A 144,179-nucleotide genomic window follows, 5' to 3' on the forward strand; every position below is an offset into this window, starting at 1 on the left:
CTATAATGACAATGCAAAAACAAGTTTAGACATTTTTGCTAATTTATTAAAAATAAAAAACAGAAATATCACATTTCCATAAGTATTCAGACACTTTACTTAGTACTTTGTTGAAGCACCTTTGGCAGCAATTACAGCCTCGAGTCTTCTTGGGTATGACACTACAAGCGTATCATACTAATTTCAGGGTCACAGATTTACATTTACTATGTTACGTGTACCCCTGAGTCCAGGTTTCCATTTGGTGTAAAGTACTTAAGTACAAATACTAAAGTACTACATAAGTAGGTTTTTGGGGTATCTGTACTTTACTTTGTATATTTTTGACTACTTTTACTTCACTACATTCCTTAATTAAGAGAATATTGTAGTTTTTACCCCATACATTTTTCTTGACACCCAAAAGTACTCGTTACATTTTGAGTGCTCAGCAGGACAGGAAAATGGTCCAATTCACACACTTATCAACAGAACATCCCTGGTCATCCCTACTGCCCCTGATATGGAGGACTCACTAAACACACAGGCTTCATTTGTGTTTGAGCGTGCCCCTGGCTATCTGTAAATTAAAAACAACAAAAGAAAATGGTGCTGTCTGGTTTGATTAACATATGAAATTTGAAATTATTTATACTTTGACTTTTACTTTTGATACTTAAGTATATTTTAGCAATTACTTATACTTTTGATACTTAAGTATATTTTAAACCAAATACTTTTATAAATTTACTGGGTGACTTTTACTTGAGTCAGTTTCTATTAAGGTATCTTTACTTTTACTCAAGTGTAACAATTGGGTACTTTTTCCACTGCTGTCCATATCACAGTCTGGTTTACTATACGTTTTTATAAACTCAGCAAAAAAATAAACGTCCTCTCACTGTCAACTGCGTTTATTTTCAGCAAACTTAACATGTGTAAATATTTGTATGAACATAACAAGATTCAACAACTGAGACGTAAACTGAACAAGTTCCACAGACATGTGACTAACAGAAATGGAATAATGTGTCCCTGAAGAAAAGGGGGGGGGTCAAAATCCAAAGTAAGAGTCAGTATCTGATGTGACCACCAGCTGCATTAAGTACTGCAGTGCATCTCCTCCTCATGGACTGCACCAGATTTGCCAGTTCTTGCTGTGAGATGTTACCCCACTCTTCCACCAAGGCACCTGCAAGTTCCCAGACCTTCTGGGGGGGAATGGCCCTAGCCCTCACCCTCTGATCCAACAGGTCCCAGACATGCTCAATGGGATTGAGATACGGGCACTTCACTGGCCATGGCAGAAGACTGACATTCTTGTGTGAAGGTGTGAAGGCACTGGAGCAACGAACCCCCTTGCTGTCTCTGCCTAGCCGGTTCCCCTCTCTCCACTGGGATTATCTGCCGCCTAACCCTATTACAGGGGCCGAGTCACTGGCTTACTGGTGCTCTTCCATGCCGTCCCTAGGAGGGGTGCGTCACTTGAGTGGGTTGAGTCACTGACGTAGTCTTCCTGTCTGGGTTGACGCCCCCCCTTGGGTTGTGCCGTGGCGGAGATCTTTGTGGGCTATACTCGGCCTTGTCTCAGGATGGTAAGTTGGTGGTTGAAGATATCCCTCTAGTGGTGTGGGGGCTGTGCTTTGGCAAAGTGGGTGGGGTTATATCCTGCCTGTTTGGCCCAGTCCGGGGGTATCATCGGATGGGGCCACAGTGTCTCCTGACCCCTCCTGTCTTAGCCTCCAGTATTTATGCTGCAGTAGTTTATATGTCGGGGGGCTAGGGTCAGTCTGTTATATCTGGAGTATTCCTCCAGTGTCCTGTGTGAATTTAAGTATGCTCTCTCTAATTCTCTCCTTCTCTCTCTCGGGGGACCTGAGCCCTAGGACCATGCCTCAGGACTACCTGGCATGATGACTCCTTGCTGTCCCCAGTCCACCTGGCCGTGCTGCTGCTCCAGTTTCAACTGTTCTGCCTGCGGCTATGGAACCCTGACCTGTTCACTGGACGTGCTACCTGTCCCAGACCTGCTGTTTTCAACTCTCTATAGACAGCAGGAGCGGTAGAGATACTCTCAATGATCGGCTATGAAAAGCCAACTGACATTTACTCCTGAGGTGCTGATCTGTTGCACCCTCGACAACTACTGTGATTATTATTATTTGACCATGCTGGTCATTTATGAACCTTTGAACATCTTGGCCATGTTCTGTTATAATCTCCACCCAGCACAGCCAGAAGAGGACTGGCCACCCCTCATAGCCTGGTTCCTCTCTAGGTTTCTTCCTAGGTTTTGGCCTTTCTAGGGAGTTTTTCCTAGCCACCGTGCTTCTACACCTGCATTGCTTGCTGTTTGGAGTTTTAGGCTGGGTTTCTGTACAGCACTTTGATATATCAGCTGATGTAAGAAGGGCTTTATAAATACATTTGATTTGATTTGTCTTGCAGGAAATCACGCACAGAACAAGCAGTATGGCTGGTGGCATTGTCATGCTGGAGGGTCATGTCAGGATGAGTCTGCAGGAAGGGTACCACACGAGGGAGGAGGATGTCTTCCCTGTAACGTACAGCATTGAGATTGCCTGCAATGACAACAAGCTCAGTCCGATGATGCTGTGACACACCGCCCAAGACTATGACAGACCCTCCACCTCCAAATCGATCCCGCTCCAGAGTACAGGCCTCGGTGTAACGCTCATTCCTTCGACGATAAGGGCTAATCCGACCATCACCCCTGGTGAGACAAAACCGCGACTCGTCAGTGAAGAGCACTTTTTGCCAGTCCTGTCTGGTCCAGCGATGGTGGGTTTGTGTCCATAGGCGACGTTGTTGCCGGTGATGTCTGGTGAGGATCTGCCCTACAGCAGGCCTACAAGCTCTCAGTCCAGCCTCTCTCAGCCTATTGCGGACAGTCTGAGCACTGATGGAGGGATTGTGCGTTCCTGGTGTAACTCGGGCAGTTGTTGTTGCCATCCTGTACCTGTCCCGCAGGTGTGATGTTCGGATGTACCGATCCTGTGCAGGTGTTTTTACACATGGTCTGCCACCGCGAGGACGATCAGCTGTCCGTCCTGTCTCCCTGTAGCGCTGTTTTAGGCGTCTCACAGTACGGACATCGCAATTTATTGCCCTGGCCACATCTGCAGTCCTCATGCCTCCTTGTAGCATGCCTAAGGCACGTTCAAGCAGATGAGCAGGAACCCTTGGCATCTTTCTCTTGGGGTTTTTCAGAGTCAGCAGAAAGGCCTCTTTAGTGTCCTAAGTTTTCATAACTGTGACCTTAATTGTGTCTTAATGACCGTTCCACAGATGCATGTTCATACATTTTTTATGGTTCATTGAACAAGCATGGGAAACAGTGTTTAAACCCATTACAATGAAGACCTATGATGTTATTTGGATTTTTTACGAATTATCTTTGAAAGACAGGGTCCTGAAAAAGAGACGTTTCCTTTTTGCTGAGTTTATAAAGCAGTTGCAGTATAACTGTGCCAATACAGGAACATTAGAACACTACAGTGCCTTCAGAAAGTATTCATACCCCTTGACTTATTCCACATTTTGATGTGTTACAGCCTGAATTCAAAATGGATTAAATATATGTTTTTTCTCACCCGTCTACACACAATACCACATAATGACAAAGTGAAAACACATTTTTAGAAATGCAAATTTCTTGAAAAAGAAATACAGAAATATCTAATTTACATAAGTATTCAAACTTCTGAGTAAATACATGTTAGAATCACCTTTGGCAGTGATTACACCTGTGAGTATTACTGGGTAAGTCTCTAAGATCTTTGCACACCTGGATTGTACAATATTTTCCCATAATTATTTTCAAAATTATTCAAGCTCTGTCTAATTGTTTTGCCATAGATTTTCAAGGAGATTTAAGTCAAAACTGTAAGTTGGCCACTCAGGAACATTCACTGTCTTCTTGGTAAGTGTAGATTTGGCCTTTTTTTGTTCTGCTGAAAGGTGAAATAATCTCCCAGTGTCTGGTGGAAAGCAGACTGAACCAGATTTTCCTCTTGGATTTTGTCTGTGCTTAGCTCCATTCCATTTGTTTTATCTTGAAAATCTCCCCAGTCCTTAATAATGATTACAAGCATACCCATAACATGATGCAGCCACCACTATGCTTGAAAATGGTACTCATTAATGTGTTGTATTGGATTTGCCCATACAATAACACTTTGTATTCAGGACAAAAGTGAATTGCTTTGCCACGTGTTTTGCAGTATTACTTCAGTGCCTTATTGCAAACAGGATGCATGTTTTGGAATATTTGTATTCTATACATGCTTTCTTCTTTTCACTCTGTCATTTAGGTTAGTATTGTGGAGTAACTACAATGTTGTTGGTCCATGCTCAGTTTTCTCCTATTAAAGCCATTAAACTCTGTAACTGTTTTAAAGTCACCATTGGCCTCATGGTGAAATCCCTGAGCGGTTTCCTTCCTCTCCGGCAACTGAGTTAGGAAGGACGCCTGTATTTTTTTAATGACTGTAGATTCACATACAGTCTGACTTAAAAATGTCAGTAGACTTTACACATAAATCTCACTTGAAAGGGTGATTTACTTTAAATAAATGCAAAACATGTCTAAAATATCCTTGTTGTTGACATGGAGCCTTGCATTTTATCTTCTCTATCCATACTCATGTCATCAGCAACATTTACATTAGTCGGTGCTGGCTGCAAAGCCAAACTGTATGGAGCTTGAGTGTGCTTTTCATTTCTGATAGCTCTTTACTATGTCCCTGGAAAAAGGGAGAATTCTAATCTATGTGCTTTCATGGATTACATATTTGTCGAATCCTCGACAGTATCAAGCAATGTGGAAAGAATGCATATGGTGAGGAGCAGAGGAGGCAATACTTGACCACTGACTGAGGGGTATGTTCTCCACATACATATATGTACATAAATGTAATATTAGCTTGTCTCTCTCGCTCACATTTTTATTATATTTTTCCATCTTTAAAGTTGAGGATATGCCAAACCGTTTGAGCCAGAAACTGGGACAATTTATAGCAGTGTGATTGATACCACATTGTGGTAGAAAGCCCCATATTCATTAGGATTTGGAGCCGTAGATCCCTTCAGAACTGTTCGTCAAGCTTACATTGTTCAAATGCGACTATTCTAGATTTGAGGGTAAAGACACGGTGACTAAACCATTAAATTACTGTCATTAGATGATACAGAGCTCTGACTTAAAGCAGTTTCCAATTACAATTATAAACAACATGGACTTACCTATAGTCCTGTCTCCTTTGACCTAAACATGAACATAAGCACTTATCAATTTAATAACAGTTTAATAACAGTTCATCATCCTATTGACCTTATAAAGCTACCCTAGCAGCTTTCTTAATGAAAATATCTGCATCAAAGAGGAAGAGGATTTGTACATTCCCACGAAAAACATTTCTCCCTATAGCGCGGCACATCTGCCTATTCGTCGGGTTAACTTTCTTTATGGCTTACAATGTGAAACTGTAGGCAGTCCACATGTCTTCTGGGCCAGAGAATGGTGTTGTCCCAAATAGCACCCTATTCCCTATGTGGTGCACTACTTTTGACCAGGGCCCGTGAGGGTCTGGGCAAAAGTAGTGCACTATGTAGGGGACAGGGTGCCATTTGGGACAGAGCCTATATGATACTACCCACACTGCAGGAATGGGGCATCCGGAAAAATCTCCTCACTGGGGTCCTGCTCTCCACCCTAAGCCCTAGCTCACCACTGATGCTTCCAGCCAGCACTGCAGCAGTGGAAAATGTTGCTTCTGGAAGTCTACATAATCTGGCATCATACCACTGAGGCGTTAAAGAAGTGATTCTATCCAGCTCTGCAGCTTTAAAGTGAGAGCCCTCCACAAGGACAAATGTGTTGCCATTACTGTTTTAGGCAATTGTTAAGAGTAATGTCTTTATTAGAATGTTGGATGAAGATTTGATGTTATGATGCATTCACCCAGAAAGACTGAAGACTGATACTTTTGAGAATGGCTATTGTTGTTGTCACGCACAAGGTGAAAGAAGCAATGCCGTGTGAATCAGGCATGGCCACAACCGTCATGTTTTCCATACATTAGTCCATTCACATGTGCAGTGGCGACACGTGCCACAGAAGATTAATGCAGTGGCCTGTTTCTCATTATACTAAATTGGTGATTGTGTTAAGGAAAATGTAGAGCAGCTGTCTAAATTTGTACTAGTAAGCTCATGTTGGGCTTGGGCAAAATAAATGAAAGCTCTTCTGCTAATAAGAGAGCCGTTCTGAAGCGGCAACTTCCCAGCAGCTTCCCTTACCTGGCAGCATCTAAGAACTTAACAGTTAGCTAAGGCTTTTGAAAGCTCTTAAGCCGTTTTCAATGACTTTAAGCTGGTGCCTCTCGTTTTACCTTTGGTCATATTTGGCAAACCCATGAAGAATTGCCCCCCACCACCACCACTACTACTACCACGATGCCCCTAGCAGCATAGCTAAGCTCCTTTCCCAAATCTCTCCTTTGAACTCAGTTTTCCCCAAATGAGAAACACTCACACTCCAAGGGACCATAAACAGGCCTCTCCTCCTAGCATGTTGGAGAATGATTTACAACAGACGGCCTGCGGACACTGCCAATCATCCATTCCTTTGGCGTGTATGCGGAGAGAGGGCCACAGGCACCCCGGGGCCAGCCCTTTTGCCCTTTCGGTGGAGACAGGCAGGTTTTTTCCACAAGATGTGGGTTTTTGACCCTGTTAAAGGTTTTCCATTCATAAATCATGGCTCCAATCCATACTTACATCACTGACAGCCATAGTAGTTATCAATGAACTGTATTATTTCATGGGCATCCAAGGAATGGAATGGATATCTAGTTGTAGTACACAACAGTTACTGAGTTATATACTATATGCTATAAATTATGTAGGCAGTAAGTTGCGGCGGTAAAAAGTGATTGTGTTGTGCTGCGTTTTACCAACAGTGCTCATTATCTTCAGAATGACCATTATCCCATATTTTCAAAGAGCAAAGCTTCCATGGTAATCACAGTGAATAAGGGTAACTGCCTACTAATGGTACTAAATTAACCCAATTTACTTAAATTGACTAAACTGCGGATTAGATTGATGAGATAAAGAGAACCATCAGATCTGGTCTGGGATTCCCAAGTGGATCGCTGCCTTGACAGGTACTGTAATCCCCGTTGTAATCCCGGCTGTTTCAAGCCTAGCGGCAGAAAAAAAATAGACATTAGTTCCATCAACGCTTTAAGTAAAATGTGTTGTACAACTCCCACGACGTCGTCTCGCACCACAACGTTCTCTTTGATCTCTCAGTGGTGCTCCCAGTAGTGTGGCTAGCCTAGTTGACTTGGTGTGCTTGGCCTGCAAAACCCTAGACTGAATTATGAGTTCGCTGGTGGGAAGAGGACCAGAGGACTTTCCATGACTCCCCGGGATGAGATGAGCGAGTCCTGCCAGATGCATGCATCATCATCACCACGGCTGACGAGCCACACTAAGGTCATGTTTGGTTCTTTGTCAGAAACAAATGAGAGCTCCCCCATGGGCTATTACAAGGGATGGGATGACATCATGACTTGGCTCTGGGCCAAATCAGGGTTATGCCGGTAGGGCATGTTTGCTTTTGATTCTTATGTAGACAGCAGTGGGACTTTGTGTTCGGGGGGGGGGGGGGCCTATCAGCCCTAATCTAAAGATAATCATTACACAGCTGCAATTTTAGGCTCACAAGATGAAAGGAGGTATTTGAAGGGGATGAGTAGGCTTTTATAGTTTAAGGGAGTTTTCGAGAAATGTAATCAAAGTTCCATCACTTGTCCTGGGAAGCAATTATGGAATATTAAGATAATGAGACTCGGGTTATTACAGTAAAACATGTATGGCATTGATACTGTAAGGGTTACAGTGCGCTGAAGACAATTTAGTGATACCTTTTATAAATATCTATGAAAGCTAGCGCTCAACCTTTGCATTTATTTCCATGGCAACGGTTATGTTGTGGTGTTGCCTTTTATGATTAAGGGCAGGCAAAATAACTGAAAATATTGGTGACTCTTAGGTTGACTTGGTTGCAATACATTCACCGTTTTAAGTAGCCTACCCACAATTGATCATGCATTAAAAGCTCCCTCCAATTCAAATCTGTCTGACCATTTCTGTATTAAGTGATTCTTGGTAGGTGTTGAATTTTTATTTGTTTATGTCATCTGCATCCTCATGGTAACCCTTTTATAGGTGTTCTTTCAGGTCTTTCTTCGTTCCTGGATATCATTAATTGGTTGAGACTCTAGTGAAGTTATTTGATTGTGATACATGCTCTTACCTAGACCTCCTATTGTATTCTGTTGAACTGCGGTGTGTTGCATATCGAGCCAAATACAACTAGCCAATTACAAACTGAATCCAAATACCTTGGGCAGTGAGCTGTTAGCATACCCCCCAAAATCTGTTAGCTAATAGCATATTCAAAGTTTAGTGTTCTCTTCGTTTTTGAAAATGTCCTTGGAACCACATCCCATAAGCAATGTTTAGACTGGAACATTTTTGGAATGATTCCCTTCCCTGATTTCATCAATGTAAACAGCACAAACACATGTCGACATGTGATTGAGTAAATAGCTGCATCCACGACCACGCATGCTTGTTTCCATAAATGGCAACCTCAGCTTGATGCAGTAAGTGTCACTAGGGTAATGGTAATGTGTTATTGGGAGACGCAACACAATTATGAAGAGCATGGCCATGGAAACCAATAATTGGAGGCTGGGGTCTCCCATAGTGACTGTAAGTTGTGTGTGGGATAATCAGGGGCCCCAGTGTTGGAACATTTCATCACAACAACAGTAGCTCAAACCTCTGGACAACCAAACCCACCTGGACATACCAGACAGTTTAATAATGATCCTCTAAGGATCAATTTGGATTTTCCTTTCCCTGACCTGCCTCTGCGGATGACCTGAAAGAGGCAGCTTGGGGTGTGCCGAGGGGCCACAGTGGCTTAGTGCTGTAACACGATCCTGAGAGTCAATAGTCCTTGGAAGCCCCTGGGGTTATGGATTGACTTCTATGACCTGGGCCCCTGAGTAGAGCTGAGCTCAATACTAATGAATGTTGTACATCACCTCCGGCCAGGACTGCTCTGCTCTCTCCAATGGTGGGATGGACTTGTGTTGTAACGATGCGTTCACTCCGCATCCCAAATGGTACCCTATCCCTTACATAGTGCACTACTTTTGACCAGAGCCCTGGTTCAAAGCAGTGCCCTATATTAGGAATAGGTTGCCATTTGGGACGCATCCTGTGTGTTACGTTACCAAACTGCCTCACTCCCATCCCCGGGGAAACCGTAATGATACATTTTTCATTTTATGACTTCCATTATCCTAGTCAGCAAAATGAACGCTACATTCATACATTCACACTTGAGTCGTGAGTCATGTACGTATACGTCCATGCCTGGATCTGATCTGCTATGCTCTGGGGTTTATGGAAAGCTGCGCTGCGCTGCGTAGCTGCCTGGTTCAGGTCACTCCAGATTCCTGTAAACTGGGGCATGAAGAAGAAGCATCCCTTGTTCTGAGGAGCGCCTAGCTGACCAAGATTCACATGACAGTTTACTGTGAATAAAAGAATGGAACGAATTGAACGATAACACTTGCTGTTGCTAGGCAGTCGTTAAGTAGAACGAGAAAATAACTTCCTCGGTGCATTAACGAGCCTACCACATTTTTTTTTTATTGGCTCTCCCTGACCTTTAGTGAATCTAATTACTAGTATGTTTTAGTGGTGAGAATGCTTTCAAATAGAGCAAAAACAGTGTTTAATTGTCATGGTACCCTTAGCATGGTCCCAGATCTGTTTGTGCTGTTATGGCTGCTTTTCCAAAGGCAGCCCAATTCTGATATTTTTTTTTCCATTCATTGGTCTTTTGACCAATCACATCAGATATTTTCACAGCAGATCTTTTTCAGAGCTGATCTGATTGGTCAAATGACCAATTACTGAAATAAAAGATGTTGTGTAAATGCATCCATGTCAATGTCGTCTCGTCATGGCATGCCAAGGAGTGGCAAGGAGTAGCATGATGGCACAAACAGACTGATACCCAGGCTAAGTTACTCTCACCCAAGGTCAGTCGTGTCACTTTTCACTGTAGATAGACATGATATGAATACACTTGTAATGCAAAATGGTGTGAGGATATCCACCCTAAGAGAACCTTAGCACACTGTAGATTTGATGCTAGACATCATAGGTGTTTCTGTGTTATGTGCTGCACTTCCACTGATTACATATTTTCTTAATTATTTTGTTCCATGTGGTCTATGAGTCTCTGGCAGTGATCTCGGCCCATCTGCCTTCGATGAACAGTGACAGTCAAAAAGGCTCTCTTCTCACACAGTTTGACTTACACAGGCGATGTGAAAGCATCTATAAAAAGGTTCCTGTTGTTACCTTTTTTGTCATGGAAAGTAATTTACTTTTTTTTGCTCTCAAAACTTTGTCTTGAGCAAGTTTGCCACCTAGTGGTGAAATGGATGACCGTGATGGTCAGCACAGAGTGACGAACATCCAGGATCCACGATGTGTGAATTAAATCTGAGGGAGGGTTATTAGAACTCATTTTCTCGTTGCCCCAGAAGAAGAGGTGTTGTGAATCTTGTCCCCATCATCCATCACTAGTAAGACCAATCTTTAGTCCCAGAGAAGCCCAATTGACACTGGTTTTGATTCCAACAACTGCTCTGACGATCAGTTATGTCTGATTGCCTACGAGATAAACTCAAATGGGATGGGTGTCCTTGGTAAATGAATTAGTGTGGCTTGAGCGAAAATGATGGATGTCTTGTTGGATCTGATGATCCAACCTTGTCCTTTACAAACAAATTAGCATAAGTGGATTTTGTTGGAAAATTGGAGCCAGGTGGTTGTTGACAGTATCATATTATTATCTTCTCTGAAGTCACACTGAAGCACAGAGTCATTTTGACATTCCTGCCTGTGTGTGTTGTTTGATGACCAAGGGAATGACCAATGTGGTCTGTGCTACATGTGTCGGGTGGGGGTGGATAGATGTAGGCTATGCAAGAGGGTCTGGCCTATTTAGAATGACTAATGATGAACCAGAGCTCTGTGTTTGTGTAGAGTAAGATTCTCCCCTGAGGAAATATTCAGCCTTTATCGTGTTTATATTCCCACAAGGTCTAGACACACGATTTTCTGGCTGGGCGTGCGGTGAGCAAACGTGTTTGTTTACAGGGACGTATCTTCCCTTTTTTTGGACCTGGTTGGAATCAGAGGTCAGTCTCTCGTGACCAGATACACTAACAAGTAAACAACCTTTCCTCTTGTATCCTTGTTGCAGACATAAACCTCACTGTGTTATTCCATACTGAACAGCACTGCAATGTGTGCATGATAAAGCTGGAAAAAAACAGGAAAGTTGCTATCAAAACCAATGTAATTACTATGGTTACATCCCAAATGATACCCTATTCACCATATAGTGCACTACTTTGCCCTGGTCAAAAGTAATGCACTAAATAGGTAATAGGGTGCCATTTGGAACAGAGCCTATGAAATAAAGTGCTGCATGCTCCAGTCAGTAACATATGGCCCAAAGTCCACAACACACCTCTGTAATTCACAGCTGCGTTGAATATCCCTCTAACTGCCCTGCTTCCTGGTTTGGCTGCTCAGGACTCCCTGGTTGCCTTGGTCATTTCTGAAGGCATATCCCCTGAGCATGACATCCATCTCCGGTATCTCCGACTGAGTCCAATGTTGTTCTGTTACCAGTGGGAGATGACATTCAGACCCATTTCTACTGTTGATATAATGGATTAAATAAACAAGTTGATTAATTTTTGAATAAGGCTGCAACCTAACAAAATGTGGAAAAAATGAAGGGGGCGGAATACTTTCCGAAGGCACGGAATATAGGAAATAGGGTGCTATTTGGGACGCACACCTGAGATCAGAGGCAGGCTGAGGGGCAGGAAGTGCTTTTTGGACGGACCTAATTGAGAGACACACCCTATGTAAAGCCCTGTCTGTGCCATTTGGTGCTGATCAGGGCCCAGGATATGTCCAGTTCAGACCCAGGCCTGCAAGGCGTCAGGTACCGGTAAGCAAAGACAGGGTTCCCCTCCTCTGGAAGAAGCAACACTTCAGCTCATTGACATTTACACACATACAGAACCTTGTGGCTGAGGGATTTGATTGTATAGTAGTTTGAAGGTTCTTTAGATGCTGGATGGATTACTCTCTATAGACAAACACTGGATGGACATCGATTACTCTTTTGAGCTGACCATATTCACACCCATGCATCAACTCAACTACTTCTTGTTCTGTCCCAACGATTAACCAACATCTGACCAATCAGAATAGAGCAAGGTAGAGCTAAGTAGTAACTAGGTAGATAATCCACAGAGCTAAAAAGTAGCTAGACAGATATTCAATTACCATTACTATTCCAAACAACTGATTCACCATATTTGAGAACTACAAAACAGTGACATAAAATAATCCTACATGATCAACAGGGTAGAAGTATGTCAACTCTGCAGAACTATAAGAATTAACAACATTCATCACACTTTGTGAGTAATCAGCGTTACAATGCTTGTAGTGAATACAATGTTGAAGAATCGTAACAAAATGATTCTACCAATATCTGCCATGTAAGTACACTACCAGCAAAGGAGTAGTATGTAGTGATAGAAGCGTTTTCCCTCCCCTGCTGTTAGAAGGAATGCCAATAAATAAAAAACAGCAGTGTGAAACAGCATGCCAAGGACCAGAGGGCATCCATCGACCCAGAAAAACCTCAAAGGAACTACAAATATTACAAAGGATCCAGAATATGAAGTCAAAATGACCTAACAGACTAACGTCATACACTACACAGTCTGTCTGTGAGGGCATGATTCCAACTGGGTACGGACGCCAATTCAACATCTATTCCACGTTAATTCCGCATAATTTCCTAAAAATGAAGTGGAAACAACGTTGATTCAACCAGTGTGTGACTTTGTTAGGTCAGGGCCAGATCTCCAACCCCACTCATATTTTTTGTGCCGATGGAGGGGAAAAAATCTGTTATCGCCTTACTCACGTAACTCTCTCTTCTCCTCATTCTGTGTCCAGTAAGGGCAGTGTGATTGTTGTAATTCATCGTCATGGAGACAGCTTGGTTGTGTTCAAGAAAAGATTTACCCGTTTTGAATGTTATATTGTTTTCGTGCATCTGTGAGCGATGTTCTATCGATTTCCATTGTCATGTTTATCTGAGCTATTCAAGCAGGCAGAAATACAGTGAGCAAAACTTGTCATACCAGCTGTATTTCTGCCTGCTTAAACGGCTAGCTCAGACACACATGAAAACATTTAATGACGCCAGGAATTGATAGAACATCGCTCAGAGATGCACAAAACAACATAAAATGTTTTCTTTAAAAGGGTCAAAAACGTGATTTCCTGTGTTTCATGTATATTTCCATACTATGAGATTGGAATAATACTGTGAAATTACGATAATGCCCTTTTTATTGTAAGAGCTGTTTGAAAAGACTGCCTGAAATGTCAGCTTGTTTTGCATGGGTCGGGTTTTGGACCGCCTGGCGACATCAACAGGTGGTATAAGTTAATAGGCCAATAACAAAGAGAGTTTACCCTCCTCTGCCAATAACAGCTAGTTTTCAGGTTACATATCCCTCCAATTAGGCTCCTCAAATTAGGTCCCTCAGACCATTCCCAGACAGTCCTAGCAATATTCTTGCTTGATAAATAGCTTTTTGCTAAGAAGCAATTTTGTTGATTTTTTTTAACCATTTAATTGAAAACAATCACAGTAAGGTACTTAAGTGTTACCAAGAAATTATTTGATATTGAGATCAAAACAGCTGCATTGGATCTTTAAAATCCCACTCTTTCTGTAATGGGTAATTCCCGGAGAGTATTCCCGTAAAGGATTTCCCAGAGAGTATTCCCCGGAGAGTATGCGCCAATGCATACTGTGTCATTTACTTCAAAAAGGTCAGCATTAGAGGCTGGAGGTGCTATTTGTTGTCTGATTTGTTCTGCCGTTTCCAGTTGCCAGCCACTTGAGTATATACAGGTGTAGAATCTTAAATTGACCAGTTTGTCACAGCAGGAAAATAATCCTGCAGCAACAGGAAATGTGAATTATTGTGTGGATTATAATGAATGGATATTTTTGTAGGGGTTGATACATTTTTAGTTAGGGCAAATCAAGTCTGACATGTTTAAGTGGAAATTACAAACTTTAGAAGCCTTTTTAAACCTTGAACATACTACACGTTTTCATTTCCTACTGTGCAGGACATTTCCTGCAACAACAGGGTGATCAAATTAAGATCCTACACCTGTATTACTATAGCGCTCTCAACTCCTCTCAGGTCAGTCGGTCTGCTCTCAGAGTGACTTTCTCTTTATTCAACAGACTTTATATTACATTGTACACGATCATACCCAACCTATGAAGACATATCAGATTGTGACAGTCAGTCATTATATTAATTGTGAAATGCTATATTGTACTTTTCATGAATGCCTTAAAAGTGATGACAGGAAGAATTCAAATAAATGCATAATATGCCTGTAATGTTTGCGCTCTGGTACCTCTATTTATATTTCACTTAAAAGTCCAATAAAAAATTCTAAACAGTATTTACAAACATTCCAGTGCATGACTTTGAGATGCCTAAGACAAAATACACTGCAGAGCAAGATTTAATAAAACCTCGATTGAGAAAAATTACCTCACACTTCCCCAACCTATTCAGTTAAATCAGTTTCCACTTACTTATTATTAAACAACCAAATAGTATAACAAGTCTATACGGATGTCTTTTACAAGCTACAGACCAGGAGGACAAGGAGAGAATAGGCGAGAGTGGCCACATGGTGGCAATGGTGGGAGACAGACACACTGTTAGACACATAGGCCATCTGTCCTTTACACTGGCTGCAGTCTTCCCCACAGAATGAGCAGGCGCCCATGTCATACCTCCAATAGGACTGGTATGTCCTCACCGTCTTCCTCCCTTGGTATGAGACAAGAAAGGAAACAATTAGTTTACAGGCACAAGTCCACCAAGTAATCTCATGCCCTCATTTCGAATGCGTGTTGAAACTTAAGTGTTTGTTTACGGGGCTCGTAGTAATCATAGATGAGAACCGTTGCATCCTGGACGTTGGCAACCTTGAAGTCCATGACTAGAGGGATTTTCACACACATCTCCTCTGTTGTCACCTGAGGAGGGAGTCAACATGAGAATAAAAACGAGAGGTGGTTTCCCTGCTGAACAGTGAACTTGGAGGTCATGTAACACAAGTTTTGAATTCTGACCGCTGTTTCCAAGGCCTCCATATCTATAATGAGTACCTATAACAATAATTGTGTAAATCAAGAGTTTGAAGATCTATCTCAATATGGGATATGTTTCCTCCTCGCCATTGTCTGAACGAGAGATGCCACGGGGTATATTGTATTGATTGCCTTGTTACATGAACCGGCAGACACACCACACAGTACAGTAGTAGAAGATACACCTCACACCACACAGTACAGTAGTAGAAGATACACCTCACACCACACAGTACAGTAGGAGAAGATACACCTCACACCACACAGTAGAAGATACACCTCACACCACACAGTACAGTAGTAGAAGATACACCTCACACCACACAGTACAGTAGTAGAAGATACACCACACAGTACAGTAGTAGAAGATACACCTCACACCACACAGTACAGTAGGAGAAGATACACCTCACACCACACAGTACAGTAGAAGATACACCTCACACCACACAGTACAGTAGAAGATACACCTCACAGTACAGTAGAAGATACACCTCACACCACACAGTACAGTAGTAGAAGATACACCTCACACCACACAGTACAGTAGGAGAAGATACACCTCACACCACACAGTAGGAGAAGATACACCACACAGAGACAAACACTACCACACGGAGGGGAAGAGGTGAGGATATATACAGGGCATTTGGAAAGTATTCAGACCACTTCCCTTTTTCCACATTTTGTTACGTTACAGATTTATTCTAAAATATATATTTTTTGTATTCCCCTCATCAATCTACACACACCTCATAATGACAAAGCAAAAACAGGTTTTTAGAAATTCTTCCAAATGCATTAAAAAATAAAAAACAGTAATGCCTTATTTACGCATGTATTTAAGTATTCAGATCCTTTGCTATGAGACACTAAATTGAGCTCAGGTGCATCCTGTTTCCATTGATCATCCTTGAGGTGTTTCTACAACTTGATTGGAGTCCACCTGTGGTAAATTTAATTGATTGGACATGATTTGGAAAGGCACACACCTGTCTATATAACGTCCCACAGTTGACAATGCATGTCAGAGCAAAAACCAAGCCATTAGGTCGAAGAGCTCCGAGACAGGAGCTGTAGAGCTCCGAGACAGGATTGTAGAGCTCCGAGACAGGATTGTGTCAAGGCACAGATCTTGGGAAGGGTACCAAAAATTGTCTGCAACATTGAAGGTCCCCAAGTTTAGAGTGGCCTCCATCATTATTAAATGGAAGAAGTTTGGAACCACCAAGATTCTTCCTAGAGCTAGTGGCCCGGCCAAACTGAGCAATTGGGGAGGTGACCAAGAGCTCCAGAGTTCCTCTGTGGAGATGGGAGAACCTTCCAGAAGGACAACCATCTCTGCAGCACTCCACCAATCAGGCCTTTATGTGGACAGACGGAAGCCACTACTCAGTTAAAGGCACATGACAGCCCAATTGGAGTTTGCCAAAAGGCACTTAAAGGACTCTCAGACCATGAGAAACAAGAGTCTCTGGTCTGACGAAACCAAGATTGAACTCTTTAGCCTGAATGCCAAGCATCACATCTGGAGGAAACCTGGCACCATCCCTACGGTGAAGAATGGTGGTGGCAGCATCATGCTGTGGGGATGTTTTTCAGCGGCAGGGACTGGGAGACTAGTTAGGATCGAGGGAAATATGAACGGAGCAAAGTACACAGAGATCCTTGATGAAAACCTGCTCCAGAGCACTCAGGACCTCAGACTGGGGCTAAGGTTCACATTCCAACAGGACAACGACCCTAAGCACACAGCCAAGGCAACGCAAGAGGGGCTTTGGGACAAGTCTCTGAAAGTCCTTGAGTAGCCCAGCCAGAGCCCGGACTTGAACCCGATCGAACATCTCTGGAGAGACCTGAAAATAGCTGTGCAGCGACACTCCCCATCCAACCTGACAGAGCTTGAGAGGATCTGCAGAGAAGAATGGGAGAAACTCCCCAAATACAGGTGTGCCAAGCTTGTAGCATCATACCAAAGAAGACTCAAGGCTGTAATCGCTGCCAAAGGTGCTTGAACAAAGTACTGAGTAAGGGTCAGAATACTTATGTAAACGTGATGTTTCAGTTATTTATTTATTTTGCAAAAATGTCTAAGAAAAACAGCTTTTACTTTGTCATTATGGGTTATTGGGTGTAGGTTGATGAGGGGGGAAAAAACGAATTAATACATTTTAGAATAAGGCGGTAGGTAACATAACAAAATGTGGAAAAAGTAAAGGGGTCTGAATACTTTCCGAATGAACTGTGTGTGTGTGTATATATATATATATTAGTAACACTTACAGAGTCCAGATAGAGGATGACTTTCCCCGAAGGCGTTTCTACTCTCCGTACCACATTGTTGGTCTCGATGCCATCCTGAGCCAAGATGAAGCCACTGAGAAGGCCCACGTCTAGAATGGCCATGCCAGTCTGATTAATGCCTTGGCCCTCCAACAGACTGGAAGAGAAAAATACATAAATAGCTGTCTCAAACGTGGTAGGTATTAAACTTTTAGTAGCATACTGGCACGCCAGACCATATGGTCCTTTCCAATATCTGTCTTACTTAACAGCAGGCGATCGAAAAACAGAGTTTTCTTTCTTGTTTTTCATTTTTAAGTTGTAAATGTGTGTTACCAAGCCAGACCCTAACCCTTACCTTGTGCAAATGTAAAGGTGGATGTAGTACATGTTAGTGTCAAACAACTCTATGTGCAAATCAAAAGCCTCCTGTGCAGTGTCTCTCCATTTCCGTGACAACCCTCTGCTCTCTAAATTGTAAAACACATTAATCTAGAGAGAGAGAGAAAGAGAGAAACAAATCATTTGAGAGATATAAATACAGGACAGGAAAATGAAAACAATTTACAGGCAAGTTTCATTTCCATTGTTTAACTGACAGACAGAATGTTTTCTTCAAAATGACTAGGGGCTGATTTGTTGCAGCCCATTCACAGGGATGAAAACAGGTCAAAAAGACTGAGACTACAGGCCACTTTCCAGCGGGAGGCTCCACCATAAACTCCCTGGGACACAATCGGACAGTGGCAGCATGTTGTACTCAATAACACTGCAAAGTGGACATTTTTACTATATATTTTGGTTATTTCTTATCCTTTTGATATGAGTTTAGTCATTGGTATGATGCAGGAGGCTGGGTAATCATTCGCAGCAGTTGAACATTTTGTTTTCATGTGTTGTACCTTGATAATTACAATGTTCTAGGCACTGGCAACCTCTATGTCATGGTGTTCATGTGAATACTACAATAGCCCAGCAACCAGGGTGGCTTAGCTTTTGTCTGTAATGTCATGTAATCTCTTACTGACGCAACATCGCTCGGTGGGGTTACTATTATGATCGTAAAACCAGGGTGACAGGTTTTCATTATTGAGATTATTGATGCTGGCAGACATGATATCAAGTACATTTAAGATTATCGGTACCTGAAACAGAGCGAATCCTTGGCCCTTGGCAGAAACCGTTAAGCGTACCTCTCTTCCTGTCTCGATCTGAAACGTAAAATCACAGCGATCGGTTGCAACATCATCGCTAAGGTGGGGCACCAACCTGGAGAATCATGCGCTGCTTTGTTCTTTATCGGTAGATAGATTTAGATATTTATTTGAACGGGGATATTTTTATTTTACCTCTCGGCTTTGGTATAGCAAATAGTTGGTGTAGTTGATGTGGAAGCTGGCCACTGTGGTTGAGGGTGCTGTGTTGACTGTAATGTGGAGATTGATGAATTGAGACCCACTGTAGGCTGCATACTCAGACAAGGCCTGCAGGGCAATCACTGTATCCTGAGGAGAGAAAGGGACAATAAAGCAGCTAGACTCCGGTTGAGTCCCAAATGGTACACTATTCCCTATATAGTGCCCTACTTTTGACCAGGGCCCTAGGGCTCTGGTCAAAAGTAGTGCATTATGAAGGGGAATAGGGTACCATTTGGGACAGCCCTAGACTTAATTTCCACATGTGGAGGCAAGAAGAGGCCATTTTCGAAAAACCCTTTCAATAAATGAATGCCAATTCCCACAGAATGAAACCAATATCTGGTTTTGCTTTGGATGTTGTTTGAGTGTCTGAGCACGGACTGGGCTGCTTACAATAACTTTTCTTTTAGCCCAGCCAGCCAAAGACAGTCTCCCTAACGATTTGACACAGACAGAGCAGCTATTCCCTCTTCCCCGTTGGTTGTTGTTATCCTCTCTCCAGCTCTACGGGTAGCTGCATGCCAGCTCAATACAGCCTGTTGAACCTTACTGCTATCTTCACTGTGTATCTCTTGTAAGCCCTTGGGTCCCTAATATTTTGTTATACCCTAACTCTGTCCGTGGTGGGATTTTGGGTAAAGTGGTACATTTTATCACAACGTGCCTCAAAGTACTTGAGGGACTTCATTTCAATCCCTGTGACTGACACAGAACAGGCTCCATAGACACTAAACTAGAGGATTGTTCTTTTGGGTTTTGTGAATGTTCCTTTTGGTTATATTCAGTGAAACTGGAATGCAGTATGCTCTGAGTCAACCTAACTGATCTGGACTCAGAGATTGACCCTTTAAATGCTTCTATTCTGACCCAGTCTAACTGATCTGGGTTTCGTCACTGACCCACAGTGACCCTTGAAATGCATATGTTCTGAACCAGCCTTGCTGATATGGGATCAGAGACTGACCCTTCCTTCCTTACCTGTGTGGAGCTGTATCCTCCTAAGTAGTTCCTCTGCTGGCTGAGCCACTTCATGAGGCTGAAGCCCTCCTCCAGCCTGGATAGCTTGTGGAGGGAGAGCAGCAGGTAGGCAGCCATTTCGATGTCTGCGGAGCGCGGCTGCCACGACTCAGAAAGCCCTACGCCTGATGAACTCCAGGATGGAACACTGTCTGCAAACACAGGAAGTAATGGTGGGAAACACTAATTAACCTCATCAACAACGACAACATCTAGAAGACAAGGCTTGCGCTGTACAGATGAAGTCGGAAGTTTACATACACTTAGGTTGGAGTCATTAAAACTCGTTTTTCAACCACTCCACAAATTTCTTGTTAACAAACTATAGTTTTGGCAAGTCGGTTAGGACATCTACTTTGTGCATGACACAAGTCATTTTTCCAACAATTGTTTACAGACAGATTATTTCACTTATAATTTACTGTATCACAATTCTAGTGGGTCAGAAGATTACATACATAAAGTTGACTGTGCCTTTAAACAGCTTGGAAAATTCCAGAAAATGATGTCATGGCTTTAGAAGCTTCTGGATAGGCTAATTGACATCATTTGAGTCAATTGGAGGCGTACCTGTGGATGTATTTCAAGGCCTACCTTCAAACTAAGTGCCTCTTTGCTTGACATCATGGGAAAATCAAAAGAAATCAGCCAAGACCTCAAAAAAATTTTTAGACCTCCACAAGTCTGGTTCATCCTTGGGACCAATTTCCAAATGCCTGAAGGTACCATGTTCATCTGTACAAACAATAGTATGCAAGTATAAACACAATGGGACCACACAGCTGTCACACCGCTCAGGAAGGAGACACGTTCTGTCTCCTAGAGATGAACGTACTTTGGTGCGAAAAGTGCAAATCAATCCCAGAACAACAGCAAAGGACCATGTGAAGATGCTGGAGGAAACAGGTACAAAAGTATCTATATCCACAGTAAAACAAGTCCTATAGCGGCATAACCTGAAAGGCCGCTCAGCAAGGAAGAAGCCACTGCTCCAAAACCGCCATAAAAAAAGCCAGACTACAGTTTGCAACTGCACATGGGGATAAAGATCGTACTTTTAGAAGAAATGTCCTCTGGTCTGATGAAACAAAAATAGAACTGTCTGGCCATAATGACCATCGTTATGTTTGGAGGAAAAAGGGGGAGGCTTGCAAGCTGAAGAATACCATCCCAACCCTGAAGCACGGGGTGGCAGCATCATGTTGTGGGGGTGCTTTGCTGCAGGAGTGACTGGTGCACTTCACAAAATAGATGGCATCATGAGGGAGGAAAATGATGTGGATATATTGATGCAACATCTCAAGATCAGTCAGGAAGTTAAAGCTTGGTCGCATATGGATCTTCCAAATGGACAATGACCCCAAGCATACTTCTAAAGTTGTGGCAAAATGGCTTAAGGACAACAAAGTCAAGGTATTGGAGTGTCCATCACAAAGCCCTGACATCAATTCTATACAAAATTTGTGGGCAGAACTGAAAAAGCGTGTGCGAGCAAGGAGGCCTACAAACCTGACTCAGTTACCCCAGCTCTGTCAGGGCCAAAGTTCACCCAACTTATTGTTGGAAGCTTGTGGGAGGCTATCTGAAATGTTTGACCCAAGTTTAACAATTTAAAGGCAATGCTACCAAATACTAATTGAGTGCATGTAAACTTCCGACCCACTGGGAATGGAAATAAAAGCTCAAGTAAATCATTCTCTCTACTATTTTTCTGACATTTCACATTCTTAAAATAAAGTGGTGATCCTAACTGACCTAAGACAGGGAATTTTTACTCTGATTAAATGTCAGGAATTGTCAAAAACTGAGTTTAAATGTATTTGGCTAAGGTGTATGTAAACTTCCGACTTCAACTGTATATAGAATAACAAACTATTAAACATGCAGAAATCAAGAAAGTTTAATCAAGAAATAACAATTGTGTGTTTTCTAAATTCCTCTTGAAATGTTTTTAGATATAACCAGAACCTTAGTAAAGAGGTGTCTCATCCATCCCCATCCAACTCCCCAAGTGTTTACCCTTCATCTCTGCTCGTCCCATCAGCTGTGCCAGCGCTCGTTCTGCACTCTCACTGTTGGCCAGGGTCAGAGCGTAGGTGGCCAGACACAGGCTGTAGTTACTGGAGATGCCTAGAGCAAGCCTGGTCTCCAAAAACATCAGGGCCCCGGAAACCTGGCTCGCATACATGTTCTGAATAATAGAAACAGAGAAAACGTCAACCACAGAGATTTAACAAACCAAATACTGTAGCACAGAATCTAACGGTAGCATGACTCCCACCTTGTAGATGTCATCCTCCAGTAGAGCCATGAGAACGTAGGCTGTGAGAGATACAGGGCCATCCAGGCCTCCCTGGAGCTCAGTGTGAATGACCCGGCCGGGCTCCAAGAAGGCCCCATCAATCCCCTGCTGGGCCCCCAACCAGGCGGCGGTTCTGACCAGCACTCTGCCATCAATGGAGATGAAGGGCCTTGCCTGCAGGAAGCACTTCAGTACGAACGCAGAGAGCCTTCGGAGAGAAAACATTGGTACAGGGTTACAGACAGACAGACACACACAACCACAAGCCAAGTTTTCTCACCATGTGCTTCCAGAGTAGTCACTATCCCCAAAAGCACTGAAGGAACCGTCATCTCTCTGGTAGGACAGTTCACGTTCATAACCTACATTGATGAGAGACAAAAAGGTTAACTATTCATCTTCATCATACACATTTCAGCTCAGTGGCATGAGTTGGTAATATTAGCACCTTTCATCATGTAAGACGTGGCTTTAATCAAGGTATCGTGGTCAGCTTGTCCAGACGCGGTCAGATACTGGATGACATATATGTTGGGAGCAAAGTGGATCATGTTCTGCTCCCCGCAACCAGAAGGCATCTGGATGAGGGACTCCAGGCCCGTGATGGACGGTCCAAGGATGTCACCTTTTCCACCAAGAAAGAAAATGAAGAAAAGACGACAGAAACCAGAGAGAAACCATGAGAAATGACGTCTTGGTCTAACTCTCACAATGCATCCCCAGACTGAGACAGCTCATCCCATAGAATTAGGAATTAGAACACTAACAATTGATTAAGATATCTATGGCCTGTCAACATCCAAAGGAGCCCACGTGGTGACAGCTTAACAAGTAAAAAAAAAAATTTTTTAAAAAAGGGCTTTCTTTTAATATGGTGACAGACAATTAGCCTAACAAGTAACAACCAGACTTGCTCTTCCCTGACATATTTAAAAGAGCTGCCACTTAAACAGCAAGCATGTTTACCGGACAACAAACACAAGCATCCAAAGTAGCCTGCTAGATTGACAGGTTGACTAGAGTGACAGATGCAGCACTCATTAGGATTCCATTCTCCGAAGGGTAAGGAAACAATCACACAGCTGCTGACCATAAAAAGAGAAAGAAACGTTGCCAAACATGTCAGTATTTTCCACGGAAATGTATGATTCAACGTGTTTAAGGCTTTGTCTTTGCTTGACATTCTTTCTCCGTGTTTTCAAAGAGTGCTCACTTCGGACATTTTATAGGGGTAAAGTGGTGATAAAAATATCTAATATATTGTGACTATGCTCGTTATAAGACCATCGAAAATGAGTTTTGGGGTCACTAGCTTGTGACTGGAGTAGAAGAGGCCAAGCTGGATGTGTTTACATACCGACTGCAGTCACTTGTGCTCGCTGACTGCCCTCCACAACATCTGCAGGGAAGGTAAACGCCACTTCCCTGGAAAGGCTTTTCACTGACCCCACCAGCTCCAGAAACATGGTCTTCGAAAAAGACTGCTCAAGTCCTTCAGGCTACCAAAACAACACGGATGAAAAAATTATTACGCACAAAGAAACAATAATATGCAATACAAACTGGGTGAGACTGAAAAGTCCTTTGAAGAAGTTTAACAAGAACGAGATGTGTGTGTTTGAGCTGAAATAACTAACAAATTCATTTGATACTCCAATAAGGAGAAAAAATGAATTGCTTTCGCTGACTTGTACGTTTTATCAAAGTAAAGTGAAACTTGTGACCTGTACCTTGACCAGAACCATCCGGCGGACGGCGTCAGAGGCCACAGACGATTTGGCTTCCACCGAGATCGGGATCTCCCCCAGGACCAGTAGCCTGATGGGAAATAGGACAGAGGTTCCGTTCTGACTCCCCACAGACACAGTACGTGTACTGGCCATAGAGAGCCCCTCATTGTCCGGGAAGACAAACTCAAACGAGTCACTCTGGGAAACAATCACCATCACCTGGAAGTGGAGAATAAGAGCGAACAAAGAGAGAAAGGGAAGAAAGGGAAGTCGCCCAGATCACATTACACGCTTCTCAAAAGACATGGAATGTATTTAGAGGTAAAACAAACTGTTCTTTACCCCCAAATGTTTGTCCCGTAACAATATTACAGATTAGAACTATGATAAATGGATTGTCTTGGGTCCTGCTCCACATAGAGGGGAGTGATATTTCTGGGATAGGTCCCTGTTGGATTAATAGGTACAATGATTTGTTACCTCTAGCATGTAAACATCTAAACTGGTTCATTCTTGTTCTGGCTGCAACTCCATTACAGGATTCTATTTGTAATTGTAAACTGGGTGGTTCGAGCCCTGAATGTTGATTGGCTGAAAGCCGTGGTACAGCAGACCGTATAAAACGGGTATGATAAAACGTTTATTTTTACTGCTCTAATTACATTGGTAATCAGTTTTAACAGCAATATGGCACCTTGGGTGTTTGTGGTATATTTCCAATAAACCACGGCTAAGGGCTGTATCCAGGCACTCCGTGTTGTGTCGTGTTTAAGAACAGCCCTTAGCCGTGGCATATTGGCCATATAACCACACCCCCTCGGGCCTTACTGCTTAAATATGTTACGGTGAATGTGTCAAAAAAGGAAATAATACTGTTAGATGTACTGTAGTCAGTGGTGGAAAAAGTACCCAATTTTCATACTTGAGTAAAAGTATAGATACCTTAAAAGAAAATGACTGAAGTAAAAGTGAAAGTCACCCAGTAAAATACTACTTGAGTAAAAGTCTGAAAGTATTTGCTTTGAAATGTACTTAAGTATCAAAAGTAAAAGTCTAAATCATTAAATATTTCTTATATTAAGCAAACCAGACAACTTGATTTTCTTTTTTATTTACTTATAGCCAGGGGCACAGTTCAACACTCAGACATCATTTACAAACAGAGCATTTGTGTTTAGTGAGTCTGCTAGATCAGAGGCAGTAGGGATGACCAGGGATGTTCTCTTGATACGTGCGTGAATTAGACACATTTCCTGTCCTGCTAAGCATTCAAAACGTTACGAGTACTTTTGGGTGTCAGGGAAAATGTAAGGAGTAAAAAGTACATTATTTTCTTTAGTGGAGTAAAAGTAAAAGTTGTCAAAAATATAAAGTTGTCAAAAATATAAAGTTGTCAAAAATATAAATAATAAAGTAAAGCACAGATACCCAAAAACACAGCTTAAGTAGTACTTTGAAGTATTTGTACTTAAGTACTTTACACCACTGACTGTAGTGAGAGATTCTCAACACAGTAAATAATATCAAAGTGGCTATGCCAGAGACATCTGAGAGGCACATTGATGCCAGACAGTGCAGCTCACCTCGAGATCCTGTTCGAGGTAATTGAAAAGAGTGACCTCCACGACCAGCAGCTCTCCTCGGATGATGAAAGCAGGTAGATTCAAGGACAGAAAGAAGTCCTGGAACACTGTGAGCTGAAAACACAAGAGGGAGAGGAGAGGAGAGCAAAGGAGAGGAGAGGATGGTAGAGTCAAGCAGAGAAAAGTAGAGTAGAGTAAAGTAGAGTATCGTAGATGAAAGTAGAGTAGAGAAGGATAGAGTAGAGTACAGTACAGTATCGTATATGAAAGTAGAGTAGAGAAGGGTAGAGTAGAGTAGGGTAGAGTAGAGTAGATGAAAGTAGAGTAAAGTAGAGTAGAGTATTGCAGATGAAAGTAGAGTAGAGAAGGGTAGAGTAGAGTATTGTAGATTTAAGTAGAGTAGAGAAGGGTACAGTAGAGTATCGTAGATGAAAGTAGAGTAGAAAAGGTTAGGGTAGAGTAGAGTAAAGTAGAGTAGAGTATTGTAGATGAAAGTAGAGAGGGGTAGAGTAGAGTATTGTAGATTTAGTAGAGTAGAGAAGGGTACAGTAGAGTATCGTAGATGAAAGTTGAGTAGAGAAGATGACAGGGTAGAGTAGATGAAAGTAGAGTAAAGTAGTGTAGAGTAGAGTACTGGAGATGAAAGTAGAGTAGGGTAGAGTAGAGTATTGTAGATTTAAGTAGAGAAGGGTATAGTAGAGTATCGTAGATGAACGTAGAATAGAGAAGAGTAGAGTACAGTAGAGTATCGTAGATGAAAGTAGAGTAGAAAAGGATAGGGTAGAGTAAAGTAGATGAAAGTAGAGTAGAGGATGGTAGAGTAGAGTAAAGTAGAGTAGAGAGGGGTAGAGTAGAGCATTGTAGATTTAGTAGAGTAGAGAAGGGTATAGAAGAGTAGAGTAGATGAAAGTAGAGTAGAGTATCGTAGATGAAAGTTGAGTAGAGAAGATGAAAGTTGAGTAGAGAAGATGAAAGGGTAGAGTAGATGAAAGTAGAGTAAAGTAGAGTAGAGTACCGGAGATGAAAGTAGAGTAGTGTAGAGTAGAGTATCGTATAAGAAAGTAGAGTAGAGTATCGTACATGAAAGTAGAGTAGAGTATCATAGAGTAAAGTAGAGTAAGTCTATCTGGGAATGAACAATGACTCGTACGGCGCCAACAATGCAGATCAGGGCGTGTGTGAGGATATAGTACAGGAAAAGTTGGTAAATAAAATACTGCATCGGAGCTATTAGAGTGTGCAGCTTTTCCTTTTCTTCTAAAGGGTATAGTACAGTACCTTTGCAGGGGTCTCAATGATGCCTATGCCCAGATCAGCAGACATGACAAAGGCAGTGGCTACCCAGGTAGTAATGCTGTCCGGTAAAGTCAGAGGGAACTCAGCTGTGGTAGAATCCCTGTGACCAAGACAATGAAATGCCTGTTGTCAGTAAGAGTAGGATTAATGCACATTTAATTCAAGTGTGTGTGTGTGTGTGTGTGTGTGTGTGTGTGTGTGTGTGTGTGTGTATGTATGTATGTATGTATGTATGTATGTATGTATGTATGTATGTATTATGGACCATGGTTCCTGTCCATCACCCTGTGTTGGTGTCCAGCCACAGCCAGGTCTCAGGGAAGTCCCTGCGTTCCCGAGGCTCCTGCTCCTCCTGTTCCATATCCTCCCCCTCATCTCCAAGCAACTGGATTCCCTCCCCTGCTGTAGGGAACACAGGGGTTAATACAGCCAAGACAAATACTGCACATAGGTGTACTGGAATCACAATGTGCTTTGTGGGTATTTATATCTGAGCTTACGGAATTGAGGTCTCAATTGCTCCCCCATCTTCTCCAACTTGGCATCTGTCAAAACCATGATGCCAGATGTCTGGGGATGTAGGAAACAATCACAAAGAACATGTGAAAAATGCACATTTTCCAAGGAATGTGATATACAGTATGTGTGATGGTGTTATGGCATCTGATATGCCTGTCAAGGTCACAGCTAGCCACCGTAAAGATGGAGTAGGGATCTCCCATTCTCATGTCGCCTGTCGTCTTTCTGCCGTACTTTGCCATCTCCTCCAGCACCTGAGAAAAAACACCAGCATTCACTAAAGCCTCCTACTGTTACAACCTACACAGCACAACAAAACAGCTAGAGACAAAAATACAATGCATTGTTAAAACCTGTTTGGTCAGGTTCAAAACACAGTTCATAGTGACTTCGTTTACACCTGACCGATACTTGGGTGGGGGCAATAGAAAGTGTTTCATAGGTGTACCTGCACGGGATATTATATCATGTAAAATGGCCTACCTGGTTTAAATAAAGATGAAATAAATATGTGAGGTGCACATTAAAGTCAGACAATGAAAAGCTGTAGGGAACCACAAAACAACGAAAAGCTTCCCTTTTGTAGGCCCGCGGCTCAATTTCCAAATATGTATTTTTGTTGTTGTTACCAGATCCATGAACTGTTGAAAGGGGGATGAGGAAGGACAGGAAAGGAGGAGAGGATAGAAGAGGGTTGAAACAACAATAATAAAAAAACAATTTGGGTCTCAACTTACTGTTGAGTTAGAATAGTAGAATACACAAGGTGCAATTTAGAAATTTGGTTATGCATCAGTAGTTTCTCTTATGTTATGTCAGTTACTGACAGTCACTCAATGAACCATGTCAGCTAACAATTTTTGGATTGGTGTGTTAGTCTATCCAGCTATCTAAACTTGTATTAAAGTTGGCCGAATACCAACCGTGCATGTTCCCTGGGAACCTGACCTCCAGAGGGCCCCCATTGATTTTTAGTCCTTCTCACTCAGATGTAATATTAACATGGCATAAGTCATGGAAAAGTGTGTAGAATTGCAAGACATTAGCTTAAAAACTGCAAAAATGTCTCTACCCCATGGCAAAATGAGTAGAATTGCATGACATGTGTTATACAGTTGCAAAATGTTCTCTCTGCCTCACGGCAAAATGTGTAGAATTGCAGTAAACTTACTTTAAAATTGCAACATTTTCTCTCTGCCCCGTGGCAAAATGTGTAGAATTGCAGGAAATTTGCATGAAAAATGTATCTCCACCTTCAAGACGGCAGGTAGCCTAGTGGTTAGAGCGTTTGGCCAGTAACTGAAAGGTTGCTAGATCGAATCCCCGAGCTGACAAGGTAAAAATCTGTCGTTCTGCCCCTGAACAAGGCAGTTAACCCACTGTTCCTAGGACGTCATTGTAAATAATAATTTGTTCTTAACTGATTTGCCGAGTTGAAAAAAGGTTAAATGTTTTGCCTGCGAGATGGGGGACCCGCCCCCCCACAAAAAGCTTGGGCCGGCCTTGGCTACTGGTATAATGCATTTATTTAAGAGAGTTAAGTAGTTTAACTGCACAGTTGGATTGATTGCACAAATCAGTTGACTGCATGTGTGGGTATGGATGTGGGTAAATTCATATGTTTTGTGGCCCCCACCCCCCAACAAAGTTGCCCATCCCTGTGTCATCACTGGTACTATCTAGCCCAAGGTTACAGAATGGATCGCACTCTTTTGTGAAACAAACGATGTCTTTCAAAACAAGAAGTACATACAGTATCTGCTTACATACATTTTCCTTATATTACTGAATTCTGTGGCAGTCAAGTTCACGCATGTTTTTAGGCTGTTTTTTTCCCCCTTTTACAACATTGGTCTTCCTCACCATGTCCTTGGTGATGTCATTGTGTGAGCGCGGCCAGCGTGTTGCCTTATCCACCACCAGAATCCCCACCAGTGAACCGGGCTCAGCAACAGACACCTTGAGAGACACCTCATCAGCAGGCCTGGCCCTGTCCTCACTCCAGCTCAGAGACACCTGCCAGAGAGAGGTCACACCACAATATACTGGGGCAAAATATCACAGTCAAGATCATGAATGACTATACTGCTAGGTTAACTGTTACTTATTCCAACGATTCAGTTTAGAGATATGATGAAGGGCAGCGGGGGTCTCAATCTGCACCTTGAGCTGGCGCAGCAAATGTTCAAAGTAAAACAACGGATGGCAACTACCTTGTTCTTTAGATCTTGGGCGATGGGAACATGCAGTGCATCATTGAAGATCTCTCCATCGGAATGTACACAGTATACGACAATGCAGGCCAAGGGAGCCCAGGACTCCTGTGGGGTCAGGGTGAGGGAAGAAGAGCTGCCTCTTCCAGAAGACAGCACCTGTCCCCTGGACATCACCTGAAAACAGGGGAGACAAGAGAAGAATGCTGGGCCTTTGGATACTAACTGATGAGATTAACTTGAAGATTAATCTTTTAAGGTATCATTATATGACAGGTAAACTGGTTGAGGTACTTACCAGGTAGTGAAACTCTTTCAATGGGAAATTGCTCTGAAGTGTCAACTGGAGCGGGACATCAACCTTCAGAAAATCAAAGTTTGGTTCATCACTTAGAGTAAATATACTGCTCAAAAAAATAAAGGGAACACTTAAACAACACATCCTAGATCTGAATGAAAGAAATAATCTTATTAAATACTTTTTTCTTTACATAGTTGAATGTGCTGACAACAAAATCACACAAAAATAATCAATGGAAATCTAATTTATCAACCCATGGAGGTCTGGATTTGGAGTCACACTCAAAATTAAAGTGGGAAACCACACTACAGGCTGATCCAACTTTGATGTAATGTCCTTAAAACAAGTCAAAATGAGGCTCAGTAGTGTGTGTGGCCTCCATGTGCCTGTATGACCTCCCTACAACGCCTGGGCATGCTCCTGATGAGGTGGCAGATGGTCTCCTGAGGGATCTCCTCCCAGACCTGGACTAAAGCATCCGCCAACTCCTGGACAGTCTGTGGTGCAACGTGGCGTTGGTGGATGGAGCGAGACATGATGTCCTAGATGTGCACAATTGGATTCAGGTCTGGGGAATGGGCGGGCCAGTCCATAGCATCAATGCCTTCCTCTTGCAGGAACTGCTGACACACTCCAGCCACATGAGGTCTAGCATTGTCTTGCATTAGGAGGAACCCAGGGCCAACCGCACCAGCATATGGTCTCACAAGGGGTCTGAGGATCTCATCTCGGTACCAAATGGCAGTCAGGCTACCTCTGGCGAGCACATTGAGGGCTGTGCGGCCCCCCAAAGAAATGCCACCCCACACCATGACTGACCCACCGCCAAACCGGTCATGCTGGAGGATGTTGCAGGCAGCAGAACGTTCTCCACGGCGTCTCCAGACTCTGTCACGTCTGTCACGTGCTCAGTGTGAACCTGCTTTCATCTGTGAAGAGCACAGGGCGCCAGTGGCGAATTTGCCAATCTTGGTGTTCTCTGGGAAATCCCAAACGTCTTGCACGGTGTTGGGCTGTAAGCACAACCCCCACCTGTGGACGCCGGGCCCTCATATCACCCTCATGGAGTCTGTTTCTGACCGTTTGAGCAGACACATGCACATTTGTGGCCTGCCGGAGGTCATTTTGCAGGGCTCTGGCAATGCTCCTCCTGCTCCTCCTTGCACAAAGGCGGAGGTAGCGGTCCTGCTGCTGGGTTGTTGCCCTCCTACGGCCTCCTCCACGTCTCCTGATGTACTGGCCTGTCTCCTGGTAGCGCCTCCATGCTCTGGACACTACGCTGACAGACACAGCAAACCTTCTTGCCACAGCTCGCATTGATGTGCCATCCTGGATGAGCTGCACTACCTGAGCCACTTGTGTGGGTTGTAGACTCCGTCTCATGCTACCACTAGAGTGAAAGCACCGCCAGCATTCAAAAGTGACCAAAACATCAGCCAGGAAGCATAGGAACTGAGAAGTGGTCTATGGTTCCCACCTGCAGAACCACTCCTTTATTGGGGGTGTCTTGCTAATTGCCTATAATTTCCACCTGTTGTCTATTCCATTTGCACAACAGCATGTGAAATCTATTGTCAATCAGTGTTGCTTCCTAAGTGGACATTTTGATTTCACAGAAGTGTGATTGACTTGGAGTTACATTGTGTTGTTTAAGTGTTCCCTTTATTTTTTTGAGCAGTGTATATCACGAGGATCTCGCCATGTTGCTAGCGTTTATGAAACGGTCCATTTTTAGCGCAAGGTGCTCAAGCCTAAAGCATCTCACACATCTATGACATCTACGGCCTCAGTCTCAGCATGACTTCCTTCAATCTCCTAGGAGGAACAAAGTCGTTTGGTAACATGCATTTAATCACTGGATGTCTTAACCATCCCTGTGAGATTTACCTGTGGAGATAAACTGGACTTCTGGATCTGCAGGTACGATTTACTGGGGGACTTGTAGCTGCTATAGACCTGTAGCATCTTATAGCCGTCCTTGAATGAAGCCTAAAAAATATGAAATATCATCACAAATGATGATATCTTCATTTTGACCACGTACTGCGGTACCTAACCCAGGTACAGTTAAATACAAAGAGAGATACTGTACATTGTTGGAATTTGGCAGTGATTTTGAAACAGTCATTTGAAAGGCCACTTACATCTACAGTGAGTGTTGCCACCTTATCTGAGAGCTGTATGTGAATGGGGATGACCCCGTCTGCAGGCACAGGTAAAACCATTGTCTGGACCGATATCTCATCTGGCATTGGAGGGAGGCCAGGACCAGTAGAGTTCAGCAACACACGAGGCAGCATTAGCCCCAAGTCGTCCAACTTCCAGTTCCACGAACTGTGCCTTTGCTGTGTTATGGAGATTGTAACAGTCTTCCCCTGATCCTCTCGAGTCAGGGGCCACTTGTTGTACGTGGATATTTTCAGCTGCAAGAACAAGGGGTTTGTAACTAAACGTGTTTCAGGACATGACATCCATACTCTAAAGATCATAATGACTTCTATTGTTTTCTGTGATGAGAATTGGAGTAGTAGGGAACAGCATTCTGCAGGTCCTGGGTATGGCACAAACACATATAGTAGTACGTTTATTTCCATGGCATTGATATGAGGTAGTCTGAAACAATGCCCTACTCATATATCACTGATTACGCTGCATGAAAACAGGCGTAATAATACAAAACGTGAAAAAGCTACTTAATCTACTTTTGCCAGAGCTGCGCCGATATGTTTTGTCATGGAAAGATTACCATTTATTTCCACACCCACGCAACTGAACAATACTCTATAGACTTGTACTTTCGCTTACCTCAGCGGTGAAGTTCAAAGAGGGCTTTATATAGCTGGGGTATCCACGGAAGGCAAGGTTATATCTACATTTAACCACACCCACCTCCATAGTGCTGTGATAGGTCAGTCCTTAAAAATCAACAAACAGCAGATTCTATAGATCAGTAACAGTCGACTCTGAATGAGAGCGTTATACTTCCTTCTCAATAAGAAATGAGTGTACAGAATCTAACTTATATGGTTTGAAATAACGATATGATCACCTGTCAGGGACTCTGTGACATAAACTATGATGGTAAGAAACTCATCGTTCTCATAATCCTCATACATGTTGTCTGCAGATCGTTTATACATGACCTGGTAGTCAGGCACATCGAAAGAGAACTCCGTCGAGCCGTGAATCTGTATAAAAATGACAAACACCGAATCATCAGAGATCTCCACTTCAGGTTTCATGAATGTCATTCAAATGCCAACAGGATCCCTTATGTGATTCATAAGACTAAAACTACAAATTACATGTTGGGGGGGGGGCAAACTTACCTCTTTATGATCATCAGAACTCACACTGATGCCATGAAAATGATGCAAGTAGGTTATGTTCATGTGACCTCGCACAGGCTTCCCATACATGTATCTGTGAGATAGAGAGGGAGTAGATTACAATCCCTCTTGCTGCAGTGGGACCTTCAAATGATCTGAACCAAATAGTTTTGATTGAATTTTCAGTGTTATACACCATTTCGCACCCAGCCCATATGGGCTTATAAAACACTATTTCTTCAAGTATGTGTGCACAAAACACATAGCCTTGTTGAAACCATAAGGTAAAACATTATCAAACTGATTTACTTAGCAGTGACCATGCCCCAGAGAGTATCATCATGATGAAGGACACTGGGAGCCTCTATCCACACCTCAAACCTGGGCAGCACTGAAACAAACACAAAGAACATTCATTGAAATCGATTACAATCACACACAAACCTCAGCAAATACTTTTCAAATGTCTATTTTTATTCAAGATACACTACATGACCAAAAGTATGTGGAAACCTGCTCGTCGAAAATCTCATTCCAAAATCATGGGCATTTGTCCCCCCTTTGCTGCTATAATAGCCTCCACTCTTCTGGGAAGGCTTTCCACTAGATGTTGGAACATTGCTGGGGGGACTTGCTTCCATTCAGCCATAAGAGCATTAGTGAGGTCGGGCACTGATGTTGGGCAATTAGGCCTGGCTCGCAGTCGGCATTCCGAATCATCCCAAAGATGTTTGATTGGGTTAAGGTCAGGGCTCTGTGCAGGCCAGTCAAGTTCTTCCACACCAATTTTGACAAACCATTTTCGTATGGACCTCGCTTTGTGCATTGGGCATTTTCATGCTGAAACAGGAAAGGGCCTTCCCCAAACTCTTGCCACAAAGTTAGAAGTACAGAATCGTAGAGTGTCATTGTATGCTGTAGCATTAAGATTTCCCTTCACTGGAACTAGGGGGGCCTAGCCCGAACCATGAAAAACAGCCCCAGACCATTACTCCTCCTCCACCAAACTTTACAGTTGGCACTATGCATTTGGGCAGGTAGCGTTCTCCTGGCATCCGCCAAACCCAGAATCATCTGTCGGAATGCCAGATGGTGAAGCGTGATTCATCACTCCCGAGAACGCATTTCCACTGCTCCAGAGTCCAATGGTGCTGAGCTTTAGTCCACTCCAGCCAACGCTTGGCATTACGCATGGTGATCTTAGGCTTGTGTGCGGCTGCTTGGCCATGGAAACCCCTTTCATGAAGCTCCCGATGAATAGTTATTTTGCTGATGTTGCTTCCAGAGGCAGTTTGGAACTCGGTAGTGAGTGTTGCAACTGAGGACATGCGATTTTTACACGTTACGCGCTTCAGTACTCGGTGGTCCCGTTCTGTTAGCTTGTGTGGCCTGCCACTTCGCGGATGAGCCATTGTTGTTCCTAAACATTTCCACTTCACAATAACAGCATTTACAGTTGACCGGGGCAGCTCTAGCAGGGCAGAAACTTGCTGAACTGACTTGTTGGAAAGGTGGCATCGTATGACAGTGCCAGGTTGAAAGTCACTGAGCTCTTCAGTAAGGCCATTCTAATGCCAATGCTTGTCTATGGAGATGGCATGGCTGTGTGCTCGAATCAGCAACAGGTGTGGCTGAATTAGCCGAATCCACTAATTTGAAGGGGTGACCACATACTTTTGCATACGTAGTGTATATTGAAGTACAAAACAAGTAAATGCTATGCAGTTCAATCGCAGCCTATTTAGTTACAACCTAAATGTACCATATTGAATGTGTTTCGTTTATGTAAATGGTAAATGTATAGCTTATTAGCTTAAGTTTAATGTCTGAGTAAATAGTTCAGCTTTAGTCATGTTCAAAATGAGAGAGTCAGTGAGTATCACCTGGTTGGTCATCTACCTTTGTTCTGAACAATGTAGGGAGGAACCAGAACTTATGGAAAAGGTACAGGAGCCCTAAGCTTAACAATGACGTAACGTTGATGAAAGCGATCTTACCATAATGTTCCACGTTGAATTGGTTTTCACTCACAACTTCCTGCGAGACAAAGAGAAAATGTGAGAAGTGACCACATTTCAGCACAATGAACTATGTACTGCTTGTTTCTAGCCCTCCTACAGGAAGACTTTTAAAACGTCTGGACAGTTTTGTTGTAGTTATCTACTCTCCCTTGATTAAAACAACATGAGGGGGGGGCTGTCTTTGTGTAATAGTTCGCAGAAGACACGTTTCAGTGAAGACACATTTTTTAAATAACACTCATTTATTACGAGTATTTAGTGTCAATTATTCCTGAAGATGAAAACATTTGCAGACAAAAAACACATTCAAGCCCCAAGGCCATCTGTTAACAAGATGAAATATCGCCAACAAGAAATATATAGCCTGCATCACCCTGAAAAGCCTTAATAAAGCTATAATAACCCCTCAATGTTTTGAGCAGCAAAACGTTAGCATAGTCCTTCACATTTTAAGAGGACTTACATTGACAGAAGTCACAATGGTCCACTTGCCAAGGGATGGATTCTTAGACAGCTGAAACTCTTTGGACAGAACACCCAGAACACTGTCCAATGACAACCACTGCCGGATCATGTTTGCCTTAGGATCCTGGCTCACAGCGTTCATAAAAGGAAATGAGAATGATCAACTGGCCATCATAGTTTCATATCTCAAGTTTCCATTCCATCCACCTGCTATCACTTCCACACTGAATGTTCATACAATACCCACTTGACATGGTAACAGTAACACACACCTTAATGATAATATCTATCTTGCCCTTATATGGCTTTCCGTCTGGGTAAATGGACACTGCCCGGATCTTCACAACCTGCCCAGGCCCGTAGTTGGCCTTGTCTGTCTGAATAAACGTGGATGAGCTTTTGGGGTTAAAACGCAGGACCGTAGAGTTGGTGAACACCATATTGCCCATCCCGTCATAGCCCTTGACCACTAGCGTGTAGGGGTGCCTATAGTTCAGTTCACTGTCAGGGATCTGTAGAGGGGGGAATGGCAGAATAGGTCAAAGGTCAAAGAGGGTCAGGAAGAAGACGTATTCTGGCAGACACGTTTCAAGGCTAAGGAGTACTGTTATCTCAGACACAATGGTGGACGGTGATATTTCGAACGTGACTTACTTTGTCATGTTTGTGGTGGTTTATAATAACCCATTTTTTTTATGCTATACCTGACCCAAAAGATACACCTGATCCAAGCCTCTCTCTATAGAAATGATGGTGTGGGACCTCAGAGTTGAATACCAAAACTGAAGAGGAGTTTTCTATGTGCCTGTGACCAGCAATACTGTGATCAACAGCACATACTATAAAAAAAATACTCTCTTCTTTGAATGGGGGAATACAACTCAAGTAACCAAAATGGTAACAACATCACTGCCACTATAAAATGTAAATGTGTATCTTCATTCATACCATGTATAGATGATAGCTTTGACATCTAATTGCTACTTTTATTTAATGAATTGTTTTTATATTGTATAAGCGTACACATTATGCATTTCAGAAAAATGAATACTTACCGGTGACAGAACCAGCAGCTCAGTAGAAACTGTATGAAGAAAATGGAATAAAGAAAAAAGGGATGTTTATCATCAACTGAGTCATAATCAATTGAGTTAAAGCACTGATAAATACAACATCATTATAGCGAAATGTCAAGGTTGCTGCCTGGCGTGTGAAACAAAATTCAAGCAAATATTTACCGTATAAACAGTTATAGAAATATTAAATGTTGAGTTGAAAATAATATCTTACCTCCTTGAATTAGGGTTGTTTCTGTGACAACAGTATTATTACCATTAATAATCTCAGTAACGACTTGGACTTCCACCGCCTTGGTGAGGATAGTGACTGATAGTGTGATGGGGACACCAGGCCGTAGCACCCTCGGAACAGAGATCAGGTATGAAGGGCTGGGGGCCATGCTGGGCCTGAAAGAAAAAGGATAGAGAACTTTGAAAATAGGGGAGGCAATTTAAAAAAAAATCCTCTATAACGTCAAATAAGTATAGCATCTTCAATAATGGAAAAAGTATAGGATTGCAAATGCATTTGTCTAGAATACTTTTGAAGTACCATTTTTTCCCCCATACCTTGGTGTGTTCTGGGCTCCACTGAAAACGACAAATAATCCAAGAAACCCCAACACTTGAAACCACTCCATTTGCATTAACAACACACCAAAGTGCTTCACTAATCAATGGAACCAAGTCCTTTCAGTGACTGTCTTCAGACATGTTCTAAAGTAACTCCACCTACTCTGTCCCCAGAGAATACATATTATACTCTCCACCAACCATATCAAAGGGAAAAAAAACACCTCACTTAAAACCTTTCTTTCCTAAAACATGTTCTTGTTCAATCAATATTTTTACGTTTGGAAATTTGTAGTTCAGTTACTGCAATTAGATGCATGTACTTTTTTTCTCATGGGCTACTTACCCAGGTATTTGTTTTTCATGGAGGAACAACTAGCTAACGGTTTTTAAATTGCCACCGAATTAATGGATTTAAAATTGGACACTACTACAGTATCAAGCATAAGTCAGCTATACATGTGTTTGTGAATTCACTATTGCAAAGTAATGGATTAATATCTCAGCTTCCCATACAAAATTGATGAGATAGGTCATACACATCGAAATATCTTTCCAAACTTTGCTCATCGTGTTTCTGCTCGTGTATTCTAGCCTGCTACTCCTCAGTCAAACAGAAGATGGCGGTAAATCAACAGCCAATGACACCTCCCTAACGATAGAGGGCATCGACGTTTTGGTTCATGCTAAAGTTGGTCAGCGAAAATGACAACATTACGAGCTTTCACGTGCGATGATTTGTTCAAGTTCAACAACATGTGAGTTCATTTAGATTTGTTTGTAATCATGTTGAATAGGCTAACCTTCTAGCTACACAATACTTATGTTTTGGTGGACAATATCAATGGCATTTTGCTCGTTGGCTAGTTGCAGGTATAGCTAGCCGGAAGCTAATTATTTGGCCATACAGTGAGATGCATAGACGCCATCTTAAACGAGTCAACTCTGTTGCTATAAGATACAGTATTTGGTATGTATGGACAATAGCTCACTAGCTAGCTATCTCTTTCAAAGATAGCTAGCTGGGCATAAAGACAAACTGAAGTCTGCTGCCCCTCATCGTCAGGGGCATTGCATTGAATGCATGAAACATGTCAAACGTTGTTTCTACCTTCACAGCAACCTGGATCCATTAACAGAGACTGTATCCTTTCACACGTACAAATTGAACCCCTGCATTGTAATATACCACCTGTCTATCTATGCATAGAAACCCCAGATAATGTAGCCTTTGTCTTGTTATATTAGAAGACAAGCAGTCCTTAACTTTCTTTTACAGTATGGAATCCCATTTTACCTACAGTACCTGGCCCACTGGCCTGAGTACTTCATTGTAGCAGAAGCCCCTGGTGGAGAATTGATGGGTTACAGTAAGTACATGTCACATGTACCATTCTATATGATGATTGCTTTCGAGAAAATGCAATAGCATACGCTCTGGCTGGCCTCCATCAAAATTACACTTCTGACTTTGTCCTTGCAGTCATGGGAAAGGCGGAGGGATCAGTGGCGCGAGAAGAGTGGCATGGGCACGTCACTGCTCTCTCAGTGGCCCCAGAGTTCAGACGACTGGGACTGGCAGCCAAGCTTATGGAGATGCTGGAGGAGATCTCAGAAAGGTGGGTATGACTTTTACTAAGATCAGGGTCATTTGGTACCAATGTATATCTTTTTTGTACTGAAACAGGGAGGGAATACAAATTATAAACCGTTATTTTTGTTTTGTTTGAAACATTTTGCTATAGTGCACCCAACATACTTCTTGGCTTATTCTAATCTATGTCATGTCTCACTGTTGTTTAGGAAGGGCGGGTTCTTTGTTGACCTGTTTGTACGAGTCTCCAATCAAGTGGCGGTGAACATGTACAAACAGCTAGGCTACAGTGTTTACAGAACCGTGATAGAGTACTATTCTGCTAGCAACGGAGAACCGGATGAAGACGCCTATGGTAAGATGAACCCCTTCAAATCAATTTAAACATTACTGTAACGCAATCATTTTGTTGACACGTGCTCACTCTTTGTAGATATGAGGAAAGCCTTGTCGAGTGACACAGAGAAGAAGTCCATCGTTCCTATACCACATCCTGTCAGACCAGAAGATATAGAATAGACGGTGGAACACGGACACTTTTGAAAACAAATACGTTTATATTTCTCTCGTCTGCATTGGTGAAGTGTGATCAGGACTAGTTTTGAGGGTGTGATGTATGAAAGCTGACAGAATGTCATTGTACATAATTTTGAACTATCCAATAACTGGTCCTTTGTGAAACTAAGATTTTTTTGCTAATGAGTCAGTCACTGTTTGGTGTGAAATTTGAAAGTATGAAATGCTATATGGAATTGAAAGGACTAATTCAAATTCAATAAATGATCTATTTACTTGACTCACCCAGGGACCTGCTGCTTTGTTACAACAATCAGTTATGGTTCATTTTCAAATAAATAGAATGGATATCAGTGTTATTTATTTACAATGTCATTGCACTACAGTAACTAAAACAAAGACATGGAATAAGAATTCACATTAACAAAAGACATGTTTGTAAAAAAAAATGCACTAGAAATTACCTGATGAGGTACCCAACTTGACCCTACTTGTCATGAGTGAAACATTTTCCAGACAAGCTAATCATTCACTGAATCCTTTTTGCTCTTCCTGGGCTGTTTCTCACTGCCATCTTTGTCACTATCACTACCGCTGCTGCCACTACTGCTGCTGCTGCTGCTGCTTTCATCAGAATCATCGCTGTCATCATATGTGCTCTCTTTGGAGTCTTTTTCAGGCACAGGCTCACTGACCATAGGATTTTCTGATGATGGTGATGCAGAGTCTTCTGACATTTCTTTGTCTCTACCCCTCTCCCTTCTTCCATTTTCTTCTCCATCCATTTTTTCATCTCCATCTCTCTCCACTCTTCTGTGATCTTCCTCCATTTCTTTGCCACTACCTCTATCCACTCCTCTATTGTTTTCTTCTTCCTCATCTTCTTCCTCATCTTCTTCCTCCTCCTCTTCGTCATCTTCTTGTTGCTGCCTCTTCCACATCTTGGCCATGGCGAGTAGCTTGAGGTTGGGCTGATTGGCTGCATCCTCAGGGAAGATATAGTCATAGTACTCCTCCCACCCTGCATCCGACTGTTGAATCAAAATGAAAAGTAAATTATTGATCAACCGAACCACACCATGACAAACTTGCTGAGTACCTCAACTCCAACTAAACGCAGACTCGATATGCGTCGATAATTCAAAAATGTAAATCCTTAAACCCTCACTGTGTACCCATGTTTGCCCTCTGTTTTAGCGTGCCTTTGTTTGCTGAAATCCATACTTTTTAATAAAATTAAGATTTTAAAACTTAACCACACTGCTAACCGTATGCCTAACCCTAACTTAAGACCAAAAGGCTAATATTTGGAGCCCATTTTGTGGCTGTGGAATCTGACTGTGGCTATTGAAGCTAGTGGAAACCAGTGCGAATGCGCATGTGCCAATTGTATCTCAACAAGGAAACAGTCTGTTTGTATTTCATTAATGTTTAATTAAAAAGTATTGATTTCAGCAAACAAAGAAAAGCACGCAACAGAGAACAAAACATAGGTACACGGTAAGGGTATAAGAATGTACATTTTTTAAGTGTCGGCGCATTGCGAGTCAGAGATTCATTTGAAAAACTATAGTCTGCTCTCAACTCCGTGGAGGTACTCGGTAAGACAAACGAGGGTAATGAATTAATGTTGGATTGGTATGACCAAAGGAAACAACACTTACCCCGTCCTCTGCTGTGAGCTTTCTCCTCTTCTTCACCTTCTCCGGCAGCAGTTTCTTCACCCTCTCCCTGGTCGTGTCTGAACCAAACTCCTGCTCAAACTCCTTCCAGGACTCCAACAACATCAGACGCTCCTCCTTCTCCTCACAGCTTCTCAGACCCTTGTTGGCCTCCTCAAATATCCCCCTACACCTCTGCAGCCGGTCCGAGGTATCGATGGACAGCTCATACTGGGCATAGCTAATCCAGACCTGCAGGTAACATTTATCTAAATTACACAATGAACGAGTAAATGTTTGAGGAGTTGCTGCGCCACAGTGAGTTTTTGGCAGGTGAGTTGTAGCATGGGACTGGTAGCAAGACGGTCACTTCAAGGTTAAAGGGACATCTCTCACCTTAACATGCTGTGTGCGCTGCAAAAGTCTCTGGTAGAGGCCCCTGGTGTTGTCATACTCTTCCTGCTCAATTTCAAAGTCGATGTAGGACTTCCACAACACCTAAGATTAAAAAGAAAATGGAATATATTAAAGTAAAATACTGTTCAGAGGTACCTTCATTAGTTTTCACTACAACACTTCTCACTTGAGGGGCGTCTTCAGACATGCTAAACGACAGAAAGTGGAAAGTCAATACAGTGAGTAAATGTCCTGGGTGAGCGTTTGAACCTGACCTCTGGCATGTCCAGTCGTGGCTGTCCGATGGCCAGCTCGAAGATGGCCCGGGCCCTCTCTGTGTCTCCTAGAATGGTCTCCAGCTCAGAGAACTTGATCCAGGTGGTGCAGTTCTCTGGGGCAAACTCCAGGTACTTCTCGTAGAGCTTCCTGCATCGGTCAAACTCTCGGAGCTGCAGCTCCAGCTCAATGTAGCCCTTGAACAGCTTGTTTTTTGGACATTTACCAATGGCTGTGCCCTGGGGGAGAGGAAGAAGCCCAAATTAGAGAGAAGTTTGATACAATGAAAAACATACATCTTCAGCAATCAGTAGGGACCTTACCAAGCCTCGTCTGGCAGCTTGAAGGTTCTTCTGGCGGATTTCAAACTGGCCGTAGAGTAGCCAAATCTTGGCAAATGTGAACTATGAGGAAGAATGCAAAGTAATAAATATGATCATTTGTTGATCAATGTTTTTGTTCAATATCAAAATGTTGATTATGTCCCATTTCAGAAAGGATGTGCCACTGATTGTAAACATTGCAAACTGCCAATACCTTTTTGTGAGGGATGAGATCCAGACATGCCTGGTACACCTGTCTTGTTCTCTCCGGGTCCTGCCAATTCAACAAAATAAGCACCGAAATCCACAGCTATATGCACAATGTCACACATAGCAATGTGAGGATTATAGCCATTCTATAAAACACACAGAGGAAGTAGGCTTACCTTGACCTCCAGTTCTTCATATAAAGCATAGTTTATCCACAGGTAAATGTATCTTCTCCAGTGCCTCTTCTCCTGTATAGGAGGGATGTTGGCGATGGCTCTCTCATACACCTCTCTGGCAGTGTCAGGATCCGCATCGCTCTCCACCAGGCGTAGGTAATCAAACCAAGCGTCGTAATTGTGTGGGCTTGCCTACACAGGAAACAAAACACAATCCAATAGAAAGCTATTAGGGGGATGAAATATTGAACCATGAGTGTTTTAATGGTTTATTTGGAGTGAAATCTTTGCACATTTTTAAAGGTTGAATTGAACGTACCTTGACTTCCTCCTCATACTGAAATCTCCGCTTGCTGACGATGACGTCCTCAATTCCCCTCCGGTCTCCAAATTTCTTCTCAAATACTGTGTAGAACTTGAAGAGCTCCTGAGCCTGATGCTTGGGGATTCTGTCCAAGGCGTACTTGTAGATGACTCGAACACGCTCAAACTAAGAGACAAAGGGAGAGAAATGTTGTGTTGTTCTGTTGACCACAGTATAAATATGTGGGAATAAAACTGACATGGTTCAAAGTGTCAGATTTAGATACCTCTTTCTGTTTCTCTTCAAATCTGGCGAAGGCCACAAAGAGGTTTTCATTGACATGCTCCTCGCCAAAGAACTCCACTGATCTCTCAAACACCTTCCTCCCGTGGGCGATGTAGCCATGCTTCTCTTCAAAACGGGCATACTTGATCCAATTCTTCACGTCAGGGTGGACAATCACAAGTGCACTGTAGTTAAGGAGCTTTAAAAGAGATGCACTCTACAGGCATGATGACAATGTGAAGGTAATACCATTACAGTAGGTTGCTATGAATCATTATAAATGTAATCAACTGCTAAACTGCTACAAGTCTCTGCTTGGTAAAGCCCCGCCTTATCTCAGCACACTGGTCACCATAGCAGCACGCACTCATAGCACGCACTCCAGCAGGTATATCTCACTGGTCACCCCAAAGCCAATTCCGCCTTTGGTCGCCTGTCCTTCCAGTTCTCTGCTGCCAATGACCAAAACGAACTGCAAAAAATCACTGAAGCTGGAGACTCATATCTCCCTCACTTTAAGCACCAGCTGTCAGAGCAGCTCACAGATCACTGCACCTGTACATAGCTCATCTGTAAACTGTAAACAGCCCATCTATCTACCTCATCACCATACTGTATTTATTTATCTTGCTCCTTTGCACCCCAGTATCTCTACTTGCACATTCATCTCCTGCATCTACCATTCCAGTGTTTAATTGTTATATTGTAATTACTTCACCACCATGGCCTATTTACTGCCTTAACTCCCTTATCTTACCTCATTTGCACTCACTGTATATAGACTTTTTGTTTTCTTTTTTCTACTGTATTATTGACTATGTTTTGTTTATTCTATGTGTAACTCTGTGTTGTTGTATGTGTCGAATTGCTATGCTTTATCTTGGCAGGGTCGCAGTTGCAAATGAGAACTTGTTCTCAACTAGCCTACCTGGTTAAATAAAGGTGAAATAACATTTTAAAAATCAAATCAAACACCTGTCAATTAATGACGCACTCTACAGCAACCACAACTCATTTGCCAATACATTGTAGTAAGTAAATGCTTCAAGCACTTCCCATCAAAAGGATATATCTCTCATAGATGGAGCGGGCCTTGTCGACCTCTTTGTAGCGCAGCTCGAAGTTGATGTAGGAGTGCCAGGCTTGTTCCTCTGGTTCCCACTCTGTCCAGCGCTCAAACACCTGTCTGCAGCCAGCAATGTTGCCCAGCATCTCCTCCATGTAACTGTACTTGTACCTGAAACGGGGGGGAAACAGAAAAAGAACAGATGAGCCGCAACAAGATTTAACCACCAATGTGCATGCTTTAGTCATTATTCTGCAAAAGTCTGATTCATTGAGGATCAAAACACTAATATGTGACCACATCAATCAGATAAAAAAAAATGTTTTTAAACAGATAAATGGTTTAGGAGGTGAAGTTGTTCAGTACCAGAACTGGTTGACACGAGGCAAGATGGTGATGGCTCTGTCCCAAATGTTGCGGGCGTGGTTCACTTGCCGGTTCTTCATCTCCATCTCGGCATACTTCAGCCATAGAGCAATGTTCCGGTGGTCTACATCCAGAGCACGCTCGTAAATAGAGCGAGCCCTGGGGGGGGGGGGGGGGGGTGTTAGACAACAAGTATCCCAGTCAAAATCCATCTGTAACATTCACATCAGATTTCAAATAGGTATGGTTCACAATCATCACCTTCACAAAGTGAAATTGACAAGCATTAGCTTACCTCTGGACTTCTTTCAGGCTCTCCTCCCATTGTGCGTATTTTATCCAGTTGCTGATAACAGTACGATTCTTTCTGATGTTGTCTTCAAATCCCTATGAGAAGGAGAGTCCAATATGCATCTAATTAGATCAATGTATTTACTGTATTCTTCACAGGATTCGCAGACAATCGGAAATGATGAAACTGGCAGGTTGGCACACCAACAGAATATCAACAGTAAAAGTGAAGTGTAACCTATGTGTCCACTGTTACGTGGGGTCTTACCTTCCGCTTCTTCAACTTGTAATCGTTCAACTCTTCTTCATCAGTGATTTTCTGTTTGGGCGGCGGTGGCAAAAGCTCGAGCTCCCTCTCCTTTGCCTCCCTGAGCAACTGCTCAGCTGTGATTTGTACCTCTGCTGGAGCTTTGTTTTTCACCTACACAAAACAAATGAAGACGTTAATTTAAGAATGGGTGAAATTAGTTGGAGATAATACTAGCTAGCTACATAGTACATGTTCCAAAAGGAAACAGTTCGAACTCGCCAGCTAATTACCTAACTAGCGAACTTCATCACATACTCTAACCCAAGTCAGTGTATCTAGCTAGTTACGTTAGCTTGCTAAATACAATTATTTGCAGTGCTTAGCTACCCTTTCGTTCGTCTAAAGTACCTGAAAGTAATTGAACTACATTCGTACCAAAACAAAGGACAAGTCTTGTTGTGGTTAGCTAGCTTGATACCTGGCTAGGCCCATATAGACATGGCTAGTCAATAACTTACAAGTTCGCTAACGTTAGATAGCTAACTGTTTTTAAATGTTCTGTTACCTTAGCCACTTTAGGTATCCTCTGTTTCCCTGCTGCAGTGGATGCCATTTTGCTCGGTACTATAGCAGAGTCAATGAGAAACAACTATTACTATTGAATCTATAAAACACAACGAACAGATAATAGTTTAGAATATTTTCACAGCGCCAGTGGGCTCCGCCATGACACCTTCAAAAACGTGCGTCAAACGTAACCTATGAACTGTAACCTTTCACCCCAAGACGTCACTGACGGTTCTGTTTCTATGGTTACACACCACAACCCCATCAGCACAGTGCCTTTACTTTCTTCCTTAGTTTATTACAGGAGGACAAATATGTATTGACACTTTATGTTTCAATAATTAGCTAACCGTTAAAGAAGAGCCACCCTGATTTGCATCCTTGATGTAAATTCAGAAGAATACATAGAGCTTGAAAAAGTTTACATGTTGCTAATTTTACAAGAATGCTGGAGTGGTCTTCAAACGTAAACACTTGTTGATATTATTCCCCATAGCTATTGAATTGTTAGCTATTACAGAAATGGTGTTTTGTTACATTTCCCAACGTGTACACCCTGTATCCTGTGCACGTGACCAATACACGTTGATTTGATGATAATTTAGTTGGTTTGCTTCTCATTTGCTTTTCTCTCCCAAAATCAGAAAAAGATGAGGACCATAACTTCCCCAGGTGGCAAAGTTAAGACTGTGACTGTGAGGAGAACAGTGTCATTGGATGCACATGAGATCAATAGCCTGATCACTTCTGCCACAGTACCAGTATTTGGAAGAGTAAAGGTCATTTATCTACTGTGAGTATGCTTAACCTTACTCATGGCAAATGCATGCAACAGATATTGACACTCAAGGTGGGACAGATTTTTCGATACATCATTCGTTTACTTTTATCATATCAGAATGCATGAACTTGCACGCGTCAATCCATTACATTAGCCACAATAATTTATCCTGGCCTCAATGTCTGTATGTTGGTATCCTCAGAGAGAAGGCTAATCTGGCAGTGACCCTGAACAATGCAAAGAATGAGGTGCTGGCCCATACTGACTTCTCTGTTCACCCCATTGAAGACATTGTGGATCAAGCTTTTTGGGAACCATTCGACAGCCTCTGAACACACTCTTCCTGCACCTCTTTTACAGCCCAGCTGATCTTCTCCATCGGGAGTGCCAAAGAGATTGTAATGTATTGGAGATGATGAATGTTTTCAATGTATGGTATGAAATCAGCAAAAAACTGAGTGGCAGAGTGAGCAGCACTAATAAGTGTTGGCATGGCATTTCTCATAATCATGTAACAAGCTCTTTCATAACATAGGCTCAAAAATATAACATGATAAAATGTTATATTTAATTATAAGACTGTTTGAATCCTGTTTGTGATACAGCAGTCTGACATTCCTATACCAAAAATGCTTTTCCAATGTGATTACACAGCCATTCCATCAAATTTCAGCGTCATAAATTAGATTCTCATTATGTGATACTGCATGCATTTCAGGTTCTTGACAGGGTGATGGATTGTGCAAAAAGGAAAGTAAACATCTTCTTCTTACAGAACTGTGTTTAATGATATCATTGAGCTGCAATACATCTGCTTGGTCACCCCAACCAGTGGATGTCTAGGTAAGAAGTGGAGGGTGGAGGAGAGTCCTTTTATTATAGAATATTGATTACAAAATGTGTAATCGTATCGGTGAACCATCATCATGTATTCAAAAATATATGATTCTGAAGGATTCACAGTATGCCCACTCCCACTGTGTTTTCAGAGCCTGTCCTGGTGGAGATCTTTGAGCCTATGAAGAGTCCAAAGCAATGGTCACCAACCAGTCGATCGCAATGAATCAAGTGCACCAAGTGTATGTCCAAGGCATTCGATCACCAAACATTTCTGTAAAAAAAACAAAATGATAAAGCCTTAAATTCCAATTTTTTTAATTTGTTTCGTGCTGTTGGCGGTAGGTGCACTTGATTCAGCAGCCCTAGAGCCGGAAAGGCAAAGTGTTCCCATTTTTAACCATTTCATGTGTGTGAGTAGAACTCCGCCTACCCGGCAGGCCCAGAGAGCAAATCAAGTGCACCTATAGGTCTACCGCTGGCCAATCAGATAGGTCAGATCCCCATGTCTGCAGTTTCCTTGAGCCGTAGACTGTAAAAATAAGCTAGAACGCACAGCAAAGTTGATACTGTGAGATTTCAAAACTTTTAAAATCCATGAATAGAGAGAAACTCAACGAATACAGCAAAGAGCTGCTGTTTTTGAATGAAAGTGTTCTGAAAGTGTTATTATCAGCGGCTTGTGTCTTTAATATCGAGGAATATTTCACTTTCTCTGGTCATAGGAGTAACAACATCAATTGGTGCATGAGGCGGAAATAATGCAGTGCGACTTGAGTTTTGCCATCAGCTGGAAGACTGTGTCCCCTTTTCTCAGCGGAGGGAGGGAGGGCGGAGGGACGGTGAGTCATGTGAGAGGCTGCCTCACCACTGCTCCCTCCCTCCCCTCAGACTAACCATTAGATACAGGCCATTAGTCCAATTAAAAACAGAAGCAAATTATTATGCTTACTTAGCTGTGCTTCACAAGTAATACAACAAATGATCTATTACCAGTGTACTGTACCTACATTTTTTTCAATATAATTTCAAAATGGTCTGAGAAGAACAACATTGGCAGGACAATTCAAGCATAGCCAATATGCAGGGATAATGTATTGGACCTATAGCCTACCGCACAAACCTCAAATGCTACAGAACTTTTTAATTGGTTAATGTTGCATAGGCTTACGTTTTTTTAAGTGTTGTTAAAAAAAAAAATCAGAGCGGTAGATCTCATCTTGAATTTTAATTCAGAAAGTGGTCTTGACTCAGAAAAGGTTTGCGACAATTGATCTAAACAATCCAGGGTCCCAGTGTTCACCATTTGTATGCCACAGACACAACTATAATCCAAAGCTGCATGTTGAGAACTTGTTTAGCCTACCTGGTTAAATAAAGGTGAAATAAAAAATTTAAAAATTAAAATGTCCACCGAGTCAGGTCCTCAAAGTAATTTTAACACACCTATGTTCTGTACCCTTTTGCTTTATATGAAGGAGTACTTTAGCAATAGATTTACTCTCAAATTTGATTTTGCAGTTCTCGGGTATGATAAATTACTTTTTGGAATTGAGGAATTTATTGTTTATTTCAACATGTTCACACGTTTTTCTATTCTAATTTTGGTGAGTGATGAACGATCCTTGGGTTGCTCGTGGCGTTCAGGAAGTTATTGAGGCTTCTGTTACAGGGTGGGGGATCATGACAACCTCGGACACATCTTTACGGAGCGGATAAAGGTCCTCACAGGATCCTATGGACCCTTACTTCCTGGCTGAGCTCATCGAGGCTCAGGATGAGGAGAATCATTCAGCTGTTTGTAAGGTTAGCTATGTTTAAAGTTGTATTTCTTTGTTGTCATGAGAATGCCTTTGTTTCTCCTTAATACAACTTCAGCCAAAACCACAGGCGAGAAAAAAAGAAATGTCAGCCCTTATGATTATTAAGCTCTAGATCAAGTCAGCCATGTCTCTGGTTTTTTTTTTATCACTGGCATCAGTAATCTCTGATCCACTGTCAGAGCGGCAAGGCCATTTTAAATGTAATAGCGGCGGTGCAGATGCTATTGCCTGGTTCACAGAAATCCTGCTGGGGTGCATTCCCCCAGGACTTAGAAGATGGCAGATCTTTCCTCCCCTCCCTTCAACTCAAGCTGACATGTGTTCATGGCAGCATATGGCAGATGAGAGTTGACACTCTGCCAAGACATGCTCTCACTAAACATATTGTGTTCAGACATCTAGCTTTTTTTTTTCAGGATGTGTCTTCCGTTCAGAGAACGAACAGCACAACATTACCCAAGAGGGTTGTACTATTCAGCCCTCTCTTCCTCTTAGGAACATCGTACATTATGTACTTTAATTTGCACGCCCCGTGGTACCATCAGTTTATAAAGGTCTAGTTTGGAAACCAATCATATTTAATGTGCCACAGCTCAAATGAAAGTTGTAGCCTAGAACAAAATATTTGGTCAACTTTGATAGTATGCACATATGTATTACTAGTGTTCAAACTCACTGAGGAAATATACTATCTATTTCATTACAAATGGCATTACAGTATAATGACCGTGTCTGTCTGTGCACTGTCTTCACAGAATGAGGGAACTGCAGTGAGCTTCATCAGTGTGAGTGGTGACATCAACTTGAAGCTGCACAAGGAGTGCTTTGAGCTTGGGCCCTTCAACGGTCTGTATAAGCCCAGCCCAGAGGACCCGATTGAGACGGCCCCTGAGCCAGAGGAAAAGGGGCCTCCAGGGAACACCAACACCACCAGCCCACAGGGATGAGGATCCAGGAGGATCCATGTGTCCAAACTACTGTAAGGCTATAACACAATACTGCAATCCTGTAAGGCTATAAATGGATATGCCATTGTCAGGCACAATGTAACATATTGGTTTGATTACGTGAATTGCAAGGTGTAATCACATGATGTAAACCAGAGAATGTGAAGTGAAGTTACAGCCATACCCAGTGAAGTATCAGAGGTAAATCAATTATGAAGTCCTCATGGTATACCTTCATGTCCACCTAGCTATGTGCTCTCCTTCATCTCCTATTGATATATTAACATCGTGATGCTCTCATTGCAGCCGGTGGACACCCAGGCTTGTGCTGCAGAGCTTCGGGATTCAGAAGTGACTCTGCAACCAAGAGTCTCAGAAACACCCAATGTTTTCTTTGTTCAGTTAGTTGTCATCAATAAGAAGTTTGAAATGAGGTAAGTTCATGGGAAGATCACAAGCATAATTTGATTACTAAATAATTCATTGATGAATTAATTACCTAGTCGTTAACAAAAGGGTTACTATTTCGAAGAATAAAGATGAAATACATTCCCATTTTAATCAAAGGTGATCAAATGTAATTTGTCTTTCTCCATTTTATGAATATGTGGAAATCTTTCACTTATCATGGCAGCCCTCCAGTGTGTATCAGTCTTGTGCTGTGTGAAGGAGAGCGAGGGATTGTTAGTTGGCTCCCGCTGGGTCCCTCTCTCTGTCGCCTTACTGCCCAGCTGTTCTGGAATATGGAAGCCAGTCACTCCCCACCGAGAATGAGCATGTAATTAATGAGTATGGCGCTTAAAGTGACAGTAACTTGAAGGAGAGAAGTTGAGCCGAGACCAACGGGCATTGTACTGAGACGGGCAGCTTGCTTGGCCAGTTGTTCCACCGCTATGATCTCCATATTGGCTCTGATTAGAGCTTCGGCAGAAACACAGTTTCACTTAACTTTCCTCATTCAACTACAGATCGGTGGACTTCCTGCCCAATATATTAAAACCTTTCCCTGTAAGTACCCTCTATAAGTCTTATTACTAAACCCATTTATGACTGACATCCTATACTCAGTGATTTCCTTATTGTGGAGGGTCTTTGAACCTGAGGTTATGTGATAAGCATGAAGCCAATCTCCTTGTCTCATCCAGGACCGGCATCATCTCTGTGCCCAAGCTGCTCCCTGAGTTCCCCCTCCTCCAGAGCTTCCTCAAGGTGGTACCACACCAGCAGCCCGCCCCAGGAGCTCTACATCTTCCATTGCTCTGTTCTGCTTAAGTGGGTGTAATATAAAAATGTGATTGGGTACAAAGTGCATTGTCTTAGCATGCATCTACTTGTTAATCTTAGGATCAAACCGAGATGGATGTTAATGGGGAATTGAAGAGAGACATCCCCTAGATCAGTGGTCACCAAGCCTTTTCTGAGCCCAGATCACTTTCTGAGTCAAAATGCAAGACGAGATCTACCACTCAGATAAATAAAAAAAAACATGACTTATAAAACGTAAGCACATGCAACATTAACCAATTAAAAACAGTTCTGTAGCAATGAGGTTTGTGCAGTAGGCTACAGGCCCAATACATTATCACTACATTTGGCCATGATTGAATTGCCCTGCCAATTTTGTTCTTCTAAGACCATTTTTATACTATATTGAAAAAAATGTAGGTACATGATCACACTGGTAATAGAACTTGTTGTATTACTTGTGAGGCACAGCTGAGTGAGCATGATAATGTGCTTTTTTTTCTTTACTGAACTGATGGCCAGTAAAAAGAGGAGGGACCAGCGGTGAGGCTGCCTCACTCGACTCACCATTCCTCCACTCTCCCTCCCTCCGCTGACAAAAAGGGGACACAGTCTTCCAGCTGATGCCGAAACTCAAGTCGCACTGCATTATTTCTGCCTCGTGTACTAATTCATGTTGTTACTCCTATGACCGGAGAAAGTGAAATATTCCTCTGTATTAAAAAAGACACAAGCCACTAATAATAACAACGCAAGCTTATCGGAACACTTTGCTATGCTCATTCTCAGTGCTGGTTGTAGCATGAGTGGAAGTAGGGAGAACGCACATTTTATGGATTATAAAAGTGCTGAATAACAACTTAAGCATGAACTTACTCATCAAAACAGCAACTCTGCTGTATTCATTGAGTCTCTCTAGTCTTGGTTTTAAAAGTTTTGAAATCTCACAGTATCAACAAGGTTTCTTTTTACAGTCTATGGCTCGAGGAAACTGTGCAGACATGGTGATCTGAGCTATCTGATTGGCCAGCGGTAGACCTATAGCTGCACTTGGTTTGCTCTCTGGGCCTGCTGGGTAGGTGGAGTTCTACCTTCGGACACATGAAATGGTTTAAAATGGGAACACTTTGCCTTTCCGGCTCTAGGGCTGCTGAATCAAGTGCACCTACCGCCAACAGCACAAAAAAGAAATTAAAATAGGATATTTTTTTTTACAGAAATGTTTGTTGATCGACTAGAAATGTCTTGGAGATCGACCAGTCGATCGCAATCGACCGGTTGTTGACCACTGCCCCAGATGTACTGTATATTGCTTGTGTAATGTCAATCCTGGTCTTGTTGTCTTCTCAAGACATTTGACATGAGGCTGGCAGTCTGCAGATAGGCCTGCTGTCTGTGACACGGTGAAGAGACTCGGTCTGCATGTGAGCCCTGCTGGAGGACCTGGACATGTTCTTCAAGGCCAACAGAGACATGGTCAGTCACAGACACACAGGGCATACTACTGCAAATAGGACAAAGGATAGTACAATAACCACTAGTTCCATTTACCTTAGCTAGTCTCCGTTTATCAATCAATCACACAAAACTGTTCCAGTGATTACAATTATTATGTTGGAAGACTTGGAGTATCACTGATTGATTGATGGTTTTTGCAAGGAACCAACTAATTACCATGTAAACCACATTACCACATTACACCCCAGATGTCAAACATGACTATGGCAGAGCTCCAACACAGATAATTACTTTGGAAATGAAAATGGAACCACATTTATGTGTAATATCTCATCTCCCATCCTCTCTTTCTCTTGGTCTGTCTTCCAGGTTGGAACACCCTTGCAGGTGTTTGTGGCCCAAGTTCCGAACCAACTAGTTGGGATTTTAATTATTGGAAATTAGGAAGCAATTTTCTTTTTTATCTTCACTAGACAGACTTCAATGGTATTTTGCTTTCGTATATTTAGTACTACTTAAACTCTCTCTCGATATAGATTACATCCGAGCCAACTATAACATCAAAAACGTAATCTACTTCACCACCGCTATGAGGAGTACGGCAAACGGTGTCACTTTGCCCTCAACCCCATCTTCCAGTACTACGCCAAACACTTCCCGAAGCGGGCGCTGCAGCTCGCCCACAAATCCTGCCTCTACTACCCGATCTACCCCTCCTACCACAGCCAGGGGGTGAGAGAAACAGCCTAAAGACCGTAAAGCTTACATTGAGTGACTCCTCAACGTGCTCATTCCAGAGTGTGTGCGTACGTTCAGTACCAGATAGCGCCTGCCCAGCCACCAGCTCTCTCCGGGGTTAAGGCAGCAGGTGCTGATATAAGACTGCCAGCTCCAGCTCTCTGGACTGTGAGAAGACATTTCCTCAGTGTGTAGAGGCCTCCTCCTCCTGCTAATTACCTTCTACAAACATGCACCAGATTGGGAGATGATGAGGTGTAAATAGAATTATGGAATTATGGAAATCATCATTTGGAAGGAATCATCATTTGGGCAGTGGATGGTGGAGCATTGGGTTGGCCAGCCATGAAGGGGTTTATTTCTATTCAAGAGCACGTTGAAGGACATGTAAATCGTGTAAACCAACTTGTTAATCTGAACTAATTATGTCTGCTTCCCAAATGGCACCGTATCCCTTTACAGACCTTTTATGGGTCCTGGTGAAAGGTAGTGCACTATATAGGGAAAAGGGTGGCATTTGGGATGCACCCTATATCACCTTAGACTTGGCACCTGTTAGTCACCACCCGCCCTTGCCTCCATCAATAGTATAGCTCATATGTATTACCTCACCTGACCTTTGCCTCTTTTCTTCTCCCCTCAGAACTCCTGTGCCCGTTACCTGACCTCTGTCCTGAACTGCATGGTCCCGGTGCTCCCACGACGCCAGATTGTTTACCCCCTGGACGAGCTGGGCATCAACACACCATCCAAGCAGATCACCAAGGACCAGGTGGGCACAGCAGCAGCTGGTGAACATGTTTTAACATGCCAGGGAATGCAAATGGGAAATACCCACTGTCTCCAGGTTAACAGAATGAGCGGGAGAGAGATGATATGAGCACTAGCGGTTCGGGGGTTGGGGGAACAGTGCCCCTGTGACAACAATTTTGGACCCCCTTGTGGCCCCCCTAAATGTGGAGTATGAAATCATTTTTACATAACAAATTTTTGCTATCATTCTTTTTTTTTACATCCGTTATTAGACAGTGGCAACGCGGAACACTAATGATTATGAACATGGTTTTTGCCTACTAATGCCTGCAATGCAGTGAAGAAAACAATATGACAACAATAACGTTTAATGTAACTGGCCCCTCTAACAGTACAACTGGCCCCAGCTTGGGCCCCTCCAGTTGAAATGGTCGCCACTGGATATGAGACAGAGCTAGAGTAGGGAGAAAGACAGGAAGTATCTTTAGTGTGAGTAATTTACATGCCCACAAGAGGGCGCTGCTTTAAAATTGATGGATTCCCCACTTAGCATGGAGTGTTTATAACTGATATTTGTGTCAAACAGTAAAATATTGTGATGGATAAAATGATTTTATGTGACTGATAATTATTCAATCAAGTGTAAGGCGTGCCATGTACAAACAGCATTGCAGTTTTGAACATTGCATATAATGAGTTGTAGAGCTTCTTCAGTGGTATTGTATATGCACAGGTTTTCTTTGATAGTCTTTCCAACCCAACCTTCGCAGGTTATTTTTAAAGGGCTTATATTTATATAGATGAGGGCAGCAGATGGTTGCTCTGACAGACGGTTGGGGATGTTTGCCTCTGCTGTTTAACAAGGTAAAGCAGCATAGTCCACTTATCACACTCATAAACCAGTGTCTGCCGCACCTGGGCTATATCTCAATAGTTGTAACTAGCTTCCTCTCCTTGTGTCCTTTTTCCTCCATATTCACTGATCTGGCTGGACAGAACAGGTGGAAGCAAAATAGTCTAAAGTAAACCTAACCAGTCTGTTCACCTATAAAAGGTAGGTCATGGAAAAAAGGAGACAAGGAAAGGAAGCCATTTCAGACTAACAAAACATAGCCCTGGACCTGTCCTTATCCGCTTAATGAAACACTTGTGTTGGATATGCTGCAAATGTAATGTTATTCAAAATCAGAACTTTATAAAGGTAACACTTTCACCATTTGACTTTTGCTAATCACGGCACATTCTTCTTTTACATCAGTCGATATTCTCAACATTGTCAAATATAATAATATCAATGGAGTTTTAGTCCACAGCATGTTCTGAACCATAAGACGGAAGCAGCACAGTTATGCAACATGTTGCTGTGCTTTTTAACCTTAGATCATAGATTTAAATCGGAGACTAATTGTTCCTATATGTGTCACGTCTATCCCGCATCAATCCCCTCTCCCTCAGTGCATTTGCAGATACACCTGCATTCGCCCATTCCAGCCCATCCAATTTAAAAGCTCTATTTAGTAACACGCCAACCATCATATCCAGGCTGCCGTGTAGATAAGAGGAGAGCAGAGCGCTGCCTCGCAGCTTTGTCTGTCAGGTTGCGTCGCAAATGGCACCCGATTCCCTCTACTTTTGACCAGAGCTCTGTGGGGCCCTGGTCAAAAGTAGTGCACCATGGGAATAGGGTGCCATTTAGGACGCAGGCGCCGCTTTGTGATGTAAGCCCGGTGTCTAGCACAGATGTATTAATCAGATTTAAAGCACCTGTTCCCTCTCTATCAATACGGGATCATATTACACAGTGCCATGGTCACAGCGCCCGGCCATTATGTTAGAGAAAAGGTTAGGCAGCATCTCCACAGGGACAGGAAACAGGGACAGCTGTACCTGCCCCACGCTATACCTACCTGCCCATGACAAATCACAAATCAGACCTGCCCTGTGTTGTTTGGCTGTCTGGAGTATTTCAGGTGATTCTTTTTTGAGGGTGTTCTTTACAAAGCTAAATAAAGACGTCAATAGCTGAACTGACAGTGTTCCTCGCACTTTAATTACATAGGTTTGATAACATTTGCTCATTTTCACATGAAGAGTTTGCATTTACGTTTTGTTGACGTGTGTTCTTTTAAAGAACAGAGCAGGCACGGCCGGAAGCAACATAAATATTACTCAAAGGTTAATTCCACCCCTGTTTGCCCTTCCTTTCTGGTGTGCTGCCATTTTCCATCCAACAAGGTGTGCAGGGAAACCAATCTAGCTAATTCTGAATGCTCAAGGACCAGTTAGCGCTCTAAGATCACTGTGTGGTTATTAGTGATCCATTGCAGCATTTGGAGAAATGGACAATTCTGTGGATAACACAATGTTCTCTGCAACCATTCTCACTCTGTACCTTGTGTTGAATGACATTTGGACATTTATTTTCAATAGAGCCAGTACCCATAATACATTTGTTAGTATTTAAGTAGGAGCGCTGGCACTTAAGTTTCACTCAGTGCTTCCAGTGGCACCATCTAATACTAAGAAATGTCCATATTGTTTGGTATGAACACTGCTAAAATAATAATAGAATGTTTGGGCTGAAAGCTGGTACTCTCTTTTAGGTAGTTTAGTGCTCAGGGAAATCGCTGCAGAATGCTGTGGTAGCCATGCAGTGTCACCAGCAAAGCACCCCCACACCTCCTCCTCCATGCTTCACGGTGGGAACCACACATGCACAAATCATCCGTTCACCTTATCTGCATTCACCTTATCATCCGTTCACCTTATTTGGTTCCAAGACAAATCTCAAATTTAGACTAATCAGATCAAGGGACAGATTTCCACCGGTCTAATGTCCATTGCTCGTGTTTCTTGGTCCAAGCAAGTCTCGTCTTCTTATTAGTGTCCTTTAGTAGTGGTTTCTTTGCAGCAATTTGACCATGAAGGCCTGATTTACGCAGTCTCCTCTGAACAGTTGATGTTGAGATGTGTCTTACTTGAACTTTGTGAAGCATTTGTTTGGGCTGCAATCTGAGGTGCAGTTAACTCTAATGAACTTATCCTCTGCGGCAGTGGTAACTGGGTCTTCCTTTCCTGTGGTGGTCCTCATGAGAGCCAGTTTCATCATAGCGCTTGATGGTTTTTGCGACTAAACTTGAAGAAACTTTCAAAGTTCTTGACATTTTTCAGATTGACTGACCTTCATGTCTTAAAGTAATGATGGACTGTTGTTTCACTTTGCTTATTTGAGTTGTTCTTGCTATAATATGGACTTGGTGTTTTACCAAATAGGGCTATCTTCTGTATTCTGTATCTTCTGTATTCTAGAAAATAGTAAAAATATAGAAAAACCCTTGAATGAGTAGGTGTGTCCCAACTTTTGACTGGTACTGTATATTGTTTAAAAATACTAGAGTGACTGAAATATTAATTTAGGAGAGACATTTTTTAAGGTAATCAAACAAATGAATATCTTACTTTTACGGACACTCTCTGCCACTTCGCCTCAGGCACCATATGCACTCAACCACATCAACCAAAAACTAACCATGGAACCAAAAGTCACCATCATTGTGGTAGTGGGGTCAGCAGACACTGGCTTCACTTTTTTTGAAGTATTGAGAAATTGTATACAAGCATTCATGTGTGTTTTGGTCCAGTCAAGAGGTGCTTAGATCTTAACCCATTTCTGAAGGGCACAATCGCCAGATTATATGATTTAATACAGAACATTAATCTGCCTTCCTGGGCAAATACAAAATCTACATGGGAGCAAGACATGGGTGCCGAGCTACCCGATGACATATGGCAACATAGTATTGGGCGTATTCACACCTCATCATTTTGCACAAGGCACGGGCTCATTCAGTTCTTTTGGTCGTGCCAGTCTTTGAGTGGCTTCTGGGACCCCATTTTTTTTTAGCCATTCTCACACGTGTAACAAAACTATTAGCCCCAACCAATTCACTGCTATTTTTTGAGTACTTCCCCTAGATCAGAATGGCATGCGACAGCTTTTGCCTCGCTGCTAGCTCGCCGCCTTGCCCTCTTTCACTGGAAGTCTGCATAGCCGCCTTCCTTGATGCAGTGGGTTAAGGAGGTGATGTCATCCCTGCCTCTGGAAAAGGTTAGGTACACTGTGCCTGGGTCCCCATTCATACAATATGTGGAAAGCCTGTCTTTAACATTGTGTAACTTGTATATTTTAGTAAGCAGTCATGTCTGATCTAGTGGCCATATACTGTGCTGATAGGTTTCAACTATAATTACAATACCGATTTTTGTATTTTATATATTTTTTTCCATTGGTTTAGTTTAGTTTTTGTTTCTATCGTTGTCTATTTTTTTTGTTGTCTTATTACATTTTCTGTGATATATTTGTATGACGCCTTGGTGGAGGGATGGGTGGAGGAATGGGTGGGTGGTTGGGGAATAAGGGGTTGTACGGTTATTGTACGGTTCTTCTTTCTTTTCTCATGTCTGAAAATGGATAAATAAAGTACATAAAAAAAGAAATGTGTGTTTTAGAGGAAGCCCAATGACATCCAGATGATTGTAATTAGTGGGAGTGACTGGTCGGTATTAGAGCAGCAGCTTGTGCTGCTTTAACAGCAGTGATTAGTAGAAATATGAGTAGAGAGGCTAATAGGTATACCCACCCAGAGCAACATGTGTGAACACACTACCATCCCCTTTCCCACCAAGGCAATTTATACAACCAGCGTACTATTAGTATTACTCTGAATTCATGGTTTCCTTCAAACAAACACCAATACAACTCCTTTTGTTATTACAGTCTTTTTTGCATAGTCATAAATAAGCTTTTTTTTTTTAACTCTTCTTAATCTATCTGCGCATGCAGTGTGTACAGATTCTTGCTTCTCAAAGTCTTGATGTTTAGTTGATTGGGTAAATGAGGCTTTGTAATTTTAGGCTTGGATGAAAGCCTGAACACACACGACAACCCTCCATGACCACGAGTAAAAACACTTGTCTAAAGTGTATGTCAACAGCATTCACTTGCAGAAAGAGTTCTCCAGCATTTGTCTTTTATTCCAGGAATCCAATCTCTGGAAATGTCACCAGACCTTTGATTGGTTAGAAAGTGGAGGCGCTGCTATGTTTGCATTCATCCCATCTTTGAGATTAACTGTTCCTCCAAACAATTTGGCGTTTAGGCCTGCTCATTCACCATGAGCCGATAACTGCCAGGCAACCGGGTCATTGTGTGCGGATGTGAAAGCAGCGCGGAGGGAGGGAGTGTGCATAACGCAGGGAGGGGGTTGGCAGGCAGGAGCGGCGGGGCGATGGGCACACAGCTGCCTGGGGCTGGCATTCAGGAGGGCCGAGCGCTGGCCCTTTAATTAGCCACTCCACTGTTCTCCTGTCAGGGATCTTCTGCAGCGATCTGTGTTTGCTGTCACTAATGACTTGACTAATGAGGCAGTTAGTGTCCACTAAAATAATGGCGAGGCTCTGCTAGCAGTGGGCCTGGTTGAGTGATGGATCAGCTTGGGCCCTGCTGGGCCCCCTTATCAGGCCAACCCAAACGGCTGGCCTCCAGCTTTCCATCCTCCTCCATCCAGCCCACCCCCCTCCTCCATTACTCAGTGCGACAGGGTCAGAGTTGGGGGGGGGAACAGGGCAGTCAGATAAAGAGGTGGTGGGGCTGCTCTGCCTCTCTGCCTGGTGGTCAGCGGTGTGGGGGGAGTGGAGCGCCGGGGTCACAGCGGCCGTCTGTCAGCGTCTGATAACAGACAGACAGAAAGCCAAGGAGCTGGTGATTTGGTTGTGTCCAGAGCCCAATCACAGGCCTTAATGCCTCAGTGCTGGGAGTTAAACCCACCTTCTGGCTCAGATTAAACACGGAAAGTTGGATTGAAATGAGCTCCGATTATTCTCTGTTCACCAGAAAAAGTAACGTTATGACTATAACTACTGTTCCCTGAAGAAAGGAAACAATGTACAACATACTATGGGGGAGTCGCACTCTCGCAACTTCGGTTGAAGGATCTACAATCACGCCTGTCAAGGCCAATGAAAAATGCACCTCGCTGGAAGCCCCGCCTTCCACAGGTAATAAGTGTGAGGCTCGGATTCATTCCTTCAATTAATAACGCTCTTCACCGAGCCCAGGAACGGGCAGCGCTGGGCCAGAGAGGTGTTGTACCTTGTTTCCCTCCTTCAGGAAACAGTAGTTATAGTCATAACGTTACGTTCCCTTTCAGTCAGTCAACTTCGGTAAAACATACTATGGGGAAATATAATCACGCCACAACCCGACCCAAATGGATACTAAATTAAATGGCCGATGGCAGACCCCCCAGACTTGCCCCCATCAGATGCGCCAGTCTGGGTATTGAGCACACGGAATGTAGGGCTACACAGGGAGCAGTGACATCCAATGTATGCGGATGATAGCAATGATAGGAGAGATCATATCCTCACATGGTCTCTCCTATCATTGCTCCGCAGACGACACACAATTAATCTTCTCCTTTCCCCCTTCTGATAACCAGGTGGCGAATCGCATCTCTGCATGTCTGGCAGACATATCAGTGTGGATGACGGATCACCACCTCAAGCTGAACCTCGGCAAGACGGAGCTGCTCTTCCTCCCAGGGAAGGACTGCCCGTTCCATGATCTCGCCATCACGGTTGACAACTCCATTGTGTCCTCCTCCCAGAGTGCTAAGAGTCTTGGCGTGACCCTGGACAACACCCTGTCGTTCTCCGCTAACATCAAGGTGGTGACCCGATCCTGTAGGTTCATGCTCTACAACATTCGCAGAGTACGACCCTGCCTTACACAGGAAGCGGCGCAGGTCCTAATCCAGGCACTTGTCATCTCCCGTCTGGATTACTGCAACTCGCTGTTGGCTGGGCTCCCTGTCTGTGCCATTAAACCCCTACAACTCATCCAGAATGCCGCAGCCCGTCTGGTGTTCAACCTTCCCAAGTTCTCTCACGTCACCCCGCTCCTCCGCACACTCCACTGGCTTCCAGTTGAAGCTCGCATCTGCTACAAGACCATGGTGCTTGCCTACGGAGCTGTGAGGGGAACAGAAGAAAGCGTGGGGGAGACACAATAAATTGTAGCCTGTACCCTGGCATCACTGTTCACATGATCAACGGTGACACTACACATGCGCGCCACTGGACGGAGGAGACAGCGAGCCTCCCGTGAAGTGCCATCTGAATGGACAAGACACCACTTTGTGGCCTGGGAGAGATTGGTTGTTCTTCCATTTCCACCACTCTTGACAACCATCAAACTCACATGTGGGAGACAACACCTTTGACACCAGTGAACACTGTGGAACTTCGAGGTTGTTAAAATTGTGCCAAGGTTAGCCTAAAGCCCGGCCCACTCTGGGCACAAGGGCTCCGGTGATCAGGGATGTCCCCGATTGGCAGTACTGTTGTCACAATGAGCCTCACTCGTTTTAGGCGGTAAGATTCATTCCGGTAACCGGCTGGCTCCCAGCACTGGACCATTTCGAGGTTCATATGAATCCCAGAGACTGTGTGTTGGATAATAGCATTGTCGTGTTCAACACTGCTTGTTCCCTCGACTGCGCTACCAACCACCAATCGCATACAGGGCCCATAACCTGTATCACTAGACACCTCATAGGGAATAGTGAGCTACAGGCAGGAATCAGCAATGAATCCCAGTAATGAGCCACCTATGAGGAGGGGTGCCCCCTTATGGACAAAGAGTGAATCTCCCAACTTATTACTCCCACGATGGGGAGATTGATTTACACCTTGAACCCCGTGAACACCATGGGACGCGGGGTATGAGAGCGGCATTAAAAATAGACAAGCTTCCAACAGACGTGTTTCCGTGAGTGTCACTCCCTGACCTTAGAGATCCTTTTAATTCTCTATTTTGTTAGGTCAGGGTGTGACTAGGGCGGGCAATCTATGTTTTCTATTTCTTTGTTGGCCGGGTATGGTTCCCAATCAGAGGCAGCTGTCTATCGTTGTCTCTGATTGGGGATCATACTTAGGCAGCTTTTTCCCACCTGTAGTTTGTGGGATCTTGTTTTGGTACTGTGCTGTTTAGCCGTACTAAACGTTACATTTGTATTTGTTGTTCATTTAATAAAGTAAGATGTACGCCTACCACGCTGCACCTTGGTCCAATCCTTCCAACAACGATCGTAACAGTGAGATTGTATAGCCTGCATGAACCCCGGCCCCCTTGTGGGCACAGAGGACTCTGGCAATGGCTGATGTAGCACCCAGTTTGACATAACAAAATGTGGGGGCACTGTCATCACAGCAATGTTTTTTGTGGCGCAGTGCAGATTCCTCATCGGAGGAACATGCAAGCCCTGCTCTCTCTACTTTCTCAAACTCCAGGAATTGAAAATAGGAATGGGGTTGCCATATTCCCAGGGGAACGCTAGTAAGTTTCTTTCAGTGGGAGTTATGCATGCTAGCAGATGTTATTTATTATTTATTTTAATTTTATTTTATTTCACCTTTATTTAACCAGGTAGGCCAGTTGAGAACAAGTTCTCATTTACCACTGGGACCTGGCCAAGATAAAGCAAAGCAGTGGGACAAAAACAACATCACAGAGTTACACATAAACAAACGAACCGTCAATAACACAATAAAAAAATCTATGTACAGTGTGTGCAAATGTAGTAAGATTAGGGAGGTAAGGCAATAAACAGGCCATAGAGGCGAAATAATTACAATTTAGCATTAACACTGGAGTGATAGATGTGCAGATGATGATGTGCAAGTAGAGATAGTGGGGTGCAAAAGAGCAAGAGGGTAAGTATTGATATGGGGATGAGGTAGTTGGGTGTGCTATTTACAGATTGGATGTGTACAGGTACAATAATCGGTAAGCTGCTCTGACAGCTGATGCTTGACGTTAGAGAGGGAGATAAGACTCCAGCTTCAGTGATTTTTGCAATTCGTTACAGTCATTAGCAGCAGAGAACTGGAAGGAAAGGAGGCCAAAGGAAGTGTTGGCTTTGGGGATGACCAGTGAAATATACCTGCTGGAGCGCGTGCTACGGGTGGGGGTTGCTATGGTGACCAGTGAGCTGAGATAAGGCGGGGCTTTACCTAGTAAAGACTTATAGATGACCTGGAGCCAGTGGGTTTGGCGTTGAATATGTAGTGAGGGCCAGCCAACGAGACCATACAGGTCGCAGTGGTGGGTAGTATATGGGGCTTTGGTGACAAAATAGAGGAGGCTCTTTAGTCTAAGCTAGGCTAGCCAGCCTCTTTGACCGCATCACGGTCCGTTTAGAATAACCAAGCGACTTAACACTATGTTAGCTAAACAAGAGAGCTACCCAAGCAACTCTACCGTGGGGAGGTACAAATAGCTAGTTGTAGCTAGCTTGCCTCAGTGATGCAGCACTTGTTAGCTAGCCTAGTCTCGAAAGTGTAGGTAGGATCAGTGACAGAGCGCACAGAAACCAGGAGACAATCGACTTGAGCAACGACCCAAACCATCTCTGCGTCCCGCAACTCAGACGAGGTACGTGCATGCGGGAGAGGAAGTCACTACCGGAAACACAAAGCCCCCTAAAGAATGTTACACTATTGCGAAGAGAACCTGTGCCACGGATTAGTAGGGGAACATTGCCAGCCGTCCCCTAGTCTTGCACACAAACTGATTTGAGCGAGGGCAGCCTGAGCATGCACCGAGCCATACAAGACAATCAACGTGAGTGTCTTTGAATTCATTGGGACATGGTTGTTAATCCTCTCCAGTTTACAATTGGCTCATTCATCCCCTCCTCCTCTCCCCTGTAACTATTCCCCAGGTCGTTTCTGTAAATGAGATTTTGTTCTCAGTCAATTTACCTTGTAAAATAAAGGTTAAATACAAATAAAAAACGAACCCAGCTTGTTACCTTTCGTCTTCAGGTACGTTAGCCATCTTACTTATTGCTATAGCCAGGCCAATCATTTACAAGAATAACTAATTGTTCATTATTAGGAAACTTTTAAGAATCATACAAACTTCAGCACACAACTTCCAGTGGCTGAGCACGCCAACTAAGGGACATTTTAGTTGGCGCAACGTAAAACAGTCTCGTGTTCCAATTGTTTGTTTTAGTAGTGTGCACACTGAGGTGTAATTGAAGTAATGAATCCGAGCCTCGCTGTTATCACCTGTGGAAGGCGGGGCTCACAGCGAGGCGCGGAATTCATTGACCTTTGGCAGGCGTGACTGTAGATCCTTCAACCGAAGCCGCGAGAGTGCGAACATAGTATGTGGTACCCCATAGTATGTGGTACCGAAGTTGACTGACTGAAAGGGAACACACTGGATTAGGCTGCCATTGTGAACAAAGACTATGGTTGAGTTATTTATTCTATACATCAAACCGAGTGTTAAAATCTATTGACATTAAAGGGTTGTAATAAGTATTGTGCTGACACATCTGTTTGTGTTGCATGAAAAGGTATTTTTTTCCACTTCATTCACAAATGTGCAACTTAGACAAGATCAATCACTTTCCCTCCAAGAGAGAGGCAGCAGACTTGCAGGCGGTCTAAAGCTTGCCATGACATGGCTCAGCCCAGTGTACATCTCCTTTTCACTCAGCACCATTGAGGCTTTCTCTGTTGCATCACCAATGGGAATAATGTCCATTTGGCACGGAACAAAGGAGGACATTTACATCACAAGAGACCTTTTACACTCCTGATAGTAAACGCGTAAGAGGAACACTACAGGCTGGGGACAAAACCAGACAAAACAAAGGAAGGGCTTTTACTATGAGGCTTAGAAAATAAAGGATTTTTAATGTATACCGATGTAGATTAAATGCAATAAGGGTATTAGATGGAGGCATTCAGATGCATCTGCGCCCTGTCACTCAGCTCTCAGAGAATAACAACACACTGCAGATAGAGCCTTAGCTCATATCTCTGTGATTCCCTCTGTTCTTCCTGAACCAATGTACAGCATGTCGAGTATTAGATTTTTCCGCTACTGCAAAAGGGAACAGGAACTCTGAGATAACTGTTGCCGAAATACACCCATTTGATCATCAGGGCAAGACCATTTGGGTTTAGGTACGATGAGGTCATCATTTCTCAGAAAATATATGTTCTCGTATTCTGCACTGGACATTGTTAATCTATCTATGCATTATTCCTAGGCTGGCTGAAGGCCACTGAGTTGTCAGAAGCAAAGTCATCTTCCCAGAAATCGTTATGTTTCTTTCCTGCTCCAGCCCACACCTGCAGGTTCAATAACATGACTCTGATCTCCACGCAAGGCTTTCCGGGCTACTACACCAATGAAAAGATGAGATTCCTGTCCACAAGATGAGATACCTGCAGCTGACCTTACTATCGTTCAAGGTCTACAAGGAAGACTGTCGTCATCAATGTCAATGGAAATCAGAGCTTGGGAATCATCTTGATCTCATGGACACAGAAATGGCCTGTACTACAAATGTATAATACCCAGACACAGAATATATACTGTATCTGCCTATCAAACACACCTTTCAGAAGGCTCTATAAAAGCTTTAACATACTACATAATGAACATCTGTTGTAGACTGTGCCAAGCTGACTAACTCCACTCTCCTTGTCCACTACCCACAGCCATGGCTACTGTGACAGTGACCATACCCAGCTGTCTCTCCGCTCCTGGATCAACGTGGTGACGGGCAAGAGGGTGGGCATCGACAGGGCAGTCAAGCACGTGCTGGTGTCTGGGGGCAGGAAGGTGCCCTATGATCACCTCATCTTCTATACAGGCCAGCAGTACCAGGTTAGAGGGAAATATAACACACTGGTCTACTACAGGGGTGACAAATGAATTTTGCCTCGGGAGCCGCATTCAGTCTTCAGTGAGATCCGCAATGATCATTTCCTCGCCGACAAAATTTGAGAAAAAAAATGTGTCCTCTTAATATCCATATTTTTTATTTATTTTCTATGCTCCCTGACTGTCTAGATTTCATTTAGTCGATTATTAGCGAGCTGAACAATGTCAAGAAACTGTTCTGATTTGGTTTTAGTTATTTTAAAGTATATTAAGTTTGAATTGGACCCCCTCGCGGGCCGGATGTTTGCCACTTCTGGTCTACTATGTAATAGTGTCAGGTGAAAAGCACGCTCAGTGCTCTATTTTAAAAAGTGCAATGGTAAATCTTACCAGTAATTATGGGTGCAATAGCTGGCGGTGGCGCTAAAGGACTAGATTGTGACGAATAAGCAAGTTGTGGGTGTGTCGAGGCTTGGCCCCTGACTGGCCAATCAGAACGTGCTCCATGGCTAAATATGTGGTTGCTTCAAGTTGTGTATTTACCTTTTTTGAATGTGTTCCATTGTCATCAATTCCAATTCAAATGTTAGTCCATTATAGCCTAGTTCATTAAATAGCCTTCCCCATATTTGCTAATGTTGAACATGTTTGAAGTCCACATTGTTCTAATTGCAATGCTTCAATATGGAAATACATTGTTAAACATAGGCTATAGCATTCACACTGATATAGGGGCTTGGCCTACTGTAAATTGCCATCTGGACATGGACATGGCAAAAGTAGTCCATCATCAAGATTAAATGAACTAAGCTATTGACGAAACAAGAACTTGCTTTAAATAGGCTATGTCTAAACACAGTTACAGGCACCATAATTGCTCATAATTGGACGTATTGCCCATAATTGGGCGTATAATACAGACAAGGCAACTAAGACTATGGAGGGTTTTACGCACATCTCAACTTTTCATAGGAGCTGGATAAAGATCCATTCTAAAGACAAATGGGGAATGTCCACTCTCCATTATACTGCTTGCAAATGTAATGTTTTATAAACCTCGTGGAACCATCTTACAGATCGTATTTGCACTTCTCCAGAAATAGCAGACAAAATTGCATTGCATTCGAGCAATGTATGTTCTCACCATAGACGGGTTGGCTGACAACACGAACATGATGAGTGCGCATCCACGAGGCAGAAGGCCATGCGGTGTTACGATTCTGAACGGTCAGAGAGCTAGCAACAACGACAAGAAGCTGCCATGTGGGGAATCGTAGGTAGCTCGTTTCTGCGCGTTGTATCATGTTATTGATACCATGTCTTGTTTTGAGGTGCTTTTTGACTCATGTCAATGCTAATATGGCAAAAATGAGCTATCTAGATAACCAACAACTTTAACGATGTATTGGAGAGACAACAAGTGGTCATGGTGCAAATGTATTTATGTTTTCAATTAACATTTGGAGACAAAATAGTTTACATGACGGTCAACAGTCTAAGCCTACCCCGCCCGATAGCTGAGCATGCCTCGGTTTTGTTACTAAACAACCAATCCGTCTATAAACTCATGGGCAGTGAATCCTTATAATAAGTGTGTTTTTTTTTAATCAAATTAAATGAAAAACAAATCTGTTTTTCAAACAAACAACAATATTTCTAAATAGGATTGGGTCAGAAGCACGATATCATATACCGCTTCTCTCGTGGCACTGTAGGCCTACATTTCTTTATGTATAACATTCACATGTCTACACAAAATACTAGCTCCTGTCAATTGTATCATTGCCTATGTGCGAGGCAGATTCTCAAAAAAGTCTGCCGTTGATATAGCATTATAGGTTGAATAGTTTGTAGGAGCTTGTCTTTGGTAATCAGACGAGGTGCGTTCTTTGAAAATGGGGATGGATAGCCTACTTCAACAAGCGAAATGCAGTTATGTGAATTGTGAATAATAAAAAAAGGGAAAAAACATTCGAAATACTTCAAAGCACTCTCAGTAATAACCCTTTATTCATAGGCTACTTAGCTAATGGACAAGATAAAAAGACAAACCAATGCTGCTAAACCAGGCTTAAATGAGGGGAGGCTATGCTTCATTATCTTTTTTTATTTTTATTAAACGAAATGGGGGGGAAACAAATACTTATTTTATGTTTCTAAATATGAGATTCACCGGCACAAAAGGCACATCATTCCTTCAATGGGTACTGAGTGTCAAGGCTGGATAGGCTTCGCTTCCGCTCTCAAAATCCATGATACCCTTATCAACTGCTTTACCGTTAAGACCTGCTTTTTGTGGGTCTTAAAACTCCCCATTAGCACTGCATGAAATTGTCACATTTGCGCTTGTTAAGGACAAACCTCAAATATTGCCACCCCTCCCACCTCAGCTCAAGTGAGCTGATGATACACAGGTACATTTCCAAACCTGGTGTTTGGATGGAAAATGTCAAAAGCGGCCGCTTTTACACGACTAAAAGACGAACGTGCATTTGACGCTGACGCTTCCTTAGCGCCAGACGAAAATAGAACCCTCTGTTTCTATAGAGCAAATTATTTCGACATAATCGTCATAATTTCTCAACGCCCTGATGCTGTACTGATGACATACCATACTTTTTTCTTTTTACGTCCACAATGTTGAATGATTGCTGTGAGGATTTCTAGATTCATCCCTGCTAGGTTCCCTGTCCCGCTGGTGTGGACATAAGCCAGCTTCCTCCCAACAGCCAGCTCCTAGCCCCGCCGTAGATACACCCTGGGCCCGTCCCATCCAACCTCTTCACCCTCAACAACCACCGCAACTGTGTGACAGTCTACCAGTGACTGCTGATGAACTTTGTAGAGCTGGAGGGTATGAATGTAGCCTGTGTACCAGTCTGTTTGTGCCATCGTTCCAGTCCTTGCCACTCCTTGTCATGCCAAGCAAATGTTGAGGAGTGGCACAAACAGACAAGTAACCAGGCTAGCTCCTGAAAGAATTCAGACCCCTTGACCTTTTCCACATTTTGTTACGTTACGGTCTTATACTAAAATGGATTAAATAAAAAATGGTCCTCATCAATCTACACACTGTACCCCATAATGAAAAAATGTGTAATTTTTTTTTTTTAAATACCTTATTTACATAAGTATTCAGACCCTTTGGTATGAGACTCGAAATTGAGCTCAGGTGCATCCTGTTTCCATTGATCATCCTTGAGATATTTCTACAAGTTGATTGGAGGCCACCTGTGGTAAATTCAATTGATTGGACATGATTTGGGAAGGCACGCACCTGTCTATGTAATGTCCCACAGCGGACAGTGCATGTCAGAGCAAAAACCAAGCCATGAGGTCGAAGAAATTGTCCGTAGAGCTCCCGAGACAGGATTGTGTCAAGGCACAGATCTGGGGAAGGGTACCAAAACATTTCTGCAACATTGAAGGTCCCCCAAGAACACAGTGGCCTTCATCATTCTGAAATGGAAGATGTTTGGATCCACCAAGACTCTTCCTAGAGCTGGCCACCCGGCCAAACTGAGCAATCGGGGGAGAAGGGCCTTGGTCAGGGAGGTGAACAAGATGATGGTCACTAATGGTCACTCTGACAAAGCTCTAGAGTTCCTCTGTGTAGATAGGAGAACTTTCCAGAAGGACAACCATCTCTGCAGCACTCCACCAATCAGGCCTTTCTGGTGGAGTGGCCAGACGGAAGCCACTCCTCAGTAAAAGGCACATGACAGCCCGATTGGAGTTTGCCAAAAGACACCTAAAGGACTCTCAGACCATGAGAAACAAGATTCTCTGGTCTGATGAAACCAAAATTGTACTCTTTGGCCTGAATGCCAAGCGTCACGTCTGGAGGAAACCTGGCACCATCCCTACGGTGAAGCATAGTGTTGGCAGCATCATGCTGTGGGGTTGTTTTTCAGCGGCAGGGACTGGGAGACTAGTCAGGATCGAGGCAAAGATGAACGGAGCAAAGTACAGAGAGACCCTTGATGAAAACCTGCTCCAGAGCGCTCAGAACCTCAGACTGGGGCGAAGGTTCACCTTCCAACAGGACAACGACCCTAAGCGCACAACCAAGACAATGCAAGAGTGACTTGGGACAAGTCTCTGAATGTCCTTGAGTGGCCCAGCCAGAGCTCGGACTTGAACCCGATCGAACATCTCTGGAGAGACCTGAAAATAGCTGTGCATCGATGCCCCCCATCCAACCTGACAGAGATTGAGAGGATCTGCAGAGAAGAATGGGACAAACTCCCCATATGAAGGTGTGCCAAGCTTGTCGCGTCATACCCAAGAAGACTCGAGGCTGTAATCGCTGCTATAGGTGCTTCAACAAAGTACTGAGTAAAGGGTCTATGTAACGATCGTCTGACAGAGGGGACCAAGGCGCAGCGTGGGTTGGGTTCATCATATTTTAATTAACGTGAACCAGCAAAACAATAAACAAAACACAACGAACGAACAGTATTGCAGGCTACTCACAGCTATGCAAAATCAACTTCCCACAAAAGACAGGTGGAAAAAGGGCTACCTAAGTATGGCTCCCAATCAGCGACAACGATGTCCAGCTGTCCCTGATTGAGAGCCATACCAGGCCAACACAAAGAAATACACAACATAGAATGGAACATAGAAATAGAAAATATAGAACATACAACAAAACCCCGAAACACACAAAACAAACACACCCCTGCCACGTCCTGACCAAACTACAATACCAAAATGACCCCTTTACTGGTCAGGACGTGACAGTCCTTATGTAAATGTTATATTTCAGTATTTTTACTTTTAATACATTTGCTAAAACCTGTTTTTGCTTTGTCATTATGGGGTATTGTGTGTAGATTGATGAGGAAAAAAACGATGTAATCCATTTTAGAGTAAGGCTGTAACGTAACAAAATGTGGAAAAAGTCAAGGCGTCTGAATACTTTCCGAATGCACTGTATGTACTGTGTGTAGGAAGTGCTAAAGGCATGATAACCCCTTTACATTAATTTCCACTGATGTGCCATTATTCAATAGGATATGAATAATAACGGTAATTAGTGAGAAGGGGGAAATCTTTCATCTCTCTCAACCAGGTCTGCCTCCTCCATCTCCCTCCATTTACAGGGTGATATTAATTTCTGAGGGTTGTGTCCCAAATGGTAATCTATTCCCTATATAGCGCACTACTTTTGACCAGAGCCTATGGGCCCTGGTCAAAAGTAGTGCAATATAAAGGGAATAGGGTGCCATTTGGAACGTAGGCAGAGAAAAGGTTTTCTGTTTTCTGCTGATGAAAAGACTGATGTCATTAAGTGGAATTAATCTTTTTCCTCTGAAGGAATATGAGATGTGCAGTGATCCAGATTAAGCCTATTATATTCACTAATTAGGGGATCTGTTCATTATGGAGGATATCATTACAAAATGCAAATTACTGTTACTACGAGTTGAATGTTGTAGACAGAATGAAAATGTGTTGAAAATGGCTGTATTTTATTTGTTCCTTATTCCCCCTCAAAAAATTTGAAAGGAATGGAAGAATAAGAAGAGGAAGGAGGAATAATACGAATATAAAGGATAGAAATATAGCATGCGTTTAAAGTGTACTGGCAGTATTGTACTATGCAGTGGCTTTGCTGTGGCTATCCACTTCAGCACCATGGACAGGGGCACAGAAAAGAACTGGAAAACAGTGAGGGGCTTCAATAAACTGCTTTCTGTTTCTACAAAAGTGATTTGAAATAAATTACTTTATTCAGGCACAAGCTCTAATCAACTGGGACGCAACCATTGTTGTTCCTCCCATTTAAGATAATACGCCCAAGGGTAGGAATGCCTACCTCGAGCAGAAAGCTGTCACTTCCGAAGCCTGTGCATCAAAGGACCCATTCACTAAGGCTAAACTCATTTAGATCCTCTTTTTGCTGTCATTATTAGCATAATTGTGTTTTCATCACCAAGGCATGTCGTACATACAGAGGCTGAGCTGTAAGAATTCAGAGGTCACTGGGATAGATGCTCTCATCTCGTCGTCGTCCCCCCCCCCCAACAGCTCTTCACTGACAAGGAGAAGATTAGGCAGTCTTTGTTTGGTTGCCTTGCCCCCTTGTTGCCAAGTGACCTGATCTTCCCCATCCACATAGCGTCTGAGTAATTTGGTTGGCTGTAATAGATTTCAACCAATCCTCTTTTTGTGATTGTAAATTGCATCAAGCTCACCGTTCATTCAATCACTGTTCTTTGTTTGAATGTCTAGATTTTATGTTGGCACGACAGGTAATACCATCATCACAGCAACACCATCGATGTGTCCACCTGTGTGGGGATTCTGTTGAGCCTGGGTGTTGAAGGCTTTCGTATCCACCTGCCCACTGATGAAGGCTCTAGCTGCAGCCCCAGCTCATGCTTCAGTAACCACACGGTGGAGAAGGCCTTGGAGAACAGTGGGGTCCATGTTCACCACAACTGCTTTCTGGCCCAGATGAATGACGGGCAGAACCCTGAGTCAATCACCTTCGTGTCCTTCACCAGTGACACTCAACCTCTCAGGCTGGAGTGCTCTTTAAGTCCAACTCAACAGCTCTGAGAGAAAAGAGGGGCTCTTACTAGGGTGCAGTAACCTCATACTTGATTCAGTGAATTGTGTAAGAGAGCTCTAAAATGGATTGTACAAAAGTGCTTTGTGGTCTTTTTTCTCCAAAGTGCTTCAATCATTGTTGTTTTCTTATTGTCCATTTTTATTGTCGATTTCATCCTCTTATGAGCAGTGTAAAATGGTAGAAAAGGATTTTGATACAAATTTAGTAAAACTGTTCACATCCTTGATTTCTTGTGGGTTTTCATGAACCTCTCCTCCAAAGGGGTGAACTACGATGCCTTTCAGTCCAACAACAATGCCTGTCTGGTGTACGATGGTCGACTGGTCATAGACACCACCTTCCATACCAGCGACTCCACCATCCGTGCCGGTGGGCCTCTGACCAAGTTTCCCCGGCACTACCACTCAGACCAGTGGTCCCACTCCAGATTCAACTCCAGGGAGGTGGTCCAGGAGCTGGCTGCTATTCTGCTGCCCTTCTTCGACCTAACCCTGGAACCGGCCATCAACCCTCCAGCCGACCTGGACGGCCTCATCACCAACTACACACAGGCCAAGATTTAAGGCCTGCTGCCGTCCAACAAGTGCCTTAAGATGCTTATCCAAAAATAATGCATTAAATCACAGATTGGGCACATGTTGGATAGTACAGCAGATTGGACAGAACAGCAGCCTCTGGTAAGACACGGGGCAGGGGGACTATGCATTTATGTAAACAATAGCTGGTGCACGATATCTAAGGAAGTCTCAAGGTTTGGCTCGCGTAAGGTAGAGTATCTCATGATAAGCTGTAGACCACACTATCTACCTAGAGAGTTTTCATCCGTATTTTTTGTAGCTGTCTACATACCACCACAGACCGATGCTGGCACTAAAACCGTACTCAATGAGCTGTATACCGCCATGAGCAAACAGGAAAACACTCATCCAGAAGCGGCGCTCCTAGTGGCCGGGGATTCTAATGCAGGAAAACTTAAATCAGTTTTACCTAATTTCTATCAGCATGTTAAATGTGCAACCAGAGGGAAAATAATTCTAGACCACCTTTACTCCACACAAAGAGACGCGTACAAAGCTCTCCCTCACCCTCCATTTGGCAAATCTGATCATAATTCTATCCCCCTGATTCCTGCTTACAAGCTAAAATGTAAGCAGGAAGCACCAGTGACTCGGTCTATAAAAAAGTGGTCAGATGAAGCAGATGCTAAACTACAGGACTGTTTTGCTAGCACAGACTGGAATATGTTCTGGGATTCTTCCGATGGCACTGAGAAGTACATCACGTCAGTCGCTGGCTTTATCAATAAGTGCATCGAGGATGTCATCCCCACAGTGACTGTACGTACATACCCCAACCAGAAGCCATGGATTACAGGCAACATTCACACTGAGCTAATGGGTAGAGCTGCCACTTTCAAGGAGCGGGACTCTAACCCGGAAGCTTATAAAGAAATCCCTCTATGCCCTCCGAAAGAACCATCGAATAGGCAAAGCGTCATTACAGGACTAAGATTGAATCATACTATACTGGCTCCGACGCTCGTCGGATGTGGCAGGGCCTGCAAACTATTACAGACTATAAAGGGAAGCACAGCCGAGAGCTGCCCAGTGACACGAGCCTACCAGATGAGCTAAATTACTTCTATACTCGCTTTGAGGCTAGTAACACTGAAGCATGCATGAGAGCATTAGCTGTTCTGGATGACTGTGTGATCATGCTCTCCGCAGCCGACGTGAGTAAGACTTTTAAACAGCTCAACATTCACAAGACCGCAGGGCCAGACGGATTACCAGGACGTGTACTCCGAGCATGCGCTGACCAACTGGCAAGTGTCTTCACTGCCATTTTCAACCACTCCCTGTCTGAGTCTGTAATACCAACATGTTTCAAGCAGACCACCATAGTCCCTGTGTCCAAGAACATTAAGGTAACCTGCCTGTATGACTACCGACCCGTAGCACTCATGTCTGCAGCCATGAAATGCTTTGAAAGGCTGGTCACGGCTCACATCAACACCATTCTCCCAGAAACCCTAGACCCACTCCAATTTGCATACCGCACCAACAGATCCACAGATGATGCAATCTCTATTGCACTCCACACTGCCCTTTCACACCTGGACAAAAGGAACACCTATGTGAGAATGCTATTCATTGACTACAGCTCAGCATTCAACACCATAATGCCCTCAAATCACTAAGCTAAGGACCCTGGGACTAAACACCTCCCTCTGCAACTGGAACCTGGACTTCCTGACGGGCCAACCCCACATGGTAAGGGTAGGTAACAACACATCCGCCACGCTGATCCTCAACATGGGGCCCCTCAGAGGTGCGTGCTCAGTCCCCTCCTGTACTCCCTGTTCACTCATGACTGCACGGCCAGGCACAACTCCAATTTCATCATTAAGTTTGCTGATGACACAACAGTGGTAGGCCTGATCACCGACAACAATGAGACAGCCTATAGGGAGGAGGTCAGAGACCTGACCGTGTGGTGCAAGGACAACAACCTCTCCCTCAACGTGATCAAGACAAAGGAGATGATTGTGGACTACAGGAAAAGGAGGGCCGAGCACGCCCCCAATCTCATTGACGGGGCTGTAGTGGAGCAGGTTGAGAGCTTCAAGTTCCTTGGTGTCCACATCACCGACAAACTAACATGGTCCAAGCACACCAAGACAGTCGTGAAAAGGGCACGACAAAACCTATTCCCCCTCAGGAGACTGAAAAAATTTGGCATGGGTCCTCAGATCCTCAAAAGGTTCTACAGCTGCACCATCGAGAGCATCCTGACGGGTTGCATCACTGCCTAGTATGGCAACTGCTTGTCCTCCGACCACAAGGCACTACTGAGGGTAGTGCGTACGGACCAGTACATCACCGGGGCTAAGCTTCCTGCATCAAGGACCTCTATACCAGGCGGTGTCAGAGGAAGGCCCTAAAAATTGTCAAAGACTCCAGCCACCCTAGTCATAGACTGTTCTCTCTGCTACCGCACGGCAAGCGGTACCAGAGCACCAAGTCTAGGTCCAAGAGGCTCCTAAATAGCTTCTACCCTCAAGCCATAAGACTCCTGAACAGCTAATCAAATAGCTACTCAGACTATTTGCTACTCTCTGTTATTATCTATGCATAGTCACTTTAATAACTCTTCCTACATGTACATATTACCTCGACACCGGTGCTCCCGTACATTGACTCTGTACCGGTAGCCCCTGTATATAGCCACGCTATTGTTATTTACTGCTGCTCTTTAATCATTTGTTATTCTTATCTCTTACTTTTTTTTAGGTATTTTCCAAAACTGCATTGTTGGTTAAGGGCTTGTAATAAGCATTTCACTGTAAGGTCTACATCTGTTGTATTCGGCGCATGTGACAAATACAATTTGATTTGTCTCATATCATGAAACACATTGAGAGAAATATTAGAGACAGCCTAGACACAGAATAGAACTCAATTGATTGAACATGAAATTTATTTCAATATGATTCAAAGAGCTGATATACATGTAGCCCATGTATCTTTTAATATAGTCAGCTCAGTTTTCATTTGAAGAATCATTTTATCCTTTACTTGTTTGTAACAATTTCAAATACTTTAGCAACTTTGTATTTTTGGTATTGTAAGTTATTGGCAGTCACTGTCAGACGGATAGAATCAAGATGTTTAGGCTATGTTTAGAGGATATCCGTGACTAATGTGACGAGGAAGGGCAAAAAACATCCAACGATGCTATATGAGTGGTCAAGATGAAGGTTTGTAAGAGCCACGTTACTAACAAAGGCTCTAGGAAACCCTTCAGCTACTAAAGATACATCGTAAGAAGGTTCTAACAATTATCTTAATGCTACGAAGGCTCTGGGAAACGAGGCCCTGATTGAGTCATAATTCTGATTAGAACGAATTGTATTTTTTTCAATCACTGTGTTGATGTATTGAAAACCACACATTAGCACATTGTCTATCCTGTTATGCAACGTCTGTTCAGGAGACTGTATTCCACATTTTTATGCAATGTTCCATTGTTCCCTGGTAATGGAATCTCTGAGCTACTCAGTTCTTTGTCATTATACTGTGTTTGATAATCAAACAACATTGACCTATTCTGTACTAGGTTGGTCACATGGTAAACAAGGTTATGTCAAGCGGTGTGTTTACAATACAATCACTTCTTTGTCCTTTTCGAACGAATGAAATAGCTTTTGACGTTTTTTTAGTGGTAGAAATTCAATATCATCACCAGGCATTTCACTGCTCATTCTAAAGCATTTTCTCTTCCGCAGTGGTAGTCATCCACACATACACAATTCTGCTCATTTGAAAATGCATACTGTAACTATTTATTGCTCAAGTTACTAAGTTCCAAGTTATTATTATTGTCAGTATTATTATTTGTTTTCTTATTATTACTAATATTATTAATTATTACAATTTGTTTTTGGAAATATTAAACTAATTAGGTACACTACGTGGCCATAAGTATGTGGACACCTGCTCGTCAAACATCTCATTCCAAAATCATGGGCATTAAAATGGAGTTGGTCGCCCCCTTTGCTGCTATAACAGCTTCCACTCTTCTAGGAAGGCTTTCCACTAGATGTTGGAACATTGCTGCGGGGACTTGCTTCCATTGAGCCACTCACAATTTCTTTATGGACCTCGCTTTGTGCATGGGTGCATTGCCATGCTGAAACAGGAAAGGGCCTTCCCCAAACTGTTGCCACAAAGTTGGAAGCACAGACTCATCTAGAATGTCATTGTATGCTGTAGCGTTAAGATTTCCATTCACTGGAACTAAGGGGCCTTGCCCAAACCATGGAAAACAGCTCCAGACTATTATTCCTCCTCCACCAAACTTTACAGTTGGTACTATGCATTCATCACTCCAGAGAATGTGTTTCCTCTGCTCCAGAGTAAAAATGACGGCGAGCTTTACACCACTCCAGCCGACGCGTGGCATTGCGCATGGGGATCTTAGGCTTGTGTGCGGATGCTCGGCCACGGAAACCCATTTCATAAAGCTCCCGACGAACAGTTCTTGTACTGACGTTACTTCCAAAGGCAGATTGGAACTCGTTAGTGTGTTTTTTTTTATTGATTTTTTTCGGCTGAGCCAGGGCAGAAATTTGACTGACTGACTTCTTATGACGGTGCCAACGTTGAAGGTCACTGAGCTCTTCAGTAAGACCATTCTACTGGCAATGTTTGTCTATGGAGATTGCATGGCTGTGTGCTCAATTTTATACACCGGTCAGCAACAGGTGTGGCTGAATTAGCCGAGTCCACTAATTTGAAGGGCGTCCACATACTTTTGTATATATAGTGTATTTCACACCATCCCACATTTCTTAACATGGAAGCATTCTTTTCAAGCGCACTGTAAGCAAGATACTGTATGTCTGTATTGGACCCATGCCTGGGTTTTCATTGTTTATTGGCATTAGTAAACCCATAAACCTCTGTTTAGCTGTACTATCTGCTTTTAATATCTGTACACCAAGAGACTGCCAGGAGGATACAGTTATCTTCATGCTACCAAACCAGACATCGAGCAAAGGCCATCTTGACCCTGTAGAGGTAAGTGCCATTTTAAATGCTCACTAGAAAGTGCATGGCTTGATAATTTTTTCCACATCGGTATGCAATTTCTCTTTGTGACGTAATTCAACTGCTCATTTTGCAAAGTAAGATATATGATTTCTCTCTCAATTTGGCCATTAGAACATTTTAGTAAGAGATATGAAAAGGATAGGGATCATTTTTTGAAGTTCTCATACAAGTTGTGCTGTTAACAGCAACACTGGTATCTATCTGATCCGTCCTATTTTCCCCAGGGCCGAGAGATCCTGACTGGCCGCATAGAGACTGGCAACAACTTCCACCTGCACCTGAACATGTACGACATGGTGGAGACCATCACCTGTATGTCACTGAAGCCTCTCCCAGTGTCCAACTACATGTGTCTCTATGGGAAACATGAGCTGCTGCTCAACCACCTGTGTTCCCGGTATGATGAAGGCCAGGTTCACGACCTCTACAGGTAGCTGCTGGGGCTGTTTACATTACAGAGAGGAGAGGGAGGAAGTGGGGATGTTCAGGTCACTGGAAAGATATAGTTACATTTCAAATGTTTACAGACAACTATGGTATAGGGAGTAGTAAAGCAATGCTTGTCTTTATTAGTTGTATAAATCAGCCTCTTGGAAGTAGGCAGCTCTCTCAGATATTATTCCCTGTCAGTGTTTCCTGGTTGGCTAGAATTTGAAGATCTGTGTGTTGGTGACCTCATTTCTGATGTTTCAACACAAGCGACCCCCAGATATAGGAGCCATTGTCCCTGGGTCTAATCTGTTTATGCAGGTCCCTAATCTGCTTTTCTGCTCTATGGAGGAGACAATGGCTTAGCCACCCTGCAGTGGTCATAAGGCTCTGTAACACATATTAAATCTGGAATTTCCACTGGACTTTGTCATGGCTCTGAATAAGGCCACTCTCAATGTCATTATTGGAGCTGACTGAACACATCATGAACCGGTAAAATAATTGATTGAGCATGTTGCTGCTGCTGTTGTTGGGGGTTATTGGATGAACACACTAACTGTGTGTGTGTGTGTGTGTGGACGTGTTTAGCTATACTTGTGGGGACCAGAAAAATCTGACCAACTGGTGACATGTTGTTAGTCGTCACAAGGAAAAATACTATTTCTAAGGGGTTTAGGGTTAGAATTATTGTTAGGATTAGGGGTTAAGGTTAGGTTTTGGTGTTAAGGTTAGTGTGTGTGTGTGGGTCTGCGTGTGTGTCTGTGTGCGTGCGTGGTTTTGTAGTTATTTCAAGGAGAAATGGTGCTTGGCAATATATCATGATCACTTTGCGGACTTTGAGCAGGAAATGCACCCACTCATGGAATCAAGTGCAGGTTTGATTTCTCACATTTTTCTCGACTCATATTCATAAGGATCATGTGTAATACGTTTTAGTGTTTGCTTGTCATTTGCATGACTATTCGTCCACCAATATTATTTGTTATAGTTGGGGGCTTTTTTGAAGGGGTAGGTAAAATAGAAAGGACACTTTTAATGAAGCCTTTCTCCTTTTCTCCGGGACCACAATGATGTGCCCATTCCAGAGCCGATTCGGAGAATGGTGGATGAAGCTGGACATTATTGAGCCAAACATGTTTCTCAAGAAGGTGTTTGAGGAAAATGGGGGGTCTGGCTTCCCTGAAGACCAGCTCTCTGAATTACCTGAGGTACAACAGATACCATGTAACCATGTATGCACAGCCTGGACTACTGTAATGGCTCCTCAATGTTATCTTGCCTCAATCCACTTTTCCAATTAAATATTTCTCACATAGAAATGTTGCATCTTTTTTATTTAATTAAAATGTTCCGGAATCAACTGTAGTAAAAACACTGACATTAAAATGAGTTAATTGAACTGAAAATACAATAGCCAATGTTCTTAGTAAGCCTGGCCTCAAAGACTAGAAGTAACAAAGTAAATGTACATCTGTGACACTCAAATTTAGTATGATATGTTTGGTATCATTACATAACACAGAAGGTTACCAAAAACTAAATGTGGGATGTTGGTCGGGAAGGATGGGTGGGTGTATAGAACGTTTAGCAACCTAAAGGTTGTGTGTTCAAATCACATCAAGGACAACTACTTAGCATATTAGCTAACCCTAACTCCTAACCTTAACCCCTATATAATGCCAACGTTAGCCACAAAAAAAAAAAAATGAATTTGTAACATGTCATACATATTGCAAATTGGTAAAATATTGTAGTAATTGCAATTAGTAACATATCATACAAATCGTAATTAGTAACATATCATATGAAATGGATGATGGATATCCATAAATTAATAGATACCATACAAACATAACATGTCATACTAAATTGAGGGAGAAAGATTTGCGTTTTCTATTTACATCTACCCCAGAGAAAACAAAACAGAATCCTAAAATAAATATTATTTCTGTTTAAGTTATAAAAAAAAGTGACAAGGAATTGTCAAATTCAGCTTTCTCACAACAACAAGTCAACCGTTTTTTTTCTTCTTCTGAAATTCGCCTTGAATAGGCTAGGCCTACTCGAAATTGTGACTGTAAAGGTAATTGGAATGAGTGATAAGGACCTGACCTAGGCCTGGAGATGAAAGTGTGAGGGGTTCTATATTCTACAGCTGTATGGTAATGTGCCTAAAATCTTCACCGCCTCTCTTTGCGCAGCACACGCCACCAAACAAATAGCCGCACACGCGCCTCAGTGTATGGGGTCGTTCACGCGTTTATCGCATAGCTCGGTAAGATAAACGTTAATGGGGATAACGAGAATATATTAATTTATAAAATGACACGGCTCAATGACACCCAATGAATTCTGTCGTATCCTGGCTGTTGAATGACTCGCCAGTTGCAATGCAAGCAATTTCACAGAGGAAGGCAATGTAGACCTATAGGTCATGTACGAATAAACATTTTCCAAACACTAAGACTTTTCCCAATGAAAAACAATTGTTGCATCATATGGACCTAGGCTAATTACCCTTTTCCTAACTGTAAATGAAATCTTCCAGATGTGTGTGATTGTTCGAATTCGTAGCTTATTTTGTGTGATTTCATTGGGCCTATTTGATAATTATGTTGTCGAAGGCCTAAACTATTACTCAAAGGAGCTTTTGCCTCGACATATTTGCTTTTTCTGAATTGATCATTAATCGTTTCGCGTAGCCCCGTTTCAGATTATTTTGACCAACTTTTTGTTGTCGTAGCCTAGACATATTTAGGCCTAATAAACAACTGGTGAGGTCTAGGCCATTCCAATAACTAATTCCATCGCATACAAAAATATATTATTGGGTGAAATTCTGTCAACAGCGTGTCCTCGGAGTAGACACAAAAACACTCGCTAGACATGTGGTTTATGACACAATGGAATTACATCTTGTCGCATTAACCAAACTAGACAAATCTTCTCATTCATCGCCATGGTGGTGGGTAGCCTAAGCTATATTTTAGAGATGGGATATGATCTGACCCTGAAGGAATTGGGTTTGACTGTTTTAACGGAGAGATAATCACGGTTTGGCCCATTTAGAGACCGTCCGCTTTGTCCAAACTGCACTGATTACGCACAGCACGCGCCGACAGTATCTCTTGGCCAGATTGCTTTTGGGGCCCATTTTACCGTGCAATTTCCTTTTCAATCACAAGCGGTATAGGCCTACAGCTTGCACAAGCGCGGCCATTGTAATGCAAAACAGGAAACCCCTTTTATTAATTATGTATGCGTAAAATGACTGCTTCATATGTCCAGAGTTCAACTGTCGTATCCAACACATGTCGCTATGAATGCCTTAAAATGTTTCTTTGTCGCTGCTTAAAATATATATATATTTGCTTGTTTGGGCTTTTAAAATTGTGTGTCTTTATGGGATAGCCTATACTATACAACTTGTTTGAATATAGGTTGCCAATAAATAATTTGCCGAAATGATTTAGCCTCGAATAAGGTTGAATATGGATGCAATTGAAGCAGACTAAAACATGCAACTCGACATTGTGCGTGTGTCTGCACTGATGGTAATATTTTGAGTAGGGCCTAATAATAAACAAAGCCAACCCCAGAATCTTTGTCATTGTCCGTTAATCAGGCACCCCTACCTAATTTAGATTTTAGATTCTGATGGTTGTTGTGTAGTGACGGACGTCTCCTTTTTGGCAGATCAGAGCCCCCCTCCAAAGGAGACACAAAGCCGAGGCACGTGTGCATTTCTATACAAACTCATCAGACCGTAAAAAAGGAGGGTCCCGGCGTGTGCCTTTAACGGGATAGGGAGGGGGGCAATGAGCCAATAGTAATATAATACAAACTCAGGTACATCTGTTTAGAAATCTACAAATCCTAATACATTTCCACCCGAAACCATGCCCACCTCTCCACCCTCCCCACCCACTCGCAAATCCATAGGGATCTTGGTTCCATCTGATTGGTTGGGGATGAGGCAACAAGGGGCGAGAACAATGTCATCATGTCTCCTTAAAAAGAGTGCAGCTATGTCGTGGTAAAAGCATCTCGGGAAGAGAACGAATCAATAGCAGGGGACGGTGAAAATCAAAGTGGCCGATGTGTCTGTAATAATAACCTGAACCTGGATTTTATTTCAACATCATCTTGTGAGTCCAAAGTGCCTTATTCGTTCCGTCCACCGCAAAAATGCCAAGAGGCTTTTTAGTGAAAAGGAACAAGAAAGCGAACCCTGTGTCTTACAGGGTGCGCTCTGACGAAGAGGAGCAGGGACAACAAATACACGCTTTACAGAGTCCAAAAGACGCACTACCGTCGGAGGCTCTCGCATCCTTCCCTGAGCGCGCAGCAGCAGCATCCCGATTCTGCGAGGCATCAGCCACAGCAGCGGCACCCGGACATGACGCTAAACCCGTTCAGTTTGGGAACCCGGAGGCATTGTACCAGGCGCTCTACAGCCCCACCCGGCCCGCCAGTAAGGACCATGAACGGGCATATTTTGAGAGACGTTTAAATCTAGGCTCACCTGTGTCTGCTGAATCCTTTCCCACACCTGCAGCGCTTACCACGTTAGATAATCTATTTGCCCCAGTGGACCTAAAAATCGGTACCAGTAACAGCAACCGGACCGGGACAACCACGAACCCAATCCCACCCGCTGTCACCGGGAATGGCACCAAAAGGCCTTCAAGCGACACCGAGCGTAAAAACAAGCCTCCATCCAAAAAAAACAAAGCTATCAGGAAACTACACTTCGAAGACGAGATGACCACATCACCCGTGCTTGGCCTCAAAATTAAAGAGGCTCCCGTCGACCAAAAACCCAGACCACAGCCGGCAGCAGGTGACAAACCCCTCGGTGAGTTCGTCTGTCAACTGTGCAGAGAAGCATATGGCAACCCGTTCGCGCTGGCCCAGCACAAGTGCTCCAGGATTGTGAGAGTTGAATACAGATGCCCTGAATGCGATAAGGTGTTCAGCTGCCCGGCGAACCTAGCCTCCCACAGGCGCTGGCACAAACCAAAGCCACAGAATACAGCGTCAATATCTGGTGCGCAAAATATTAAATCCCAGAGTGATAAGATACCGGCGATTGATAAGGCTGTGTCTGAAGAAATAAAACACCGGAGCGAAAGAGACACACCCAGCCCCGGGCTGTCAGAGTCGGGATCAGTTGGATCAGAGGAGGGTCTCTATGATTGCCATCACTGTGGGAAAAAGTTTAAACGCCAGGCATACCTGAGAAAGCACATCCTATCTCAACATGCCACATCCTCCCACAACACCAGCAGCGAGGACCACGATGCCTATCCATCATCCCAAAGCGAGGGAAATCCGAGTGACCAAACTCCAAGCCACGCACCATTGAATCTGAGTTCCTCAGGGTGCCACCTGTGCCCTGTTTGTGGAGAGAACTTCCCCAACAGAGTCAACCAGGAAAGGCATATCCGTCTCCTCCACTCCTCGCAGGTCTACCCATGCAAATATTGCCCTGCCATGTTCTACAGTTCACCGGGACTTACACGGCACATCAACAAATGTCATCCGTCAGAAAACAGGCAGGTGATCCTCCTTCAGATGCCTGTGCGCCCAGCCTGTTAACCGCCCAGCCTGTTAACCGCCCAGCCTGTTAACCGCCCAGCCTGTTAACCGCCCAGCCTGTTGAACCTGTGCCTTTACGCATGGAAGTCATGTGCGTGAAGTTCGACTCCATCCTCAGCCTGTGCATTTAATAAAGGGGGATTTTAAATCCTGTTTGGAGCTTGAATTCTATATTTTTCAGACTCATCTTAGTTGATGTAAAGAAAGTAAAGCATTAGACTGTTAACTTATTTTTCTAGTATCTCTGCACAAGTGCTTTTGCATTAGCTTCTAGACCTAAGAAAGGGATATCCTAGCTGTACCGTTGTCATAAAATTGCCTTTTAATTCACAGGCTGGAAATGTATCTATTAGCTTTATTATAGCTTGTGAATCTGTGGACATTCCATTTTTAGCTTTGTCTCTGAACATAATACAATTTGAAAGGTTTTCCCTATCCATCAATGCCTTGGATTAGAGCTCTTGTACACACCTGCTGTAAAACTGCCTTAATTTATGTGTCGAATGATGATTGTTTTTAATGTCTTATTTATCATTGGCCAGATATTGTATCATTACTGTTATTTACACACTGTATTGCCAATATACTACAAGTAAACCATCATGATTTTTATTTATTTATTTATTGAATTTATCTTATGTAAATTATTTTTTGGGGTGTGATTTATGTGTGACTCGTTAATGTATTTCTTCATGCCATAGCAAAAGTATCCTTTTTACTTATCTATATCAAGTTTACATAGATACTGAGAATGGTGTATGAGTGAAGTAGGCTACAATCTAATGACCTTGAGCTTATAAAACATTCTCTTCAATGCTCTTAAAGGCAATCATATTTTTTTCCTCTGATTGTTTTGTATCTATAAGCTCTTACCGCGTTTGTATGTTTCTGCAGTATTTGCTAAATGTCCAAATAATAAAAGCAAAAAAATCCATATTGTTTGACTAACTTGGACTAACTTAGGTTTTCTGACCTGAGCTTAGGTAGGACCTTGCAGCCATAGTGCTGGTTGTCAAGACCATATTGTAGTGCATGTCACTATTGTCAGTAAGTAAATGGACACAGCCTGGACTTGGCACTGCATGGTCAGTCAGTGAGCGAGTACAGGGCAGTGCAGGTGTTTAGCAGGTGGCCAGACAGACACTTGACTGAGTTTGTTTTGGCAGCCTTCCCGAAAGGCTCCCCCCTGACTACAGTGACTTTGTGTCTCAGGCTATCTTCTTCACACAAGAGGCAGCCTCCATTAGCGACATCCCATCGCAGCCTAGCAGCACAGAGCAGACCAACAGGAAGCAGAGATGGCACTACTGCACCAGATAGTGGTGGGGGTGTATGTTTATTCCTCACTGCATCCCATCAGCACAGCAGAGGATAGTACGAGATGATACTGTGCTACTTTAGGTCCTGTCACTACTAGGCCTACTTAGAAGTCACATACATTTTTTTAAATAGATATTATCAGACATTTAATTATAATCCACATAATAACTATACAAGTACATTTCCTGAAGAAAATATGTGTGCTTGCTAGCTTGTCTTAAGGTATTTACGGTTGTGAAGTAAGTTCTAGCAGTGGTAGCGACTGCCGCAGTAATAGTAGTGACCTTTTATAGTTGAAAAAGTAGGTAGATGGAAAGATTGATTGGTTGCTTGATTGACTGATAGATAGCATGCCCGGAACATGTGAAAGTTGGTTTGGTGTCTCTAGCTTGAATGGTTTAAGCGTTACTATAACTGTGGGTTATTATTTTATGCTAATGTTAACAGTTATAATTGATCTAGTTTAGAACATGTTAAAGCTGTTTTAATGTTTGAAGCTGAAACGGTTAAAGAGTAGTAGCATTTAAAATGTCTACCGCTGTCTTCTTGTGGTTGTGCTTGAGTTTACTATAATCAAGGTTATTATAGTAATCTAAAACTGAAATCAAAACTAACACTAATCATGAAAAAACTATGTAGTAAACTGAAATAAAAGAATAAACAAACCTGTTTGAAAAACTACAACTATATTCAACTATTATCCTTGACTCCAAAACGAACTAAAATCTGGTGGGTAAATGTGGCCAGGAGATAGCAATGTTTCAAATAGGCCTAGTTTGTGAATCACTATCACTGGTTTAAAGGAAAACATTTTCTAGGCAACTAACTTGATTCTTCTTGCGTGTACTACTAAAGTTAAAAAGCATTGGATTGGTGTAAACACGGGCGAGAGAGGTTTTCCTTACACCATGTTTTTTTTGCACCGGTCTCTGCACTATTCCTTTTAAATCCAAGTCACATTGAGATTGGGTATGTTCCTGACGCATGCCAGATCTTTCAATGCCTGGATAGGTATTTTACAAATCAGCTAACCACATCATATGTTATAGCAATCTGGTGCCCAACTGCACATTAGATGACATAGCATGCAACCATTGGTTGATGCATGCAACGTCTTAGCAAGGGAACATGACCATTATAATTTAAACCTATCCTAACCTATGACCTGACCCATCACCTTATGTATTACTGCCTCCTAGTTGCAAGAAGTGACATCCCGAAAAACGCACCAAAGAAACGAACGGCTTCTAGCCTCCCAAGTCATGCTTTCTGTCCCCAACACTACAACTAAAACTGAAACCAAATAATACAATACATTTTTTTTAAAAACATTTTATACAACTGAAACTAAATAAAACTAGCAAATCAGGTCTGAAAACGAACTGAAAGTAAACAGAATTTCAAATAAAACGAATAGAAATAAAAAACGAATATAAAAACAAAAAACTATAATAACCTTCTTGGCATTGAATCTATGAAGTTGTATGCTAATTTATGCAAATTACAATTAGTAATAGTTTATAGAAGTATTAGAGAATATGAGCCGGGATGTTTTAAAATCTTGTAGCTTAATTGGCAGGGGCATTTTGAATACCTACCACTGTACTCCTATGGTTCTCAATCAAACCCATGTTCATTTATGCACATTTCTAATGGTTTTATTTTAAAAAGTATAAATAGTATAACAAATCTGAATCCAAGCACACTAAGTTGAGTCAGTCTGCACATTTCATCTTTGGTTTACAGTTGATTGCTTAAAACGGAGGAAAATAGGTCTATATTTTTTTTAACCATTTAAGTATGGTTGTAGTATAAAAAAATGATAAAAGTATCACTTTTCAGAAAGCACATTAATAATCATGCAATGACATTGTATTTGGCTTAGTGATACTAAGTATAGTGTTTAAAAAAAGGAAATAAGGGATATTTTTAACATTGCAACTAAGGGGGTAAGAAAAATTGAGAAAATGCCCTGGTTCAGTGTGTCTTAATAGCTGAGCACGTCTGTACAGCTCACACTACGCTTCACACCTGGGCTGCACCTGGTTCTCCATGGCAACCAGATCTCTGGAGGAGTAGAAAGGTGTGATGGCTGGGCCAGCCACACCCTCACACAGTACCTGCTGCCTGTGATAGAGGCCTACAAGCTGTCAATCACACATATGGTCATTGCCACTGGGAGTGGCATGGGTCAGGAACTTAAGGCATGGCCCTATTATGGTTGTTTCTAACCTCAGCTTATGAAATGATTAGACCAAAAAAAACTTGCACTGGATGATAAAAACAGAAAATGTATACATTAAGATCAGGCAACACACTCTAATAAGGATTTTCTTTACTTAATCATGTCACAATCAACTTTTACCAGCTGAATGTAGACACAAATATAATCATTTTTTGGATTAACAATTTTCAGATTTTTTTTCTGATAGAATATGCAAATCAGTTTATATTGAATTAAATATGTACATATTTGCATATACAGTTGGCCTAAAAAATACATGCTAAGACGTACGTAAAATGCATTTTGGGAAGAAAATTTGGTCTAGAATAATAAACTGACAGCACATCAACAATTCCCTCTAAGTAAGTCTGGAAAATATTTCTAAGGATGCAGTGTTGAAGGATAGCCACACGAACTTTGGTGAATGACGATGCTTCCGAAGCTGAGAATAATGAGTTGGCATGTGGGAAGAGCCTCACTTTTGGGAAGTGGCAGTTAAAGACAAGTATACTGAATTTAGCAATAGCCAAATGCCTATTTTGACCCAATCACCAACTCTTCAAAGTAATTTCCTACATGTAGTCCAGTTTGCAACATTCTCTAAGAAATGGACCATGATGAGTGAATCACTAAGCTTTGAAATTATGGATACCAGTCAAAAGTTTGGACACACCTACTCATTCAAGGGTTTTTCTTTATTTTTACATTGTAGAATAATAGCGAAGATATCAAAACTATGAAATAACACATATGGAATCATGTAGTAACCAATAAAGTGTTAAACAAATCAAAATATATTTTATATTTGAGAATCTTCAAAGTAGCCACCCTTTGCCTCGATGACAGCTTTGCACACTCTTGGCATTCTCTCAATCAGCTTCATGAGGAATGCTTTTCCAACAGTCTTGAAGGAGTTCCCACATATGCTGAGCACTTGTTAGCTGCTTTTCCTTCACTCTGCAGTCCAATTCATCCCAAATCATCTCAATTGGGTTGAGGTCAGGTGATTGTGGAGGCCATCACTCTCCTTGGTCAAATATCCCTTACACAGCTTGGAGGTGTGTTTTGTGTCATTGTCCTGTTGGAAGACAAATGATAGTCCCACTAAGCACAAACCAGATGGGATCAAATCAAATTGTATTGGTCACATACAGATGGTTAGCAGATGTTAATGTGAGTGAAGCAAAGTGCTTGTGCTTCTAGTTCTGACAGTGCAGTAATATCCAACAAGTAATCTAACAATTCCTCAACAACTACCTAATACACACAAATCTAAAGGGATGGAATAAGAATATGTACATATAAATATATTGATGAGGGATGACCGAGTGGCATAGGCAAGATGCAATAGATGGTATAAAATACAGTATATACATATGAGATGAATAATGTAAGATATATAAACATTATTAAAGTGGCATTATTTAAAGTGACTAGTGATCCATTTTAATAAAGTGGCCAATGATTTCAAGTCTGTATGTAGGCAGCAGTCTCTCTGACTTAGTGATGGCTGTTTAACAGTCTCGCTGCTAAAACAGGGATGGCGTATCGCTGCAGAATGCTGTGGTAACCATGCTGGTTAAGTGTGCCTTGAATTCTAAATACATCACAGACAGTGTCACCAGCAAAGCACCCCCACACCAACACACCTCCTCCTCCATGCTTCACAGTGGGAACCACACACGTGGAGATCATCTCATCCGTTCACCTACTCTGTGTCTCACAAAGACACTGCAGTTTGAACCAAAAATCTCAAATTTGGACTAATCAGACCAAGGGACAGATTTCCACCGGTCTAATGTCCATTGCTCGTGTTTCTTGGCCCAAGCAAGTCTCTTCTTCTTATTGGTGTCCTTTAGTAGTGGTTTCTTTGCAGCAATTCGACCATGAAGGCCTGATTCACGCAGTCTCTTCTGAACAGTTGATGTTGAGATGTGTCTGTTACTTGAACTCTGTGAAGCGTTTATTTGGGCTGCAATCTGAGGTGCAGTTAACTCTAATGAACTTACCCTCTGAAGCAGAGGTAACTCTGGGTCTTCCTTTCCTATGGCGGTCCTCATGAGAGCCAGTTTCATCATAATGCTTGATGGTTTTTGAGACTGCACTTGAAGAAACTTTCAAAGTTCTTGACATTTTCCGGATTGACAAACCTTCATGTCTTAAAGTACAGATAGACTGTCATTTCTCTTTGCTTATTTGAGCTGTCCTTGCCATAATATGGACTTGGTATTTTACTAAATAGGGCTATCTTCTGTATACCACCCCTACCTTGTCACAACACAACTGATTGGCTCAAATGCATTAAGAAGGAAAGAAATTCACACCTGGCACACCTGTTAATTGGCACACCTGTTAATTGAAATGCATTTCAGGTGACTACTGCATGAAGCTGGTTGAGAGAATGCCAAGAGTGTGCAAAGCTGTCATCAAGGCTACTTTGAAGAATCTCAAATATGTTTTGATTTGTTTAACACTTTTTTGGTTTTTACATAATTCCATGTGTTATTTCATAGTTTTGATGTCTTCACTATTATTCTACAATGCAGAAAATAGTAAAAATGAAGAAAAATCCTTGAATGAGTAGGTGTGTCCAAACTTTTGACTGGTACTGTATAAGTAGATGAAAAAATGTAATTAAGAGCCTGTGCGGGCTGGTCTAAAGAAATGACAAAGGATATACCACTGAGAATTGAACAAGTTCCTGACCTAGAATGGGTCTCACAAAGACGTAAGTACGTTGGTGAGCGGTTAAGAATTTTCAATAGAATTTTGTTTACTACAAAAAATTTTACCAATATTGTGTGGTGCATTTCTGTGAAGAGGGTTAGAGACAAGAAGGTCGTGGTAAAACGTCACACAATCATGCAGAAAATTCAAAACACTGATGAGGAAATGTCGTCAACTGCACTTCACAAATGCCCTGCGGTGACCACAAAGTATGTCATCACTAATCACAACACATTCCTTCAGTTCCCCCTGAACCCCAAACCCCACTCCTCACACAGCGACGGCCTGGCCAACAGCCCCCCCCCCCTCCACATACACACACCTCCTCCCAGTGGGTCTGACAGACAGACAGGTGTAGGACAGGCAGCTGGGGAGCGGGCCAAAGATAAGAGCTCCAGATAAAGCCTTTCACACAAACATTACAGACCGCTGCTGCCCTATAATGGAGCTGTCTGTCGCAGTCTACATCTACACAGAAGAAGAAAAAAAACCTTTGGGGAAAGATAAAACCGTAGCGTTTACAAATAGTTACACGTCTACTATTCAAATATGACAGCTAATCTGATCTCCATTGAAGGAGAGAGGAGTGAGACTGTGTTAATATAACAGGGACATGGAGTATGTGTAACCTGGCACTACTGACTCTGTAATTAAGGAAGGGTTAAGTGTCACAGAGCTGAAACCCCAGTCTTGTTTACAATTGCATTGTGTGTTGTTTTTAAGTGTGCATAGCAGAGGCTTCACAGGCAGTATCCCAAGGCAGTTCTACTCCTCTCTGGTCCTGTACAAAGACACCTTTTTTTCTCCCGTGAGCTGACTTGATGTCTCACATGAAAGCAGCACAGAGTTATTTAATTTAGCTGATGTAATCAGACATCCATCGCGGTGTAATGCGGTTAGCCAGACCTGGGGAGTAGTGTTACATGGTAGGATGTGTTACTGTGTGTGAGGGCATACATGTGGGTGTGTGTATGTGTGTGTGTTTTTTAACCTAACACACACACACGCGGTGGTGGAAGTTACACCTGCCCTTTGCTTGTCAGCCACACCCCCAATTTCCTTTCCTCTCTTTTCGATTCACATCCTCCCTTTACTTATCAGCTCCATCCCTCCTGAAAAAAGGAAAAGTGAACAGACAGTCTTTCAGCTTTAGTCCACAGCAGAGTGCAGCACAGCGCGTGCCTCTTATCTTCACCGTTCTAAGAAAAAGACAAAAGAAGAAAAGTAAACACACTCTCATCCACTCCCCCCGGCTGCCCATGGCAAGTCAAACAAACCTCCGGGCATTTTCCAGTATGGCAGGTGTTGGTGTCAGGTCCAGGCAACCCCAAGGAGAGTCAACAAACACACACACACCACACACACAGACACACCACACACACACACACACACACACACACACACACACACCCCCCCCCAGCCCTTCCTGTCCTAACCTAGCTACAGATCCCTGACACAGCTCAAGGCTGTCGGAGTCTAGTCCTGCAGATGGCTACTGATCCTCTTTGAAGCGTTCAGGGTACAGGTGGCTCTGATACCCATCTTTCTCTTTGGGACTAGCGCGGCTCAAACAATAAGCTCTAATCGCCCTGTTGACCTGACATACTCTCGAAGTGAAAGGCTAATTATTTCAACCAGGAGACCAAGAGAGGAGAGAACGGTCTGTTCGGATCCTAATGACAAGGAAGATAGGCCTCCAGACAATTGTTGTGACACTGTCATCAGGTGATGTGAAGGTATACAGCCTCAAACCGTCACGACTTTGAAGTATTTGATCGTTTTAAATATCTCCATATATTTAAAAAATCACGGCATCCGCCCCCCCCAACCGCCGTTCAACCTTCCAATCTCAAGCGCATCGCCCGCGTTTATTTGTACACGCACATGAGTCTGTAGCCTACGTGTTAACAGCTCGCTTGTTTAGAGCGAGACACAGTCTAAAGCTGGCCCATGTCTACTTGGTGATTCCTGAAAACACTGCAACACATTTCTCTGTTGTGTTCCTCCAAGCAGACGGCTTTTGTGGAGGGGACAGCTGATTCCAACCCCAGCACACACAAAAGACCCCGGACGTCCTCCACACATGCCCCTCACAATGCCCCGGCCCTAATGCTTGTAAATCTATTCACACATCCAGAGGCCAAGATAATAACAAGCTATTCAGAATGAATTTCCAATAAGGCAGGAGAGGCCTCTCACATTAGAGCCTGATTATGTTGCAGACGTGGTCCTGTTGTATGGAGGGATGAGAGATACAAATCCTCCATTTACGATCACTGCTGATAAATGTGTATTCTTAGACTAACCAATGGCTGGGTGATCGTCCTGACAGCCAATAGTGGCTAGACTACAAAGGAATCCTACCTGAATTGAAGACGCATGGATAACATCCATGAAACACATAGGCAACACATACCGTAACTAGCCTAAACAAACTGACACACACACACACACACACACACACACACACACACACACACACACACACACACACACACACACACACACACACACACACAGGGTATATACACAACCTTGCACAATACAACTGAATACTACAGATTTTTGGTAACCTCTCTTTATTTCCCTCCTTCTCTCCCTCTGTCCCTGTGCTGTTCAGTATTCCAGTTCATGAAAGGTCGATAGAGGTTAGAGAAGTGTTTCTCATTGCCTCTCCAGGAAGCAGGGGCATAATTATGCAAATAGCCCTGGCTCCCCTCTGCTCCTGCCAGTCTGCTGTTCTGGCCTGCCCTCTGCTCTGTGAGCCTGTGCAGATGATCCACTGACATGCACGCACACTAATAAACACACACACACACACACACACACTCATACACACACACACGCACGCACGCACGCACACACACACACACACACACACACAGATATGGCACGTGCACACACACTTACAGAAACAAATGTGTCATATCATATGAAAAAGCACCCAAGTGTACAAAGACTGATTTTATTAGTGGTTGATTGAATCTGTGCAAATTCAATAACTCAATAACAAATAGCTTTTATGGCATTGATGTACGTTTTTGGTAATGTGATGTGAGCGTACATGGGGGATGTAAGCAGGTGACTGACAATGTCCAATGTTAGGATGGTGGCAGTGTGGAATGGACCAGACCAGAGCAGAACAAAGACCATGCATGCGTACCAAATGGCACGCTATTCCCTATTTTGTGCACTACTTTTGACCAGGCCCCGATTGAAAGTAGTGCACTATATAGGAAATAGGGTGCATTTGGGACATACACCACATCAGAAAGTGCTACATTTTAGTATAGAATTCCGTTGTAAACTGTAGTATACTGTAGAATACTATACTACACTGTAGTGTCCCTCGATCATGTGTAGTGCTACTATAGCATGTTGTAGTATACTGTAGAATACTATAGTAAATATTACAGTATACTGCAGTCCACAAAAACACTGCAGTAAACACTACAGTAAGGTCCGCAAAAACACTACAGTAAATACTACAGTAATGTCAGCAAAAACACTACAGTCCACAAAACACTACAGTAATTACTATAGTATATACTGTACTACAGTATTTAATTTGCATATACCCTGCTCATTCCCCTCCCCCATATCCCAATTTGCGCCACCCATAAGTAAGAAACCTACATGCCAAGTATATACCATATATTGTGTTCACTACAGGTTATAGTTAAGAGCAACACTGAACTATCCGTTCAGGCCTACCCATGGATGTAACCAGTGGCAATTTTAGCATGTAAATCTTGGTGGGGCATGCATGCCAGCAAAGCCACTACACAACACTAAACAATACATTAATTGCACTATAACGGTGACAAACGGTGCCCACAAACTGCTAGGGCCTACATAAAGCTGTCCCAACAGCAGTCCCAACATCTTACCACTGCTTCACCTGGCTGTCAGCGGAGCCTTGTCTGGCAGTGAAACAATTCATTCAGCCTCATTTACTGCCTTTAAAAAAACATGGCTGACTTGCTTAAACAAATGTGGTTTCTACTGACAATTGAGATGTACAAACTATGGCATAAGGGGACAACAAGCGGATAAGAGGCAATCTGTAATTTCGATTATGAGCGAGCTAAGACGAGCGTAGTCTATATAACTATTTGTTCAGCACTTTTGAAATGTACAGCGACAGGATTCTAAAACAGGCTATAGGCTACATGTGCACCACCAAGTCAGAACGGTAGGTGAAATTATGAGGGGGAAAGTGTCCAAATTATTAGGATGGGCTACTAACAGCTTACTACACAACATACAACCAGTATTACTTTCTTAGCCACAGATAGTATACATATCTCCCTGGCATATTACATAATTTATGCAGCATCATACAATACATTTTTGGACTCACCTTGTTGTGCTGTGCTCACTTGAACAGGAAGGTGGCGCGGCGGTCCTTCGTGGGAAAATGTTGTCATCAAAAGTCTGGTATTCTCTAGATTTATGGTGCTTTCAAGACAACTGGGAACTCGGAAAAAAACAAGGTTGAATCATGATAACATTAGTGATCTTCAGGTCAGAGCTATAGAAAGAGGCCTGAGTTCCATACTTGCAATTCCGAATTGGATGACCGTTTAAAACATATTTTTTTCCAGTCAGAGCATGTTTTTTCATAGTTCCCAGTTGTCTTGAACTCACTGAAGTCAGATTTCCTAGTTCCGAGTTGTTTTGAGCACAGCAGAAGACATGCTGGATTGACAGCATGGCCAATGTTGAATTTTGTTTACCCTTTTAAGCTTGGAAAATAGAACGTTAAAGCCAGACTTGGGACCATACACCCACTCCACTGAATAGCAGGCTAGTGATTACTTTGCAATGCTTGCAGTTAGCCACTGATTCCTTCCAAACCACTCATTGTTGAATTTGCAATTTCCAACTTGTTGTGCAATGTTTATGTCCAATGGCCGACGAGCACCGATACGTTTTATCTATAATTTCTCTTCATTATTTCTCTTCACATGACAAGGAGTAGAAAGGATTTGCCATTAGATTTTCGACGTGATTCATGATGATGACTGCTAGCTTGCTAGCTAAGATTTTGAATGTATGATGCTGACATGTCCAATCAAAGCTACTGTAGATATAATATGATTTGACGTCATTTTATCTGTGGCCAATGACCTTGAGCCTTCTTGGATGGGAACTTTTAATGTAACTCTATGGTAGCACCCAAGGGGCTTGAATTTTCGAGCTCTACCCATAGATTTTGCGGTGACGTGGTGTCCCCATCAGTGACAGATCACTGAGCCAATCACCGCGCAACTAGAGAACATTACCAACCTACACTCGCTGGCTGCCCCTCCGCTACAGAAAACACTGACCTAAGCTGAAACACCTGCATTTTGGAGCTGCCTTACTCAAGAAAGCAAAAAAGAGACCAATTATTAAGACTATTGTTTGCAAATTGATATGTGACACATATTAATGCAAAAATAACATGCAAAACAGGCAAAAAATATATATTTAAATATTTATTTTAGTTATTATAATTTTTTTGCTAAACAGGTGGGGTTCAAAACAGGTTAGTGGCCGTAACTACATATGAGGACCCCGAGGTCCGGACCTCAGCAATAAATCAATAAATGCAATATATATATTATATATACATGGAATAGACTTAATTTCTCAGAACAAGAATAGACTGATGAGTTTCAGAAGAAAGTTATTTGTTTCTGGCCATTTTGAGCCTGTAATCGAACCCACAAATGCTGATGCTCCAGATACTCAACAAGTCTAAAGTTTTATTGCTTCTTTAATCAGAACAACAGTTTTCAGCTGTGCTAACAGTTGCAAAAGGGTTTTCTAATGATCATTTAGACTTTTAAAATGATAAACTTGGATTAGCTAACACAATTTGCCATTGGAAAACAGGAGTGATGGTTGCTGATAATAGGCCCCTGTACGCCTATGTAGATATTCCATAAAAATCAGCCATTTCCAGCTACAATAGTCATTTACAACATTAACAATGTCTACACTGTATTTCTGATCAATTTGATGTTATTTTAATGGACCAAAAATGTGCTTTTCTTTAAAAAACAAGGACATTTCTAGGTGACCCAAAACTTTTGAACGGTTGTGTATATATTCGTTTTTTTACTACAGTATTTATACTATAGTAAACTGTAAATACTACAGTATACTACATCCATGTCCACGACACTACAGTAAAGTCCACAAAAACACTACAGTGAATATTATAGTATTTCTACCATAGTATATTTTAGTATTTTTTTATGTGAGACTCCATGAAGGGTCTGATGATGTTATGCATAGAGCCAGACGGACAGGGGGCGGGCATCGACACCATGAGGGGACCAGCTGGGCACCCCATGCCACCTCATGCCACAGGCTGACACCAGACCCAGTTCAGCCAAGAGTCATATCTCTCTATAAACGGTCTATTAATGCATTTGTACATTGTATCATTGTAAAATTGTTGTTGTATATTGTTGATGTTGGTTGTTCAGAATTTGCTTTCTTGAAAAAAAATGATGCAATATTATTCATTGAACGAAACAGATTGAGAACAGTCAGAGATAGTAGAATCCTTCTATTTCCTCCTTTAAAAGACAAGCTCTAATCCACCTGATATGACAGCAGACGGGATTTGACAGACCTTGTCCTCATCGACTCTGATGTTCTGAACCACCTCAGTGTTCTATTCATATAGCTGTGTTCATCGCCCCAGCAGAGTGACCTGTGACTGTAGCCGTGACCTTTCTGACAGAGATAGCTGTTAATCACCACAAAGCAGCGAACCCAGTTAAACACTCCCTCTCCGCTGTGTTCCTCACACAGCTCCGATTCTAACAGCCACTGTCTGTCTGCTCTCTCAGCAGTGTGCATTTGGTTCCCTCCACTTGTCCTTGTCTCATTCAGACACTGAACTCCTGATGACTCGGGCTAATGAATAGCCTGCCGAGCTGCAGGGGAGAATAGAGAGGCCCTTCACCTCCTCCTTCTCCTCCTCTTCTTCCAGAGGGGACCCTCCATGCCCTTCGGGGCTCTGCCTATTCTTGTCCTGGGCTGGGGTTGGGCGGGGCAGTGGTGGGGTGGTGAGGCTGCCGGGCCGGGCGGTTGCCAGGGTCCCTGTGTGTGACTCCTGGCTAAAGTCTGACACGTGCCGGCGCAGCAGGCCTGGCCCAAGGCATAACGAATCGCTGAAAGAGGTTGCTGCAACTCTGAGCCAAGGAGCACCTGAGCCTGGGGTCTGGACCGCCACAGAGGGGGCCACAGAGGGAGCCACAAAGGGTGCCACAGAGGGGGCCCTTCGGTCTGTCAGATCAAGATGGTCCACTAGAGAACAAGCGTTTCACAGTCCACTTCCAGAACGACCTTCCTGCTGTTTAAGAGAATCCCTCAAGTGCATGACACTACCGTCCGAGGCTAACTTGTCCCCTGCACAGTGCACACTTTGCGTTTTTTAATTTAAGAAATGGTAAAAGTAAAGTAAAGGGTTTTAGGTAGAAAAGGTACAAACAAACAGGTTTGTTCATAAGCAATACTAACAGAGCAAAAGATAGCTCTATACACTCCATTGTTTGGTTATCATTATATGAAATACAGGACAGATTTAAAAAGCACTAAGTGGCAATACTGAACAATAGAGTTGAAAGCACCTGCGGAGAGGCTTTTTATCCTGAGGGTTTTGTACAGGGCTCAGTGGTTTCATAATCTGGCCACTCTGGATTTCACAGGGTGAATTAGGACACCAAAAGAGCATCACAGGTTTAGCTGCCATGGCAACCCGGGCCATATCACAACAGCAGGTTTTCTGCGAAATATTTGCAGATGAAATTAAATGCTCTTCATTCTAAAAAATGAACTGCAGTTTTGCTCATTATTTGTAATTTGATATTGTAGGCTATGAGGCAATGAGAAGATTCAGTTGAACAACAGAAGTTGGATCTTATCTTTGACAAGCAGCCTGGCTATCCATTACCTGGAGTAAACAGGACACCAGCAAACCTGTTAATCACGCTCCCTTGGGCAAATATTGATCACAGACAGACACATGCTTTCAAGTCACATCAGATGAAATATGAAACAAACATCAAATCACTCTCCTATGAGTTATCTACACTGGTTCCTCTCTTCGGTCCTGTGGTCGTAGGACACCATATCCTAACTGTCCTGTCTGAAAAACCCTACTTTGGGTGGATGCCGGATGGACCACAAAAGGTACCACTCAGCAATTAGAGATGGATCTCTCCTGTCACGGCCAGACAATGAAAGGGTTCAGTAATTGAAACATTACGGCACCCCATTGTCGTAGCCCGAGGGGCAGGGCTCTTTGGTGACTGCAGGGGGCTGTTTGGTGCAGACCACAATCAATAAAGGTCAGGGGAGGGGGTCTGGAATCTCCATAAACTGACAGAGGTTGTCAAAGGGCCGGGATGGTGGCAGCTGATGCTTTTTAAAGAGATGCTGACGGCTCAACCCCCTTTAGCCCCACAGTGGGACGACTGATTTCATTGCCTAATGGAGTCACTGAGTGTGGACCCCATGTACCAGGACAGAAATTCTGTCTTTCTACTCAGAATATAGAATATAGAATTAAAAGGAGTCATTCTTGATTGCTAACACAGTTCACTCAAGGTTACTTCTTTTGTATTCAGGTTTTGAAAGCCCTCAAGATTCATCCTAGGTCATTTTAGATTTCTTTCCAGGAAATTTCAGGAAATTCCCTCACTACCTTAGTATACCTCAATGTTGTCCTCAGTCGATGTGCAATTCAAATAAAATCACATTTTATTTGTCACATGCTTCATAAACAACAGGTGTAGAGTAACAGTGAAATGGTTACTTACGGCCCCTTCCAAACAATGTAGACAGAAAGAAAATAGAGAAATAATATAAGTAATAATAAATACACAATGAGTAACAATAATGTCTGGTTGATTACTCCTACCAGGTAAAAACCGAAGGTTGCCCAAAAAAATGACAAACAGGAAACCATTTATTTCTGTAAAAAGCGGTTCATTCCTTGAATGGCAGAAATGAGAAATTCCCCTGATGGCAGAGGGGTTGGGGCTGGGGACAGAGGCTAATCACACTCGACCGTCTCTTGAGCTACGGTTGGTTAATTAACCCCCGTCAATCGCATTGACCTTCCCTGCGACGCGCTCAAGAGGCCCACGACCACGCCGACCCTCACCGAGAGGGATAATTGGCTTATAAAAGTGCAGCCAATCATAGACAGGGGCCAGAGACGGTAACTAGCTAGCTATCGGCACATCGACACAGACTGTGCCCCAAATAGCACCCTATTCCCTATATAGTGCACTACTTTTGACCATAGGCCCTGGTCAGAAGTAGTGCACTATATAGGGAATAGGGTGCCATTTGGGGTGCAGACACAGTCAGCCATAGAGCACACTTGCCCTTCTTCCTGAGAGAAACCTCTGAATGTCATTAAGGAGGCTGAAAGCATCCAATTAACCTCATCAGCTCCCGGCTTCTAACGAGGTGCTAAAAGGGACTTGGGTAACGAGGCAAAGCCTGAGTCAGCCCGCCGCCATGGAGAGTACTGGAGACAGCCAGGCGAAGACAGAAAAGCGTAATCCAATTTCATCGCCATTACCCAAATAAGTGAGCTGATTACATTTTCATATGTGTTTTGGGATGTGCTGTAAAGCGAGATGAGACTTGATCACTGCTGAAAAACTGTTTCCTTACTAGTTGCATCGTTAGTGTAATTCCTGTGTAGTGTAAACAAAACACAATCCATTTTTGGTAATCATATCCCAAATAATTGCAATGCATGGACAAAGGACGAAAAAGAGGTGATAAATAGTCCCACAGAAAATGAATATCGTTATCAACCTTTCCTCCCTTTGCAGCATGCTTAGACTACATAATGAAATGCTAAAACCACCAAGCTACCAAAACCACCCAAAACCAGAATACGTCCCAAATGGTACCATATGTCCTACATAGTGCACTTCTTTCGACCAGACCCATATGGACCCTTGTCAAAAGTAGTGCACTATTAAGGGAATAGGGTGACATTTGGTAAGCACACCCAGTCGTGATTGGTCTGTTCAGCACTGACCCTGTCTGTACACGCCAAGGCCCAGGCGTCTCGTTAGCTGGCTTGTTCCCTGGGTGTGGCCGGCAGTGAGACACCACATGCTGGGCAAGCAGGAAGAGGGAGGGCCTGACAAGCAAGCACCTCCCTGCGGTAGAACTGAGTCTACGTCTCAAATGGCACCCTACTCCCTAGTGCACTACTTTTGACCAGGGCGCATGGGGTCCTGGTTAAAATTAGTGCACTATTTAGGTTATAGGGTGCCATTTGGGATGTAGCCTGAATAACAGCACAGAACAACACCTCTCTATTGCCAGAGAAGTGTAGCTCGATCAGTAGGGACTGAGGGAGAGAAGGCACAGGCTTTGAGTCTTAGCGTAACCACCTCCCAGAGGTTTAGCAGCCCAATACAACAGCCCAACAGTTCTTCCAAGGTGTGTCTGCTGCTACACCAGTCATCTAATGATGACATGCGGTACCTGTGGTGACTAGCTAATTGAGCCTGGGGGACATTCTCTCACTCTACATCAGTATTCACTCTCTTGCTAACGTTTGTGTTCAACGGCATGCCGTTTCAAACGACAGTTTCGAACACTCAGATTGTCAAATGACTATTTATTCCCATTGCCTGTAATCACATTTAATAATGCTTTCTAATCCTTTCAATTACTATCTGAGAGCTGTGACCTGTAGTAAAACATACAGGATACAGGATATCTGTTTCCTTCTGTTTGTGCTATAAAGTCATGTTCCGCACGTCATGGAGTCATGGCTGTAGACCACATTTGGGGTGGTAGACAGAACCAAAGATCAAGGTCCTTGAAGAGTGCTGTGACCAACCAACCCTCTGTCCTCTCTTGGATGGCCTGGTGGTGCTGGTGGGTATGATGCCATCTCAACTTGGCACCGCCTAAGAGAGATAACCAGGGGGAATCGCCCATGTGTGTCACACAGATGGCCCACCCGGCTCCCTCCGTCCGGTGGCCAGGCCAGTCCAGGCTAGTCTGCCCTGGTCTCTGCTAGCCTCAATGGAGGTCCATGCCATGAGATGCCAATGTGCCCCCCTTGCCACCCTTGGTCCTGGCATGGGGCAACACTAACTCCCCTCACTCATCTCATCTGACTGGTTTCGTAAATAAATAACAACAACAAATAGCAACAAGAGAGGCGACACCCGGCAGACCCCGTCTGCCATATGGGACCTGCTAGTTTCAGGCGTCGCACGATGATACGCAGACCCCAGATGGCAACACAGTGCCCTGTCTCACTTTGCGGGACTATCAAAGGGCCACTGTGGCTGTGTATTCAAATTAGCCCGCTCCCAATATTACAAAGCCTCTCCTTTCAACTTCCATTCAATTGTTGACTGCTGATGCAGGCTCAGATGTGTAAAACACAATGGCCAACAATTAACCAAGCTAGCCTTAGTAAAAAAAAAGGTTGAATTAAGGAGAAAGTTATTAGAAGACGGTCGGTTGGTGGATGACTCATTGTACACTAGGCTTTGAAGACGTCCCTGGTGGCTGGTGCTGGGTTGGTTTAACATTAAAAGCCTGACCGTCTTGGTACCCTGTTCATGGGTAGAAGCAGTGGTTTGATCTCTACTGCATTAGTGCTAAGCCTTTGTTCTCCTGAGGACTGTCAAATGGACTGACAGACCACTTCCTGAAACATTTCTAGTGAGTTCCAAATGGCACACTGTTCCATATGTGCACTACTTTTAACCAGGGGCTCTGGTAAAAATGTGTGCACTATATATGGAATAGGGTGCCACTTGGAATACAAACTTCACCTCTGATATAACCTTATCACAGCTGAGGGGCTGACCAAGGTTATTATAGTAAAACAGTGGTGTAAAGAAAATAAGTAAAAATACTTTAAAGTGCTACTAAGTAGTTTTTTTGGGTATCTGTACTTAACATGTAATGTTGGGTGTCAGGGAAAATGTATGGAGTAAAAAGCACATTATTTTCTTTAGGAATGTAGTAAAGTTAAGTGCTTAGCAGGACAGGATAATTGTCAAATTCACACACTTATCAAGAGAACATGTGGCCATCCCTACTGCCTCTGATCTGGCAGACTCACTAAACACAAATGCATCGTTTGTAAATGATGTCTGAGTGTTGGACTGTAACCCTGGCTATCAGTACATTTTAAAAACGAGAAAATGGTGCCGTCTCCTTTGCTTAATATAAGAAATTAAAAATTATTTACACTTTTACTTTGGTACTTAAGTATATGTGAGCAATTACATTTACTTTTGATACTTAAGTATATTTAAAACCAAATACCTTTATACTTTTACTTAAGTAGTATTTTACTGGGTGATTTTCACTCTCACTTGAGTAACTTTCTCTTAAGGTATCTATACTTTTACTCAAATATAACAATTGGGTACTTTTTCCACCACTGTAGTAAACTTAAAGTACAACGAAAGCGAATCATTTAAAAAAATATTTTGTATACTGTAATAAAACAATTAGCAAACCCGTTTGAAGATATTGTTTTTACTCCAAAACTAACTCAAATAAAAACCATATGAATTATGTTCCGTGTTTGTTTTTTACCTCTAAACTTTTGGCAAAAATGGCATGGGGTTTTCAAGCTTATTTTTTTCTTGTGGGGTTTTCAAGCTTCTGGAATCTGGCAGGTAAATGCTGCCAGGAGACAAACCTTTTATAACTTAGGATTGTTCCTTAATATTACCATTCAATTACTTATGTGAACAGAAACATTAGTTAAAGCTATTTTGATTTGATTGGCTTCTAAAGAATCGGCTCTTAATAACATTGTCCTTTATTATCTAGGATTTCATGAGTATTCTTCTGGAATGAGATCAGCAGGATACCTGAGCTCATCTGCAGTCTCCAGTAATTGCCCTGTTCTCGTTCCTCTGAGAGAGAGAGAGATAGAGAATGGTGGCTCTGTGGGCTTGTTACCATAGCAGAGGGTACATGAGGGAGGCCAGCCTGCTGCTGTGAAAGCTGAGGACATCTCCCAGAACACAACACATAGCAGCTCACTCTACTCTCTCAGAACGGTGTTTCACTCTGTGGACTCTACCCACTTCAGTATTCTGCGCAGCACTGTTGCGGCAGGCAGTCTTACATTGTACTCCGCACAATAAGGAAACTTAACAAATCAAGTAAGGTTTACAATATCAGCACCATTATCACCACAATGCAGGGTAGTCAGTGCGATCAATTTTAAACAAAACGAACACCCCAATGCACACAATAGGCTATTCTCTTGTAATTTACTCATTATAGCATATCCAAGTTCAAATATCAGCAGCAGACATACAGTACAAGCTTCTTAGTTGATATACTTTGTTCTTGGACTAGTAATGTTACCAGAATCCACACCATCATTTTCCCCTTTTTTTTTTTATAATAACAAGTTGAGTGTACTTTTTGCCTTCACTATTGTAAGGCTGCTGCAGGCAGGGGTACAGTCAGGAGAGAGTGTTGTAACTTTAATGGGTTTCAGAGTTAATGTTTACAGTTAATTCATTGCGATGCATCTCAAGATATTTTTCTTTTACAGTTATTTACATATGTACAATAGTAAATGTATTAGAATTCATGTGATGGAGATTGAAAGAGCTATATACATACAGTGTATTTCTGTTTTATTGGTTAGTATTGGATTACGCTATTGTCTGCAAGTACCAGAATGCCTTGCGACAAAAAAAACGAAAGAGAACACTCCAGTTATTACAAGTGATTATCCTGGCTTTCGCTAACAACTTTATTTCATTGTTTTGTAGAATCTAAAGTGATAAAATGTAACGTGAACGAGTGTTATAACTAAACAGAAGCTTTCATTTTATAACCGTCATCCCGAGTCATTACTCTGAAGATAGTTATTCTATATTATTGGTGCGAAACCCGGGAGTATGAGCTGCGACGAAGATCAGAAGGATGAAGCTGCTGAAATGGCTGAGGAGGAACGTCAGCATGAAGCAGAAAGAATGAGACGAAAGCGGGGTACCTTCCGAGGTGCCACAACACAGATTTTGAATCAGTTTGACGTGGAAATAACCCAGTCAAATCCAGATACCGATCACTTGAGTACATTGTTGGAATTACTGTCAGCTAAGGAGGACAGCTTGTTTGAACTTGATCTTGGAATTGAACAGTTAACTCCGCTGGACGGATTGGAGGCGGAGATTGCATGCACGGAGGAGCTCAATCCACTACCAAAGAAAAAACAGGACCTTAATCCACTATCCTCTGGCATAAATGCATTGAGGCAGCTATATGATGAATGTGAAATCCAGAATAGGAGCTTGTAATCACTGGGTGTAGTATCAGAAACCTACAGAAGCCTACAATGCCCAAACTTACTGCAGATGATTCCAGAGGACATACAGTTGAAGTCAGAAGTTTACATACACCTTAGCCAAATACATTTAAACTCAGTTTTTCACAATTCCTGACATTTAATCCATGTGTAACTCTGCGTTGTTGCATGTGTCGAACTGTTGTGCTTTATCTTGGCCAGGTCGCAGTTGTAAATGACAACTTGTTTTCAACTAGCCTACCTGGTTAAATAAAGGTGAAATAAAATGAATAAAAATAATCCTAGTAAAAATTCCCTGTCTTAGGTCAGTTAGGATCATCACTTTATTTTAAGAATGTGAAATGTCAGAGTAATAGTAGAGAGAATGATTTATTTCAGCTTTTATTTCTTTCATCACATTTCCAGTGGGTCAGAAGTTTACATACACCCAATTAGTATTTGGTAGCATTGCCTTTAAATTGTTTAACTTGGGTCAAACGTTTCGGGTAGCCTTCCACAAGCTTCCCACAATAAGTTGGGTGAATTTTGGCCCATTCCTCCTGACAGAGCTGGTGTAACTGAGTCAGGTTTGTAGGCCTCCTTGCTTGCACACGCTTTTTCAGTTCTGCCCACATATTTTCTATGGGATTGAGGTCAGGGCTTTGTGATGACCACTCCAATACCTTGACTTTGTTGTCCTATGCTGCCACCCCCATGCTTCATGGTTGGGATGGTGTTCTTCGGCTTGCAAGCCTCCCCCTTTTTCCTCCAAACATAACGATGGTCATTATGGCCAAACAGTTATAGTTTTGTTTCATCAGACCAGAGGACATTTCTCCAAAAAGTATGATCTTTGTTCCCATGTGCAGTTGCAAACCGTAATCTGGCTTTTTAATGGTGCTTTTGGAGCAGTGGCTTCTTCCTTGCTGAGCGGCCTTTCAGGTTATGTCGATATAGGACTCGTTTTACTGTGGATATAGATACTTTTGTACCTGTTTCCTCCAGCATCTTCACAAGGTCCTTTGATGTTGTTCTGGGATTGATTTGCACTTTTCGCACCAAAGTACGCTCATCTCTAGGAGACAGAGAACGTCTCCTTCCTGAGCGGTATGACGACTGCGTGATCCCATGGTGTTTATATTTGCGTACTATTGTTTGTACAGATGAACGTGGTACCTTCAGGCATTTGGAAATTGCTCCCAATGATGAACCAGACTTGTGGAGGTCTACAATTCTTTCTGAGGTCTTGGCTGATTTCTTTTGACTTTACCATGATGTCAAACAAAGAGGCACTGAGTTTGAAGGTAGGCCTTGAAATACATCCACAGGTACACCTCCAATTGACTCAAATGATGTCAATTAGCCTATCAGAAGCTTCTAAAGCCATGACATCATTTTCTGGAATTTTCCAAGCTGTTTAAAGGCACAGTCAACTTAGAGTATGTAAACTTCTGACCCACTGGAATTGTGATACAGTGAATTATAAGTGAAATAATCTGTCTGTAAACAATTGTTGGAAAAATGACTTGTGTCATGCACAAAGTAGATGTCCTAACCGACTTGCCAAAACTATAGTTTGTTAACAAGAAATTTGTGGAGTGGTTGAAAAAAACGAGTTTTATTGACTCCAACCTAAGTGTATGTTAACTTCTGACTTCAACTGTAGCTCTTGACTATAGTCGTCAGAGGGGAGTAGATGATGAATGGGAAGTGCCTGAGATAGTCCGTTTCTAACAGAAGGAGCCTCCGAGCAGGGAGAGAGCACTACAAATGACAAGATCATGCAACCAACAGAAAGAGAGCAAACCATGGAACAAGTCATTCTCCTCCAATGAAATGAAAACAAAAAGACCCATCATGCCATCTGCTGCGGCACTGCACACAGCCAGCCAGAAGGAACAAAACTGTCTATTCTGTGACAGTGCAGACCACAATATTGCTGCACGCAAAGAGAAACTAAAGAAGATGGGAAGATGCTTTGTATGTTTAGGACAGAAACACATAGCAAAGTTCTGTAAAGTCAAAGGTGTATCATGTGCAACATGTGGAAGCAGACATCACATTGCTGTGTGTACCGGTAAGAGGAGTGAGCTGCAACCCCCTACTGTTTCTCCAGATGCTGTTGTTTCCTCAGTTATTCCCCATTCAGTGAAGATGAAACCAGACAGACAGAACACTGTGTTGCTACAAACGGCAAAGGCATGGGTAGAAGGCCCATAGGGCAGGAAGATAGCTTGTTGCTTATTAGATGGAGGCAGTCAGAGAAGCTTCGTACATAAAAACATTGTGAAGGGCTTGAAGCAACCAGTAATCAGACAAGAGGCACTCACACTTCACACATGTGTCTCCTCTGCTCAAGCAACGTCCCAACGCAACACAGTGAAAGTCATCTTGGAGAATGTCTGGGACAAACAGCAGAGAATTCAAATAGAGGCAAATGAAACCCCACAAGTGTGCCCAGCTGTGATGAAAGTTCCTGGTGAGCAGATTCAACTTTAGCTCAATAGAAAAGGGACTGCAGCTCGCAGACTTTCCAGGAGATGACAACGATGCCGAACTCTCAGACTCCTACTGACAGATAGTATCAGGCCGAGTGGAGCGACAGACAGAGATGCTGGTTGCTTTAGAGAGCACCTTCGGATGGTCGGTGCAGGGATCAGTGTCCATGTCAAGTGTCGCTGAGGCAACATGCAGGCAACTAGTCTCCAAGCAACTGCATGCATTCTGGGAGCTTGAGTCTCTGGGTATCACAACTGAGAAAACACAGAACCCAGAGGAAGAGGAGGCTTGAGAGAGAAACCACCTTCAAAGATGGACGATACCACGTGGAGTTGCAATGGAAGCGAGAAATGCTTAAACTCCAAGACAACTATAGAATCGCCATGAAATGGTTTGAAGGTTTAAAAAAAAGACTGAAGAAGGATGTGACATTGTACAGCAGATACACAGAAGTAATGGAGGACTGCTTACAACAGGACATGTCCAAGGACAACGCATCAAGTGCTGACAACGTGAAATACCACTTACCTCTCTATGTAGTACTCTGAGAGGACAAGGTGACGACAAAACTGATTGATGCCTCATCCCATTAAAATGGCTGTCCATCCCTCAATCTCTACTCACAGGACCGAACCTGATTACGGATCTACTCGGCGTTGTGCTAAAGTTCAGACTAAATGAGATCACATTCATTTCAGACATCAAGAAGACTTTCTTGCAGATCTCCCTAGCAGAGAGAGACAGACGCTGTGAGATTCCTGTGGATCACAGGGGAGAAAATGAAGAGGAGCAGCACATGCTGAGGATGAAAAGTGGTATTCGGAGCTTCCCCAAGTCCATTCTTGCTCGTTGCTACATTCAGCGAGCACCTCACAACAAACAGCACAGACATCACCGAACCCGTGTTGGAGCTTGAAAGGTACAGCAAACTGAAAAGACTGTTCAGCAAACTGAAAAGCCAATCCTCCTACAAACATAAAGATGTAAGGTGAGCTGACTGCTGTCAAACTGTTTGAGGTAGAAAAGTACTGGATCAAGGTAAGACAACAACAGAGTTTCAGTCAGGAGATCAAACTACTGAAGGCAGGAAAAGGCCTAAACAATGACTGTAAAATCAGAGAACTGAAACCGTTCCTGGACGAACACAAACTACTCAGTGTAGGAGGAAGACTGCAACAGTCCAACTTCACATTCAGAGAGAAGCACCCATGGGTTCTGCCCAACAAGCACAGATACTCAGAAATGCTGATACAGTATCATCATGATAAGGTGATGCATTCTGGAGTAAGAGACTCTCTAGTACAAATCACAGAGAGATACTGGATCATGTGTGCTAAGCAGCTAGTCAAGAGCAAAGTGGCAAGATGTATAGTCTGCAAGAAATTCAAGGCAAGGGCCGGACAGCAGGTCACTGGGCCTTTACCAAAAGACAAAATAACTGAATCCCCACCATTTGAATGAAGTCCCAGGTGTGGATTTTGCAGGACCGCTCTATGTGAAAGAAAATGTTTCTGTGAAGAAGTCACTGTTCACTTTTGCTGTAACCAGAGCAGTGCATTTGGAACTGGTCTCAGATCAGTCAACATAGACATTCCTGTTAGCACTGAAAGGATTCATCTCAAGGAGAGGATTATGCAAGGTAATCTATTAGGACAACGCAAAAATGTTCAAAAGAGCTGATCAGGACTTAAAAGAGCTGTGGAAGGCAATCAAAGAGCCCCAACACTTGGTGTTCTTCTCAGAAAGGGGCATCACCTGGAGGTTCATTACTGAGCGAGCAGCCTGATGAGGCGGATTCTGGGAAAGACTCGTCAGGTCAGTGAAAACATGCCTGAGAAAGGTTCTTGGGAGAGCTTAGATTAACTTTGAAGAGATGTGCATAGTCCTGACAGAGGTTGAAGCTGTCCTAAATTCTAGGCCTCTGACCTACATGTACAATGAAGTGGATGAACTACAACCCCTGACCCCAGCACACTTCCTGGTGGGTAAAAGTCTAACCTCTTTGCCGCCCAAGCCATTTACGGCTGACACTCAGCACCCAACGCTCAACAAGGAGGAAGTGACACGCAGATAGAAGTACAGGCAGAGACTTGTGACCAGCTTCTGGAACAGCTGGCGAAGAGCCTACTTGCTGGACCTATAGTCAGCGCACTGCTGTGACACCACCACAGCCAACCCCACTGAAAGTGGGTGATGTTGCACTCATCGGAGAAGATAACACTCCCAGACAAACCTGGAAACTAGGGAAGATTGAGGAACTGTTTCAAGGCTGAGATGGCCTAGTTAGGTCATGTTCAGTTCATATTAACTCAGGGCCTTGAGGATACCTATTCAGTTGATATACTGCTTAGAGATTTAGAGGAACACAGTTGCTCATCGGGGGGAGGATGTTTACAGTTAATTCATTGAGATGTATCTAAAAATGTTTTTCTTTACAGTTATTTACATATTTACAAGAGGGATTGTATTAGAATTCAATTGATGGAGATTGAGAGAACTATGTACATATTTCTGTTGTATTGGTTAGTATTGGATTACGCTATTGACTGCAAGTACCAGAATGCCTTGCGACACGAAGTAAGAAAAAAAACGAACGAGAACGCTCCAGTTATTACAAGCGATTATCCTGGCTTTCGCTAGCAACTTTTTATTATTACTTTTTATTATTTATTATTAACAAGTATTATTACTAAAAAGAAGCCTTCATCTTATAACCGACGTCCCGAATCATTACTTTGAAGATAGTTATTCTACAGAGAGAGAAAGCGAGAGAGACAGAGGGTAGAAGAGAAAATGGGAGAGCGAGAGAGAGAGCGAGCGTGCGAGAGCGAAAGAGAGAGAGCGAGAGAAAGAGCGCGCAGCTGTGCGTGAGAGAGAAAAATCAGAAGATCATAACATGCATTGCCAGTATAATTGTCCATAGGTAGAGAGACTAGTAAGACAGCAGCCCCAGAGCTTTGTGGACGTTGAGCAGATGGAGGCAGATCTTCCCCTAATCACAGTGGCTGTACACCTAAGATTACTACGTCAAGATAAAATAAAAAGCACTCCTTCCAGGCTTCTTTCATTCTTTCTCTTTCTTTCCCTTTCTATCATAGCCAATGGCAGAGGGGGAGGGGCCATAGGGCTAGGGAACTGGAAGAGAAAAGAAAATGGACTTCTGTGTGTTAGTAACAGCGTTTTTAATCCTAGCCCCAAGCCGTACTGTGCAGTCAAGCAACCTATTACATGGCAACAATTAAGAGGGCCGGAGCCCAGCACCTGGTCTCTCCCCATTTGTGGCCTTCAGTGGCAGCTGACTGTACACTGTCCCCTGCCAGGTGGTCCCACTTCAATCACATTAGCTAGTCACTCTAGGGTTAATAAATAGGCTGTCCCGGCCCAATCTGCCTGCCTGCCCACAGCCCCACAACTACACCCAGCCTTTCCACCCACAGCTGACACACTAGGTCGTTTTTATGGGTTCCTGAGACAATGCATTTTAAAACTCGTTAAAATTAAGATCCGCAGAGCTGGATAATTAAACTAGGGGACGGGGCTCCTTGGAATCTGAGGGGCTAATGCTTTTCGGGGGGGGCCCGGCCCTATCCGCTTAGCCAGTCTATTTGTACCGAGAGCAGAGGATCATAATAGACCTTTTCATAGACACACAAAACAGATGGAGGCCAATTGAAATGAGACAGCGAGGCACTGTACATATCTGCCTGGATGCGGACAATGTGGAGAGATGCACAAAAACAAGTGGGAGCATGTTTTTGCGCGACTAACAATGACAACACAGAAAGAATTATGGACAAATCTGTCAGGATTCCAATCAATAGTCATTAGTAACCACACATTATATGGCAAATAAAGACATGTAGAGCAAGCTAATGCATCTTGTTTTCCTTTTAGCATACCATTTAGAACATACATTTTACAAGCTGTACTGCCTGTTGTCGTTGCAGTTACATAGTGGTTGTTGGGGTGTTTGTTGTTAGGCGCTGTGTGTTCATCAATGGGAAGGTTTTGGTAAAATCATTCAATATAAGGATACACACGTGTTCAGTTTACTGACGTGGGTTTGTACAGGGTCAAGAAAACAACTTGTTTTATTCCCTAAATCAACAATCTGTTTTGTGTGATTCATGAAGAAACGTATGCCATCTCCGTTGCAGTGACATCATCAGTCAACATGAGCAGTAACCTTCATGTCATTATTTTGGCTTGTGTTTATTTTTTCCCTGCCTAATTCTTATTTTCACATATGTTCTTCCATGCCTTCCACAGGTGTAACTCATTCATGTTTCCCATCTTTCAGAAGCGTCATTAAACACAACACATCAAACACTAAAGGCTGGGTTCCGGATCGAAGAGAGGAGAGGAGAGGATGAAAAGGAGAAAAGGGGGAATGTAGGATGCTCACAATTTAATCTTCTTTATTCACTGATGTGAGGTGGTGGAGACGGTCTTAAATGACATTTAAAACCAACGTGCTAATACTAAAAGTTTGAGATGTCTTTTTTTACACCAGGGTGAACAGACAAAGGCTTCGTCCCAAATGGCATCCCCATTCCCTTTATAGTGCACCACTTTTGACCCAGAGCCCTATAGGCGCTGGTCAAAAGTAGTGCACTAAATAGGGAATAGGGTGTCATTTGGGATGCAGACAAACCTAGACAGGGATGCTGACAAACCTAGACAGGGATGCTGATTCAGATCCAGAGCCTTTGAACTGTGTAAAGTGGCATAATGCGCTAACCCATCAATTATTAATTACTCCTGGTGCAAAATAAACAGAGCAGATGGATGACGTCATCATTTTAACATGTGTTGTTGTAGCTGATGGAGAGGGTGATATTATGTGTCCCCCAAATGGCTGCCTATTCCCTATGTAGTGCACTACTTTTGACTAGGGCTCTGTTGCAAAGTAGTGCACTATATAGGGAATCGGGTGCCATTTGGGACGCAGGGTAAAGCAAGGTCACATCTCACAGGGTTAACCTATAGGCAGGTCAGCCGTGAGATTTTATGGAGTCACTGAGGTTAAACAGTATACTGTACACTCTCAGAGATGTGACATTTTGCTGGCATTCTCCACAGGGCTTCAGCTATACTGAAACCATACTGCAACACTCAGAGGAAGACAGGGATTTATTGACGGCAAGCCAAATGGTCTTGCTCTGGTGACACACTCCATAAACTGTGACATTATTACCATAATAATCACTGTTGCACTTTTCGTCATAGATGATAGATGTTTGCTTCCTATATAGGTTGCATTATTGCGTCAATGAGCTCATTAATGTTGACCCTTTATACTGGGGGTAAATAGGATGTTTTCACAGAGGCAACATAACAGGGAACATAAAGCAATTCATTTCTCCTTTATTACTGCATTTCTACCTCCCTGGCCTGCTTTATGAGTTCCTCTACCTGCCTCCCCTCATGAACCTTTGTGTTCAGAGAACCTCCCAGGGGTATAGATGCTTATACACTGAGTGTACAAAACATTATGTTGAGAAGCACCCCCTTTTGCCCTCAGAACAGCCTCAATTCGTCTGGGCATGGACTCTACAAGGTGTCGAAAGAGTTCCACAGGGATGCTGGCCCATGTTGACTCCAATACTTCCCACAGATGTGTCACCCTCTGAACGGTACACATCCATGTCTCAAATGTCTCAAGGCTTAAAAATCCTTCTTTAACCTGTCTCCTCCCCTTCTTCTACACTAAATTGGATTTTACAAGTGACATCAGAAAGGGATCATAGCTTTCACCTGGATTCACCTGGTCAGTCTGTGTCATGGAAAGAGCCCGTGTTCCTAATGTTTTGTACACTCAGTGTAGATCCCTTTGTTTGGGAGACTGGATTAGTGATGCTCTGAGTGACTCTGCATAATGGAGGGGCAGTTATGGAACTCTGCGACGGTTTGCATGAGGAGGTTCCAATTCCAAACCACATGCCATCCCAGGACTAGCAGACTGGAGCCCCCACTGTCATGGCTGTTAGGCGTGGACACACACAAACACACACACCAAGATACACACACACACACACCCCGAGGAGGCCCAGGCTATGGATTTCTAAAGTTACAGTATCTGTCCAAGCCAGGCCAGACTCAGGAGCAGCTGGTCAGTTAGCAGGCCACATCAACGTCAGGCCGCTTGACTGGTAATGGGATTAGTTTAAGCCATGCAGTGGGGAAAGCAGAATCAGGGAGACAGACAGGGGGGACAGACAGGGGGGACAGGGAGGGAGGGCAAATAAGGGTACTACAAACCCCCCATCCATCCACCCATCCCTTTCCCCTTGTTCCATCCCCCCTCTTTCGAAATCCATACCATAACTATACCACCATGGATTGTAGAGAGACACTACAGGTATGCCAATCATTACCAAGCCCTTTGCGGGGCTTCTGGGGTTCACAGTGATGTGGTGGTGCCAGTGTTAGAAGGTGAGCCAAAAGGAATTGGTCACGCAGGATCAACCTAATGGCATTTTCACTCATCTCAGATTTACTGGCCTAGAGCAGAGAAGAGCCTCTCTTTCTTTCAGCACAACGATGCCATTTGAACTTGTATTCTACTTGTAATCTGATATTTGACATGTTTAGCACTTATGAAACCTGTACATTTATACAACTTCTGGTGTCCTGTTTCTGGTGTCTCCCTTATAAGGAAGTCCTTATTTGAACATAAGGTGGGCTGTTTAGACACAGTTTGATTCATCTTGTGGTCTTAAAGTGCAGGGTTTGTGCTTATATGGTGAAAGGATCAGAGTCATACCGAACAAAGAGGCAGACCAGCAGACAGACAACATCACATAACCCAGTGGTTCCCAACCAGGGGTACTAGGACCCTTGAGGGGTACTTGGCCTATCCGCTGGGGGTACATGAGAAGACTCATGAGACCATAGGTGTACTGGTAAAATACACATGAGGGGGTACTTCAGGGGTAGTCCCGGTAGAGCAAAATTCAGTTGTTGGTACAGTAACCAAAAACGGTTGGGATCCACTGCACTAACTAACCAATCCCCCAGACCTACTTCTCTGTTCTCCCTCTGATTACTACAGTACCCTCTACAGGTCAATCTGTTGTTTTCATAGACATTAAAGGGGTTCTCATGCAACGCAACAACGTTTCAACAGACAGATGAGACAACGAAGTGCTACCACTACACCCCAAATGGCATCCTATTCCCTTCTGAGTGCACTACCTGTTGACCAGGGAACAGGGTGCCATTTGGAACGCAACCCATGAACGTGCTACTAAGGCCCATGCTACTGAGGCCCAGGCACTACCGCACCCCACCCCTCCCTTAAATTAAAGACTGTGGTAACACTTCTACAGTGGAGGCAGTTCAAACACATTAGGACTTAATGGTTCTTCCAGCACCAGAAGGTAAAAACCACTCTCTCGCTGTGAGGCTATTATCACAGCCAATCTCTCTGAACCCAATCTTGATATTCCACGGCCACAGACAGGGTTTTTGATGGGGATGGTGTAAGCCTTTGCTCTCCGCCTGGAGAAGTGCTTGCCTTGCAGCAGCAGCATCATCAATACCAACAACAATTTTTAGCGCCGTGAGAAAGCCCTGAAGTGCATAACGTTTTACTTCTCTCTCCGGCTCTGTGTGCGTGTGTCTAGATATCTCTCCACCACCACCACTACCGCCCCATAATTCCGGCTAAAAGCCCCAGGTGAATGCTGTGGGGTTGGTGATGATTGTGGAGATCGATCTGTGCCAGGAGATGGCCGTGGGGGTGGCTGATGTGGTCGTTGTGGGGGGTGGTGGGGGGTGGGGGGTGGGGGTGAGTGAAGGCCCCAAAGAGCTATTGATCGCAGAAGCAAGGGAACCTCTATCAACCGAGGTCACACCTCTTTAATCCACCACCGTTCAATCAGGAGAGGAGTAGCCTCCGTCCGTCAACCCGCACGTACCACTACCTTACAGAATACTGTCTGAAGGACAAGACAGACAACTGTCCATTTACCATCCCTTCTCATCACTACCTTACGGAGTGGACTCCGGTTGGAGGATAGACAACTGTTGACCGCACTGGTGAAGTCTGAAAGTCATGTATTATCTCCCTCTGTAAACATGAAGCTTTCAGAGTACAACATGAAAGTGGCACTCAGAACCCAATGAAATATACAGAGGGTTGAATCACTCGGTGTGGAGATTGGGAGTCGCCAGACAGAAGGATTGTTTGGAGCCAGTCACCCGGGTGAGAAGATGGAGGTTCTGGCAGAGAGGGTCCCACCATGGCATGATCTACTCCCTCCCAGCACAGAAGGTCTGAGGATCCTGTCGTCCAGGCTGATGGCACATACTGATTTGAATCCCAAATGGTACCCTATTCCCTACATAGTGCACTACGTTTGACCAGGGCCCTCTGGTCAAAAGTAGCGCAGTATGTATGGAATAGGGTGCCATTTGGGTCGTAGCCACAGCAATGAGCAGCTAGAGGCCCCTCAGCCCTGCTGGCCGCTGGGGAGGGGCCTAGGACAGAGCTGGCTGGGCGCTTACCTACTGATAAATCACTTGGCTTCCTGTGACCGACAGCTGCCTACACTCCAATCACACCAGAGCCCCAGGGGTCCGCAGCAGACAAATGGAACAAGCAGCACTCTGCGCTTACATACAGAACACAAAGCTGAGGGGCCTGTCATATGGGACTACGGGAAGAGAGAAAAGCCCCCACTGATCCAGTGACTTACAGATGAGTCCTCTCAAGCAGAAACAGTCACTCACTCAGTCCCCATTCCATTGAAGTTCAGAGAATATGATTAGAATGGGAATTGTCTTAACATATTGCATTGTGGTTCCACAACCGCGTTGGAAATGGAAAGCACCACCCACTCATTGCCATTCACCGTAGTTTTCGCAGTCCCAACCAAGATTGCTGGTAGTCTTATTAGGTCATCTCCTCTTCTCCATTGGCAACGGGCCACCATCCATATCCTTTCCATAATTAAGATGCAAATACATCTCCATTGAGTGATTATATTGCCCTTCAATCCAGGGATTTGCACTGCTGTAATTGGGAATCAACAACATGCCATATTGGTGAAAAAGGGGCTATTACAGCTATTAAGGACACTGGAGAAAAAGCAAGCAAAAGCGAGAAACACACCCAGACACAACACAGTCATAGCAGAGAAACACACCCAACACACACATAGCGTTATCTAATCATTCCATGTGTGTGAGCAGCAGATTACCAGAGGCCTCACGGCTTGATGTGTGTCATTCCCAAGAGGAGAACATATTTAAATGCTGGTATTGAAGCGTGTAAATGCACAACACACGTGGCAGAAGCAGATCCTCTCAGGTGCAACGCACTTTGCGAAATGTCAAATGATTGCAGCGTTCTAATAACAGAATGCAATGTGAGAGTAGTACAAATATGCTGAATACGATTTCTCAGAATTCATAGAGCACGAAATTCACAAAAGTTACAAGAATTCTCTGAACCAAGACATTCAAAGCTCTGTTTCACATTGATTAAAAAAGTGGCGGAGGAGACCTTTTAAAGTACCCTGCATAAAGCCATAACACACACACACACACACCGCACCGAGCCATAGCGAGAACAAAAGCGTTTTGCACGGCCCTGGTTTTTCATTACGATATTGGACAGAGCAGATGAGGGAGGTAGTGGAGAGAGGATGCAGGCATCAGTGGAGCTTCCCTGGGATAGGAGGGCAGGACCGGGCACTGTTCTGCTGGCATTATCCACTGCCCCCGCCCTGCCAAGCATCATCCTCCAGGTTTGGCCATGGAGGGAGGGGGGCCACAGAGGGAGGGAGGAATAATGAGCTCCATGCATTAAGGGATTCCTCTGACTAAAGGCGGCATTCACACACACACATACATACACGCACGGACGGGTACACGCAGCGCACATACACACGCAGCGCACACACACACACACACACACACACACACGCACACACACACACACACACACACACACACACACACACACACACACACACACACACACACACGGAGAGGTACACACACACACACACACACACGGAGAGGTACATACACACACGCACACACACACGGAGAGGTACACACACACACACACACACACGCAAACAAACAGACAGTGCGGTCCTCATCAGGCACTTGACAGAAGCAGCTGTCGCTAACAGCGGCATGTTCATACACGACACGTCATTCCAACGTGCTGCTGGTCTGATTCTGGCAGGTAGGACAAAGCACAACACATTGTCCCACAACAAACACTTCACTAACAGCATTGTTGATAGGGTAAAGAGAAAACACTTTAGAGAAGAGCATCGCTTGCCCTTTGCAGTTTCATTCAATGGGCACACTGTTGTGTTACTGTTCTTATGTGAGCATTCATTCATTTATTCCTAAAGAACAGGGTAAATAGGTTAGAGTAAAGGTTCAGAATGACAAACGTCCTCTGCCAACATACATTTTTTCCACCAGATCTATTGTGAAACGTATAGCCGACTACAAAATGCAGGACTGACGGTCCATTTTAATCAAAGCTTACAATAGCTCCACCTATTTGGACCTGGTTCAGAAAGGCCTTTAGGCAGTTGGCCTGAAACCCAGCCCCTGCTGTTCACTATTCATTTCAAATGTATTGGCAGGGATGCGCCGTAATCTATTTAATATATCTTGTCCACAAAGTGGAATTTCTTTTTAATTAAAACTGTACTGATTAAAATACCCTACCTCCATTCTCATTCTTTGTTATATCTAACCATAACCTACATGTTAGATAATCAAGTTGAAGAATCCACAGCATATTCATGGTCTGGTCCTGCCGTCTTCACCAGAACACGGCCTGTGCCCCAAATGGCACTCTCTTCCCTATGTCGTGCACTACTTTTGACCAGGGCCCATAAGGGCTTTGTTCAAAAGAAGAGCACTATATAGGGAATAGGGTGCCATTTGTGACGCACACACACACAGTCTAGATGACTGGCCATGGAGCCAGAGAGCCAGAGTCAGACATCCATTAGCAGGCTGGGCCTGGCGCTGCAGGAGTTTTGACAGGTCTGCGTGTGAGCATTAGGGCTGGGGCTGCAGGGGGCTGCTGAGACCCACTGGTGCCGTGGAGCTGAGCCTGGCCAGCCAGCAGCACTCCTCCACGTCTGTGTCGGACGCAAGCTGCCGTTCGCCGGGGTCCCTGCCGCCCCTCCGCCCCACAGCACTTGGGCATCCACTTGGCCAGCCGTGCCATTGTCTGGGGTGTCCACACGCATCTGTCATGCATGGGCAACATTGGCACTGACAGACAGCCTATTGTCCCCAGTCTGAGGGGAAGACGGAGACACAGTTTGGGGTAATTGCTGGTCCTAATTAGTCCACACACACTCTAACACACACAGGGTCGCACACACACACACACACACACACACACACACACACACACACACACACACACACACACACACACTTGAATGGTTAGCTTTCAGGTACTGCTTAGTTTCAGATACCACTTTCTGCTTATTACAGGATAACATATAGAGTCATATGGTCTAAAATCTCAAGAACAATACATCCATTTCAAATGATCAGGGAGTAGCAGGGATGTTGCTTCCAGCTAGAAACAGAGTCGCCGCGTTGCCATGGATGTGGTAACCTGATAGTAGGCTGTGGGAATAAACGTAAGCGCCTCCACCTGGCCTAATCAGCAGAGCAGGGCCCTGTTCCCCCTCCCAGGGGCCACAGCTCTATCACAGCCTCCAAAGCCTCAGATTTAATCTGCTCATAATCAGGTGGAAAAATAGCACGTACTGGAACAATTATAACCATAGACAAGCAGGGACAACGGTCCAGTCTTAGGCCATTAGGTTTCCGTATCATATTTGTTACTTTGGTGAACTGGTATACTCCTTTTACGACTTGTTTTTTTTTTTTAGATGTAATGTGAAGGTGTAATGTGAAGGGAAGCTGTTTCCTTGCAAACCCTGTGGACTTCCGTCTCTAGACAAAGGGTGGGACCTCACAAAACAGTGGTGCTCAGACGTACAGCACACCCACACACACACGGAGAGAGAAAGAGAGAGAGAGAGAGAGAGAGAGAGACTCATCTACTTTTTATGTACATTTGTTACTGTAAGTAAGGCAACCAGCTGTTTGCTCAACAAAATACCATTATAGCTGATTCAACGTACAATTGTAAGGCAACCAGCTGCGATAAGAGTGTGAGTTTGTTCAACATTTTGACAAATAGCTAAGCCAACATACATTCTCAAGTTGAATTGCATTTTCACTTAACTTTTAACTTCAGTTCGAGTGAACATACAATTGAACTTGAGAATTTATTCAACCGTATTTGCATATTTCCCTGTGTGCCTATACTTTTCGAGTGAATAGTAGTTACCACCCATGACTGTATTTGTTAGAGTCAGAGACGTGGTTGTTGTATTCAATGGCTTTCAGTCCTGCAGCATTCACCAAGTGAGTGTCTAAGTGATTGTTATCTTTAAAATCAAAGTCTTTATGACAATACATTACATAAAGTTCCTTCGGAAAGTGTTCAAACCCCTTGACTTATTCAAAAATGTGTTGTGTTACATCCTGATTTCAAAATGAATTAAGCCATTTGCACACACTACCCCATAATGACAAAGTGAAAACATGTTTTTTGAAATGTTGGGACATTTATTCAAAATGAAATACAAAAATATATAATTGATATTAGGTATTCACCTTTAGCAGCGATTACAGCTGTGAGTCTTTCAGGGTAAGAGTTTAAGAGCTTTGCACACCTGGATTGTGCAATAATTGCATATTCTTTAAAGAATTATTCAAGCTCTGTCAAGTTGGTTGTTGATCATTGCTAGACAGCCATTTTCAAGACTTGCCATAGATTTTCAAGCCGATTTAAGTCAAAACTAACTAGGCCACTCATGAACATTCAATGTTGTATTGGTAAGCCACGATAGTGTATATTTACCCTTGTGTTTTAGGTTATTGTCCTGCTGAAAGGTGAATGTTTGTTGGAAAGCAGACTGAACCAGGTTTTCCTCTAGGATTTTGCCTGTGCTTAGCTGTATTCTGTTAATTTTTATTTTTTATAAACTCCCTAGTCCTTGCCGATGACAAGCATACCCATACCCATAACCCATTTTGGAATATTTGTATTCTGTACAAGCTTCCTTCTTTTCACTCTGTCATTTAGGTTAGCATTGTGGAGTAACTACAACTCAGTTTTCTCCTAGAACAGCCATTAAACTCTGTAACTGTTTTAAAAAGTCACCACTGGCCCCTTGGTGAAATCCTTGAGTGGTTTCCTTCCTCTCCGGCAACTGAGTTAGGAAGGACGCCTGTATCTTTGTAGTGACTGGGTGTATTGATACACCATCCAATGTGTAATTAATAACTTCCCCATGCTCAAAAGATATTCAATGTCTGCTTTTTTAAAAATGTAACCATCTACCAATAGGAGCCCTTCTTTGCAAGGCATTGGAAACCTCACTGGTCTTTGCGGTTGAATCTGTGTTTGAAATTCACTGCTCGACTGAGGGACCTTACAGATAATTGTATGTGTGTGGTACAGAGATGAGGTAGTCGTTCAAAAATCAAGTTAAACAATACTATTGCAAACAGAGTGAGTCCGTGCAACTTATTTAGGCTTGCCATAAGAAAGGGGTTGAATACTTATTGACTCCAGACATTCCAACATAATTCCACTTTGACATTATGGGGTATTGTGCTTAGGCCAGCAACACAACATCTAAATTTAATCAATTTTCAATTCAGGCGGTAACACAAAATGTGGAAAAAGTCAAGGGGTGTGAATACTTTCTGAAGGCACTGTATATCATAAGGGCTTTCTTTGAGGGCCTAGTTACACCCTAACACAGTAGTCAGAAACCCCTGGTTTACAGGTCATATCAAGACATTATGCTGTCTTGCAAAGTGATATGTAATTCCCATTGGAATCCAGACTGAGTGATGATATGCATCAATTGGAACTTTTCATCACCCGTAACCTGCATTGAGAATGACTGCCGGGTTAGGGTAGATTGATTATTGATACTACCTAAATCATATAAACTGGAACAAACATCTCAGTAACGGGTGCAATAAGTCCAACTTCTAACATATTGGATTAGTTTAGAAAATCAACCAACCAATCATGCAAAAACACAGGTATTGAAACAAACAATTCTGAAAATCAACCTGCAATTGAGCATGCTGGGAAATATGATAATGATTGGTGTGATTTTGAGAGGTTTTGAGCAAACATTAGTTTGTAATTTTACTTAACAAGCTTAATCAAATTCAACTCACTTCAAGAAGAGTTTGCTCAGTAAAAAAAAACCCACATTAGCTCAAATTCTTGTCATTTTGAAGTCCACTCAACTCACAGAATAATGCTCATTAAGCAATTGGTTAAGTTGGCTTTATTACAGTGTGCATGGACACTTCACACACCAGTTGGGAAGTGCAGCATCCACAGGCCAGGTGGTACAGTTAACCTCAGGTTGAGAAACCTATCTGCTACTGTGTATAGGCTTGCAAAGTTCAGAGATCAGTGTGTGTCTGAGAGAGAGATCATCCAGGACAACCCAGATGATTGACAGATAAACTCAGCAACAAAAGAAACGTCCCTTTTTCAGGACCCTGTCTTTAAAAGATCATTCGTAAAAAGTCCAAATAACTTCACAGATCTTCATTGTAAAGGGTTTAAAACCTGTTACGGCTAGACGTTCCGCTAGAGGTGGGAACAACAACTGCCCTAGTTACGCCAGGAACGCACAATCCCTCCATCAGTGCTCAGACTGTCTGCAATAGGCTGAGAGAGGCTGGACTGAGGGCTTGTAGGCCTGTTGTAAGGCAGGTCCTCATCAGACATCACCGGCAACAACATGGCCTATGGGCACAAACCCACCGTCGCTGGACCAGACAGGACTGGCAAAAAGTGCTCTTCACTGACGAGTCGCGGTTTAGTCTCACCAGGGGTGACGGTCGGATTCGTGTTTATCGTCGAAGGAATGAGCGTTACACTGAGGCCTGTGCTCTGGAGCGGGATCGATTTGGAGGTGGAGGGTCCGTCATGGTCTGGGGCGGTGTGTCACAGCATCATCGGACAGAGCTTGTTGTCATGGCAGGCAATCTCAACACTGTGCGTTACAGGGAAGACACCCTCCTCCTTCATGTGGTACCCTTCCTGCAGGCTCATCCTGACATGACCCTCCAGGATGACAATGCCACTAGCCATACTGCTCGTTCTGTGCGTGATTTCCTGCAAGACAGGGATGTCAGTGCTCTGCCATGGCCAGCGAAGAGCCCGGATCTCAATCCCATTGAGCATGTCTGGGACCTGTTGGATCGGAGGGTGAGGGCTTGGGCCATTCCCCCCAGAAATGTCTGGGAACTTGCAGGTGCCTTGGTGGAAGAGTGGGGTAACATCTCACAGCAAGAACTGGCAAATCTGGAGCAGTCCATGAGGAGGAGATGCACTGCAGTACTTAATGCAGCTGGTGGCCACACCAGATACTGACTGTTACTTTTGATTTTGACCTTCCCCCCCTTTGTTCAGGGACCCATTATTACATTTCTGTTAGTCACATGTCTGTGGAACTTGTTCAGTTTATGTCTCAGTTGTTGAATCTTGTTATGTTCATACAAATATTTACACATCTGAAGTTTGCTGAAAATAAACGCGGTTGACAGTGAGAGGACGTTTGCTGAGCGAGAGAGAAAGAGAGGTTCAAGAGGACTGAGGGAGGGCAGTTAAACAAAATATTTTTAGAAGCCTGCATCTCAGAAAATAAGTGATTCTGATAATATCCTGTCTGCAGAATAATCACATTATAACTTTGAGTTATATGGGCAAATACTATATGCAGTTTGTGTAATACATCACAACAAGTTACCAGGTGCACATTAGAGCTAGACCAGAGAGTACAGTAGGAAAGATGCTCCTCCACAGCTCATAGTAATTAGCAGGTTTCAGAGCAGAGCCTATTGATTGGTCTGTATGGAGCTGAGTGTGTGTGTGTGTGTGTGTGTGTGTGTGTGTGTGTGTGTGTGTGTGTGTGTGTGTGTGTGTGTGTGTGTGTGTGTGTGTGTGTGTGTGTGTGTGTGTGTGTGTGTGTGTGTGTGTGTGTGTGTGATGAGCTGAGAGCAGAGCAGCTGCTTTCATCAGAGTGGATGGATGCCGTGCTTTATTTCACAGTGGTCTTTTAGAAGTTGCTCTGCACCATCACTTTTATCAGCCTGGTTGTATCCAGCTGCCTTTACTGCCTTATGCTGTGGGACATTATGTTACTAAATAAATCAAGGCCAGGATCCTTTACTTATCTGAGCTGTCTGGATCTTGCTTAGTTAACATGTATTTTTCCTGTTTTTGATCGAGCCGTCATGGTTTTTGTTTCCATGTTTACTGAACGTTTTCAATGACTGACTGCCGTGTTCAATCAAATTAGTTGCAGCCAAATCATCATGCCGGGTTGAATACCCCATGGTGAATAAATTCAAGAGATTTCTCAAGTCAGAGATTGCTTCATGGTTCATACTGTATGACGACAGGAATAGATATTGACAGCTCAAGGGGAAGACAGACAGAGAGCGCTCGGTGACATTGCATCAAAGTCTGAAGAGACAAGGAGAGCACGGGTAGATGCATTAGAGCTTCACAAGCCTTTGAAGTGAAAGAGCACAAGTGCTAACACTCCATGGGCATAATAACTGAAACTGGCTGCCTACGGTATGACAGAGAATGAATGGGATATTTCACATTAAAGGATTGTATGTTGGGCGGCAGGTAGCCTAGCGGTTAGAGCATTGGGCCACTAACTGAAAGGTCGCTGGTTTGAATACCCGAGCCGACAAGGTGAAAAACCTGCCGATGTGCCCTTACGCAAGGCCCTTAACCCTAATTTGCCACTGGACACTGTACTACTACGGCTGACCCTGTAAAACAACACATTTCACTGCACCTCTTCGGTGTATAGAATGTGATAATAAAACGTGTTTTTATTTTATTCCATAAACTCAGTCAGATGTAAAGGTTTAATTAACAGAAAAATAGCTAGGTGCTACTTCAAAAAGTGGTAATTGTCATAAATGTGCTGTATATTTCTTAGCGAGGGATTGAGAGCGTACAGGGAGTGCTGCTACACAAACATTCTTGACATTGATCACAACAACTTTCCCCATCATCTACCCAGGGTGAGGGGTCATAAACCTCCTAACTGACCACATATCTTATCTCAGGCTGTTATGTGCTAGCCCCATCTGCCCCTGCCTCCGCCCTGCCTTCATCCTGCCTCCTGGCTCTATCCACCCTGCCTCCATCCACCCGCCCGCTCAAATCAGGCTGTTTAAACACTGACCAGTTTTACTGCCCTGCTCTGTAAATACCTGCCACGTTCTTTTGCTCCCCACCTGGAAAATCAATCAATTGCATGTACACTGGGTAAACACCTGGCTATCGCAGAAATCACTTAATGTCTTTTACTACTTTCTTTACTGTAATTATAGATAGGAGGAGGAAGAGAGAACAGCGTCTGGCGAATGGAGGCAAGAAGAGGGGAGGGGAGGGGCTGTTGTGTGATGTTTAAATAGTGAGCTTTTATTCTTCTTCATTTTCCATTCAGCTTACCGTTTCACTTGTGTTTGTTAAATGTACAAACTCCATCTGAAAGGACTGCGTGGACAGACCCTCCCCTCTGCGTTGGCAGCTGCTTAGGATGCGTCCCAAATGGCACCCTTCTCTCTTTATAGTGCATTACTTTAAAAAGTGCCATTTGGAACAGTACGCACTCTTAGTCTTTACTCCAACAGAAAGCCAATCATAGGGAATAGGGTATAGGGTGCCATTTGGAATACAGACTTAGTATTTTCTCCATGAGAAAGCCTATTAGCTATTAGGAGAGGGCTACTAATCCTATACCTTACCCAAAGAGGGAGCTGCATTTGGAGATTAAGGTGTCCCAAATGACACCGTATTTTCCATAGGGCTTTGGTCAAAAGTAGTGCACTATGTAGGGAACAGAGTGCAAATTGGGACATAACTAAACACACCACATGACCAAATGTATGTGGACACCTGCTCGTCGAACAGCTCATTCCAAAATCACAGGCATTAATATGGAGTTGGTCCCCCTTTTGCTGCTATAACAGCCTCCACTCTTCTGGGAAGGCTTTCTGCTAGATGTTGGAACATTGGACTAGCTTCCATTGAGCCACAAGAGCATTAGTGAGGTCGGGCACTGACATTGGGCAATTAAGCCTGGCTCGCAGTCGGTGTTCCAATTCATCCCAAAGGTGTTCGATGTGGTTGAGGTCAGGACTCTGTGCAGGCCAGTCAAGTTCTTCCACACTGATCTTGACAAACCATTTCTGTATGGACCTTGCTTTGTGCACGGGGGCATTGTCATGTTGAAACAGGAAAAGGCCTTCCCCAAACTGTTGCCACAAAGTTGGAAGCACAGAATCATCTAGAATATCATTGTATGCTGTAGCGTTAAGATTTCCCTCCACTGGAACTAAGGGGCCTAGCCCAAACCATGAAAAACAGCCCCAGACCATTATTCCTCCTCCACCAAACTTTACAGTTGGCACTATGCATTCGGGCTGGTAGCGTTCTCCTGGCATCCGCCAAACCCAGATTCGTCCGTTTGACTGCCAGATGTGAACCATCACTCCAGAAAATGTGTTTCCACTGCTCCGCCAATAGCGGAGAGCTTTACACCACTCCAGCCGACGCTTGGCATTGCGCATGGTGATCTTAGGCTTGTGTGTGGCTGCTCGACCATGGAAATCCATTTCATGAAGCTTGGAACTCGGTAGCACTTGGCGGTCCCGTTCTGTGAGCTTGTGTGGCCTATCACTTCGTGGCTGAGCCATTGTTGCTCCTAGACATTTCCACTTCACAATAACAGCACTTACAGTCGACCAGGGCAGCTCTAGCAGGGCAGAAATTTGACGACTTGACATATCGGAAAGGTGGCATCCTATGATGGTGCCACGTTGAAAGTCACTGAGCCATTCAGTAAGGCCATTCTCCTGCCAATGTTTGACTATGGAGATTGCATGGTGGTGTGCTCGATTTTATACACCTGTCAGCAATGGGTGTGGCTGAATCAGCCGAATCCACTAATTTGAAGGGGTGACCACATACGATTACTATTATTTGACCATGCTGGTCATTTATGAACATTTGAACATCTTGGCCATGTTCTGTTATAATCTCCACCTGGCACAGCCAGAAGAGGACTGGCCACCCCTCATAGCCTGGTTCCTCTCTAGGTTTCTTCCTAGGTTTTGGCCTTTCTAGGGAGTTTTTCCAAGCCACCGTGCTTCTACACCTGCATTGCTTGCTGTTTGGGGTTTTAGGCTGGGTTTCTGTACAGCACTTTGATATATCAAGTGATGTAAGAAGGGCTTTGTAAATAAATTTGATTTGATACTTTTGTATATAGTGTATATAGCTCAGCCACATTGATATATGAGTTAATCTTATTAATGTTTCCTGTAATTTTCCCCAACCTCTAGAAATAGCTATCCTCATTGACAGTTGTCCAATATAAAGCATTATAGTAAGCAGTGGCACTGTACTCTTATAACGCCATGACAAAGGTACTCTGACAAAACCTTGTCATTGTTAGTGAGGAAATGAATGCCTGGCATTCAGGAGGAGCCTGATGTTATTTGATGCGGATATGACTTTATTTGATCTCACTGAGTGACTGGCTAGATGGTTTGTGGCATTGTGTCAGGAGAGGAGAGGCGGATAAAGTGACCTCGGAAGGAAATGAGTGTCATGTCGTGGAATAGTCTTTTTGTTTTCCTTTGTTTTCTGTCAACCACTCATATGAGCACTAGTGTCCAATGGTAACACTTTACAATAAGGTTCCTTTGTAAAGGGGTTATAATTACATTATTAATGGTTATTTAATCATTTGTAAATGCATTATAAACCATTAAACGTTCGCATTGGTCAAAAAAGTGCAATCATTTTTCATTTTTCATTAATTTAACTAGGGGGGTCAGTTAAGAACAAATTCTTATTTTACAATGACAGCCTACACAGGCCAAACCCGGACGACGCTAGGCCAATTGTGCGTAAGAACAAAATGAAATTTAATAGAAGGATACATTAGCAAAAACGTTTTAATTTCAGTGACTAATCTGTAGCCTATCATTGGTATAGTTAGTAGCCTAGCTAATTCAGATAAAAAGGGACCCTTTTTAACATTACAAGTCAGAATAGAAATTGGTAACAGATGCACTATTTAAAATACAACATAGGGTCTCATGGTCCCCTTCTGTGTCATCTGTTTCTTTCTTGTTAAGCATTTTCCCATCCTGGAGTCAGACCTTATGGGAATGTGTAGGAGAGATGAGGACACAGAAGAAGGGGTAACCCAGACACGTCACAGGGGCTATAAAGCTGAAGCATCCGTTTAGAACATTTTCTCACCACCAAATATGGTAATGAGAGGAAGTCCAGTCGTAGTTAGCGGGAGAGGATGGAACTAGATGAAACTGGGACAGCTTTCTGCAAATTTTCTCATCAATAATTGTTTCTGTTCCCAAAACTAGAATCTGTTACGAACACAGTGCACGAAGTGTTATAGACTTGACCCTTTGCCAAAGTTTTTTAAAATTATTTTGTTTAGAAGGAGTGCAAGTTTGAATTAAAGTTGTGCACAAGCTCACTTCACAGAGGAGGCGTTCTCTAATGGAAACATACAAATACATCCTACAACGGGGCCAATAGGATCTCGCAAGCTCGTGCTTGGCTTTGCCCGCTTCCTTGCTTGTTCTGCCCACTTTGCTTAATTTGTTCCCACCGTAAATGACACAGATGAGCTATCTTGAGTTAGTTATAAATATCTTTGACACTATTTAGCTAGCTAGCTAGTAAGTTAGTCTTAAAATTGGAACCACTCATGATAGTGTGCTGACAAAAGGGTGTCGTGTCATGTCAATGTTAGCTAGCTAGCTGGCAGCTAGTGTGCTAACTAGCCAGCAAACGTGATCTACTTAGCTATATCATGCCAATGATGATCTTGTGTTAAATCATCTAGCAGAATGTCTATATTAAAAAATACATTTTAGGTTTTACCTAATGCTGTCTAGCTGGAAGTAGAAGCCTAAGTGTTGTTGTCCATTAGTGTAATACAATTAAGGGATGGGTGGTAGGGTTAGGTGAAAATAATAATGTAATATATATATATAGGGGACTGGAAATGATGCAGACAATTACATTGATGAAGCCACAATCTCAATGCAATATTATAGCTGATCTACCCGCATTTTTATTTCTATTTTATAAATACAAAATATAAATAAATGCTAGCTAGTTGGCTAGCTAACGTTTCCTAGCTAGCTAGGTAGGACAGAGGTGCTAGCAAACTTAGCTGAGCAGTGTACTAAATCATCCAGCAGAACTTCTGTATTCAAAAGTGAAACCAACTGCATGAAATAATTGACCCTCTCCCGTCTGTCAACATTTGTATCTCGTGAACACCATTCATTTTGCACAATCTCTTCTGTCTGGCCTTTGCACTCTTCTCATAGCCACGTCCATCATGATTCTTCATGAGGTAATGTCACATCAAATCAAAGTTTATTTGTCACGTGCGCCGAATACAACATTTGTAGACCTTACAGTGAAATGCTTACTTACAGGCTCTAACCAATAGTGCAAAAAGGTGTTAGGTGAACAATAGGTAGGTAAAGAAATAAAACAACAGTAAAAAGACAGTGAAAAATAACAGTAGCGAGGCTATATACAGTAGAGAGGCTACATACAGAAACCGGTTAGTCAGGCTGATTGAGGTAGTATGTACATGTAGATATGGTAAAGTGACTATGCATATATGATGAACAGAGAGTAGTTGTAGCGTAAAAGAGGGGTTGGCGGGTGGTAGGTTTCGGGACACAATACAGATAGCCCGGTTAGCCAATGTGCGGGAGCACTGGTTGGTCGGCCCAATTGAGGTACTATGTACATGAATGTATAGTTAAAGTGACTATGCATATGATAAACAGAGAGTAGCAGCAGCGTAAAAAGAGAGTTTGGGGGGGCACACAATGCAAATAGTCCGGGTAGCCATTTCATTACCTGTTCAGGAGTATTATGGCTTAGGGGTAAAAACTGTTGAGAAGCCTTTTTGTCCTAGACTTGGCACTCCGGTACCACTTGCCATGCGGTAGTAGAGAGAACAGTCTATGACTGGGGTGGCTGGAGTCTTTGACAATTTTTAGGGCCTTCCTCTGACACCGCCTGGTGTAGAGGTCCTGGATGGCAGGCAGCTTAGCCCCAGTGATGTACTGGGCCGTACGCACATGACGTCAGTGTCAACATTCAGGGCACATTCCAGGTCGTCATCTTTTCAAGTGCGTTTCACAGATGGACAGATCTCACAAAGGTCGGGTCATTTTTCAGAAACCCGCGAACCACACCAATAATATGGCTTGAGATCTTGAGACCTTGAGATGAAGCCTTCATTCCTGGAATAAATAAGTGTACCAGTGTATCATCAGTGTTTAAAACGTGGGGCAATTTCCCGATACATCATGGGAAATGACCATTGGTTTTCAACAAACCATTTCTGTTCCTGGGACAGAGCAACAATGCATCACACCCAAAAGTGAAAAACGAACTATTGTTTAACCGTGCAACCATTGAAAATAAGGTTGCATGATGATACATAACGTTTTCAATATTATACGCAATATTAAGTGCATTTATAAATGGTTAATAGATGGCTCACTAATTGGCAAGCACTGACTGGCTATCGCACAATTTTGACCAAGTTTTTATAACCCATTTATTAATAGCTTATAAAACATTTACAAATGATTAAATAACTGTTAATAATGTAACTGCAAACCCCTTTACAAATGGAACCTTAATGTAAAGCGTTACCCTGCTTTTCTTTGTCTCCATAACACTCTTTTTGATTTGGGTGTTATGGAGACAAAGAAAAGCAGTGAAATGCAGCATTGTTGGTCTTTGATTACAAAAGCCAGCTGACTCCCCCGAGACGTTGGGTTTAAGAGTGCTAATACATATCTCATGTTTCATTTTAGACTCACTGTGTGAGTTTACAAAGGGATTGCTGCACAGCCTGGTCTCATAGACTAGACGTAACATAGTAAAAAAGAATCTGGGACACTCAAATCAGCATGATATGTTACGTTTGGTATGGTTACATAAGACAGAAAGGTATTAAAGGAGGGTGGTTGGTAGGGTGGATGGGTATGTGTATAACACAAATGTCTTGCAACCCAATGGTTGCGTGTTCAAATCTCATCACATCATTTTAGCAACTTTACAACTACTAGCTACTTTTTTAGCTACTTTGCATCTACTTAGCATGTTAGTTTACCCTTCCCCTAACCCTAACCTTACCCTTTAACCTAACCTTAACCCCTAACCTAGCTAATGTTAGCCACCTAGCTAACAATTCTAGGGAGAGAGAACGTTTTTGTAATGTTACCCGTAATGTTCCCCTAATGTTTGAGTGTCCAGTTTTCCATTAATTAGGGGAACATTCTATCTATGTTAGCAAAAAAACTTTAGTTAACTTTTTTTGCATGTTTTGTTTTTAAGAACATTCCCTTAATGTCAAACAGATCTTATCTAGAACATGGCTGCCATTTTATCAGAAAACAAGATAGGTTTCATTTGACATTGCAATAACATTCACGTGTCCAGTTTGCTGAGGGCTAGGAGAATATTCCATCAACGTCCCACCAAACATACTTAGAACATGGTTGGCACGTTGCAAGAACATTTAGGTGTATCATTTGTCAGGACGTCGTCTGATAGTCCCAAGAAAACGTTCTCCCAAAAAATGTGTTACACATCATACCTTTTTACTGTTGCCAAGCCCATCAAGGTCACATCAGCTCTCGCCATTGCATTTCTATCTGTAACATTTATCATTTGTTGCCAAAATATTGCCCAGGTGGTAGTGTTGCTTATGATAGAAACATACCCATAACCCAGAAGGTTGCCACATTCTCAGGAAATCATAAATGTATATATTTACAGAAGCATATCTATACTATTTCACATTTGCCATTTAAGCAATGATGATGCCAGTTATACCCAAACAATACACAGCAGAGTTCAATCTCCAAGTTTTAATGAGGAAAAATAGACAAATTGCAACAGAATCCCTTGGGACCAGTGTTGGGGGTAATATATTACTTTTGTGAGTAATGGAGTAATGAGTTACTGTCTTCAAATATTGTAATATTATTACTTTTTCAAGTAACCCCTTTATTACTTTCAGAAGCATATCTCTCTCAAGTCTCATGCTAACGGAATACATGCTTTATGCTCATTTGTTTGCAGTAGGCTATTGTAAATCTGAAAATCTCAGAAAGATGGCAGCTGTGCTGTCACTCTGCTTATTTTCCTTGTGGAAATGCTCCTATTATTTTGAGTTAATCGAGGAGAAAGACAACATTTTAGTAAAATGCAAACTCTGCAAAGGGAGCATTGATCTCTTCATCCACAAACACCACATCAAACCTGCAAAAGCATCTGGAGGTTGGGCACAAGGCACAAAGCTGGTAGCCACAACAGCAATAATGACATTGACATATATTTCTAAGAATGTTAGAGTATGGTGATTCCCTTTGTAGGTCATGAACCCAGGCCACCAGCACCAATGACAAACAGCCTAGCCACTGTCCCAATAAGGGGTATCTCAGGGGCATGTGCTTATTGGGCCAGTGTAGTTAGGCCTTGTCCAGAAGAAACCCTAACCCTCCTCATTAGGCACTTGTGTAGATCTGAAACAACGTGATAGGTGCAGTGACGACCCTTCATTAAGGGCATATGGGGCAGAGTGCACCTGTTTTGAGCCCCACCTGATTAGCAAAAAAATAAATATACAGTATATCAACAACAAAAAATCCCCTGTTTTGCATGTTATTTTGACTTTAATATGTCACATATCAGTTTGAAACAATGTAAAATAATATATATATATATATATATATGAGTTAAAAAAGCCGCATACAAAAACATGCAGGTGTTTCAGCCTAGCTCCGTGCTTTCTGTGATGGAGGGGCAGCCAGCAGAAAATACAGAGCGTAGGGGTTGGTGATCTTCTCCAGTGTTCTGTCACTCATGGGGACACTACGCCACTGCAAAATCTACAGGCAGGCTAGAAGGTTCAATCCCCCTTAGGTGCTGCCATAGAGTTACATTAGAAGTGCCCATCCAAGAAGGCTTAAGGTCATCGGCCATAGATAAAATGACATCAAATCATGTTATATCTACTGTAGCTTTGATTGGCCTGATCTTAGCTAGCAAGCTAGACAAGCAGTCATCTTAATGCAACACGTCGACAATCTACTGGCAAATCCAGTAGATGAGTGATTTGGAAGGAGTCAGTGGCTAACTGCAAGCGTTGCAAAGCAATCACCATTTTGCTTCCCCTGCCTGCTATTTGATGGAGAGGGCGTGTGGTCCAAATCTGGGTTTAAGAGTCTCTTTTCCCAGCTTAAAAGGTTAAACATTCACACGCAACACCATAGGCCAGAAAAGGTTGAATACATTGGCCATGCTGTCAACACAGCATGACTTCTGCCACGTTCAAAACAAGTGGAATCTCGGAACTGGAAAATCTCAGACTTCAGTGAGTTCAAGACAATTGGGAACAGTTGTCTTGAAAGCACCTTAAAGAGAATGGTAGACTTTGGTGACAAAGTTACCACAAAATTTGCCCACAAGAAGGACCGCTGCACCACCTTCTTGTTCAAGTGTGCACAGCACAACAAGGTGAGTCCAAAAATGTCTTGTATGCTGCTGCATAAATGATGTAATAGGCCAGGGAGATATGTATCACCCTAATAATTTTCCCCCTCATAACTTAGCCTACTGTTCTGACTTGGTGGTGCACATGTAGCCTAAAGCCTGTTTTAGAGAAATGCCATCATCGAATAATGTAAGAGCTTTCATTGTCTGCTTATATGCGTCCTTTATTTATCCTACGGTTCTGACATGGTGTACAGGAAGAATACTGTAAGAACGTCCCATAATCTGAATCCTGTCGCTGTACATTTCAAAAGTGCTGAACAAATAGTTATATAGACTACGTTCGTCTTAGCTCGCTCATTAATGTCTTAATCGAAACTACAGATTGCCTCTTATCCGCTCGTTGTCCCCTTATGTCATAGTTTGTACATCTCAATTGTCAGTAGAAACCACATTAGTTTAAGCAAGTCAGCCATATCAGCTATGTTTTTAAAAAGGCAGTAAATGAGGCTGAATGAATTGTTTCGCTGCCAGACAAGGCTCTGCTGACAGCCAGGTGTAGCAGTGGTAAGGATTCACTCCATGGTGCTGAAAATAAAGCTCTGCTGTTAGGACAGCTTTATGCAAGCCCTAACAGTTTGTGGGCACCGTTTGTCACCGTTATAGTGCAATTAATGTATTGTTTAGTGTAGTGTTGTGTAGTGGCTTTGCTGGCATGCATTTAAAAAATAAAATAAAAAGTTGCGTTTGCCTGACCAGGATTTACATGCTAAAATCACCACTGGATAGGTGTAAGCAATAGGGTGAATGCACTTTGAAGTAAATCTCAACTCTGTTAAAAGTATAGTCAAGAAAATGATTTTATTTATCCTAGTGATTCAGCAGTATCATTAAAACAGGTTAATATGCACCACCAACATTAAACAACTATACAGAAAGCCCTTCAATTGCTGAAATAAGTACATAAAATCAATGATGAGAAAATAGTTAGATTAATTGATAACTGACATAGATATGGTGGCGTAGCAGGAAGAGCTGAGTACCATGAACCAAGAGGTTGTGAGTTCAAATCCCAGGTGAAGACATGTTGAATAATAAAAATTGTTTACACGCACAATGTAATTATGTATGTCAAATACATAAGTTAAAAGCACTGTATGAGTATCCTTGCCAACAGACAAAGAGTTATGAATGGATCAATGGTTCATCAGTCACATTTATTTATAAAGCCCTTTTTACATCAGCTGATGTCACAAAGTGCTGTACAGAAACCCAGCCTAAAACCCCAAACAGCAAGCAATGCAGATGTAGAAGCACAGTGGCTAGGAAAAACTCCTTAGAAAGTCTGGAACCTAGGAAGAAACCTAGAGAAGAACCAGGCTCTGAGGGGTGGCCAGTCCTCTTCTGGCTGTGCCGGGTGGAGATTATAACAGAACATTGCCAAGATGTTCAAACGTTCATAGATGACCAGCAGGGTCAGATAATAATAATCACAGTGGTTGTAGAGGGTGCAAAAGGTCAGCACCTCAGGAGTAAATGTCAGTTGGCTTTTCATAGCCGATCATTCAGAGTTAGAGACAGCAGGTGCGGTAGAGAGAGAGAGTCCAAAACAGCAGGTCCGGGACAAGGTAGGATGTCCAGTCAGGGTTCCATAGCCGCAGGCAGAACAGTTGAAACTGGAGCAGCAGTATGACCAGGTGAACTGGGGACAGCAAGGAGTTATCAGGCCAGGTACACCTGAGGCATGGTCCTAGGGCTCAGGTCCTCCAAGAGAAGAGAGAGAGAGAAGGAGAAAGCGAAAAAGAGAGAGAGGATACTTAAATTCACACAGGACACTGGATAAGACAGGAGTATCCACAGTAAAACAAGTCCAATATCAACATAACCTGAAAGGCCGCTCAGCAAGGAGGAAGCCACTGCTCCAAAACCGCCATAAAAAAGCCAGACTACGGTTTGCAACTGCACATGGGGACAAAGATCGTACTTTTTGGAGAAATGTCCTCTGGTCTAATGAAACAAAACTATAACTGTTTGGCCATAATGACCATCATTATGTTTGGAGGAAAAAGGGGGAGGCTTGAAAGCCGAAGAACCTCATCCCAACCGTGAAGCACGGGGGTGGCAGCATCATGTTGTGGGGGTGCTTTGCTGCAGGAGGGACTGGTGCACTTCACAAAATAGATGGCATTATGAGGATGGGAAAATTATGTGGATATATTGAAGCAACATCTCAAGACATCAGTCAGGAAGTTAAAGCTTGGTCGCAAATGGGTCTTCCAACTGGACAATGACCCCAAGCATACTTCCAACGTTGTGGCAAAATGGCTTAAGGACAACAAAGGCAAGGTAATGAGTGGCCATCACAAAGCCCTGACCTCAGTCCTATAGAACATTTGTGAGCAGAACTGAAAAAGCGTGTGTGAGCAAGGATGCCTACAAACCTGACTCAGTTATACCACCTCTGTCAGGCCAAAATTCACCCAACTTATTGTGGGAAGCTTGTGGAAGGCTACCCGAAACGTTTGACCCAAGTTAAACAATTTAAAGGCAATGCTACCAAATACTAATTGAGTGTATGTAAACTTCTGACCCACTGGGAATGTGATGAAAGAAATAAAAGCTGAAATAAATAATTCTCTACTATTATTCTGACATTTTGCATTCTTAAAATAAAGTGGTGATCCTAACTGACCTAAGACAGGGACTTTTTACTAGGATTAAATGTCAGGAATTGTGAAAAACTGAGTTTAATGTATTTGGCTAAGGTGCATGTAAACTTCCGACTTGAACTGTATCTTTAATTTTACTCAAGCATGATAACTGGGTACTTTTTCCACCGCTGGTTCCGGCAAAATTAAGGCAGTTATGCAATTTTAAAAACATTACAATACATTCATTACAGAATTCACAACACACTGAGTGTGTGCCTTCAGGACCATAACCAATACCACATATCTACAACACAAAACCCATGTGTACATATGTGTATAGTGCATATGTTATCGTGTGTGTATGCATGTGTCTGTGCCTATGTTTCTGTTGCATCAGTCACCGCTGTTCCATAAGGTGTCTTTATCTGTTTTTTAAATCTGATTCTACTGCTTGCATCAGTTACCTGATGTGGAATAGAGTTCCATGTAGTCATGGCCCTATGTAGTTCTGAGCACCTCCCATAGTCTGTTCTGGACTTGGGGACTGTGAAGAGACCTCTGGTGGCATGTCTTGTGGGGTATGCATGGGTGTCTGAGCTGTGATGCTAGTCATTTAAACAGCTTGGTGCTTTCAACATGTCAATACCTCTCACAAATACAAGTAGTGATGAAATCAATCTCTCCTCTACTTTGAGCCAGGAGAGTGACATGCATATTATTAATGTTTGCTCTCTGTGTACATCCAAGGGCCAGCCGTGCTGCCCTGTTCTGAGTCAATTGCAATTTTCCTAAGTCCTTATTTTTGGCACCTGATCACACAACTGAACAGTAGTCCAGGTGCGACAAAACTAGAGCCTGTAGGACTTACCTTGTTGATAGTGCAGTTAAGGCAGAACAGCGCTTTATTATGGACAGACTTATCCCGATTTTAGCTACTGTTGTATCAATATGTTTTGACCATGACAGTTTACAATCCCGACATACTCCAAGCATTTTAGTCACCTCAACTTGCTCAATTTCCACATTATTTATTACAAGATTTAGTTGAGGTTTAGGGTTTAGTGAATGATTTGTCCCAAATACAATGCTTTTAGTTTTTGAAATATTTAGGACTAACATATTCCTTGCCACCCATTCTGAAACTGCAGCTCCATGTTAAGTGTTGCAGTCATTTCAGTTGCTGTAGTAGCTGACGTGTATAGTGTTGAGTCATCCGCAAACATAGCCAGTGGCATGTTGTTAGTAAAAACTGAAAAAAGCAAGGGGCCTAAACAGCTACCCTGGGGAATTCCTGATTCTACCTGGATTATGTTTGAGAGGCTTCCATTAAAATAACACCCTCTGTTTGACAGGTAACTCTTTATCCACAATATAGCAGGGGGTGTAAAACATACATTTTTCCAACAGAAGACTGATTGATAATGTCAAAAGCCGCACTGAAGTCTAACAAAACAGCCGCCCCCAATCTTTTTATCATCAATTTCTCTCTGCCAAGCATCAGTCATTTGTGTAAGTGCTGTGCTTGTTGAATGTCCTTCTGTTGTAAAATTGATGGTCTGGTCAAACACAATTTTTCCCAAAACTTTAATAAGGTTTGGTAACAGGCTGATTGGTCAGATATTTGAGCCAGTAAAAGGGACTTTCCTATTCTTAGGTAGGGGAATGACTTTTGCTTCCCTCCAGGCATGAGGGCACACACTTTCTGGTAGGCTTAAATTGAATGTATAGCAAATAGGAGTGGCAATATCATCCTCTATTATCCTCAGTAATTTTCCATCCAAGTTGTCAGACCCCGGTGGCTTGTCATTGTTGATGGACAACAATAATTTTTTCACCTCTTCCACACTCACTTTACGGAATTCAACATTACAATTGTGGTCTCATAATTTGGTCAGATATACTTGGATGTGTAGTGTCAATGTTTGTTGCTGGCATGTCATGCCTAAGTTTGCTAGTCTTGCCAATGAGAAAAATCATTGAAGTAATTAGCAATATGAGTCGGTTTTGTAATGAATGAGCCATCTAATTCAATTAATGACAGTGCTGAGTTTGCCTTTTTTTCCCAAAATGTTATTTCAAGGTGCTCCAAAGCTTTTTACTATCATTCTTTACATGATTTATCTTTGTTTCATAGTGTAGTTTCTTCTTCTTTTTATTCAGTTTAGTCACATGATCTGGATACGGCTTTCAAGCACATTTCTGCAGCATCAGTAAAACTGTGATCAATACATGTTGATGATTTCATTCCTGAACTGTTTGTAACTACGCTGGTAGGTTAACTGATAACCTGAACCAGGTTTCAGGCACTGGTTACAGTTTGAAGCTTTTTCTTGAGTGAACAGCTTGATGAAAGCCAGTCAAAAATGTAAATCACCCTGAAAATATACCTCTGTTGATATCACATACATTATCAAGCATTTAACACATTATCCAGATACTGACTGTTAGCACTTGGTGGTCTATAGCAGCTTCCCACAAGTATGGGCTTTGGGCTGTATGTCACTGTTTATATAGTAATAATGCCATTTAGCAGACACTTTTATCCAAAGCGACTTACAGTCGTCACGTATGAGTGGCCCCAGGAATCGAAACCACAACCCTGAAGGTGCAAGGGCCATGCTCTACCAACTGAGCCATATAGGACCACCAATTTCACACAGGCCACCTTCCCTTCGCCAGGCAGGCCGTTTGGGAAATTTTGGCCAAATTTAGAGTGTACCAGTTCTCCAGGCACCACTGGATGATGGACATCTACAAAATAATACATACAGTGCATTCAGAAAGTAATTAGACCCCTTGACTTTCTTCACATTTTGTTACGTTACAGCCTTACTTTACAATGAATGAAATCGTTTTTTCCCCCCCTCAATCTACACACAGTACCCCATAATGACAAAGCAAAAACAGGTTTAGACATTTCTGCAAATGTATAAAAAAAATATTTAAAAAATGCAATATCACATTACAGCCTCAACTCTTCTTGGTTATGACACTACAAGCTTGGCACACCTGTATTTGGAGAGTTTTTCCCATTCTTCTCTGCAGATCCTCTCAAGCTCTGTCAGGTTGGCTGGGAACATCACTGTACATCTATATCCAGATATGTTCGATCGAGTTCAAGTCCGGGCTCTGGCTGGGCCATTCAGAGACCTGTCTCGAAGCCACTCCTGCATTGTCTTGGCTGTATGCTTAGGGTCATTGTCCTATTGGAAGGTGAACCTTTGCCCCAGTCAGAGGTCCTGAGCGCTCTGGAGCATGTTTTCATCAAGGATCTCTCTGTACTTTGCTTCGTTCATCTTTCCCTCAGCCTGACTAGTGTCCCAGCCCCTGCCGCTGAAAAACATCCCCACAGCATGATGCTGCCACCACCATGCTTCACCGTAGGGATGGTGCCAGGTTTCCTACAGACATGACGCTTGGCATTCATTGCCAAAGAGTTCAATCTTGGTTTCATCAGACCAGAGAATATTGTTTCTCATGGTCAGAGTCTTTAGGTGACTTTTAGCAAACTCCAAGAGGGCTGTCATGTGCCTTTTACTGAGGAGTGGCTTCCGTCTGGCCACTCTACCATAAAGGCCTGATTGGTGGAGTGCTGCAAAGATGATTGTCCTTCTGGAAGATTTTCCCATCGCCACAGAGGAACTCTGGAGCTCTGTCAGAGTGACAATTGGGTTCTTGGCCACCTCCCTGACCAAGACCCTTCTCCCCCGAATGCTCAGTTTGGCCAGGCGGCCAGCTCTAGGAAGAGTTTTGATGTTTCCAAACTTCTTCCATTTAAGAATGATAGAGGACACTGTTCCTGGGGACCTTCAATGCTGCAGAATTGTTTTTGTACCCTTCCCCAGATCTGTGCCTCGACACAATCCTGTCTTGGAGCTCTACGGACAATTCCTTCAACCTCATGGCTTGGTTTTTGCTCCGACATGCACTGTCAACTGTGGGACCTTATATAGACAGGTTTGTGCCTTTCCAAATCATGTCCAATCAATTGAATTTACCACAGGTGGACTAAAATCAAGTTGTAGAAACATCTGATGGATGATCAATGGAAACAGGATGCACCTGAGCTCAATTTCGAGTCTCATAGCAAAGGGTCTGAATACTTATGTTGAAAAGGTATTTGTTTTTTTAATAGATTTGCAAACATTTCTAAAAACCTGTTTTTTCGCTTTGTCATTATGATGTATTGTGTAGATTGATGAAAAAATTAATTTAAATCCATTTTAGAATAAGGCTATAATGTAACAAAATGTGGAAAAGGGAATGGTCTGAATACTTTCAGAATGCACTGTACCATACCAAATGTAAGATATTATACTAATTTCAGTGTCCCGGATTTGTGTTTACTATGTTACGTCTACCCCTGATGCAGGTTGTGCTGCACTGTTACTCTAATGAAACAGCTATCATTTATGATGCAATTCACAGTTGAGGGACACATAGATGAACTCACACAAATGCTGCTACTCCATCACAATATGATGTGGCCAATATTTAATCATTTACAAATAACCTGTTTTGGTTTGTGGGCAGATTATGTTTATGTTATGAATACAAACACCCAGCAAGCTAGCGTTGGGTGAACTGCTAATAATGATAAAGGGATCTGGTAATTACAATCATATTTTAAGCCTGTCATTGTTTTGGGTAGGATTGTGTTATCCCTTTACAAAAGTTTTTTTTGGACTGGCACTCGGCCAAACAAGTAATGAGTTGGAGCCAAATCTCTGTGTTGGCCAGCTTTAGCAAAGTGGCACCACAGACAATGCTGCCCAATCATGCCCATAAGGAGGGTCTTTCATACTGGAGATATTTTGGAGGTAGACTTGGGCTGCGTCCCAAATAGCACCCAATTCCCTATATCACTTCTTTTGACAAGAGCCCTATGGGGGAAATAGGGTGACATTTGGGACGCAAACTTGTGGTGTGGGTAGAGCACTGCTGATGCTGAAGCTGTGTTGCTAAGGTTATTTGCTGTGCTTTGGTATAGCAGCCAAATCCTTCGGCACATCTTTGAAATACTATCACCACGGCTATTTGTTAAATCATTTATTGTTCCTTTCCTCTATTTGAAAGGTGGGTTGAAGTGTGTTTTGAGTTGCTTGCTCTCTCACAATCACAATAGTTTGCCACTATTCAATTAATATGATTATATTAATATGATTATTAAGATGTAACACATTTGAAATGGAGAGAATCCCTGTTACACCTCAGCCTTGTGTCTTCTCAGCTGACTTTCATAATCAAAAACTTGATTTATTTTACCACAGCGCCATCTAGAGAGTAAACAATGACAGAGCACCCTACCACAACCAGATTAAAATGCATATGGCCATCATCATCAACATGCATGGCCCAGTAAACTACACGTTATATATAGATCTTTAATGACATTTGATCAAGGCATATAAAAACATTAATCTCACTCAAATTAAATCATCATGTTTATTGCATAAGCAGTATTTTACCCCTGAAGTATTATGAATTGAATGTAGCCTACTACAAATGTGAATGAAGTCAAATATGTTTTTCTATTTAAATTGCTATAATAAACATATGCAGAATGCTTAGAGACTACACCTAATCCTAAATCACTACTCCTCTCATGTTTATCAAGACAGACAGTCTAGAATGAATTGACCATTGCATTAAATGTATGAGACAGGATCAAATTCAGTGTTTCCTTAGATGTATTTTAGCAGCGGTGGCAAAGGTCACTTTTGGCTAATTCTGTGTTCTTACACTCAAACATAACAAAATCAGTGGGAACCACAATCGGGGGCCCTGGGTATGTGCCCTGCATGCCCGGTCGGTAATCCAGCCATGCCAAAAGTACTCCTAAATGCATTATTTTATTTGATTGGTTTCATTCTTTTAGCTTTTATTTTTGTGATTTCTAGTTCTCAAAGATGATTTATATATTTTTTTAAACATATAAGTCAATTTTTCCATCATGAAATGTATTTCTAAAATTGGTTTGGCGGCAAGAATTTAGCAGCAGTAGTGTGCCGCTGATAAACGAAACACAGAAATTGTGGCCGCTAGTGCATTAGGGTAACAAATGTACTTATAAATTGTATTGCATTAGTTAGTCTCCATAGGCCACAAGGACCATCAACTGCCAACCTTCGGCTCAGTAAACACTTAGAGCGCGACAGCTTTCAAATTCACTTCATCCCCATTCCAACAAAACAACATGTTTTGCAAGCTGGAGCACAGGTGTTTACATCCAAGGACGCATAGCACAGCCCACACAAAAAGGTCACTGCCAAGATGATTAGCGAAGAATGTGTCCTCTGCCGTGGAACATTTTCTCCCTGTGTCTGAATAACACGTTTTCACAATTGATGCCCTTCAGTAGCATAGCAGGGTGAGGAGGTCAGTGTGTGTGTGTGTGTGTGTGTGTGTGTGTGTGTGTGTGTGTGTGTGAGAGAGAGAAAGAAGTCAAACAATTGAGTTGAGTGTTGATTTTACATAGGAAATAAACCACTAGAATTGTAGGCTGACTGCTCAATTAAAAACGATTACATTGCAGTAGGCTATTTACCAAAGAGTGTAATAAAATACTGAATAAATACCCTCTCCATGTAAGATAGCCTACCTACTAGGGTATATTCAGCTTGCAGACTTGAAGACCTGTGTCTGGGGGGGCAACAAAGACTGCCTAGTAATTATCAAGCAGGTTTGAGGCCATATGTGTGAAATAACATTATGATGAAGAATACGTGATAACTGAGCAGTTTCAACAAAATTAGGTCCGTCTACATTAAACGCAAAATAAATGGCTCTGGCACCAACTATACAACAGCAGGTGGCAGTAAAAGCCAATAAATTGGGGCAGAAGAAAATACGCTATGGGCTATTATATTAGGTTTAACATGTAGCGTAGGGTACAACGTAATGCCCATTTAATTACCAATATTTAGGATTTTAAGGGGTAGGCTACAGAAAACAGCAGTGGGGTGTGTGTTTTAACTGCAACGTTCAGCAGTTCATGCACCGGAATCTGTGTCACTTGACCTACTACTTTCTCAAACAAGGGAAAGTTAACTTTTTATTAAACAGTACGTGGCAGGAAGAAATACATAACGTCAAATCCTAAACTGACTGCCTCTGAAAGTATGGTGAGTTGACCGACTGTATTCTGCTTTAATACATGTCTTGTTTTACATCTGTTTTCAAGGTATTTGGATTCATAAATACACAAGTTTGGCTACTAACCTTCCGTCGTTCTTAAGGCACTCCACGGGAGCAACATATCACCCAAGGTACAAAATATCTTGAACATAGGATATGCACACCAAGTGTGCTATTTGTCTGTCGACAGCGTTGTGTTTTTCCCCCCCAATTAATTCTGCTTTCTATAGGTTACAGTAAAGTGTTTGCATAGACCTGGGTCTTATCTCATTAGCGATGTCAAGATCGGGTGAGCAGGAATGTGAGCATCCGAGTTGCTGCGTGTGACGTTCATCGGCCTTTAACCTATAACTAGCCCAATAATGTACTCTTAACGAGTGTAGGCGAGCCTACTGTTACTCCTTAAGGTCTAAGGACTTTAATGTCATTGTCCCCCACGATGAAATCGGGAAGGGGACTGTGGATCTGTCTCCGTTCGTACGTTCGTTCATGCTGCGTTTCGACAAGGGACACATAGGGTGACGAGTGCTGGTAAAAACAAGCCAGCGCCTTGGTATGCGTTGTTAAATTACACTGATTGGCCAGATGGTGGCGCCATAACAAGAGATTGAAAATGATAACTTGGGAAGATCACGGCCCTCACCCACTGACCCAAAGTCATCAAAGGCAGTACCTTGGTCCCTCTCTTCACAAGGAACAAATTTGCCTCAGGGTCCGCCATTTTGAATTTTGTGAAAAACACTAAATTAACCATTTGCACGAAACTTGAAATGTGGCATCTATGGAGAAAGGTCTCAACAGTTGGAGCCTCCTCAGAGAAGGAAGGGGAGGACCATCTTCCTCAGTGAACTGCATAGATAAAACTGTACTAAATATAGTCACACGTCACCGAATAATTGATTAAAAAACATGTTTTGCAACAAAGGTATAGAGTAGCCTCAACAGCTGTAGGGTAGCACCATGGTGTATTAGCCGGATGACAGCTAGTTTCTGTCCTCTGACTTCAATACAAAACCCAGGAGGCACATGGTTCTCACCCTCTTCCATAGACTTACACAGTAATTATGACAACTCCTGGAGGATGTCCTCCAACCTGTTAGAGCTCTTGCAGGATGAACTGACATGTCCACCCATTAAAAGCATCATAGAATAAATCTCATACTGAAAGCATATGCTACAGCTAGCAAGTGCTGCATTGCATCAAATTTGGTGAGT

General features: G+C 42.9%; 6 protein-coding genes and 3 long non-coding RNA genes across 12 annotated transcripts in view; 7 read left to right on the top strand and 2 right to left on the bottom strand.

The window, feature by feature from the left end:
* Window positions 1–14,437: 14,437 nt before the first annotated feature.
* On the bottom strand, window positions 14,438–37,622 carry cd109 (CD109 molecule). Its single transcript, XM_029754609.1, has 33 exons — window positions 37,503–37,622; window positions 37,165–37,340; window positions 36,930–36,958; window positions 36,147–36,386; window positions 35,873–35,998; window positions 35,386–35,425; window positions 33,698–33,779; window positions 33,389–33,482; window positions 33,109–33,247; window positions 32,865–32,974; window positions 32,204–32,482; window positions 31,947–32,048; window positions 30,057–30,119; window positions 29,759–29,935; window positions 29,409–29,561; window positions 27,722–27,799; window positions 27,527–27,596; window positions 27,311–27,428; window positions 27,009–27,126; window positions 25,731–25,844; window positions 24,148–24,366; window positions 23,775–23,916; window positions 22,866–23,042; window positions 22,698–22,779; window positions 22,397–22,625; window positions 22,135–22,306; window positions 20,077–20,267; window positions 19,030–19,185; window positions 18,826–18,891; window positions 18,039–18,172; window positions 17,681–17,837; window positions 15,181–15,283; window positions 14,438–15,074 (listed from the first exon to the last, which is right to left on the bottom strand). The coding sequence occupies exons 1-33, from the start codon at window positions 37,577–37,579 to the stop codon at window positions 14,881–14,883; spliced, it is 4,407 nt and encodes a 1,468-aa protein (XP_029610469.1). The 5' UTR covers window positions 37,580–37,622; the 3' UTR covers window positions 14,438–14,880.
* A 522-nt stretch (window positions 37,623–38,144) lies between these two features.
* LOC115194722 (N-alpha-acetyltransferase 20) lies at window positions 38,145–39,895 on the top strand. 2 transcript variants are annotated; one of them, XM_029754635.1, is made up of 6 exons: window positions 38,145–38,263; window positions 38,625–38,649; window positions 38,785–38,875; window positions 38,989–39,124; window positions 39,309–39,454; window positions 39,533–39,895. In XM_029754635.1, exons 1-6 carry the CDS (start codon window positions 38,211–38,213, stop codon window positions 39,616–39,618), a joined length of 537 nt encoding a protein of 178 aa, XP_029610495.1. In that variant the 5' UTR covers window positions 38,145–38,210; the 3' UTR covers window positions 39,619–39,895. The 2 variants fall into 2 exon arrangements, with proteins under 2 accessions (XP_029610495.1, XP_029610486.1); XM_029754626.1 differs by lacking the exon at window positions 38,145–38,263 and adding an exon at window positions 38,320–38,475.
* A 62-nt stretch (window positions 39,896–39,957) lies between these two features.
* LOC115194713 (crooked neck-like protein 1) lies at window positions 39,958–45,969 on the bottom strand. Its single transcript, XM_029754617.1, has 14 exons — window positions 45,785–45,969; window positions 45,238–45,390; window positions 44,974–45,065; window positions 44,679–44,837; window positions 44,317–44,483; window positions 43,248–43,426; window positions 42,977–43,147; window positions 42,658–42,849; window positions 42,486–42,545; window positions 42,272–42,352; window positions 41,948–42,187; window positions 41,673–41,774; window positions 41,280–41,528; window positions 39,958–40,646 (listed from the first exon to the last, which is right to left on the bottom strand). Exons 1-14 carry the CDS (start codon window positions 45,830–45,832, stop codon window positions 40,137–40,139), a joined length of 2,403 nt encoding a protein of 800 aa, XP_029610477.1. The 5' UTR covers window positions 45,833–45,969; the 3' UTR covers window positions 39,958–40,136.
* Window positions 45,970–46,057: 88 nt separating this feature from the next.
* Window positions 46,058–47,066, top strand: LOC115194740 (uncharacterized). Of its 2 annotated transcripts, XR_003878467.1 has the most exons (4): window positions 46,058–46,252; window positions 46,431–46,579; window positions 46,770–46,815; window positions 46,928–47,066. It is a non-coding gene; the product is annotated as an uncharacterized LOC115194740 (long non-coding RNA). The 2 variants fall into 2 exon arrangements; XR_003878466.1 differs by having other exon boundaries at window positions 46,770–47,066.
* A 65-nt stretch (window positions 47,067–47,131) lies between these two features.
* Window positions 47,132–50,200, top strand: LOC115194735 (uncharacterized). The gene is made up of 4 exons (XR_003878465.1): window positions 47,132–47,410; window positions 47,557–47,646; window positions 49,077–49,210; window positions 49,983–50,200. It is a non-coding gene; the product is annotated as an uncharacterized LOC115194735 (long non-coding RNA).
* A 2,022-nt stretch (window positions 50,201–52,222) lies between these two features.
* Window positions 52,223–54,505, top strand: LOC115194748 (uncharacterized). Its single transcript, XR_003878468.1, has 3 exons — window positions 52,223–52,895; window positions 53,247–53,609; window positions 54,259–54,505. It is a non-coding gene; the product is annotated as an uncharacterized LOC115194748 (long non-coding RNA).
* Window positions 54,506–60,393: 5,888 nt separating this feature from the next.
* On the top strand, window positions 60,394–73,266 carry LOC115192125 (cilia- and flagella-associated protein 61-like). Its single transcript, XM_029750326.1, has 5 exons — window positions 60,394–60,425; window positions 65,955–66,123; window positions 72,157–72,220; window positions 72,455–72,669; window positions 72,943–73,266. The coding sequence occupies exons 1-5, from the start codon at window positions 60,394–60,396 to the stop codon at window positions 73,264–73,266; spliced, it is 804 nt and encodes a 267-aa protein (XP_029606186.1).
* A 9,536-nt stretch (window positions 73,267–82,802) lies between these two features.
* On the top strand, window positions 82,803–85,285 carry LOC115194752 (insulinoma-associated protein 1a-like). Its single transcript, XM_029754672.1, has one exon. The coding sequence runs from the start codon at window positions 82,939–82,941 to the stop codon at window positions 84,349–84,351; it is 1,413 nt and encodes a 470-aa protein (XP_029610532.1). The 5' UTR covers window positions 82,803–82,938; the 3' UTR covers window positions 84,352–85,285.
* Window positions 85,286–142,663: 57,378 nt separating this feature from the next.
* LOC115194762 (bifunctional protein GlmU) overlaps window positions 142,664–144,179 on the top strand; it is a 20,235-nt gene continuing 18,719 nt past the window's right edge. Inside the window, exons 1-2 of one of the 2 annotated variants that reach the window (XM_029754683.1) lie at window positions 142,664–142,951; window positions 143,066–143,095. In XM_029754683.1, the coding sequence (XP_029610543.1) occupies window positions 142,949–142,951; window positions 143,066–143,095 (33 nt within the window). In that variant the 5' untranslated portion in view covers window positions 142,664–142,948. The remainder of the gene's footprint in view (window positions 142,952–143,065; window positions 143,096–144,179) is intronic. The other variant, XM_029754689.1, reaches the window with a different exon arrangement.

Source organism: Salmo trutta, chromosome 1, assembly GCF_901001165.1.
Source record: "Salmo trutta chromosome 1, fSalTru1.1, whole genome shotgun sequence".
NCBI classification, from domain to species: domain Eukaryota; kingdom Metazoa; phylum Chordata; class Actinopteri; order Salmoniformes; family Salmonidae; genus Salmo; species Salmo trutta.

Bases quoted from the DNA above. Each gene is read 5' to 3' on its own strand.
- cd109 (XM_029754609.1), bottom strand. From the start codon at position 37,579: ATGCAAATGGAGTGGTTTCAAGTGTTGGGGTTTCTTGGATTATTTGTC. The intron at 32,483-32,864 runs GTAAGCGAAAGT...TTGTTCTTGCAG, and splicing joins CTTTGAACTTCACCGCTGAG to CTGAAAATATCCACGTACAA. The intron at 17,838-18,038 runs GTAAGGGTTAGG...TTTCTCTTCCAG, and splicing joins CACCTTTACATTTGCACAAG to TCTGTTGGAGGGCCAAGGCA.
- LOC115194722 (XM_029754626.1), top strand. From the start codon at position 38,420: ATGCATAGACGCCATCTTAAACGAGTCAACTCTGTTGCTATAAGATAC. The intron at 38,476-38,624 runs GTATGTATGGAC...CTACCTTCACAG, and splicing joins GCTATAAGATACAGTATTTG to CAACCTGGATCCATTAACAG. The intron at 38,876-38,988 runs GTAAGTACATGT...TTGTCCTTGCAG, and splicing joins TGGAGAATTGATGGGTTACA to TCATGGGAAAGGCGGAGGGA.
- LOC115194713 (XM_029754617.1), bottom strand. From the start codon at position 45,832: ATGGCATCCACTGCAGCAGGGAAACAGAGGATACCTAAAGTGGCTAAG. The intron at 43,148-43,247 runs GTATCTAAATCT...TTTGTCTCTTAG, and splicing joins TTGAAGAGAAACAGAAAGAG to TTTGAGCGTGTTCGAGTCAT. The intron at 41,775-41,947 runs GTCAGGTTCAAA...TTTTAATCTTAG, and splicing joins CACGACTGGACATGCCAGAG to GTGTTGTGGAAGTCCTACAT.
- LOC115192125 (XM_029750326.1), top strand. From the start codon at position 60,394: ATGCACCTCGCTGGAAGCCCCGCCTTCCACAG. The intron at 60,426-65,954 runs GTAATAAGTGTG...CACTACCCACAG, and splicing joins GGAAGCCCCGCCTTCCACAG to CCATGGCTACTGTGACAGTG. The intron at 72,670-72,942 runs AGTCCAACTCAA...TTCTTGTGGGTT, and splicing joins TCAGGCTGGAGTGCTCTTTA to TTCATGAACCTCTCCTCCAA.
- LOC115194752 (XM_029754672.1), top strand. From the start codon at position 82,939: ATGCCAAGAGGCTTTTTAGTGAAAAGGAACAAGAAAGCGAACCCTGTG.